Raw genomic sequence first — 144,179 nt, 5'->3', positions numbered from 1 at the left:
TAGCTGGGCATGGTGGTGTGCACCTGTAAACCCAGCTACTCAGGAGGCTGAGGCAGGAGAATCCCTTGAACCTGGGAGGTGAAGGTTGCAGTGGGCCAAAGTCGTACCACTGCACTCCAGCCTGGGCAACAGAGTGAGACTCCATCCAAAAAAGAAAGAAAGGAAGGGGAAGAGGAGGGGAGGGAAGGAGAGGGGAGGGCAGGGAAGGGAAGGGAAGGAAGGAGGAAAGAAAGCAAGCAGGTTGTTTATTCAGAAGAATTTTCCACAGTCTGGATTTTACTGATTCTATATCTCTGATGCTAACATGTTCCTTAGTCCCTTGTGTTTTCCAAAATTGATTTTTTTTTTTTTTTTTGAGATGGAGTCTCACTCTTGTTGCCCAGGCTGGAGTGCAATGGCTTGATCTCGGCTCACCGCAACCTCCACCTCCCAGGTTCAAGCGATTCTCCTGCTTCAGCTTCCAGAGTAGCTGGGATTACAGGCATGCACCAACATGCCCGGCTAATTTTTGTATTTTTAATGGAGACAGGGTTTCTCCATGTTGATCAGGCTGCTCTCAAACTCACGACCTCAGGTGATCCGCTTGCCTTGGCCTCCCAAAGTGCTGGGATTACAGGTATGAGCCACCACACCCGGCCCAAAATTGATTGCTAGATCTAGAAACTTGATTAGAGTCAGGGTTGATTTTTTTTTTTTGGCAAGGATGCATTAAGTGATGTTGAGTACTTCCATCAGAAGGCTCAAAATGCCTTGTCTTTCTTTTTTGTGATTCTAGCAAGCACTGATGATCACTGCCTATACCCATTATTTCAGTAGAACTTACAGTTGTTTTTTGTTTATTTGTTTGTTTTTGAGACTCTGTTGCCAAGGCTGGAGTGCAATGGTGTGATCTTGGCTCATGCAGCCTCCACCTCCTGGGCTCAACCAATCCTCCTCCCTCAGCCTCACTAGTAGCTAGAATTACAGGCACACGCCGCCACGCCCAGACAATGTTTTGTTTTATTTCATTTGTAGAAATGAGGTTTCACCATGTTGCTCAGGCTGGTCTCAAACTCCTGAGCTCAAGTGATCAGCCCACCTCAGCCTCCCAAAGTGCTGGGATTACAGGCGCGAGCCACCACACCTGGCCAGAATTTATAGATTGTTGATCCTCTAATTCTGTCATTCCTTCTTCACTAGCTGGAATACTTGCATAAAAAGAAACTTCCCCTTATCAACAATTTAATCGCTGAGATAGAGTTATAGAAAAAGTGAAGATAAAAGTAAGATAATCTTACACGAGATAGACCCCTTGCTACTTCAGTGTTCTTTCCTAGTGTAGGTTTTCCAGCCCAGCATTATAATCTCTCCTTCCCCAATACCACTGGTGCTCTGGGCCTCTCTCCTTTTGTCCTGCTTGTCTGGAAAAACCTGACCCTGAGAGGCCTGTATCTCTCACCTTCCCTGGGCCTGCTGCTGAGCTGGTGAGCATTGCTAGAAGAAAATTGCAAAGCATGGCTGGCTGGTTTCATGGGCCTCCAGCATGCACCCAACACAGCTCCTGGGCCAACTGTGTGCTCTGTGAGACCATCGCTACCTGAGATGCAACTAGTGAGACCAAGCAACTACATTTCCATTCTTATTTAATTTTAATTAACTTAAATATAAGCAGCCCCATGTGACTAATGCAGGTTATGGAACATTTGCATGATTCCAGAAAGTTCTGTTACACTAGGTTAGGAAACTTGACTTCCCACTCCCCCAGACAACCAGTTCATAGCCTTTCCCCCTTGCCTTAAATCTCCCCAACCATTTTCTCCACTCTCCCTTCATTCTTCCTTGAGAATAAAGAATATAAAAGCTTCCAGGTGAGCTCTCCATTCTTTACTGAGAATATAGAAGCTCCTAATGGAAGCTGGCCCAGTCTGCAACCTCAACTCCTCTAAACCAATGCACACTTGCCACTGTGGAGGAATGTCCATCTTCCTATGGAAGCCAAAGCCTTTATGATGGTGCAAGCCCACGTCCCTTTTGAATTATCAAAGACTCTGTCCCTTCACTTATCCCCTACTCTTCTGCATCATTCATCTCCCCTACTCTACTGGAACACTTCCATCAGCAAGCAGATGTTCTGTCTTTCATCTTAAAAAATCCTCCTCTCTCCCCACTTCTTCTAGTTCTCTGGTCCCCATTCATAAATAAACATGTTGAAAGTGTCACTGTGTCAGTGGTTCTCAATGTGTGGTCCTGAAGCTCTCAGCATCAGCATCACTTGGGAATTAGTTAGAAACTCAAATTCCTGGGTACCACCCCAGACTCACTGAGTCAGAAACTCTGGACCCAGAAATCTGGGCTTTACAATCTCAACAGGTGATTCTGATAATTGTTTGAGAACCTCAATATATTCTACAATATGTGCCACACTTGTCACTTTTTCCTTTACTCTTCCTTCCATGGAACTCCTTCCCCCTTTGGTTTTCATCCTCAACTCTTCCTCAGAGCTTGGCCCTGGCCCTTTCATCTTCTCTATCTTTATTCTGTCCCAAGGAACTCTCACCCATTTCTTAGTGTTGAATCCCATGAATTCAAAGTCATAAATGCAACCCACAATTTTCTTAGAGTTCCAGATTCTTATGGATCCTGTTGTTGGTATCTTCATCTAAATGTCTTACAAATATCCCAGTAAGTCTGAAAAGGCTTGGATGTTTCCCCTCAATCTCTCCTTCCGCATGCCCCAGGCTTCCCCATTTCAATAAATGGTGTTCATTCAGCAGCCACAGCAAGAAACCTCCAAGTCATGCTTGATCCTTCCTTTCTCTCACCACCGGTCCACACACTGTCAACTCTAACCACGCCAGCCCACCCTATCTTACTCCGATGCCACCATCCTAGTCCCCACCCTCCGGCATTGCTTGTCTCCCAGCTGGTCTCCTAACTCCTGCCTTGTGCCTTCCAATTCATTCTCTCCATAGCAAGAAAGGGGAATTTCTGGAAAGCTAGAATACATCATGCTATTTAAAAATTCTTCAACAACTTTCCACCACGAGTAGAAAAGAATCCAAACTCCTGCCCCAGCCCACAAGGTCCTGCTGATCAGGCCTCTGCCTCCCTCTCTGAGCCTGTCTCCTTCCCACCTCTCCCTGGCTTCCCTCCATCCATCCACACCGACCTCCTTCCCTTCCTCCAACAACCCGTGTTTCTTCTCACCTTGGCGCCATGGTCTCCCCACTGCTCCTTTGTCATCCTTCAGGTATTAGTTCAAATGTCACATACAGAGTTCTTTCCACCCTCTTGAAGAATGTCAGGCCTCAGCCTGTTGTGGAAGAAAATGAAGGTGGAAGAAGCAGCAACTCTGGCCACCTGTCTCTGACATCACTGATCTCCATAGAAGGGCACGAGGAAAGATGAAGAGTACGTGGTCAGGAGATGGAGTCTCTCCCTGTCCCTCAGAGAAGAAAAGAGCCACAGTCTTCTTCTGGAGAAGTCATGTGGGGATTTAGCCCCTGTGCATGGAAGAAGGCCTGAGACAGCCTTAGGACAATATTTTCCCTTTAAGTCCTGAACCCACTGAATGGGTGTGTTTCTTTTTGCATACTCAATAGCTATTGGGAGAAACACGTCTCCTCCAAGCCCAGGCTATGTGTTTTCCAACCTTCAATTGCAGAAGTGGGTCAGTGACCTAGGCCAGGCCAAAACATTTCAGATATGAGAATGGCTCAGGGATTCACATGTGACCCGAAGTAGCCACATGAGAATCAAGCCTATGACTTTTGCTAGATTCACATTCACAATAAACATGAGTTCTCTTTTTTCCTTTTCTTTTTCTTTTCTTTCTTTTTCTTTTTTTTTTTTGAGATGGCGTGTCACTCTGTTGCCCAGGCTGGAGTGCAGTGGCGTGATCTTGGCTCACTGCAACCTCCATCTCCTGGGTTCAAGTGATTTTCCTGCCTCAGCTTCCTGAGTAGTTGGGATTACAGGTGTGTGCCACCATGCCTGGCTATTTTTTTGTATTTTTAGTAGAGATAGGGTTTCATCATGTTGGTCAGGCTCATCTTGAACTCCTAGCCTCAAGTGATCTGCCCACCTTGGCCTCCCAAAGTACTGAAATTACAGGCATGAACCACGGCGCCTGGCCTGAGTTCTCTTTGAGCTGCAGTTAATAAACTAGCAGAATGTGAGCTAGAATCTGCAGCAGATTATTTTTGTCTCTGCATGGAAAAAAAAATGGTAAAAATGAAGCCAACTCAGAGGCGAGCAAAGCAGCTTTTCTTTATGGAATGACTTGGGGACCCAGACTGCTTCCCTTGTGTGACTCTGCCATCTTTAGGACCTCGGTTCTCTTTGGCTCTAGCAAGCAGAAGAAGAACAAAAATGGGGATTCTCCATCCACTTTAAAAAAATCCAGCCTAGAAGTGATACATGTCACTTCTATTCTCATTCTATTGCAAAGCATTAGCCATCTGGCCACACATAGATACAAGGAGGGTGGGAAATGAAGTCTCTGCATGGGAATCCATCTTTAAGAGACAACTCCATGCTAGGGAATGAGCAGCACAAATTTTTGGAGGAGCCCCAGTCATCTCTGACACCCGCAGGGATAATAAAGGGACAGGAAATATGGCTGGGAAGATAGGGTAGGCAAGGTTTTGAAGGTCCTGAAACATGCAAAATTATTCGGACTTCATTCTATGGGCAATAAAAAGCCATGAAAAGCTTTGAGCAGGAGGGTAGATGGTCACATCTACAATAGAAAGATAATTCTGAAACAGGGTAAAAGATGAAACAAGGGCTGGGCGCAGTGGCTCACGCCTGTAATCCCAGCACTTTTGGAGGCTGACGCAGGTGGATCACCTGAGGTCAGGAGGTCAAGCCCAGCCTGGTCAACATGGTAAAACACCGTCTCTGCTAAAAATACAAAAATTAGCTGGGCGTGATGGCGTATGCCTGTAGTCCCAACTACTCAGGAGGCTGAAGCAGGAGAATCGCTCGATCCTGGGAGGTGGAAGTTGTAGTGAGCCAAGATCACGCTACTTCACTCCAGCCTGGGTGACACAGCGAGACTCTGTCTCAAAAAATAAAAAATAAAAATAAAAATAAAAATAAAAAAGAAAAGAAAGAAAAAGAAAAGAAACAAGGTTGCTACGGTTTAAATATGGTGTCCTGGTGTCCCCCCCCCCTTTTTTTTTTTTTGAGGCGGAGTCTCGCTCTGTCGCCCGGACTGGAGTGCAGTGGCCAGATCTCAGCTCACTGCAAGCTCCGCCTCCCGGGTTTACGCCATTCTCCTGCCTCAGCCTCCCGAGTAGCTGGGACTACAGGCGCCCGCCACCTCGCCCGGCTAGTTTTTTTTTTTTTTGTATTTTTAGTAGAGACGGGGTTTCACCATGTTAGCCAGGATGGTCTCGATCTCCTGACCTCGTGATCCGCCCGTCTCGGCCTCCCAAAGTGCTGGGATTACAGGCTTGAGCCACCGCACCCGGCCGTCCCCTCCAAATTTCATGTTGAGACATAATGCCCACTGTGGTGGGATTAAGAGGTGCACATTTTGGGAAGTGATTAAGTCATTAAGTCAGGAGAGCTCCACTGTTGTAAATGGATTAATCCCTTTATAAACAAGGGTTCGGAGAGAGTTTACCCCTCTAGTCCGTCCTCCTTCTACCAGGTGAGGATGCAGCAACAAGGCACCATCTTGGAAGCAAAGAGCAGCCCCCACTGGACACCAGTGCTGACTGAGACCTTGGGCTCCCAAGCCTCCAGAACCAAAAGAAATAAATTTCTGTTCTTTTAAAATTACCTAGTGTGTGGCATTTTGTTACAGCAGCACGAATGACGAAGACAAAGGTGTATTGGCTATATCTAATAGAGCGTCTTCAGATTCTCTTGATATGTGGACCCCAAGCTGCTGATTTTAACCCAGCAGCTGCCATGCCTCTTGTCTACATTATGTCCTTTCTTCAACTTTCTTTAGGTTTTTTCTGGTATTCTTTTTACAGTTTCCTTCCTTCCTTCCTTCCTTCCTTCCTTCCTTCCTTCCTCCTTCCTTCCTTCCTTCCTCCTTCCTTCCTTCCTTCTTCCTTCCTTCCTTCCTTCCTTCCTCTTTCTTTCTTTCTCTTTCTTTCTTTCTCTTTCTTTCCTTTTTAGAGGCAGGGTCTTGCTCTGTTGCTCAGGCTAGAGTGCAGTGACTCCATCATAGGTCACTGTAGCCTCTAACTCCTGGGCTTGAGCACCTCAGCCTCCTGAATAGCTAGGACTATAGGCATGCACCACTTTGCCTGAGTTTTTTTTTTTTTTTGAAACAGTTCTGTCACACAGGCTGGAGTGCAGTGATGCAATCTCAGCTCGCTGCAACCTCCACCTCTTGGGTTCAAGAGACTCTCTTGCCTTAGCCTCCCAAGTAGCTGGGATTACAGGCCCCCACTGCCACACCCAGCTAATTTTTGTGTTCTTAGTAGAGGTGAGGTTTCACCATGTTGGCTAGGCATGTCTCGAACTTCTGACCTCAGGTGATCTGCCTGCCTCAGCCTCCCAAAGTGTTGGGATTACAAGTGTGAGCCACCACGCCCGGCCTGCCTGGTTAATGTTTTTGAAAAAAATTTTGTAGTGGTGGGGTCTCACTACGTTGCCAAGGCTGGTCTCAAATTCTTGTCCTCAAATGATCCTCCTGCCTCAGCCTCCTCAAGTGCTGGGATTACGGGCATGAGCCACGGTGCCTAGCCTACAGCTTCTTGAGATAGAAGCACTTCTTCTTTTCTAATATATTTATTAAGCTATAAATTTCCCTGTAAGCACTGCGTTAGGTATATTCCACACATGTCACATCTCCATTGTCATTCAGTTTTCATTTCTGTTGTGAATCTTTCCTTGGCTCATGAGTTATTTGGGTCTGTTTTTCTATTTTTGTATTCTGTCTCTATCAACAAACAAATAAAACAAAGGAAAATAAAACCCTTAGGAAAAAATCTATTGAGTGATTTCCAACAATAACATATGAAAGGATTTAGGGATATAGCAATTTCTATTATTGCCCATGAGAGCTAACTAAAAGGCGCTAATTACATAATGGAGACAACTTCAAAGAACCAAAACTGCCCAGCTATAATTGAGTATCTTTCCCACTAGCCCATAACTATGAACCATGATAGCTTAATATCATCTCATACTTACCTCTGGTCTAATAACACACCTCTTTACTCACACTAATTTTCTTTCTCAATGTAGAGAAATCATTTGGGAGTACATGTACAGTTTTGACTCTGGAGTTTCATGACTTCAAGGCACCTTATTATCAGAAGCCCTTGCAAGGAACTTGTAGTAAACTTTTGTTGTGTTAACTGCACTCTGTGGTTCCCCCCAGCATCTTCTGGAGAAGTCACAGCCTGTGCCCTGCAAGGCTATGCTTCACCTGAGTCCATTAACAATGGGACGAGGCCAAAGAAGTAGGGCTTCCCCAATCTGAATGGAAAACTAGGCTGATGGTGAAGGTGGGGGGTCACAATTGACCCAGTTTCTAGGAGGCAGCTGCTGACCCGGCAGTCCATTACATGGTGGAAGCCCAGGGAAGGCCAGAATACTTCTAGAATCACTGGCTGTGGCTCGGAGGGGACCTGGGAATACATAGCTGAGTCAAGTGGGGAAGGCATGTGAGTTGAATGCAATACAGCATATTTTATAGTACACAATTAAAATTTGCAAAGATAATTTTATTGCTAGCATTAGATGATAGAGGAAAGGAAGAAAAGCATAATAGTTTTACCATTGTTCATAGCAGGAAGTGAACATCTCACTAATTATTCTAAAGGAATAAAGAATTGAGTCTAAGTATATTGCATATATTTACATATATTCACTAGACTAAAAATACAACTTTTCTAAAGATTAGAGGACATGGGTGAGAAAAGACAACTAACTTTCCTATGCAGAAGAAATCCAAAATATTGTGTAGCTACTCTGCTTCTATTAGATTTGTATTGCTGCTGTAACAAATTACCACAAATGTCGTGGGTGAACACAATACAAACTTCTTATCTTACAGATCTGGAGGTCAGAGGTCTGACACGCCCCTCACTGGGATAAAAGCAAAGGGTTAGCAGGCTGTATGCCTCTCTGCAGGCCCTAAGGGAGGATCCATACCCTTTTCTTTTCCAGATTTTAGAGGCTGCCCATTTTCCTCAGCCCACGGTCCCTTTCATCTTCGAAGCCGGCAATGGCAAGTTGAATTCGCATGTCCATCACTCCAACCTCCTTTTCTGCTTCCCTCTCCCAATTTTTTTTCCTTTTTCTTTTCTTTTCATTTTTTTTTGAGATGGAATCTCGCTCTGTCACCCAGGTTGGAGTGCAGTGGCACAATCTTGGTTCACTGCAACCTCTGCTTCCCAGGTTCAAGCAATTCTCCCTGCCTCAATCTCCCGAATAGCTGGGATTACAGGTGCCCACCACACCTGGCTAATTTTTGTATTTTTAGTAGAGAGCAGGTTTCACCATGTTGTCCAGGCTGGTCTTGAACTCCTGACCTCAGATGATCTGCCTGCCTAGGTCTCCGAAAGTGCTGGGATTACAGGTGTGAGCCACTGTGCCCTGCCTTATTATTATTTTTTTTTTCTTTCTTTCTTTCTTTTTTTCTTTCTTTCTTTCTCTCTCTCTCTCTCTTTTTTCTTTCTTTCTTTCTCTCTCTCTCTCTTTCTTTCTTTCTTTCTTTCTTTCTTCCTGCTTTCCTGCCTTCCTTCCTCCCTCCCTCCCTCCCTCCCTCCCTCCTTCCTTCCTTTCTTTCTTCCTTTCTTTCTCTCTCTCTTTCTCTCTTTCTTTCTTCTTTCCTTCTTTTCTTTTTTCTTTTTTTTTGGATAGTGTCTTGCTCTGTTGCCCAGGAGTTCAGTGGTGCAATCTTGGCTCACTGCAACCTCTGTCTCCTGGTTCAGGTGATTCTCCTGCCCCAGTTATCCAAGTAGCTGGGACTACGGATGGGTTGCCACCACAACTGGCTGATTTTTGTATTGTTTTGTAGAGACAGGGTCTCACCATGTTGCCCAGGCTGTCTTCCACTTTTAAGGATCCTTGTGAAAACATTCGGTCTGTCTGGATATTCCAGGATAATCTCCCTATTTTAAAAATCAGTTGATTAGCTGGGTGATGTGGCTCACACCTGTAATCTCAGCCCTTTGGGAGGCTGAGGTGGGCGGATCACTTGAGGACAGGAGTTTGAGACCAGCCTGGCCAATATGGTGAAACCCTGTCTCTACTAAAAATACAAAAATGAGCCGGGCATGGTGGCACATGCTTGTCATCCCAGCTACTTGGGAGGTTGAGGCAGGAGAATCGATTGAATGGGAGGTGGAGGTTGCAGTGAGCTGAGATCACACCGTTGCACTACAGCTTGGGCAACAAGAGTGAAACTTCATCTAAAAACAAATGAGCCAGGTGTGGTGGCTCACGCCTGTGATCCCAGCACTTTGGGAGGACAAGACGGGCAGATCACCTGAGGTCAGAAGTTTGAGACTAGCCTGGCCAACATGGTAAAACCCCATTTCTACTAAAAATACAAAAATTGGCCAGGCGTGGTAGCTTACACCTGTAGTGCTAGCTACTCTGGAGGCTGAGGCCCAAGAATTGCTCAAACCCGGGAGGTGGAGGTTACAGTGAGCTGAGATCACACCACTGCACTCCAACAGAGTGGCAACAGAGTGAGACTCAGTCTCAAACAAACAAAAAACTCAATGATAAACTCCTTACACAAAGACACATCTAAAATAAAGTGAAAACAAGGTTTGAAAAATTACCTTTTAAGAATAACTTAGTAGAGGGAAGTAGAGGTGAAGAGAAGTTGGATAATATGCACAAAAATACAATTTGATAGAAGGAATAAGTTCTAGTCCAATAGTATAGTAGGGAAATCATAGTTAACAACAATTTAGTGTATATCTCAAAATAGCTAGAGGAGAATTGTAACATTCCCAACACAAAGAAAAAACAAATGTTTCAGGTAATGGATATCCTCATTCCTCTAACTTAATCATTACACATTGCACACATGTATCAAAACATCACATGTACTCTCAAAATATGTGTAACTATAATATATCAATTTTTAAAAGACAGAAGAACAGGATTTAGGCCCAGTTTACCAGTGAAATCCTTCAAGTGTCTAAGTTATTAAGGATCAGTTGCCGGGCACGGTGGCTCAAGCCTGTAATCCCAGCACTTTGGGAGGCCGAGACGGGAGGATCACGAGGTCAGGAGATCGAGACCATCCTGGCTAACACGGTGAAACCCCGTCTCTACTAAAAATACAAAAATGAGCCGGGCATGGTGGCACATGCTTGTCATCCCAGCTACTTGGGAGGTTGAGGCAGGAGAATCGATTGAATGGGAGGTGGAGGTTGCAGTGAGCTGAGATCACACCGTTGCACTACAGCTTGGGCAACAAGAGTGAAACTTCATCTAAAAACAAATGAGCCAGGTGTGGTGGCTCACGCCTGTGATCCCAGCACTTTGGGAGGACAAGACGGGCAGATCACCTGAGGTCAGAAGTTTGAGACTAGCCTGGCCAACATGGTAAAACCCCATTTCTACTAAAAATACAAAAATTGGCCAGGCGTGGTAGCTTACACCTGTAGTGCTAGCTACTCTGGAGGCTGAGGCCCAAGAATTGCTCAAACCCGGGAGGTGGAGGTTACAGTGAGCTGAGATCACACCACTGCACTCCAACAGAGTGGCAACAGAGTGAGACTCAGTCTCAAACAAACAAAAAACTCAATGATAAACTCCTTACACAAAGACACATCTAAAATAAAGTGAAAACAAGGTTTGAAAAATTACCTTTTAAGAATAACTTAGTAGAGGGAAGTAGAGGTGAAGAGAAGTTGGATAATATGCACAAAAATACAATTTGATAGAAGGAATAAGTTCTAGTCCAATAGTATAGTAGGGAAATCATAGTTAACAACAATTTAGTGTATATCTCAAAATAGCTAGAGGAGAATTGTAACATTCCCAACACAAAGAAAAAACAAATGTTTCAGGTAATGGATATCCTCATTCCTCTAACTTAATCATTACACATTGCACACATGTATCAAAACATCACATGTACTCTCAAAATATGTGTAACTATAATATATCAATTTTTAAAAGACAGAAGAACAGGATTTAGGCCCAGTTTACCAGTGAAATCCTTCAAGTGTCTAAGTTATTAAGGATCAGTTGCCGGGCACGGTGGCTCAAGCCTGTAATCCCAGCACTTTGGGAGGCCGAGACGGGAGGATCACGAGGTCAGGAGATCGAGACCATCCTGGCTAACACGGTGAAACCCCGTCTCTACTAAAAAAATACAAAAAACTAGCCGGGAGACGTGGCGGGCGCCTGTAGTCCCAGCTACTCGGGAGGCTGAGGCAGGAGAATGGCCTAAACCCAGGAGGCGGAGCTTGCAGTGAGCTGAGATCCGGCCACTGCACTCCAGCCAGGCAGCAGAGCGAGACTCCGTCTCAAAAAAAAAAAAAAGATTAGTTAATTATTATGTAGTGTATGTCTCTACTGTATAAAATAAGAATTAAAAACTTTCCAAAACATTTTGTGTTTTGTTTGAGACAGGGTCTCATTATTTTTTATTTTTATTTTTTGACTGTCCTAAATTGTTTATTAGGTATGAATTTTACGAACTTTACTTATTTCAGTGGCAACGGTGGAGCTGAGAGTATCAAGTTTTCTCCAACCTGCACGACGAGACCCACAAATCGTGTGGTGGAACTTAAGGCCCTTTCCAAGGCCATGGCTCTTGCGGCCTGCAGCTGTCAGCCCACGTGTCTCCCTGGGCTTGTAGACTGGTTGGTGATCCACTGGGTGTCAGGATTTCCTCTGATAGCTTTATGCAGTGCATCAATGAGGATAACCTCAAAAAATTTGTATGTGGAATCTTCAACCCAGTAAGAATTCAGGACTCTTAGAGCCCCACAGTGGTGTCCAGCTTGCTCCGCTGCAATGGACTGAGGGTTCAGGCAAAGTTTAGCTGGTTAACACCATGATGTGCAGGCTTGCTGTAAGTTGCACCCTTAGGAACTGGGTGTTTTTGGCCACCACTGCTAACACAAATCCTATATATAATGTAACCTAGCTTGGCCTTGTAGTTCAGTCGGCACACTTTATGGGGCCGGGTGGACTGGGGAGCCCTGCAGAGAGCAGAGAGCTGGCAGTACTGCCATCAGCGGACCCTCAGAAGAAAGTGCATGAGATCAGACTGCTTCACCCTCCATAGCTCCTGGATGTACTTGTATGCACTCACTGTGGCTTACCTGATGGCTGCTGCCAGACAGAAAGGCAGGGTCTCACTCTTTTGCCCAAGCTGGAGTGCAGAGGTGCGATCATGGCTCACTGCAGCCTCGATCTCCTGGGCTCCAGCCTAAGTCTCCCGAGTAGCTAGGACTACAGGCATGCACCACCATGCCTGGCTAATTTTTGTATTTTTTATAGAGTCAGGGTCTCACTATGTTGTACAGGCTGGTCTCAAACTATTGGGCTCAAGCAGTCTTCTCTCCTTAGCCTCCCCAAAGTGCTGGTATTACAGGCATGAGCCACCACACCCAGTCAAAATATTTTCTGAAAGAAAACAAAATCAGAGGCCAGGCACAGTGGCTCACACCTGTAATCCCAGCACTTTGGGAGGCCGAGGTGGGCAGATCACTTGAGGTCAGGAGTTCCAGACCAGCCTGGCCAACATGGCGAAACCTTGTCTCTACTAAAAATATAAAAATTAGCTGGGTGTGGTGGCATGCACCTGTGGTTGCAGCTACTCAGGAGGCTGAGGTAAGAGAATCACTTGAACCTGGGAGGCAGAGGTTGCAGTGAGCCAAAATTGCACCACTGCACTCCAGTCTAGGTAACAGAGTGAGATTCTGTCCAAAAGAAAGAAAGAAAGCAAGAAAGCAAGCAAGCAAGCAAGAAAGAAAGAAAGAAAGAGAGAGAGAGAGAGAGAAGGAAGGGAAGGGCAAGGAAGGAAGCAAGGAAGGAAGGGAAGAGAAGAAAGGAAGGGAAGGAAGGAAGGGAAGGAAGGAGATAAGGAAAGAAAGAGAAAAAGAAAACAAAATCAGAAGAGTCAGACACCAAGAACCAAGCAAATAGCCCATAAAATACTTTTTAAAATAAAATATATATTTAAAAATTTGGTTAATGAATCAAGAAAAAGAAATAAAGGTCTTCTTTTTAAAGTTACAAAGGTAACTAATAGAATTAAGTAGGGAATGTAAAGAGGTTAAATTGTCATACTCTTGTTGGGGAACTCACGGATGTTGTATATTTGTAGATCAACAAATAAAAGAGTTGCCACTGCAGCCAACATCTGTGGGGAATTTTGGTGCAGCGTCCAGCCACTCCACTCACAGTGACAGCTCCGAGTTCTGTTTGAATATCTACCCTTTCCCAACCCTGTTCCACATGGTGCGGGTGGAGTTGTCTCAAATTCAGCTTATCTGTTCCTGCCCAATGAGTCAACCACGCGGTTTAGAGAGCTTTTGCCTCTGGCCCAGGACTCTGTACCTGCAAAACCTTTTTTCCTTTTGCAGGAGACGTCCCTGTGAAATAGGGTATGTTTAATACTAAGGGAAGCTCTGGGTACTGTTTTATTTCTGTGTTTATGGGTTTGATGTTCTTCCTCATTTATCAGAAGAAGGAATGGCCTCTTGCCTAGATGGGCCAGAGAAGGCCCTAGTCCTTACTATGGGAAAAGACTCCTGGTGGATGGGATGCGGGAAAGGAACAGGACGTTTGTTGTCAGCACCCTGTGGCAGACACTGCCCATATGCCATGCACAACCCCTTGGCATGCACCCTTACACACTGAGCGCTGGTTACTGCAAACACCTCCAAGTCCTCCTCTGCCGGAAGGTTCTCTTTCTCCCTCTCTCTCTCCCCCTTCCTCCTTCCCGCCCCCACCCCTTCCTGAAGGGCAAGCTAGGCTGGCAAATAGGGCAAGCTGAAAGTTCTCTATCAATGATAGATAAGGAGCTGTCGGGTTCACACTGCAGCTTTCCCGCCGCTCTGTTGGGAGAACTCTGAAGCATCTTCTACACCGTCTCCCAAGCTCTCCAGGAGGAGTGGGCTCCAGGTGCCCGCAGAGATAACTTGCTGATAACGCAGCTTTCTTTTTGCTTTTCTTTTTTGTTTTTTCTTTTTCTTTCTTTTTCTTTTTCTTTTTTTGAGACGGAGTCTTGCTCTGTCGCCCAGGCTGGAGTGCAGTGGTGCTATCTCGGCTCACTGCAAGCTCCGCCTCCCGGGTTCACGCCATTCTTCAGCCTCAGCCTCCCCAGTAGCTGGGACTACAGGCGCCGCTACCACCACTCCCGGCTAATGTTTTGTATTTTTAGTAGAGACGGGGTGTCACCGTGTTACCCAGGAAGGTCTCGAGCTCCTGACCTCGTGATCCGCCCTCCTCGGGCTCCCAAAGTGCTGGGATTACAGGCGTGAGCCACCGCGCCCGGCCGATAACGCAGCTTTCTTTATTGGCTCTCTTCCTTTTCTTATCTTGTTTCCCTACTCCCTGAAATCATCTCTCAAACTACTTGCAATTGAATACTAGAGTCTGGGAGACCTCACATTAAGATTCATCCAGTCCCAGTCTCTCAGTAAGGGCAGCTGGGTTCTGATCTCCTTGACACAACCCTCCTTCACTTTCCCTCCGTGCACTTCCAGTGGCTCCATTCCAGCTCCAGGGCAGGGCACATGGATCACACCTAGCCAATCAGCATTGATCTTTCACCAGCCACAGGAAATGGCTCAGGGGCACTTTGTGACCGGCTTGGAGCCAATGAGGTGTGAGGAGGCTTTGCGGGTAGAGAGGCCCGCCCTGCTGCCTGTGCACCCGGGAGAAAGAAGCCTGGATCCGCCGCCATCACCTGCCAGCCTGTCTGAAAATGGAGCCAACAAGGAGGGCTGCAGGACGGAGTGAGAAACCAGGCCCTGTGGTAGTGTTTGAGCCCCCGAATCAAGCTGTGCTTCAAGCCAGAATTATTCCTAGAGTTTTCAGTGAAACGAGTCAGGAACTTCCCTATTAAACCCATTTTGAGTTGTGACTAAGATACCTAATGGATACAAGACAGAGAAAGGGCCTTCCCCTGGGTCTCCCTTATGAGAAACAGAGAGAGAGGTGGTTGCTGCCTTGGCTCTGTGGCGGAGCAGGTGCAGTTCAGACAGACGTGGTGGGAAGTGATCTCTGCTTGCGTAGAAGGGGAAACCCACGTGGGCTGCTCCCTTCCCTGGAGGGTGCCAGGCACTCCCAGCCCAGGGGGTCAGGCCCAGCGGAAGGAGGGACTAACGGTATGTTCAGCTGGGGCTCCCTGTAGGAACGCTGAAGCCAGGACGGAACAAAACTGCAAACAGCGCCATACGAACCCTGCACTCACTCTAAACCCAGGTGGGATTGAAAATCGGCAGATCTGGCCGGGCGCAAGTGGCTCATGCCTGTAATCCCAGCACTTTGGGAAGCCTAGGCGGGCGGATCACATGAGGTGAGGAGTTTGAGACTAGTCTGGCCAACATGGTGAAACCATGTCTTTACTAAAAAATACAAACACATGCCTGTAATTCCAGCTACTTGAGAGGCTGAGGTACGAGAATCGCTTGAGCCCAGTAGGCGGAGGTTGCAGTGAGCCGAGATCGCACCACTGCACTCCAGCCTGGGCAATAGAGCGAGACTCAGTCTAAAAAAAAAAAAAAAAAAAAAAAAATATATATATATTATAATAATTAATAATAAATAATAAAGTCGGCAGGTCTTTGCTTTTCTTCTGGGAAAATCTGAACTCGAAAAAGACAAATCAGAAATTACACGAAAGCAGTCTCTCTCCTGAAAGCGATTTTGGGGAAACTGGAAGCCCTTCCTACTCCACAGACCCACCAGTTGGCCCAAGACAGTACTGGGACACGATCTTCCCCCTGCCCAGCGAGGATTGCCCCAAATTAAAATGCCAATGCCTCCACCCCAAGTGGCATTATTGGCTGTTAGTAGACTTTAATACTTACACAAGGGTTATTATAGAATTTCACAGAGCAGATTTTGCAGGGTACAAGAAGTAAGGAACCTGGAAGGGAGGGCTCAGCCACAGAGGATAAAGGATTCAGCACTGGTCACTCCAGTATGGTCAGAGTAGAGGTTAAGACTGATAAGAGGCATGAGGGAGACTCAGAGGACATTCTTCTGTTCAAAGATAAGAAAACTATTTTGCCTGGCAGTTACTTGTACTCTAAGCATATACCTAATTCTCTGAGTCTCACCTTAGGCCAAATCCCACTAACCCATTCATTTACAGATTGTCTTCTGGCTACTTTGCACTACAATGGCAGAGCTAAGTAGTTGCCTCAGAAACTGTATGGCCTGCGATCTCTAAAATATTTGCTATCTGTCCCATTACAGAAAAGGTTTGTTGACTCCTGTAAATCAGTGGTCCTCAAACTTGAGTGTGTTAGATTTCCCCAAGGGCTTGTTTACACACAAATTGCTGAGCCCAGTTGCAGGGTCTGTGATTCACTAGGTCTCAGGTGGGAACCAAGAACAGTTGACCCTTGAACAACACGGGTTTGATCTATGCAGATCCACATATACATAGGTTTCCACATATACATAGATTTCTTTGCCTCTATCACCCTTTATACAGCAAGACCAACCCCTTCTCTTTCTCCTCCTCAGCCTACTCAGTGTGAACATGGTGAGGATGAAGACCTTTGTGGTGATCCATTTCCACTTAATGAATAGTAGGTGTATTTTCTCTTCCTTATGATTTTCTTAATAACATTTTGTTTTCTCTAGCTAACTTTGTTGTAAGAATATAGTAATAATTTATACAGCATACAAAATATGTGTTAATCAACTGGGTTATCTCTAAGGCTTCCAGTCAACAGTAGGGTATTAGTAGTTAAGTGTTTGGGGAATCAAAAGTTAATGCAGCCCTGGCACGGTGGCTCACGCCTGTAATTTCAGCACTTTGGGAGGCCAAGGCAGGTGTATCTCTTGAGGTCGGGAGTTCAAGACCAGCCTGGCCAACATGGTGAAACCCTGTCTGTACTAAAAATACAAGGATTAGCCAGGTGTGGTGGTGCACACTTGTAATCCTAGCTACTTGGGAGGCTGAGACGGGAGGATCACTTGAACCCAGGAAGTGGAGGTTGCAGTGAGCTGAGATCGCACCACTGCACTCCAGCCTGGGCAACAGAGCGAGTCTCCCTGTCTTAAAAAAAAAAAAAAGTTAATTCAGATTTTGGACTGTGCAGGTGGTGGCGCCCCAGCCCCTCCCTCCCTCGTTGTTCAAGGGTCAAATGAATATGTCCATTTCTTTTTTTGTTGGGAGTTGGGGAGTTCCAGTGAAGACAGGAAAACCTGATAGACAAATTCTACAAGAGCTGTAACCTGAATTTCCCTTTCTAACAAGCTCCCAGGTGCTGTTGCTGCTGCTATCCTTGCCATCTCCACATTGAGGCACCTGAGAAAGGGCAAAAGCAAAATAGCAAGAAGTGGCTCAGATCATTCACTCCTGCCTCCTTCTCATTAGCCCAATATTAAAGGCTGGGAAATGCAGCCTCTGGTTAGGCAGCCATGTATCCAGGAAGATGGAAAATAGATTTGAGAGGACAACTAGGAGGCCTAGAGTGCTGCATTATTTTCTAGGGACTTCAAAAAAAAAAAAAAAAAAAAACCACACACACAAAGCCTTAGTTCTCTCTCCTGCTTCATATTCACCTTAGGTAAGCTAGAGGCTAGAGGCTTGTTCCAGGTTGCTCTTGTCCTCACTTTACAACCCAGGTTGAAGGAGCAAGTGCTACAGTTTTCAAATGTTGCTTTTAAAAATTTTGTATTGGCCAGGCTGGGTGGCTCACACCTGTTATCCCAGCACTTTGGGAGGCCAAGGCAGATCACATGAGGTCAGGAGTTCAAGACCAGCGTGGCCAACATGATAAAACCCTGTCTCTACTAAAAGTACAAAAATTAGCTGGATGTAGTGGTGCATGTCTATAATCTCAGCTACTTGGGAGGCTGAGGCAGGAGGATCACTTAAACCCAGGAGGCAGAGGTTGCAGTGAGCCGAGATCGCACCACTACACTACATGCCACTGCACTACAGCCTTGGCAACAGAGTAAGAGTCCGTCTAAAGAAAAAAACAAAAACAATAACAAAAAAACCTTTGTATTGAAATACAACATGTATACAGAAAAGTGCAGAAATCAAAAGTGTATAGCTCTGTGACTTTCACAAACACACCCATGTACCCATGTAACCAATGCACAGACAAGAAACAGAATATGGCCACTGCACCAGAAGTCCCCTCACTCCCATCTAGTCACCATCTCACTTTTAAGGGTTGCTACTGTCAGAGGTGTGTAAACCAGAAAAACTCCATCTTAAATAGGAGCTGGGTAAAAGGAGGCTGAAACCTACTGGGCTGCATCCCCAGATGCTTAAGGCCTCCTAAGTCACAGGATGAGACAGGAGGCCAGCACAAAATACAGGTCATAAAGACCTTGCTGACAAAACAGATTGCAGTAAAGAAGGCAGCCATAACCCACCAAAACCAAAATGGCGACACGAGTGACCTCTGGTTGTCCTCACTAGTTCACTCCCACCAGCACCATGACAGTTTACAAATGCCATGGCAATGTCAGGAAGTTACCCTATATGGTCTAAAAAGGGGAGGCATGCCTAATCCACCCCTTGTTTAGCATATCATCAAGAAATAACCATACAAATGGGCAACCTGCAGCCCTCAGGGCTGCCCTGCCTATGGAATAGCCATTCTTTTATTCCTTTACTTTCTTAATAAACTCGCTTTCACATTGCATCGTGGACTCTCCCTGGATTCTTTCTTGCACGTGATCTGAGAACCCTCTCCTGGGTCTGGGCCATGACCTCTTTGCTGTAATACTACTATTGGCCAGGTGCAGTGGCTCACACCTGTAATCTCAGCACTTTGGGAGACCAAGGCAGGAGGATCACTTGAGGCCAGGGGTTTGAGTTTACAGAGCTATGCTCTTGCCACTGCACTCCAGTCTGAGTGACACAGTGAGACCCTGTCTCAAAAGATTATAAAATAATTTAAAACTTTAAAAAAAGGGTAACAACCATCATGCCACACATGAGTTTTGCCTGTTTTGAATTTCATATACTAAGTGTCAGTATACAAAGATGTGATGCAGCCAGAATTTTCACCCACCATATATCGTCCAGTATGGACTCTCCTGTAACTGATTCTTTCACTCAACAGTTTGTGAGTTTTTTTTTTTTTTTTTTTTTTGAGACGGAGTCTCGCTCTGTCACCCAGGCTGGAGTGCAGTGGCGCGATCTCGGCTCACTGCAAGCTCCGCCTCCCGGGTTTACGCCATTCTCCTGCCTCAGCCTCCCGAGTAGCTGGGACTACAGGTGTCACCACCTCGCCCGGCTAGTTTTTTGTATTTTTAGTAGAGACGGGGTTTCACCGTGTTAGTCAGGATGGTCTCGATCTCCTGACCTCGTGATCCGCCCGTCTCGGCCTCCCAAAGTGCTGGGATTACAGGCTTGAGCCACCGCGCCCGGCCGTTTGTGAGTTTTATCTGTGTTGTTGCATGCAGCAAATACGCAACAAATATCTCTTGTGTTTTTTTTTTGCATTGTTATGTAATATTCCGTAAATGAATGCTTTGTTTATCCATTGTACAGATAATGGACAGTATTTATTTCTAGTGTTTGACTAGTACTAATAGTGCTTCTATGAACCTTCTAATAGATGTCTTTTGGTTGTAGCAGGACGAGCCGCAGACAAAACTCCTCAGATACTGAATTAAAGAAGGAAAGGGTTTATTCAGCTGGGAGCATTAGCAAGACTCCTGTCTCAAGAGCCGAGCTCTCTGAGTGAGCAATTCCTGTCCTTTTTAAGGGCTCACAACTCTAAGGGGGTGCACATGAGAGGGTCATGATCGATTGAGCAAGCAGGGGGTACGTGACTGGGGGCTGCATGCACCAGTAATTAGATCAGAACAAAAGGGGGTAGGGATTTTTACGGTGCTTTTCTATACAATGTCTGTAATCTATAGATAACATAACCAATTAAGTCAGGGTCGGTCTTTAACTACCAGGCCCAGGGTGTGGCACTAGGCTGTCTGCTTGTGGATTTCATTTCTGCCTTTTAGTTTTTACTTTTTCTTTCTCTGGAGGCAGAAATTGGGCATAAGACAATATGAGGGGTGGTCTCCTCCCTTCTTCCCCCGCTTTGAGACTCTCATTCAATAGTGAGAGTTCTCACTTTCATTTTTACTACCTTTGTCTTCTTGCAAGACAGATCGATAGTAATTCATATAGTACACTTGTGCTCAAGCATTTTGGTGAACTAAGGTAGCGATGGAGCTTTTTATCATTTGAAGAAGTACAGGTAGCAAACAAAGGAGCAGTAAGCATGTCCTATTACTATTATAACTCTTATTATAAGAGTTTTCAATCCTCCTAGCACTGGGAACCATTTTCTAAACATGGTCCCAGGATCAAATCCATGCCACATGTGCACGGGCACATGTACCAGTTTTGTCATATCTCTAACTATGTCTTCAACGACTTGCCCTTGATTATCTATGTGTAGGCAGCAATTAGTAAGGTTAAATTTCCTACAGACCTCTCCTTCAGCTGCTAGCAAGTAGTCGAGAGCTAATCTATTTTGATAGATAGCATTCATTTCTCATCTGAGTTTCTTGCCGGGCCAGAATAGTCAAGGCTCTGCGGTTTTATTAGTGATTTTTTTCTTTTCTTTTTTTTTTTTTTTTGAGACGGAGTCTCGCTCTGTCGCCCGGGCTGGAGTGCAGTGGCCGGATCTTGGCTCACTGCAAGCTCCGCCTCCTGGGTTAACGCCATTCTCCTGCCTCAGCCTCCCCAGTAGCTGGGACTACAGGCGCCCGCCACCTCGCCTGGCTAGTTTTTTTGTATTTTTTAGCAGAGACGGGGTTTCACCGGGTTAGCCAGGATGGTCTCAATCTCCTGACCTTGTGATCCGCCCGTCTCAGCCTCCCAAAGTGCTGGGATTACAGGCTTGAGCCACCGCGCCCGGCCTTATTAGTGATTATTTCTAAGACAGCTTGTAACCGTATGATTTGCTTGATCATGTAAATTGGGGTCCAGTATCCCCACGAGCCGTCTTGTGCCTAAGTAGCAAGCTCATAATATTGTATGATTCTCTCAGGGGGCCATTTATCATTTTTTCAATTTCCTATAGCTATGCTTCTCTTTTCGTGGGAAACAGACAGGGAAGCCTAGGAGTTCACCTGTTTTTATGGGCAGTAGGAAGAAAGATGGTTTAATAGTGCCAATAACACAACTACCTGCCTACTGGTCAGGTAATTTGGTGTGAGCTCTATGTCCACATATCCACTATAATCCAGTGGGGGCTGTCCAGTCCCGGTGGGACTCCAGGTGGGTCTACACAGTTTGCAACTTTGGGAATTTACTAAATGGATTTCTCTCTGTGTGATTTGAACTCCACCAAGTGACTGTTTTTATGGTACCATTATATAGTTTCTGTCTCAGACAACTAAGTCATCCTATGGGGTGAGTGAATTCTTTTCCTTCTCTAGTTATGCAATATTGTCCAATAATTGAGGCTTTTAGGACTTAGAAATTATCAGGGTGGTTTTTTTTGAGCTGGGAATTCATTGGGATCTGGGTCTGTAGGTACTAATTCTCGGGCTTCCTATGGCCATTGATCTCCTATTACATCCTCCACATACATAACATGAAGTGACACTGAGAGACTGGGCTACATGCTTGGTTGATTGCAAAAACAAATTTCTTGTTTTTCCTGAAATTTCTGGTACTGGCACATTTAGTTCATCATAGAGAGTTTGAAACTCATGAGAAAGTTTGGCTCATGAGAGCATTTGTAAACTCCTCGAACCAAGATATTTACTGGAGGATCCAGTCCAGCCCCATCAATTCCTAAGGTCACACGCTTCTCTTTTTTCCAGTGAGGAATGAGGGGATTGGTTATTTCTAGCTCTAAGGGGTTAATTGTTGCTTAGTACAGGAAGGGCCATTTTTGCCTTTCTGAAGGTGGACTGGATCTTTTTTTTTTTTTTAATCCAAGTGGCCTAAATGACACAAGACCAGTATTTACATTTATTTCTACACAGTCCTAATTTATGACAAATATACTTATTTTCTGCCATATAGCCTCTTTTCTAATTAAGAGAACCACACCTTATTCCTAACTTATTACTATTAATGACAGCACAGGCATCAAATTTTAAGGTGGCTTGTTTGGGCACCCCTTTTTCTTCTGTTTTGGCTAACACTTTACTCATATCATTTATGAGCCCCCACCAGTCCTCAGTCCTTAATCTTATTTTAAAAACTGTGGTCATGGGAGGCTCAGATGGATCATAACACACCTCAGAGGGTTGGTCATTTCTTGGGCTACATACCTTGTGTAGAATAACATTATACGAACAAGTTCTTTTTAGAGTTCCAGTACACATATAGTAACTATAAAATACTAGAACTGTAGCAACCTTTTGTCCTACCTCAGTGACTTGATGTATACACTGGGAACAGTCCTCAGTCTGAGGAAGGTCACTTGAAGTCCTTACTGTACAAGTCCAAATTTTAAGAAAAATGAGTCCCGCGATGAGTTTCCTTATGCTTCAGCCGTGCGTGGACCAGACAGCTTCCAGGTGTGACTGGAGCAGGGCTTGTCGTCTTCTTCAGAGTCACTTTGCAGGGGTTGGTGAAGCTGCTCCCGTCCACATACGGCTCACAGTCTACTGATGCTTGAGGATGGTCTTGGAGGTTGGGCTTGCTAGAATAAACTGAGTCCAACACCTCTATGCACTTGTGTTCAGCTGGGCTCTCTGATACCGGGAGCAAGGTGGTGGGGTTTAGGGTGTTGCAAACTTCAATGGTTGTGTGGGGATTTTCACATAGCAAGCTTTGGTACTTGGTTCATCTAGCATTTGTTAACCAATGATGTCCTTTGGTATTTATTAAAGTTACCACAGCATGGGGAGCCTTTATATTCAGGTTTTGCCTAAGGGTTAGTTTATCTGCTTCTTGTGCTAACAGGCCATTGCTGCTAGGGCTCTTAGACTTGGGAGCCAGCCTTTGGAAACCCTGTCTAGTTGTTTTGAGAGATAGGCCACTGGCCTTGGCCAGGGCCCTACAGTCTGGGTTGAAACTTCAACTGCCATTTTTTCTCTTTCTGACACATAGAGTGGAAGGAGTTTTGTCAGGTCAGGTAGCCTCAGGGCTGGAGCTGACATGAGTTTTTCTTTTAACTCATGAAAAGCTCATTGCTGTTGGTTGTAATAGATGTAGTTTATCTAATCTACGTTTTTATTAACGGTCACCTACCAAAATACTGACTCAAATCCTGCAGCTATTTGATTTCAAGCTTTAAATTGATCTGGTATTCCTCGTGGGACTCCAGTTGCATCTAAATAGACTTAATGAGAGTTGAAAGACCCATAAGGGGCTTCTCTCATTTTACGATGCCTTATTTTTTTTCTTATGGTTGATGAAATGCCAGGGTGAAAGGGATAGCCAGATGGACTAAAGTACAAGTGCCACTGCAGTTATTCGGCAGAGTGCCCAGTAAAGGTCTACCACAATACCACCACACATCCGCTTGGGGATGAACAAGGGCTGACTGATAAGCTCTTGAAAATTCTTTTTTTTTGCGCAAAATATTTATTAGATAAGTAAATTCCAAGCAAATGTATTAAAATGGTAAATGACCAATTTACATTGATTAAAGTATAATACAATAATGATGACTTTACAGTAATGATAAGATTATGTGTTCAATATTACAGCTTAAAACTATATAAAGTAAAAAAAATTAAAACAAAGAAAAATGGACACAATTGTACGGGCAACACAAAGCATTAGCAGTTTATGACTAATCAGGTGGTCAAAAACAAAGACAATTTTAAAACCAATAATAAATGTAAATTTTCTCTCTCTCTCTCAATCTCTCTCTCTCTCTCTCTCTCTCTCTCTCTTCCTTTTTCAGCTTCACAGGATTACAAGAAAAGCTCATACAGTAGCAAGAAAAGCACATACCAGTATCTGAAATTGCATTATATACTTATTTACTTGTTACTATATATTTCCATTCACATACACACAATTAAACTCAGTGATGTTGAGGCTTTGCCTACAGTATTCATGGCTATATTCTAAAACCTACTACTCATAATACTTAGACCAATCTGAAATAGATATAACGTTTTTCTTTCTTTTTTTTTAGCTCTTGAAAATTCTTAAGCTCACTGCATCCTTTCAGGTCTCCAAGGAACGCTAAGTTTCCTCCCTGTTGTGAGAGACATGAAGTGGACTTAGTGTTGGGAGACAGAGACTGGATGGCCCTCAGGGGCTGACCTGCAGGGTGCTGGACTTCGGGATATAGCAGAGAGAGCTTGGCATAACTTGTTACTCCAGGCTGTAGAATCCTGGAAAAGAGCTACCATGCAGCCCACACCTGGTCGACTGGAGGACCATCTTAGTGGAAAGGGGACAATCTGGGCCTCTGGCCTGCCATGCACACAAGCATACAGTTGCTTTTGTTTAACATGCAGATAGAATATTTGATCCATTTTAACCAGGCATTTGCATGTTGGTATCCTGTCTTAATTGCTAAAGTTTGTTTTAAGTCTTTAACTTCTATGATCCTCTAGTAAAATGTATGTATGGTTTTAGGAAATTACAAAAACCAGTTGGAGTAGTCCATCCTTGCTCTTTAGTGGTCCACAGAACATTGGACCAACTATAGCATGAAAGCGCTACATCAGGGGGCAAGACTCCTGGTTGGCCCTGAGATCTTTATCGAAAACTCCCTGGATTAAATGGTCCTAGTTTACTAACACCCAGTCTAAGGAGAGTCAGGAGGGACAGAAGTACTTTTCTGAAGTAGAAAGCTATCTTTGACTTGGCAAGTCCTCATAGGGTATAACAAGGCAAACATTAAATGCAATAGTTTGAGGTGAAATTGACTTGGTTATGTTAATAACTAGATGGTCAGCAATAGAATGAGGAAGGAAGAAAGAGTAATAGAATAGAGGAAAAGAGTTAAATTTTTCTTAGCTTTAGTTTGGTAGGGTTTTCCCCTGGGACTATGGCCCATGACTCTGGAGGGGGTGGCGCTTTCTTGACTCAGGTGTGATGAGTCCATCCTTTTTTTTTTGCTGTACGAACAGCAGTCTCAGTGATTAGCAGCACAAGGTAGGGTCCTTCCCAGGATGGCTCGAGTTTTTCTTCTTTCCACCCTTTGATGAGAATGTGATCTCAGGCTGGTGCTGGTTTACCGGAAATTCTAGGGGTGGTACATGTGCTAAAAGACTTTTAGTTTTTGTTTTTTTTTTTGCGAGAAAGGGAAGTGGAAGATAAACCAAGTATGTAATTTTTAAGAAATTGACATTTCGTTTTAAATGTGGGGACCTTGGCAGTGGACTTTATAGTCCTTAGTGCCTTTTTACTGAGAAATTTCCTTTAGCACCTATTTTTATTAGTTTTTAAACCAAAGAAAGCCAAATACCATTTTACATTTATTAATGCTTCTCGTATGATTTTTATACTGGATAATCTAAATTTTATCTTTATATTAGTGTGTTATTAATGTTAAACCCAATTTTAATAAAACCTTGTAGATATATTTATTTAATTTTTAATGTTTGACCATAAGGTAAGATTTTATAGACTCTTTTTTATCTTCTGTAATTTTTGCTAAAGAGCAGGTGGTGCTTTAAGAGAAACCTGTTATGCTTTTACTTTAATGTCCAGTTCACAGAAAAACTGGATGATACTTCTGTAACTTTAGCTAATATGTTTACACACAGAATTTTCTTTATAATTGGCATTTTAAAACTTGCTTAAACCTTCAAAACAATACTTTTTTAAAAGCTTTTTAATGTAAGTAAAAATGTACCTTCTTATTCCTCCTTGTAATCCGTTTACCAAAGGTGTATTTTACTTTTCTTATACACCTTGCATATAAATTTTTTTTTTTTCCAATAGTTTCACATTCAGGAGGCCTAGTTACTTTTAAATTACACAATATTTTTTGCATACATTCTTTTTTTATAACATTTTTCTTTTTCATGTCTTTCGCAGACAATTCTTTGACATGCCTCAACTTTCTGACTTACTACAAATATTTCTTTCTTTAAACAACCAGTTAATTTATTTCAGGACAAGAATTTACCATATAATACTCTTTTTATATAAATTCTGCCCTCCCCCCCTTTTTTTTTCCTTTTTTTTTTTTCCCTTAGGATACTTCTGAACTGGTGAGGTATGCTCACAACGAGGTTTCCTTTAAAAGTTACTTTTTTTCCGTTTTGTTTTTTTTTTTGTTAGCAAAGCAGTTGCTGCTACAGACTGAATGAACTTGGGCCATCCACAGGTTACTGGGTTAAGGATTTTTGATAGGAAGGCCTCAGTGCTTTTGGGATACGCCCTTGTTTACACTGACAACAAAGTGGTATTGGAGTGTTATAGGGTTACGGAGAATACCTTCAATTATCAATTATAGGTTTTAAATTTACCTTGGCTTTTAAAGGAATAGGGTACACTTTTTTTTTCTTAACTACTTGTATATGTCTCTCTTTGACTTTCTTTTTGCCTCTGTCTCTTCTTCTCTCTCTCTGCCTCTCTCTTTCTTTCTCTCCTTGACTTCCTCTTTGTCTGTCTCTTCCTCTCTCTCCTTGCCTCTTTTCCTCTCTGTCTCTTTCCTTTGTCTCTCTCTGCTGGTCTTTCCCTGCCTCTGCCAACTGCTTATGCTGCTGTTCTCTCAACCACTGTGTGTTGGGGGCAGGAGGTCTAAAACCAGCTGTAACCAAGTGTCTACGTACAAGAACTGTTCTGGGTTCCCTGGCTTACAGGTTATCTTGTGCTATACCTTTGAAACAAGGGACCTGTCCAGGCTTCCTTCTAATGGCCATCCTACCTCTAATGCTGACCAGTCTATCTTATAGAAAGTTTTAAGTTTTCCTAGTGTCATAGTACTCCATAGTCTCCTTTAAATTCTTTTTTTGAAAATTTTCAACATAGCTCCTAGTAGGGTGGGCTTATTTGTGCCTGACCTATACTTCTTCGAGACAAAACACCATGCTCACACCACACACACACCACAAAACAAAGAACGGGTAAAAAGCGCACACACGCACTTTTGCAGTTTGCACCAACCCAAAATCAAAACCAAAATCAGAGTATGCAGAAATCCAAGCCAGGTCAAAACCAAAACCAAAGTATCAAGCAATCCAAGTCAAGTCAAAAACAAAAACCAAAGTGCCAGTACAGGCACACAGTGCGTGATCAGGCCATGCTTCCATGCAAATGGAGTAGGCAAGTTCCCAAGACCAGTCCTGTCAAGCAATTCAAATCAAGTCAAAACCAAAACCAAAGTGCCGATAAAGGCGCACCGTGGGTGATCAGGCCACGCTTCCACTCAAATGGAGTGGGCAAGTTTCAAAGACTAGTCTTACCAAGTTTTAGATGTCGAGATCCAAGTGCCCATTCCTTCCCGGTGTTCGGCCGCTGCGTTGATCCCCCACGGAGGCCTGCCACACACTGCTCTGATGAGGCATCCCACCAGTGTAAACGCATACCCGGGAGCGCTCTCAGGATCCGCATCGCTGGGGCTGGTCGGAGTCCCCCGCAGAGACGTTCCACAGGGCAGGCTTAAACCGCCTAAGGAGCTGCCTTGACCATCTGCCAGTCACCTTGCTTCCCAGTCAGGGAACCAAGAAATGTAGCAGGACGAGCCGCAGACAGAACTCCTCAGACACCGAATTAAAGAAGGAAGGGGTTTATTTGGCCAGGGCATCAGCAAGACTCCTGTCTCAAGAGCCGAGCTCCCTGAGTGAGCAATTCCTGTCCCTTTTAAGGGCTCACAACTCTAAGGGGGTGCATGTGAGAGGGTTGTGATTGATTGAGCGAGCAAGGGGTACGTGACTGGGGGCTGCATGCACCAGTAATTAGATTGGAACAAAACGGGATACGGATTTTCACAGTGCTTTTCTATGCAATATCTGTAATCTATAGATAACAGCCAATTAGGTCAGGGGTTGATCTTTAACTACCAGGCCCAGGGTGTGGCGCTAGGCTGTCTGCTTGTGGATTTCATTCTGCCTTTTAGTTTTTACTTTTTCTTTGGAGGCAGAAATTGGGCATAAGACAATATGAGGGGTGGTCTCCTCCCTTATGGTGAACATGTATTTGCATTTCTCTTGCGGTGGCACTACTGGGTCATAGTGCTAGGGCAGGTATGTGTTCAGCCTTAGCAGTTATTGCCAAACTGTTCTCTAAAATGGCTGTACCAATTCACAGGCTCATTAGCAATGTGTGAGAGTTCCAGTGGCTGCACGTCCCTACCAGCACTTAGAACTTCACACACCGAGTCTGATCCAGTTGGACTCTGCTGGAAAGCACATAGACAACTTTCATTTTGCAAAGCCACAGGCTGCCTGGAGAGACACACATGCAAAGTGACGAGTATGACACCTCACCTGGTGCTCTCAGTCATTGGACCAGGGAGCTCAAATGAGCCACCCAACAGTCCAAATATAAAATTTGGAGATTTTATATAAAAATCTGGCTATTTTGCTTCTGAAAAAAAAAAAAAAAATGAAGGATCCAGCAATAGAGGGCCCAAGTTCCCTCATGACCATAAATGGCCAGAATTGAGTGTTGGTGTCTGCCAGTCCATCCACTGTCACCATTTCCTGATCCACTTCACTCATTGACCTTCGCTCCCAGACCACAGGAGATAATTGAGTTTCCTGTGGTGGACCCCAGCCTTCCTTCAGCCCAGATCAAGATGCCCAACATAACCAAGCAAATATTTCCAACACATTTCTCATATCCTACCAAGGGTTAGTAGTGGAGATATTCTCATATCCAACCCCTGGGAGGATATGAGAAATGTGTTGGAAATACTTTCTCTGCCCCCAAATACATCTACTTGTACAACCTTTTCTTTGTATTAAGAATTGCTCTTGGCCAGGCGCAGTGGCTCACACCTGTAATCTCAGCACTTTGGGAGGTCGAGGCAGTTAGATCATGAGGTCAGGAGATTGAGAACATCCTGACCAACATGGTGAAACCCCATCTCTACTAAAAATACAAAAATTAGCCGGGCCTGGTGGCGCATGCCTGTAGTCCCAGTTACTCTGAAGGCTGAGGCAGGAGAATCGCTTGAACCTGGGAGGGGGAGGTTGCGGTGAGCTGAGATCATGCCATTGCACTCCAGCCTGGGCGACAAGAGCAAAACTCTGTCTCAAAAAAAAAAAAAGAAAGAAAGAAAAGAAAGAAAAAAGTTGCTCTCTTCCTGCAGGCATATCTCAGATAGAATAAAGACCACTAGAAATGATGAGACAGTACATTGTTCTTTTGATGGTGAATATCTCCAATTTCAGATTTTCTTTTTTCCTGTGTGACACACCATCCCAAAACTTAGTGACTTAAAACAACATTTTATTAGAACATGACTTTGTGGGTGAGTAACTTGACCACAGCACAGTGGCAATAGCTCATCTCTGTTCCATGATGTCTGGGGTCTCAGCTAAAATGGTTCAGATAGCCGAGGTCTTGCTGGAACAATTCAACTAGGGTATATCTAGGCCTCACCTTTGCTGTTGTCTGGGTTCCTCAGTTATCTCCACGTGGCCTCTTCATGAGATTATTATCTGAGGCTTCCTCATAGCGTGGTAGTCTCAGGGTAGTTCCCTGAGGCTGCCAGACCTTTTTCAGGCATAGGTCTGGAGCTGGCACTTCATCATGTGCACCGTATTTCATTATAGAAGCAAGTCACAAGGTAAGCCCAGATTCAAGGTGAGCAAAAATAGCTTCCACTTCTCAGTGGAGAAAACTACACGGAATTGGTGGCCTTTTTTTTTTTGATTCGGAGTTTCAGTCCTGTTTCCCAGGCTGGAGTGCAATGGCGTGATCTTGGCTCACTGCAACCTCCGCCTCCTGGGTTCAAGTGATTCTCCTACCTCAGCCTCCCGAGTAGCTGGGATTACAGGCCTGCGCCACCATGTGCAGCTAATTTTGTCTTTTTGGTAGTGATGGGGTTTCCCCAGGTTGGCCAGGCTGGTCTTGAACTCCAGACCTCAGGTAATCTCCCTGCTTCAGCCTCCCAAAGTGCTGGGATTATAGGCATGAGCCAGCATGCCCAGACTTGGTGGTTAATCTAGTGCCACTCCTCCACCTCCTGCCTCTCTTTCCTTTCTATCCTCCCTGCCGTGCTGGTGTTTTTTTTTTTTTTTTTTTTGACATAATTTCACTCTTGTTGCCCAGGCTGGAGCACAATGGCCTAATTCCTGCTGACTGCAACCTCCGCCCACTCTGGGATCAAATGATTCTCCTGCCTCAGCCTCCCAACTAGCTGGGATTACAGGCATGTGCTACCACGTCCGGCTAATTTCGTATTTTTAGTAGAGATGGGGTTTCACCATGTTGGTCAGCCTGGTCTTGAACTCCTGACTTCAGGCGATCCATCCACCTTGGCCTCCCAAAGTGCTGGGATTACAGGCATGAGCCACCTCGCTTGGCTATGCCGTTTTCCAGAAACATGTATGGTGTATTCCAAGTACTATGCTAGTTAGTAGCACAGAGATAAAACATAGTTCTTGACCTCAAGAAGCTTACAATCTACTGGACAAAATAAAATAACAGCTACAACAAAGAGTGGAAAATGCATGTATACCTGTGCACACAGGGCCTTTTAAAAGAGGCCAATATATTATCCATATTTATAAACCCCACACCTGATTCAGAGACTAGATCCTGCCCTCTATAAACACAAATTGAACCAAAGAATTAGTAAATGTAGCCGGGCGCAGTGGCTCACGCCTGTAATCCCAGCACTTTGGGAGACTGAGGCGGGTGGATCATGAGATCAGGAGATTGAGATCATCCTGGCTAACACAGTGAAACCCCATCACTACTAAAAATACAAAAAAATTAGCTGGGCATGGTGGCGGGCGCCTGTAGTCCCAGCTACTCAGGACGCTGAGGCAGGAGAATGGCGTGAACCAGGGAGGCGGAGCTTGCAGTGAGTGGAGATCGTGCCACTGCACTCCAGCCTGGGCGACAGAGCGAGACTCCGTCTCAAAAAAAAAAAAAAAAAAAAAAAAAACAACAAAACACAACAAAAAAGAATGAGTAAATGTCATTAATACCTGAGAATGAATGAGTTTATCTGAGCATTTCTTTTCCTTCTTTCTTTCTTTTTTTCTTCTTTTTTTTTTTTTTACAGGGAGCCTCAGTCTGTTGCTCAGGCTGGAGTGCAATGGCTCGATCTTGGCTCACTGCAACCTCTGCACCCCGGGGTTCAAGTGATTCTCCTGCCTCAGCCTCCTCAGTAGCTGGGATTACAGGCGTGCACCACCACACCCAGCTAATTTTTGTATTTTTAGTAGAGACAGAGTTTCACTATGTTGCCCAGGCTGGTCTCAAACTCCTGATCTCAGGTGATCCGTCCACCTCAGCATCCCAAAGTGCTGGGATTACAGTTATGAGCCATTGCACTGGCCTGAGTGTTTCTGATGAGGAGACAAAACTAGAAAGATGTCTTGAAAAATTTAATGAAAATAGGCCAGGCGCTGTGGCTCACACCTGTAATCCCAGCACTTTGGGAGGCCGGGGCAGGCCATCACCTGAGGTTGGGAGTGTGAGACCAGTCTGACCAACATGAAGAAACCTCGTCTTTACTAAAAATACAAAATTAGTTGGACGTGGTGATGCCCAGTGTTGTAAGGGAGGCGCCCAGTGTTGTAAGGGTGGCGCCCAGTGTTTTAAGTGTTGTAAGTGTTGTAAGGGAGTGAGCGAAGCAGGCTGGGCCCAGAGGAAAAGCCAGACAGGCATGTGGTTTCAGGTGAAGTCCTGTCTCAGCCTGATCCCACAGGAGCTCTGAAGTATAAGTTGCAACATTGTGAATCTGTCTGCCGTGTGTGTGTGTGTGTGTGTGTGTGTGTGTGTGTGTATGTGTGTGTTTGGGAGATGGTGGGGGATGAAAATTGTGTGGCAGCCCCAACTGCCTAGCAGCACTGGATAAAGCTGAAGGTGTGAGCCTTAGCATCTGCAGCAGCTGGGGGAAGTAAAAGGGATCCCAGAGAGTCCGCGCAAGGCACCAACAGCATCTGCTGCAGAGGATGGCTAATTCTTTGTATGATTTATGGCAAATCTTAAAAGGTAATTTATATGCACACACACACAAAAATAGCTAAAATGTTACCTACATGCTGACCAGAATGCTTCCTAAATGGCAAAGAAGGCAGAGAGCAATGGGAACTCCTTTACATTGCAGGCTCAACCACTTTGGAAGACGATTTGGCTGTACCTGCTAAAGTGAAACATATGAAGACCCTATGATCAAGCAATTCCACTCCCTTGACTATACCAGTAGAAGTCTGTCCATCAAAGACTTGTAGTAATGTCAGCAATAAAAAGGAATGTACAGCCATGTGCTGTGTAGTGACAGGGATAGGTTCTGATAAATAAGTATTTGTGTATGTCTAAACATACCTAAACCAGGAGAAAGTACAGGAAAAATAAGGTTTTATAATTTTATGGGACCACCGTCATATATGTGATCTGCTGTTGACAGAGACGACCTTGTGGTGGTGCATGCCTGTTGTGTTGATGAATACCACAGGAATTATCTTGGTGAAGGAATCCAGTCTCCAACGGTTACATGCTATATGATTCCATCTATATGACATTCTCAAGAAGACAAAAGCCATAGTAATGGAAGACAGATCAGTAGCTGTAAGGGACTGGGGAAAGAGGAGGGACTTGTGATTCTAAGGGAACAGGAGACAGTTTTTGGGGTGACAGAACCAACTTTATCTTGAAATTGTGGTCGTTATATACATCTATACACATGTTGAAATCCATAGAATTGCACACTAAAAAGTCAATCAAATGAACAAAAATAATTTTAAAAATATATGTATAAGAATGTTCATAGAAGGTGCATTTATAACAGCCTAAACAGGTAGCCTCCCAAAAGTCCATTATGCGCAGAGCAGACATGCAAATTGTGGTATGTTGGTTCACACTGGGAAACACTACCCAGCACTGGAAAAAAACAAACTACTGGAACATGCAATAGCACGGACGAGTCTCAGATGTAATATTAAGTGAAAGAGGACAGATACAAAAGAGAGCACACTGTATGATTCCATCTGCATAATGTTCAAAATGGGCCAAATTGAGATGATACAGTCAGGACAGGACTGGAAGGGGACATAAAGGAGCCTTCTGGGGGTGCTAGAAATATATTGCGACCTGCATGGCAGCTTCACAAAAAGATTCATTTGTTAAAGTTCATCATGCTCTACACTTATTTTATTATTATTATTATTATTAATTATTTAAGACAGAGTCTTGTTCTGTCACCCAGGCTGGAGTGCAGTGGCGAGATCTTGGCTCACTGCAACCTCCACCTCTTAGGCTCAAGCAATTCTCATGCTTCAGCCTCCCGAGTAGCTGGAATTACAGGCGTGCACCACCATGCTCAGCTAATTTTTGAATTTTTAGTAGAGATAGGGTTTTGCCTGTTGGCCAGGCTGGTCTTGAACTCCTGGCCTCAAGTGATCCACTTGTCTTGGCCTCCTGAAGTGCTGGGATTACAGGCGTGAGCCATTGCATCTGGCCATATACACTTAAGATTTGTACTTTAAAAAAAAAGAAAAATTTGTACTTTTGCTTTTAAAAATAATACCCCAGTGTTTTAAAATGTAAATTATTTTCAACTGATTTATACCTGTCTAGGTGTTATGCAAGGGGCTAAAATTTATTGTTGATTGTTAGTTCTTTGACGGCTGACTCCTTATCTCAACTCAGCAAACACAGGGCACTGTGCTGGCTCCAGGGTCACAGGCGAACAAAGAAGCAGTCCCTACCCTTGATAAATGTTTGCTTTTGATAACAAAGGGGATGATGATATTTGGAATCCAAGAAATTCAGGATTATGTTTCCTTCTGCTGGGTGAAAATGAAGCCATATGAGGACAAACAACCATTTTCCTCAAAAGGAGAACACTTTTTAAAAGTGCCGAAACTAGGCTGGGCGCTGTGGCTCATGCCTGCAATCCCAGCACTTTTGGGAGGCCGAGGAGGGTGGATCACGTGAGGTCAGGAGTTCAAGACCAGCCTGGCCAATGTGGTGTACCCTGCCTCTACTAAAGGTACAAAAATTAGCCAGGCATGGTGGCGGGCACCTGTAATACCAGTTACTTGGGAGGCTGAGGCAGGAGAATCATTTGAACCTTGGAGGTGGAGGTTGCAGTGAGCGGAGATTGTGCCTCTGCACTCCAGCCAGGGTGACAGAGAGACTCATCAAAAAAAAAAAAAAAAAAAAAAAAAAAGGTGCCTAAACTAGGCTGGGTGCAGTGGCTCATGCCTGTAATTCCAGCACTTTGGGAGGCTGAGGCAGGAGGATTGCTTGAGCCTAGAAATTTGAAACCAGCCTGGGTAACATGACAAAGCCCTGTCTCTACCAAAACTATGCAAATTAGCCAGTAGTGCTATGCACCTGTGTTCCCAGCTGCTCGGGAGGCTGAGGTAGGAGGATAGATTGAGCCTGGGTGGCAGAGGTTGCAGGGAGCTGAGATGGCACCACTGCACTCCATCCTGGGTGACGGAATCAGACCCTGTCTCGAAAAAAGTAAGTAAATAAGTGCCTAAACTACCAATTTGGGATTGGAAGAGGATTTAGATTTTACTACAGAACCTTTGTAAAGGAAATACTTGCTTTTGAACTGTAAGAAAGCATGAATCAGAATCCATACCAGAATGATCCGAGGAGCAGGGATTTTTCTATGTGCCATTTCACTTCTAATAGAGCTTTCTGGGAACATACTGTACTTCTTTTGTCTCCATTTTAGTCTGATTTATGCGTCTTTTGTCCTATGCTGAACTCATGGCAGAGTTTCCAAATTAAAAATGTAAGTCCATTCCTTCTAAGACAAATACTGAACCTTGACTCATTTATTTGAGGAGGTTATTTACCTATGTTAGGTTTGAATAAAGTTCTGATAGGATTTTTACACTTACCTTTTTCCAAGCTTCCTAGATACTATCTGCTTTCCCTTAAAATGCACAACGAATTCCAAACATAATCCGAGACAACTATACTTTTAAAAAATATGATTTTAGAAGCACAGTAGTTATAAAATCAATTACTGTTGAAAAAGAATGGGTGGCGCATATACTTTCCCAATATTAACTCATTTATTCCACAAAGATCTGCTCACTATCTTTTACAATTTAGCTCACTTTTACTGACAATGTGGGAAGCACTGTAATAGATGAAGCTCTGTAAAAGATAAGACACAGCTTTTGTCAAATAACAATACAAGAATATATAAACCACATATGACCGTATAAGAATTTGTAAAAATGGTCAGGCAGGGTGGCTCACGTGTGTAATCCCAGCACTTTGGGAGGCTGAGGCAGGTGAATCACCTGAGGTCAGGAGTTCCAGACCAGACTGGTCAACATGGTGAAACCCCATGTCTACTGAAAATACAAAAATTAGCTGAGCGTGGTGGCGGGCATCTGTAATCCCAGCTACTTGGCAGGCTGAGGCAGGAGAATCGCTTGAACCCGAGAGGCAGAGGTTGCAGTGAGCTGAGATGATGCCATTGCACTCTAGCCTGGGCAACAAGAGAGAGACTCGGTCTCAAAACAAAAACAGAAACAAAACAAAACAAAAAAGAATTTAAAAAAATTACTACAAGGACACCAAGAATAAGAGAAGTGATCCTGGTGGCCGTGAGATGATTAAAAGCTTTTGCAGTGGGTATATTTTACTGCCTTTTTGGTAAAAAGGTTTGTATTTGCCTGAATACACTTAAAGAAACTCTGGAGGCTGGGCGCAGTGGCTCAAGCCTGTAATCCCAGCACTTTGGGAGGCCGAGACGGGCGGATCACGAGGTCAGGAGATCGAGACCATCCTGACTAACACGGTGAAACCCCGTCTCTACTAAAAATACAAAAAACTAGCCGGGCGAGGTGGCGACACCTGTAGTCCCAGCTACTCGGGAGGCTGAGGCAGGAGAATGGCGTGAACCCGGGAGGCGGAGCTTGCAGTGAGCTGAGATCTGGCCACTGCACTCCAGCCTGGGTGACAGAGCGAGACTCCGTCTCAAAAAAAAAAAAAAAAAAAAAAAAGAAACTCTGGAAAGATCCAGGAAACACCAAGACAGAGGGTATCCAGGGGGCATGGAAGAAGAACTGTGCACATGGACAGGAGAGTTTTTGCTAAGTTCCATTGGGTCCTTGGAAACCCTGTGAAATGTCTAATATCTGTCTTAAACTATACCCAGCATTTGTTGTATTCAGGTATGGGAAGACCTGCAGACATGGAAATGACTATCGTGAAGGAAGAAGTTTGTTATGTTCACAGATACCAGAAACTGGAGGCACAGCACACCATGCAGGGCCACGCAGGGAAGCACCAGAGTTGGTCAGGAGGCAGAGGGAGTGAGTGTGGGCAAACGTCTTTATTGTGGATTCCATGGGAGGGAATGGGTGAGGCAGGGTAAGCGGGCTTGTGATTGGCTACTTGGAGTAATTTCAGTCGGGTCTAGTGTAGAGGAGCTGTCCCTGCTTTCCTGGTACCTGTCCTTGGAGCGAATAGGGCAGGGGAATATGAGAGTCTGGGCCAGGTATGAGAGTCTGATAAAGGAGACGGTTGGGTTATGGGCTTCAGATTGGTTGGTTTGTATTGGGAAGGTGCACTTGCAGACGAGTCCTTTACTACCTTTAGGAATTGGCTAGCCTGAGGAGGGGCAGTATCTCCAAGTCAGCAAGGCCCTCAGGATGTTAAAGCATCAAGAAATACAGAAAATAATAACCACGATTGATATAATATTGCATGTGAAATGACTAAATATTGACAGGAGCATTTATGTGCCCCTTCATGGGATGGGTGCCTGATTTACAGCTCCAGCTTCTCAGACACCCAACATGCCTCCCTTCAATATGATATCATGGCCTCTGGCCTTGGTCCAGGACAGGTGCAAGGCAAAACTGGGCCTACCCAATGAAATGCTCACTCCTAAAAATCTGATACTTGGAACAGAAGACACACAGGCCAAAAATTTCTGGAGCTTAGTTCCTTCAAGGGCAATAATAATTATTTTCCCTATCTCAATGTCCAATATGGCAGCCATTAACCACATGTGGCTACTGAGTACTTGAATTGTGGCTAGTCTGAATTGAAATGTGCTATAAGTATAAATTACACACCAGATTCTAAAGACAGTAAGCAAAAGTTGTAAAATATCTCATTAATACATTTTTATATTGATTACATGCTGAAAGGATAATATTTTGGATATATTGGGTCACATAAATAGATGGAAATTAATTTCACTTTTTTAAATTTTAATTTTAATTTTTTTTTATTTTGAGATGGAGTCTCCCTCTGTCGTTCAGGCTGGAGTGCAGTGGTGTGATCTCAGCTCACTGCAACCTCCGCCTCCTGGGTTCAAGCAATTCTCCTGCCTTAGCCTCCCGAGTAGCTGGGACTACAGGTGTGTGCCACCACAGTTGGCTAATTTTTGTATTTTTAGTAGAGACAGGGTTTTACCATGTTGGCCAGGCTGTTCTCAAACTCCTGACCTCGGCCTCCCAGAGTGCTGGGATTACAGGTGTGAGCTACTACACCCAGACTGTTTATCTCTTTCTTAATGCGGCTTCTAGAAAATGTAAAAAGAAAAAAAGAAAAAACAGAAAAGAAAAGACTTTCACATATAAACATGCAGGGTTCCCCAAAGAAACAGTCAATTCTTGCCCAATCCACTAAAGGGAATACCAGTCAGCTACCACCACACACGAAACAGCACACACACAGCTCCAACACCACTTTTTGTTTGTTTGTTACTTAAAATTCAAAAAAGTCTCTGTTTTTCTTTAGAGCAGTGCTAGGTTCACAGCAAAAGTTGAGAGGAAGATACAGAGTTATCCTATATACCTCCTGTCCATATATACACATGGCCTTTCCCTTTACCAGCAGCTCCTACCAAAGTGGTACATTTGTTGCAGTTGATGGATCTACACTGACACCTCATCATCACCCAAAGTCCATAGCTTATTCACTCTTTTTTTGTTTTGTTTTGTTTTTTTTGAGACGAAGTCTCACTCTGTTGCCCAGGCTGGAGTACAGTGGCGCGATCTCGGCTCACTGCAACCTCCACCTCCTGGGTTCAAGCAGTTCTCCTGCCTTCAGCCTCTCGAGTATCTGGGATTACAGACGCATGCCACCAAGCCCAGCTAATTTTTGTACTTTTAGTAGAGATGGGGTTTCATCATACTAGTCAGGCTGGTCTCGAACTCCTGACCTCAGGTGATCCACCCTCCTTGGCCTCCGAAAGTACTGGGATTACAGGCGTCAGCCACTGCACCCAGCCTCTATTCACTGTTGGTGTTGAACATTCTGTGGATGTGGACAAATGCACAATGACATATATCCACCACTATAGAATTATGCAGAGTATTTTCACTGCCCTAAAAATCCTCTATGCTCTGCATATGTATACTTCCCTCCCCTTAAGCCCAGGCAACAACTGATCTTTTTATGGTTGCCGTAGTTTTACCATTTCCAGAATGTCATATAGTTGGAATCACACAGTAAGCAGCCTTTTCTGATTGGCGTATTACTTAGCAATATGCATTTATATTTCCTTCATATCTTGTATGGCTTGATAGCTCATTTCTTTTTAGCTCACAGTTTATTCATCCATTCACCTGCTGAAGGATATCTTGGTTGCTCCCAAGTTTTGACAATTATGAATAAACCCGCTAAACAGATTTTTGTATGGATGTAAATATTCAACTCTTTTGGGTAAATACCAAGGAATATGATTGCTGTATTGAATGGTAAGAGTATATTTAGTTGTGTAAGAAACTGTAAAACTGTCTTCCAAAGTTGCTGTACCATTTTGTATTCTCACTAGCAATGAATGAGAGTTCCTGTTTCTCCACATCCTTGTTAGCATTTGGTGTTGTCAGTGTTCTGGATTTTGGCCATTCTAATATATGTGTAGTGGTAAATTGTTTCAATTTGCATTTCCCTTATGACATATGTGGAGCATCTTTTCATATGCTTATTTGCCATCTGTATATCTTCCTTGCTGAGGTGTCTGTTAAGGTCTTTTGCTCATTTTTAAATTGGATTGTTTGTTTTCTTACTGCTGAGTTTTAAGAGTTCTTTGTCTATTTTGGATAACAGTCTTCTACCAGGCATGTTCTCGCACATATTTTCTCCCAGTCTGTGACTTGGCTTTTTATTCTCTTGTAGTGTCTTTTGCCAGAGCAGAAGTTTTTAATTTTAATGAACTCCAGCTTATCAATTCTTTTTTTATGAATTGTACCTTCGGTGTTGTATCTAAAAAGTCATCGCCAAACCCAAGGTCATCTAGATTTTTTTCTTTATTATTGTCTAGCAATTTTATAGTTTTGCATTTTACATTTAGGTCTGCGATTTTTCTTTTCTTAAGAGATAGGGTCTTGTTATGTTATCCAGGCTGACCTTGCACTCCTGGGTTCCAGGGATACTCCCACTTCAGCCTCCTGAGCATCTGGGACAACAGGTGGGTGCCACCCTACCTGGCAGGTCTGTGATGCATTTTGTGTTAGTTTTTATAAAGGGACAAATGTCTGTCCAGATTCTTCTGTTTTTCATGTGGATGTCCAATTGTTCCAGCACGATTTGCTGTAGAGACTATTTTTGCTCCTTTGTCGAAGCTCAGTTGACTGTGTTTATGTGGGTCTATTTCTGGGTTTACTATTCTGTCCCATTGATCTATTTGTTTATTCTTTCACCAATATCACACTGTCTTGATTACTATGTAGCCTTTTAGTAAGTCTTGAAGTCAGATATGTCAGTCTCCCAACTTCGTTTTCTCCTTCAATATTAAGCCGGCTATCCTGGGTCTTTTGCCTCTCCGTGTAAACTTTAGAATCAGTTTGTCAATATCTTTTCATAAAAAAAAATTTTTTTTCAAGACAGAGTCTTGCTCTGTTTCCCAGGCTGGAGTGCAGTGGTGCGATCTTGGCTTACTGCAGCCTTGCCTTCCCAAGCTCAAGTGATCCTCCCACTTCAGTCTCTCAAGTAGCTGAGACTACAGGTGCATGCCACCACACCCAGCTAATTTTTTTTTTTCCTGAGACAGGGTCTGGCTGTGTTGCTTAGGCTGGAGTGCAATGGCACAATCTTGGGTCACTGCAATCTCTGCCTCTGGGGCTGAAACCATTGTCTCACCTCAGCCTCCTGAGTAGCTGGGACTACAGGTGCATGCCACTAGGCCTGGCCAATTTTTTTTTTTTTTTGTAGAGATGGGGTTTTGCCATGTTTCCCAGGCTGGTCTCAAACTTCTGACCTCAAGCAATCCCCCCACCTTGGCCTCCCAAATTGCTAGGATTACAGGTGTGAGCCACCACTGTGCCCAGCCATCAATATCTATAACATATAACTTGCTGGGACTTTGACTGGGATTGCATTGAATCTATAGGCCAAACAGGGAAGAAGTGGCATCCTGGTGATGTTGTCTTTCTAGTCATGAACTGGAATTTCTCCTTATTTATTTAGTTCTTTGATTTCTTTCATTAGAGTTATGTCATATTCCTTACATAGATCTTATACATAATTTGTTAGATTTGTACCTAATTCATTTTGGGGGCTGCTAATATAAAGAGTATTGAGTTTTTCATTTCAAATTTCACTTGTTCATTGCTGGTATACAGGAATGACATTGACTTTTGTATATTAACTGTATATCCTGCAACCTTGTTAAAATTGCTTCTTAGTTCCAGGAGGGGTTTTTTTGTTGTTGTTCTATTCTTTCAGATTTTCTGTATAAACAATCATGCCATCTGTGAACAAAGACAGATTTATTTTTTCCTTCACAATCTGTATACTTTTTATTTTCTTCTCTTGCCTTGTAGTGCTATCTAGGACTTGCAGTATAAGGTTGAAAAGGAGTGGTAAAATGGGCCACCTTTGCCTTGCTCCTGCTCCTAATGAGAAAGCTTCTAGTTTCCCACCATTAAGTATAATATTAGCTTGATATACTTTATCAAGTTGAAGAAATTCTCTCTATTCTTAGTTTACTGAGAGTATTTATTATGAATAGGTATATTGAATTTTGTCAAATGTTTTTTCTGCATCTGTTGATATGTGATTTTTCTTCCTTAGCTTGTTGATGTAGTTGATTACGCAAACTGGTTTTCAAATGTTGGACTAGCTTGGAATACCTAGAATAAATCCCACTTGATTGTGATGTGTAATTTTTTTATACATTATTGAATTTGATTGATTTGTTAACATTTTGTTGAGTATTTTGTGTCTACAATCATAATAGATATTGGCCTATAATTTCCTTTCCTATTTTTATTGTTGTTTGCTTTTTTGAGACAGAGTCTCGTTCTGTCACCCAGGCTCGAATGCAGTGGCGCAATCTCGGCTCCTGCAACCTCCTCCTCCTGGGTTCAAGTGATTCTCATGCCTTGGCCTCTTAAGTAGCTGGGATTACAAGCATGTGTCACCACACTCAGCTAATTTTTATATTTTTGTATTTTATATTTTATATTTATTTTGGTAGAGATGGGGTTTCCCCATGTTGGCCAGGCTGGACTCGAACTCCTCACCTCAAGTGATCTGCCCACTTTGGCCTCTCAAAGTGCTAGGATTACAGGTGTGATCCTCCGCACCGACTGTTTTCTTTTCCTTATAATGTCTTTGTCTGGTTTTGTTATTACAGTAATGTTGGCCTCATAGGGTGAGTCAGAATGTATTCCCTCAGTTTCTAGCTTCTGAAAGAGATTATAAAGGATTGATGTAATTTCTTAAGGGTGCACAGTGGCTCATGCCTGTAATCCCAGGACTTTGGGAAGCCAAGGTGGGCAGGGCAGATCACCTGAGGTCAGGAGTTCAAGACCAGACTGACCAACATGGTGAAACCCCATCTCTACTAAAAATACAAAAATTAGCCAGGTGTGGTGGCACATGCCTGTAATCCCAGCTACTCAGGAGGCTGAGACAGGAGAATCACTTGAACTCAGGAGGTGGAGGTTGCAGTTAGCTGAGATCGAGCCACTGCACTCCAGCCTGGGCAACAGAGTGAGACTCCATCTCAAAAAATAAAAATTTATTCCTTAAATGTTTGGTAGAGCCCATCACTGAACTCATCTGGGTCTGGTGTTTTTGATTTTGGATAGTTGTTTATTACTGATCCAGTTTAATATTATATTTAATGAATATATATATATATGAATGTATATATTTACATATATGAATATATATGAATGAATATGAAATCTGAATTATATATATATATTCAGGTTGTCTATTGCTTTTTGTGGGAGTTTTGGCAGAAGTATTTTGTTGAATTGGTCCATTTCATCTAGTTATCAAATTTGTGGGCATAGAGTTTTTCATAATATTCCTTTATTATCCTTTTGCTCTCTGTGGGATCTGTAGTGATGATTCTTTTCTCATGATATTAGTAATTTGTGTCCTCTTTCTCTTTTTTTTCCCTGTGGTCAGCCTGGTTAGAGTCTCATCCATTTTATTTATCTTTTCAAAAACCAGCTTTTGGTTTCATTGATTTTTTTTCGATTGACTTCTTATTTTCTTCTTATTATTATTTTTTAATTTTTTGAGATGGAGTCTCACTCTCTTGCCTAGGTTTGAGTGCAGCAGTGACACAATCTTGGCAGACTGTGGCCTCCCCCTCCTGGGTTCAAGTGATTCTCCTGCCTCAGCCTCCCGAGTAGCTTAAGGGATTACAGGCACCCACCACCACACCTGGCTAATTTTTGTATTTTTTAGTAGATGCAGGGTTTCACCATGTTGGCCAGGCTGGTCTTGAACTCCTGACCTAAGGCGAGACACTTGCCTTGGCCTCCCAAAGTGTTGGGATTACAGGCGTGAGCCACTGCACCTGACTGACTTCCTATTTTCAATTTCTTTGACTTTAGCTGTAATTTTTTTTTTTTTTTTTTGAGACGGAGTTTTGCTCTTGTTGCCCAGGCTGAAGCGCAATGGCATAGTCTCAGCTCACTGCAACCTCTACCTCCCAGGTTCAAGCAATTCTCCTGCCTCAGCCTCCCAAGTAGCTGAGATGACAGGCATGCACCACCACGGCTGGCTAATTTTGTATTTTTTTGTAGAGATGGGATTTCACTATATTGGTCAGGCTGGTCTCAACTCCTGACCTCAGGTGATCCACCCACCTCAGCCTCCCAAAGTGGTGAGATTACAGGCATGAGCTGCCGTGCCTAGCCTCAGCTATAATTTTTATTGTTTATTTCTGTTTACTTTGATTTAATTTGCTCTTCTTTTTCTAATTTCCTAAGGTGGAAGCTTAGATGATTGATTTTTCTATTCTTTTTTTTTTTTCTTTAAGACTAGTCAAGTGCAGTGATGAGAAGAGGAGAAAGAGTAGAACAAGGAGTTTGATCTGTAACTGACTGTGAACCATCAATTGAGATAACTCACTACCTTCAGACCAGCCTAGATGATTGATTTTTTATCTTTCTTCTTTTCAAATATATGCATTCAATGCTATAAATTTTCTTGTAAGTACTACTTTCACCGCATCTCATAAATATTAATGCTGTGTTTTCATTTTTATTTAGTTTAAAATATTTTTAAATTTCTTTTGAGATTTCTTCTTTGAGCCATGTGTTATACAGAAGCAGTTTATCGCCACATATTTGAAGATTTTCTGGTTATCTTTTTGTTATTGATTTCTAGTTAAATTCCATTGTGGTCTGAGAACAGACATTGTATAATTTCTACTTGTATTAATTTGTTTTTTTAATTTTTAATTTTTGTGAGTATATGGCAGGTGTATATATTTATGGGGTAATGAGATGTTTTGATACAGGGTTGTGATGCATAACAGGCACATCATGGAAGATGAAGCATCCATCCCCTCAAACATTTATCCTTTGTGTTACAATCCAATTATACTTCTTTAGTTATCTTTAAAAGTACAGTTAAATTATTATTGACTATAGTCATCCGTTGTGCTACCACATACTAGCCCCTAGTCATTCATTCTTTTTTTGCGTGCCCATTAATCATCTCTACCTTTTCCTCACACCCCCCACTACCCTTCCATCCTTCTATGGTCTACCTCCATGGGTTCAATTGTTTTGATTTTTAGACCCCACAAATAAGTGAGAACATGCAATGTTTATCTTTCTGTGCCTGGCTTAATTCATTTAACATAATGACCTCCAGTTTCATCCATGTTGTTATAAATGACTGAATCTTATTTTTTTTTTATGGCTGAATAGTGCTCCATTGGGTATAAGTAGCACATTTTCTTTATCCAGTCATCTGTTGTTGAACACTTAGGTTGCTTCCAAATCTTGGCTGTTGTGAACAGAACTGCAACAAACATGGGAGTGCAGATATCTCTTCAATATATTGATTTTCTTTCTATTGGAAATATACCCAGCAGTGGGATTCCTGGATCATATGGTAGCTCCATTTTTCGTTTGTTAAGGAACCTCCAAACTCTTCTCCATAATGGTTGTACTAATTTACATTCCCACCAACAGTGTACAAGGACTCCCTTTTCTCCACATCCTTGCCAACATTTGTTATTGTCTGTCTTTTGAATAACAGCCACTTCAACTGGGGAGCGATGATACCTTGTTGTAGTTTTAATTTGCATTTCTTTGCTAATCAATGATGTAGAGCCCCTTTTCATACACCTGTTTGCCACTTGTATGTCTTCTTTTGAGAAATGTCTATTCAAATATTTTGGCCATTTTTTGATGAGATTATTCGATTTTTTTTCCCTATAGAGTTGTTTGAGCTCCTTATATATTCTCGTTGATCCCTTGTCAGATGGATAGTTTGCAAATATTTTCTCCCATTCTCTGGGTTGTCTCTCCATTTTGTTGATTGTTTCCTTCACTGTGCAGAAGCTTTTAACTTGATATGATACCATTTGTCCATTTTTCCTTTGGTTGCCTGTGTTTATGGGGCATTACTCCACAAATTTTTGCCCAGATTGATGTCCTGGAGAGTTTCCTCAATGTTTTCTTATAGTTCATAGTTCATTCTTTTAAATTTGTTAAAGTGTGTTTTATGGCCACAAATGTTGTCCCTATCTTAACGAATTTCTATGTGGTTGACAGAATGTGTATCCTGCCGTCGTTGGATGAAGTAGTTCTATAGATGTCAATTATGTCCAATTGATTGATGGTGTTGTGTATCACCAACTATGTCTTTACTGACTTTCTGCCTGCTAGGTCTGTCCATTTCTGATAGAGGGGTGTTGAAGTCTCCAACTATTGTAGAGGATTTATCTACTTCTTCTTGTAGTTCTATCTGATTTTGCCTCATGTAGTTTGATGCTCTGTTGTTACGTGTATACACATTAAGGATTGTTATGTCTTCTTGGATAACTGATCCCTTTATCATTATATAATGCCCCCTTTATCCTTAATAACTTTCCTCGCTTTGTAGTCTTCTCTGTCTGATATTAACATAGCTACTCCTCCTTTATTTTGATTCATGTAAACATGGTATGTCTTTCTCCATTTATTTACTTTTTAATCGGTATGTGTCTTTATATTTGAAGTGGGTTTCTTGTAGACAACATGTAGTTGGGTGCTGTTTTTTGATCCACATGATCATTTCTATTTTTTTTTTTTTTTTTGAGATGCAGTTTCGCTGTTGTTGCCCAGGCTAGAGTGCAGTGGTGCAGTCTCAGCTCACTGCAAACTCCACCTTCTGGGTTCAAGTGATTCTCCTGCCTCAGCCTCCCAAGTAGCTGGAATTAAAGGCGCCCACCACCACACTGATTTTTGTATTTTTAGTAGAGATGGGGTTTCACCATATTGGCCAGGCTGGTCTCAAACTCCTGACCTCAGATAATCCGCCCACCTCAGCGTCCCAAAGTGCTGGGATTAAAGGTGTGAGCCACCGTGCCCGGCCAACATCCACGGCTCTATCTTTTAATTGCTGTATTTGAACCATTGACATTCAATGTAATTATTGATATAATTGGATTACTGTCTGCAACATTTGCTTCTGCTTTCTATATGTTGCCCTTGCTCTTTTTCCCTATTTTTGTCTTCCATTCTTTTTTTTTTAATTTCCCCTTTTCTGGTCTTAATTGAGCATTTATATGATTTCATTTTTTTCTCCCTTCTTAGCATATTAGTTATACTTCTTTTTTCACTTTTATTAGTGGTTGCCTTAGAGTTTGCAACATACATTTGCAGCTAATTAAAACCTACTTTTAAATAATACTATACCACTTCACCAGTGGTGTGAGTACCTTGTAATAAAATAATCCTAATTCTGGCTCATGCCTGTAATCCCAGCACTTTGAGAGGCTGAAGTGGGTGGATCACCTGAGGTCAGGAGTTCGAGACAAGCCTGGCCAACATGGCAAAACCCCATCTCTATTAAAAATACAAAAATTAGCCAGGTGTGGTGGCATGCACCTGTCATTCCAGCTACTGGGGAGGCTGAGGGAAAAGAATCACTTGAACCTGAGAGGCGTAGGTTGCAGTGAGCTGAGCCCACGCCACAGCACTCCAGTCTGGGCGGCAAAGTGAGACTCCATTAAAAAAAAAAAAGTATCCTAATTCTTCCTTCCTGTCCCTTATATCAGTGCTGTCATTCATTATGCTTCTATATAAATATATATAAACACACACACACGAGGCATACATAGAAATCTGCATGATCAAATACAATTGTTGCTATTATTTTGAATGAACTATTATCTGATAGAACAATCAAGAATAAGAAGTTTTCAGCCGGGTGCGGTGGCTCACGCTTGTAGTCCCAGCACTTTGGAAAGCCGAGGCAGGCAGATCACCTGAGGTCAGGAGTTAGAGACCAACCTGGCCAACATGGTGAAACCCCGTCTCTACTAAATATACAAAAAAAATTAGCCAGGCATGGTGGCGGGTGCCTATAGTCCCAGCTATTCAGGAGGTTAAGGCAGGCGAATTCCTTGAACCCGGGAGATGGAGGTTGCAGTGAGCCGAGATCGCACCACTGCACTCCAGTCTGGGCAACAGAACGAGACTCCATCTCAAAAAAAAAGGAAAAATAGAAGTTTTCATTTTACTTTTATTTATTCCTTGTTCAGTGTATTTCCTTTCTTTATGTAGAGCTGGTTTTCTGACCTATATTTTTTTCTTTGTCTCTAAAGACCTTTTTTAGTATGGTGGCTAACACCTGTAATCCCAGTATGTTAGGAGGCTGAAGCAGGCCAGATTTCTTGAGGCCAGGAGTTCGAGACCAGCCTGGCCAACATGGTGAAACCCCTTCTGTAATAAAAATACAAAAAGTAGCCAAGTGCGGTGGTGCACGCCTGTAATCCCAGATACTTGGGAAGCTGAGACACAAGAATCAGTTGCAACCGGGAAGCAGAAGTTGCAGTGAGCTGAGATCGCACCAGTGCACTCCAGCCTGGGTAGCAGAGCGAAAGACTCTGTCTCAAAAGAAAGAAAGAAGGAGAGAAAGAGAGACAGAGAGAGAGAGAGAGAGAGGCAGGGAGGGAGGGAGGGAAAAACTATTTCTTTTACAGACCTACTGACAACAAATTACCCAAATTTTTCTTTGTCTGAGAAAGTCTTTTTCTTTCACGTTTAAAGGACAATTTTGCAGAATTCTAGGTGTTGGTATTTTCCTCTCAGCATTTTAAATATTTCACTCTACTTTCTTCCTGCTTATGTGGTTTCAGAGGAGAAGTTGGATGTAATTCTTATCTTTGATCCCATATAGATAGTTGTTTTTTCCCTCTGGCTTCTTTCAGAATTTTTTTGTTATCTTTTTTTTTTTTGTAGTTTGAAAAATGATATGCCTTGTATAGGTTTTTTGGTGTTTTTTTTTTTTTGTCTTTTTGTTTGGGATTTATCCTCTTTGGTGTTCTCTAAGTTTCCTAGATCTGTGGTTTGGTGTCTGACATTGATTTGGGGAAATTCTCAGTCATTATTGTTTCAAATATTTCTTCTGTTTCTTTTTTCTTTCTAGTGTTCGCAGTATGCGTATGTGACATCTTTTATAATTGTTCCATGGCCCTTGTATATGCTGTTCTGATTTTTTCCAGCCTTTGTTCTGGTTAACTAGCTTCTCCTGAGAGCAAATCTTGTTAAGAAGAGCAGAATCCTCTGAGGAATTTCAAAATTGTTCCTTCTCCCCACCCCTGCAGGAAGCATGAGGGGGTTTTCTTTACTAATATTCTCTGATGTATATTTACTGTGAGAACTGGTTCTGCTCCTAGAGGTAACACTCACAAAAGTGTAGGGATCCCCCTCCCCTCCCCATGACTCTGGAGTTTTTAACTCTCAGACTTTTCCACAATCAGCCTCGGGCAAATAATCAATTACAGTTCAGGATTTCCTTCCTCTGGCACTGGTTCCAGTGCAGGTTTTTGCCCCAGTATATTGTGATTCTCTGTATTCACCTACCTATTTGTCTCTCCAGTTGTGGGGTGCACATTTTACCTTCCTTGTGAGCTCCATTTTTTTTTTTTTTTTTTACAGATCTAAGAAGAGTTTTTGATGTTTCAGTTTGCTCAACTTTTACCTACCCTCAGATATTTAAAAGAACATTCCCAATCTACAAAATGAATAAATCAAACTTCTTATAATAAAATAATCAGGCTGGTTGTGGTGGTTCACGTCTGTAATCCCAGCACTTTGGGAGGCTGCAGCAGGCAGATCACTTGAGGTCAGAAGTTTGAGACTATCCTGACCAACATGGTGAAACCTCGTCTCTACTAAAAATACAAAAATTAGTTGAGCATGGGGGCACACACCTGTAATCCCAGCTACTTAGGAGGCTGAGGCAGGAGGATTGCTTGAACCCGGGAGGCGAAGGTTGCAGTGAGCCGAGATTGCACAACAGCACTCCAGCCTGGGCAACAGAGCGAGACCCTATCTCAAAGGAAAAAAAAATTGATATAGCAAACTTCACTATTGTTTTATTCAAGAAATTGCCACCGCCACTCTAACATTCAGAACTACCACCCTAATCAGTAAGCAGCCATCAACATTGTGGCAGGACTCTCTACCGGCAAAAAATTACAACTTGCTGAAGGCTCAGATATATCTATCATTAGCATTTTTTAGCAATAATATATTTTAAATTAAGATATGTACATTTTTAAAGACATAATGCTTTTGTACACTTAAAATACGACAGTATAGTATAAGCATAACTTTTTTTTTTTTTTTGAGGCGGAGTTTCACCCTTGTTGCCCAGGCTAGAGTGCAATGGTGTGATCTTGGCTCACTGCAACCTCCGCCTCCCGGGTTCCAGTGATTCTCCTGTCTCAGCCTTCTGAGTAGCAGGGATTACAAATGCCTACCACCACACCCAGCTAATTTTTGTATTTGTAGTAGAGACAGGGTTTTTCCATGTTGGCCAAGCTGGTTTCGACCTACTGACCTCAGGTGATCCACCTGCCTCGGCTTCCCAAAGTGCTGGGATTATAGATGTGAGCCACTGCACTTGGCCCAAAGCATAACTTTTATATGCACCGGGAAACTAAAAAAAAATGTGACTTTTAAAATTGTGATATTCATTTTATTGCAGTGGTCTAGAACCATATCCACAATATCTCTGTGGCATGCCTGTAATGGAACAAGATACTCCATGCAAATGTAACCAAAAGAGAGATGAGATGGCTATACTAATATCAAACCAAATAGAATTAAGTAAAAGACTGCTACAGGAGATCAAAGGGGACATTATATAAAGATATAGGGTGAATTCACCAAGGCATAAAACAATGATAAATATGTGCACCAAATATTAGAGCTACAAAATATTTGAAGGAAACATTGATAGAAATGAAGGGAGAAATAGTTCTAAAATAATGCTTGGAGGTTTCAACACCACTTTCAATAATGAATAGAACAACCAGAGAGAATATTAATAAGAAAATAGAGGACTTGAACAAAGTAATAAACCAAGTAGAACAAATAGTCATATTCAAAACACTCCACCCAACAACAGCAGAATACAGTTTTTTGTCAAGTGTACATGGAACTTTCTCCAGAATACACAATGTGTAGACCACAAAGCAATTCTTAATAAATTTTAAAAGATTGAAGTCGCACAAAATGTATTTTCAGATCACAATAGAATAAAGCTAGAAATCAATAAGAGAAGGAAAACTGGAAATAAAGAAATATATGAAAATTAAACAATACAATTTTAAACAACCAGTAGGTCGAGGAAGAAATCACAAGGGAAATTATAAAATACCAAGAAGCAAATAAAAATAAAAGTACAACGTACCAAAACTTATGGAATGCAGTGAAAGCAGTGCTAAGAGAGAAATTTATAGCTAAAACCTACATACATTGAAAATCGGCCGGGCGCGGTGGCTCAAGCCTGTAATCCCAGCACTTTGGGAGGCCGAGACGGGCGGATCACGAGGTCAGGAGATCGAGACCATCCTGGCGAACATGTTGAAACCCCGTCTCTACTAAAAAATACAAAAACTAGCCGGGCGAGGTGGCGGGCGCCTGTAGTCCCAGCTACTCGGGAGGCTGAGGCGGGAGAATGGCGTAAACCCGGGAGGCGGAGCTTGCAGTGAGCTGAGATCCGGCCACTGCACTCCAGCCTGGGCGACAGAGCGAGACTCCGTCTCAAAAAAAAAAAACAAAAAAACACACACAAAAAACAAAAAACTAGCTGGGCGAGGTGGCGGGCGCCTGTAGTCCCAGCTACTCGGGAGGCTGAGGCAGGAGAATGGCGTAAACCCGGGAGGCGGAGCTTGCAGTGAGCTGAGATCCGGCCACTGCACTCCAGCCTGGGCTACAGAGGCAGACTCCGTCTCAAAAACAAAAAAAGAAAATGAAGAAAGATCTCAAATCGACAACTTAACATTACACTTTAAGGAAAAGCAAATAAAACACAAATCTAGCAGAAGAAAGGAAATAATAAAGACCAGAATAAAGAAAAATAAAATCAAAACTAGAAAAATAAGAGAGGAAATTAGCAAAACTGAAAGTTAGCTCTTCAAAAAGATCAACATAATTGACAAATGATTAGCTAAACTGATGAGGTAAAAAAAGAGAGAAGACTAAAATTACTAAAATCAGAAATAAAAGTATATACATTACTACCAATTTAAAGAAATAAAAGAGAATACTATGAACATTTGTATGTCAATAAATTAAATAACTAGACAAAATTCTCATATTTCTGGAAACACATAACACACAAAAACTGAATCATGAAGAAATAGAAAATCTGAGTAAACCTGTAGCGAATAAGGAGATTGATTTAGGAATCCAAAATCTCCCAACAAATAAATACCTGGACAACATTTCTTTACTGACTGATTCTACCAAATATTTTAAAGAGAATTAACACCAATCTTTCTCAAACAGTTCTAAAAATTTGAAGAGAATGGAATACTTCCTGACTTACTCTGTGAGGCCAGTATCAACCTAATACCAAAACTAGAAAACACACTACAAAAAAAGAACAGACAAGTATTCCTTATGAATATTTATGTTAAATCCTCAATAAAATAACAGCAGACTGGAATCAGTGGCATTTTAAAAAAGATTATATACCTTTAACAAGTAAAATGTATTCCTAAAATACAAGAATGATTCAATATATGAAGATGAAATGAATACACATTAATAGACAAAGAAAAAAAAACATGGTCATCTCAGTTGTTGCAGAAAAGCATTTGGCAAAATCCAATCCTCTTTCATGATAAAAACATTTAACAAAGGAAGAATAGAAGGAAACTACCTCAATATGATAAAAACCATTGCTATGATTTTAACGACGATGTCCCTTCCAAAATTCATGTTGAAACTTAATCCCCAGTGCAATTATAAGAGGGGTAGCTTTTTGAAGGTGACTAAATCACTAGGGCTCTGTCCACATACGTGAGATTGGCATCCTTATAAAAGGATTGAAGTATGAAGGGAGCATTCTCTTGCCTTTCCACCTTCTAGGATGTGAGGATACAGCAACAGGATGCTATCTTGGAAAGAGAGCAGCTCTCACCAGACACCAGTGGTGGTGCCTTGATCCTAGCTCCAGAACTGTAAAAAATAAATTTCTATTATTTATAAAGTACCCAGTCTAAGGTATTTTGTTATAGCAGCACAAATGGACTAAGACAGCCATATATGAAAAATCTACAACTAACATTGGAGAATGATTGAAAACTTTCCCCCTAAGATCAGCAATAAAACAAGGACACCCACTTTGGGCACTGCTTTTTTTTTCTTTTTTCTTTCTTTCTTTCTTTTTTTTTTTTTTTTTTTTTTGACTTAAAAGAGTCAAACTCTGCTGTTGCCCAGGCTGGAGTGCAGTGGTGCAATCTTGGAACTGCAACCTCTGCCTCCCGTGTTCAAGTGATTCTTCCGACTCAGCCTCCTCAGTTGCCGGGATCATAGGCTGCATTGCCACACCCAGCTAATTTTTGTATTTTCAGTAGAGATGGGGTTTCACCATGTTGGCCAGGCTGGTCTCGAAATCCTGACCTCAAATGATCCACCTGCCTTGGACTCCCAAAGTACTGGGATTAGAGACGTAAGCCACCGTCCCCGGCCACACTTTGCCACTTCTATTTAACATAGTATTGGAAGTTCTAGCCAGAGCAATTAGGCAAGGAAAATAAATGAGGCATCCGGCAGGGTTCGGTGGCTCACGCCTGTTATCCCAGCACTTGGGGAGGCTGAGGCAGGTGGATCACAAGGTCAGGAGTTGAGACCAGCCTGGTCAATGTGGCGAAACCCTGTCTCTACTAAAAATACAAAAATTAGCTGGGCATGGTGACGGGCACCTGTAATCCTAGCTACTCTGGAAGCTGGAAGCTGAGGCAGGATAATCATTTGAGCTCGGGAGGTGGAGGTTGCAGTGAGCTGAGATCACACTATTGCACTCCATCCTGGGCAACAGGGCAAGACTTCACCTAAAAAAAAAAAAAAAAAAAAAGGAGGCATCCAATTGGAAAGGAAGAAATGAAATCATTTCCGTTTGCAGATTGCTTGATCTTATATGTAGAAAACTCTAAAGGTTGGTTTCATTAAAAGAAACTTTTAGAGCTGAACAACCCATTTGGGACCAGGCACAATGGCTCACGCCTGTAATCCCAACACTCTGGGAGGCCGAGGCGGGAGCATCACTTGCGGTCAGGAGTTTGAGACCAGCCTGGGCAACATGGTGAAACCCTGTCTCTACTAAAAACACAAAACTTAGCCAGGCATGGTGGTGCACACCTGTAATCCCAGCTACTCAGGAGGCTGAGGCAGGAGAATCCCTTGAACCCAAGAGGCAGAGATTTCAGTGAGCCAAGATCACGCCACTGCAGTCCAGCCTGGGTGACAGAGTGATATGCCATCTCAAAAAAAAAAAAAAAAAAAAAAAAAGCTAGGCACAGTGGCTCACACTTGTAGTCCTAGCACTTTGAGAGGCCAAGGTGGGTAGATCACCTGAGGTCAGGAGTTCAAGACCAGCCTGGCCAACATGGCAAAACCCCGTTTCTACTAAAAATACAAAAAAATTAGCCTGGCATGGTGGCAGGTGCCTGTAATCCCAGCTACTTGGGAGGCTGAGACAGGAGAATCATTTGAACCCAGGAGGCAGAGGTTGCAGTTAGCCAAGATTATGCCACTGCACTCTAGCCTGGGTGACAGAGAGGCTCTATCTCAAAAAAAAAAAAAAAAAAATTCTACTTACGACAGCATCAAAAATAATAGAATATTTACAAAGTAACACAGGAAGCAAAATACTTTACATAGAAAACTATACAACGTTTCTGAAAGAAATTTAAAAAGACAATATTAAATGTAAAGTCACCTCTAATTCATAGAATGGAAGACTTAATATTGACAACATGACAACATCACCCAAAGCTATCTACATTCTGCATAATCGCCATCAAAATCCAACATGATTGTTTTTCATAAAAATAAAACCCATTATAACATTCATAGGGAATATCAAGTGACCCTTAATTGCCAAAACAATCTTTTTAAATTTTTATTATTTATTATTATTTTTTGAGATGGAGTCTCTTTCTGTTGCCTACGCTGGAGTACAATGGCCCGATCTTGGCTTACTACAACCTCTGTGTCCTGGGTTCAAGCGATTCTCATGCCTCAGCCCCCTGGGTAGCTGGGACTACAGGCATGCACCACCATGCCTGGCTAATTTTTGTAGTTTTAGTAGAGACAGACCATGTTGGTAAGGCTAGTCTCGAATTACTGACCTCAAGTGGTCCATCCACCTCAGCCTCCCAAAGTGCTGGGATTACAGGAGTCAGCCATCATGCCCGGCTTACAAAACAATCTCAAAAAGAACAAAGTTGGAGGACTCATGCTTTTTTGTTGCAAAACTTACTACAAAGCTGTAGTAATCAAAACAGTGTGGTTCTGACTGGCGTAAGGACAGACATATAGGCCACCACAGAACAATAAAGTGTAGAAATAAGCCTATATATTGATTTTCAACAAGGGTGCTAAGATCATTCAATTGGGAAAGGACGTGGTCTTTTCAAATTTTGGGGGGGAAAACTGTATGTCTAAATGCAAAAGATTGAAGTTGGTCCTTACCTTATACAATATACACAAACTAACTCAAAGTGGATCAAAGACCTAAACAAAGAGTTAAAGTTATAAAACTGTTAGAAGAAAACTGTTAGAAGAAAAAGCCTCATGACATTCAATTTGACAATAATTTCTTCAGTATGATGCCAAAAGCACAGGCAATAAACAGAAAAAACAAATAAATTGGACTTTATCAAAATTAAAACCTTTTGTATACATAAGGACTTTATCAGTAGAGTGAAAATGCAACCTACATGATGGGAAAAAATATTTGCAAGTCATATATCTGGTAAGAGATTAATATCCAGAATATATAAAGAATGCCTACAACTCAACAACAAAAAAATGAAACAATTCAATTCAAAAAGCAAAAGGCCGGGTGTGGTGGCTGACACCTGTAATCCCAGGACTTTGGGAGGCCAAGGTGGGCAGATCACCTGAGGTCGGGAGTTTGAGACCAGCCTGACCAACATGGAGAAACCCTGTCTCTACTAAACATACAAAATTAGCTAGGTGTGGTGGTGCATGCCTGTAATCCAAGCTACTCGGGAGACTGAGGCAGGAGAATCGTTTGAACCTGGGAGGCGGAGGTTGCAGTGAGCCAAGATCGTGCCATTGCACTCCAGCCTGGGCAACAAGACAAAACTCTACCTCAAAAAAAAAGAGCAAAAGACTCAAACATTCTCTAAATAAGATATATGAATGGCCAATAAGCACATGAAAAGATGTTCAACGTCCACTAATCATTAGGGAAATGGAAATAAAAACCTCAATGTGATACCATTTCACACTTGTTGACATGACTACTGTTATACAAAAAGGAAGATGAAAGAAAAAGAAAAGAGTGTTGTCAAGTGTATTGGTCCGTTCTTGCACTGCTATAAATAAATACCTGAGACTGGGTAATTTATGAAGAAAAGAGGTTTAATTGGCTCATGGTTCTGCAGGCTGTACAGGAAGCATAGCAGCATCTGCTTCTGGGGAGGCCTCAGGAAACTCACAATCATGACAGAAGGTGAAGGGGAAGCAAGCAAGTCTTTCATGGCTGGAGCAGGAAGAAGAGAGGAAGTGAGGTGGTGCTACACACTTTTAAACAACCAGATCTCATGAGAACTTACTCACTATACAGTACCAAGTGGGGATGGTGCTAAGCTATTCATGAGAACTCCACCCCAGTAATCCAATGACCTCCCACCAAGCCCCACCTCCAACACTGGGGATTACAATTAGACATGAGATTTGGGCAGAGACACAGACCCAAACCATGTCAGCAAGGATGTCTAGAAATTAGAACCCTTGTGCCTTGCTGGTGGGAATGTAAAATGATACATCCTCTGTGGAAAACAGGATGGCAGTTGCTTAAAAAGTTAGATATGGAATTTCCTTATGATCTAGCAATTCCACTCCCGGGTTTACATCCCAGTGAAGCCATAGGGGAAAAAAAGTTGACAATATCATAAATTGAAAATGAGTTTTTGGCTCACTCTGTCACCCAGGCTGGAGTGCAGTGGTGTGATCTCGGCTCACTGCAACCTCCACCTCCCGGGTTCAAGCGATTCTCCTGCCTCAGGCTCCCACACAGCTGGAATTACAAGTGTGTGCCACCATGACCGGCTAATTTTTGTATTTTTACCAGAGACGGGGTTTCACCATGTTGACCAGGCTGGTCTCAAACCCCTGATCTCAAGTGATCTGCCCGCCTATGGCTCCCAAAGTGCTGGGATTACAGGCGTGAGCCACTGCACCTGGACTTTGTTTTGTTTTCCTGAGACAGTCTCACTCTGTCACCCAGGCTGCAGTGCAGTGGCACAGTCTCGGCTCACTGCACCCTCCATCTCCCAGGTTCCAGGGATTCTCCTGCCTCAGCCTCCTGGGTAGCTAGGATTACAGGCACGCTCCACCATGCCTGGCTAATTTTTGTATTTTTAATGGAGACGGGGTTTCACCATGTTGGTGGGGCTGGTCGTGAACTCCTGACCTCAGGTGATTTGCCTGCCTCCGCCTCCAAAGTGTTAGGATTACAGGCATGAGCCACCGTGCCTGGCCAGAGTTTTTGACTTTTGATATTTTCAACTTATGATGGATTTATCTGGACACAACCCCATCATAAGTTGAGAAGCATACTGAATGTCTATCACTTCCGCACCACCGTAAAGTGGAAAAATCATAAGTCAAGCCATCATAACTCTGGAACTGTCTGTATATCTGAAAAAATTGAAAGCAGGGATCAGAATCTGGCACACCAACATTCACAGCAGCATTATTCACAATTGCCAAAAGGTATAAACATCTCAAATATCCATCAGCAGATGAATGGATGAATAAAATGTCGTATATACATACAATGGAATATTATTAAGCCTTAAAGAGGAAGGAAGTTCTGACATGTGCTACAACATGAATGAACCTCAAAGGCGTTATTGCTAAGTGAAATAAGTCACACAAGAAAAGGACAAATATTGCATAATTCCACTTATATGAGGCACCTAACATAGAGAAATTCATATAGGCAGAAAGTAGAATAGTGCTTACCAGGGGCTAGAGGGAGGAAGAATAGGGAGTTACGTCTTAATGGACACAGTTTCTGTTTGGATAGATTAAAAAGTTATAGAGATGAATAGTGGTGCTGGTTGCACAACAGTGTGAGTGTACTTAATGCCCCTGAGTTGTACACTGAAACATGGTTAACCTAGTACATTTTATGCTATGTGTATTTTACACAATTTTAAAAAGATGAACTATGAGTTAAAAGCATTGGGTAAATAAGTAGAATTTCAAAAAAGCATTAAAAAAATTATTTCCAAGTGTACTTTTCTAGAGTAGAATAGACACCATTGAAGTAAGATAGACCTATCGGTTAGAATAGAAAAAGGAAGGCAAATGAAATGGAAATGACCAGAGTTTAAAAAGGATTAGACAGAAAGTGAGAAACATGACAGGCAGGCACGGGAGATCCAATATGCACATACTTCATGTTCCTGAAGGAGAAATTTGAATAGAACAGAAAATGTATTTACAGATGTAATTTAAAAAATTTTCCAGAGTTAAAAGTATGAGTCTAAAAATTGAATGGGTACCTCATGTCCAAGGAAAATTGACTCAAAAATATATTCTTGTAATGTTATTGGACTTCAAAGATAAAGAAAGTATGCTTTAAGCGACTATGCAAAGTAATTAACTAAAAGGAGAAAATTAGACTGGCCTCCAAGTTGCCACAGCTATATTTGATATTCGAGGACAGATGGGTAAAGTCTATATAGTCTTCATGCAAAGAAAGTGTGACCCAGGAAATTTTTACTCAGCTGAACTGTACTTCGGGGACAAGGCAACACAAACATGTTTTTTAATGTGCAAGAATTCAGGAAATATAGTTTCTACAACACTTTTTAAAAGATTCTAATAGAGGGTAAATGGAGAAAAGACACAAAGGGACTGGCGATGACCATCAAATCCATTTAAAGATGCAACTAAGATGAAAACAAACATAGCAATTATGGTTAAAGAACAAAATGTAGGCCGGGCGCGATGGCTCACGCCTGTAATCCCAGCACTTTGGGAGGCTGAGGCGGGTGGATCACATGAGGTCAGGAGTTCGAGACCAGCCTGGCCAACGTGGAGAAAGCCCACCTCTACTAAAAATACAAAAATTAGCTGGGCATGGTGGTGCACCTGTAATCCCAGCTACTTGGGAGACTGAGGCAGAAGAATCACTTGAACCTGGGAGATGGAGGTTGCAGTAAGTCGAGATTGAGCCACTGCACTCCAGCCTGGGTGACAGAGCGAGACTGTGTCTCAAAAAAAAAAAAAAGAGCAAAATGTGTACGTTATAAACTCTGACAGTGAAGGAGTGATATAACCAACAAAAGCTGAATGAGAAAAAGCAGAAGATAGGAGATAGGTCAAATATGCTGGTGATATAGTTTGGCTCTGTGTCCCCACCCAAATATCATGTTGAATTGTAGTCCCCAGTGATGGAGGCGGAGCCTCGTGAGAGGTAATTTGATCATGGGGGTGGTTTCTCATCATTTAGCACCACCCCCCAAGTGTTGCTTCATAGTAGAGTTCTCACAAAATCTGGTTGTTTGAAAGTGTGTAACACTTTCCCTTTCTCTCTCTCTCTCTCTCTGCGGCCAGCCATGTGAAGATGTACTTGCTTCTCCTTCACCTTCTGCCATGATTGTAAGTTTCCTGAGGCCTCCCCAACCATACTTCCTGTACAGCCTGTGGAACTGTAAGTCAATTAAACCTCTTTTCTTTATAAACTACCCAGGCTCAGTTAGTTCTTTACAGCAACGTCAGAACAAACTAATACAGCTGGTTTCCTGAATGTTTAGAGCTGGTGGCCAGACTATATTATTTAAAGCTGGTAAATCAAGCATAGAGGTCTAAATATATTTAAAGGCATAAAAGTAAAGCTTAAAAACAATATAATCCCTAAGTTGGGTGGTATGAAGAGAGAATATATGCTGATTCCATCATGTTTATGGAAAGGAGTGAAAAAGGCTGGGCACGGTGGTTCGCACCTGTAATCCATGCAATTTGGGAAGCTGAGGCAGGTGGATCACTTGAGGTAGGAGTTCAAGACCAGCTGAGACAACATAGTGAAACCCTGTGTCTGCTAAAAACACAAAAATTAGCCAGGCGTGGTGGCATGCACCTACACTCCCAGTTACTCAGGAGGTGGAGGTGGGAGAATCACTTGAACCCAGGAGGCAGAAGTTGCAGTGAGCCAAGATTGTGCCACTGCACTCCAGCCTGGATGAGAGTGAGATCCTGTCGAAAGGGAGAAAGGAAGAAAGGAAAGAAAGAGAGAAAGAGAGAGAAAGAGAGAGGAAGGAAGGAAGGAAGGAAGAAAGGAAAGAAGGAAGGAAGGAAGGAAGGAAAGAAGAAAGAAAAAAAGAAAGAAAGGAGTTAAAAAATACTCTCAGGAAGATCCTAGGAAAAAGTGCAAACCATGACAAAAGCATCTAACTGTATTGCAAACATATGAAATGATATCACTGAAGGGATGGAAGGCAAAGGTGCTGATTTGGTAACTTTGGAACAAATGAGGTCTATAAAGCCAAAAGCAATAGAAACTGCAAAAAACATGGTACTCTAGTAGGTAAAGTTGTTTCCCACAGGCTATAAGTAAACAATCCTGAGACTGCTATACATGTATACTGGAATCAAACAATTGCACAAGTGGATGGTGGAAGATGAAGCCCGATTCCTCACTGATGGAGTAGGAATTTACCAATAAACAAAGGAAGTTAGAATAATCCATGTGGTAATGGACTAGAGTTGGAGACATCAGCAATGTCTCACATTTTAGTCAATATAGATTCAGGTGATTACATACAGACATATTTGTAGATATGTAACATGCACAGATAAGTATACATGCATATATTTATGTGCTTTGTCAGCTGAGAGGGCCCAAAAAAAAAAACAAAGTCCCAGTAGCAGCAAGCATGCCAGGACCTATATCTTGGATTCCAATATTATTCTACAATAAAAAGAACCTTGGATTCTTGGAGAAATGGCAGATTCTGAGACTTGGGCAGGAAATATACAAGATTAGCCCAGAATATTATGCAGTGCCAGAAAATAGACAAGTGTTAAACAAGGAAAATTTACATTGATGAGGGTCTGTCAGAGAAGCAGAGGAGCTGAAAGATCTCCCAGCAGCCAAAGCTGGAGACATCTGAGCAACAAAATAAAGTAATATTGGATTATAACCCAAAGTACAAAATAAATACCCACCAGTCCACACTGATATAAACAAATGATTGAATCAGTTACTGAATGGGAGAGAAGAGACAAACCTGTGCAGAATTTCAGACTAGTTAGATAGATACTACATTGAATTCATGGTGATTAATCCCAGTGCTGGAAGAAAAACTGGCTCTTTTGGAGTTCCTGTGAAAATATCTATTTTCTTCAACACGTCAACTTCCTAAGACGTTTTCAAGGGTAGTTTTAACTGTTTTTGATTTTTTCCTTATATGCTGACTTCAGAGCCTCAGCCTGAAGAAGGTGGGATTTCATTGCCTTGGCTGCCTGTACAGCCCACTACAGGGCCATACACAAGGCAAGCCTTCTTGCTGGCATTTCAAATAGTCATAATGGTGCTTTATGGGGCGCCATGTGGTGTGATGTTTCTGTAATCATTTAGTGCTGAGACTGATAAATTTAACTGGTGCCAGTTCAGCTGATACCTTCCACCTTCTTCCCAAACAAATCTCCTTTCTCCCTGCCTCCTCCTTCTCTCTCAGCCCCAATGATTACAAGCTTCTGATCATTGCCTGAGGCCTCTGCCTTGACCTGTTACATTCATGCCCACCATCAAGTCCAGTTTAAACCTGTGCCTTCATGCCCACCATCAAGTCCAGTTTAAACTCGTGCCTTCATGCCCACCATCAAGTCCAGTTTAAACCCGTGCCTTCATGCCCACCATCAAGTCCAGTTTAAACCCGTGCCTTCTATTAATACCTCCTGCTAGGGTACTAGTGATTTACTATTCTTTAAGACAGAAGTGACTCGAAACCCAGCTCTCCCATGAGAGCTGCCAGGACCTGGCCATGATTCAAGCCCAAATAACATAAGCCAAATTACACACTCAGTAGGGAAGGCATTTTTTTAAGTCCCCACCCTTGTGTGAGTGAAGGTGGAACAAAGATTATGTGACCACGTTGTTCAAATACAGGGAGATGACTGTATTCCCTCCCCTTAGTTTTCATTTGTGGATTCTTCTCCAAGCCCTGACTTCCAACTGTACTTCAAGTACAACTGACGTTGTCTCTTGCTTATAGGATTCTGAAGGGAAGGACAGGGTAGTATGCTGTCCTAAAGAGTATGGGACTTTATCCTGTAGGCATGCGGAGCCACTGAGAGGTTTTTAAGGTGGTCAACTTCATATTCTTGCCTTTGGAGGTAAGTTCACTCTGAAGGCAGGCCAATGGCAGGGCAAGGCACCCACTGTCCTCTCCAGGAAAGCAGTGGCCATTCTGGGCACATCTAAATCAATCCAAAGCTGAGAGGGGCAGGAGCTGATGTGATCTTAGGATACCAAGACACTAGAATATAGCCAGATACACAAAGTTCCATGTTCTGAGCTTACAAGCAAATTGTGTTAAATCAGCCATGGTTCCTAAGCTTTGTCCCACCGTGGTAAACATAAAAATAAGGATATTTGTATAACTCACTGGGATCAACTTGAGTGAGCTTGGATAATCCTAAAAGGAGCTTCATGGATAATAATTATTTACATTTCCTTTACATGGTATTCTTATAAAAAAGAAAAATGAAAACAAAAAAATGACATATAATTATGAGAAAAAAAAAGCAAAACTTGGGGGTAGATTTAAATGTCAACTTTGGGCCGGGCGCGGTGGCTCAAGCCTGTAATCCTGGCTAACACGGTGAAACCCCGTCTCTACTAAAAAATACAAAAAACTAGCCGGGCGACGTGGCGGGCGCCTGTAGTCCCAGCTACTTGGGAGGCTGAGGCAGGAGAATGGCGTAAACCCAGGAGGCGGGGCTTGCAGTGAGCTGAGATCCGGCCACTGCACTCCAGCGTGGGCGGCAGAGTGAGACTCCGTCTCAAAAAAAAAAAATAAAATAAAAAAAATAAATGTCAACTTTGGGTAACATTTCCTGATAACATTTTTCTCGGAGTCTAACTCTTTTAAATATCAGGTTTTATGTTAAAAATAGTTCCTGATCATTGTTCCTGCACATAGTTCCTGATCAAGATTTTTTCTTTTTTGAGATGGAGTCTCACTCTGTTGCCCAGGCTAGAGTGCAGTGCCATGATCTTGGCTCACTGCAACCTCCACCTCTCGGGTTCAAGCGGTTCTCCTGCCTCAGCCTCCCGAGTAGCTGGGATTACAGGCACGCGTTGCCACATTTGGCGAATTTTTGTATTTTCAGTAGAGATGGGGTTTCGCCATGTTGGCCAGGCTGGTCTTGAACTCCTGACCTCAAGTGATCTGCCTGCCTTGGCCTCCCAAAGTGCCTAGATTACAGGCATGAATCACAGTTCCCAGCAAAAAAGCTATTTGATACAAGAAATGATGATAAAATGTAAAGCTATCGGCTGTGAACCAATGGAAAGAAAAAGAAAAAACACACAATAAAAAATCAAAAGGAAATAAAGACAATAAAAGAAACAAAAAAAGTCTTTTTTTTCTGTTCATATAGTTATGTAAGATTTTGTATAGAAGTGTATCATGCATGTATGTGTAACCACATAGCCTTGGTGTGCCACTGGACCAATTTTCACAAACACCCAGTACTAGCACCCAGATCAAGAAACAGAATGGTACCAGCATCCCAAAAACCCCATTCATGCCTCTCCCAGCAAATACTCCTTCTCTTCCAATAAGGTAACCACCATGCTGACTTCTGTAAGTGGAATTTATATGAATAATACTCTTTCGTGCCTAGCTTCTTTCTTTCAATGTTATGTTTGTGAGATTCATCCACACATCACTTAGTGTGGCAACAGTTCGTTCATTCTCAAGACTGTATAGGATTTCATTGTATGAAAATATCAGAATTTACCATCCATGCTCCTGCTGATGGACATTTGGGTAGTTTCCAGTTTTTCCTGTTGTGGTTGTGTGGCTGTGAACACTGTTCCGCATGTTTCTTTGTGCACATATGCATACGGTTCTGCTGGATATACATATGGGGGTGAAGTTGCTAGATCATGGGGTATAGATGACTCCAGGTGACACTCCTACCAGGAGTGCAGAGCTGTTCCACATCTTTGCCAACACATACTATTGTCAGTTAAAGCCATTAAAAAAACAAAAAAACAGCGATTCATACATTTGTAGCAGCTGAAATAGTATTCAAAAGATCTGATGGCTCTTTTCTTCTATTCGTAATGGCAATACAGTATTGACATTTTTTTCCTCCTGATAAGTGAATCCCGAATCTAAAAGAACTTAGTCACACCAAGTATTGTGAAACAATGAAGCTCTAATTCACAGCTTGAGCAAGCACTGTTAGAAGTGCTGCTGTCAGCTGGGATGTCACCAGAAGGCCCACTCAGCTGAAAACAGACATTTTGCAAATATTTAAAGACCAGGATTCTGCGCCTCCCCCTGTCTTCTTCCCTCCCCACCCCTCAGGGTCACCGAGAGTGTCCAGGTCTTAGGACTCACAGGGGACCACTGGAGGTCACTGGCTGGAATGCTCCAGCAGGCATGATCGCCACACAGCTGACTTTGGCAAAGCCATACTATTAACTAATCCTCTCACCACCAATGAGGTAGAAGACATGTTATTATCTCAATAGTACAGAGGAGGAAACTGAGGCCCAGTAAAGTAAGAGACTGTCCCCAAGTCAAGCAGCAAATGAGCTGCTGCATGAAGGCAGAGCCTTACTTCCCACCACTTTCTGCTGCAGAACTTTGCTCACAGAGGTCCGCTTCCAATAACATCTTGCTGGAGGGTGACAGCGGCTCCTCAGCTCAAAGTGAGGAATGGAAGACTTGAAAAAGGATTTCAGAGAGACAAACTCTTTGAAATTCTGTTTTCAAGTTCACGTGTTCACAAGGGTGAACACTACTACCTCATAACGTACCTGGCAGCCACCTCTGTGTGTATCGGTTTTATTTATCCCTTTACCCTCTCTGTCTGTCTAGTCACGTCTCTCCCTTCTTGTCCTATTGTCTCCCATTTTTCTAAGTAGCTAAAATATGGAATTGGAACATTTAGAGATATACACGTTCCCCTTGTATTTATTAACTAAAGTCATGTTATGTGTCTTAAACTTTTATTAAACCAAGCAAATTTAATCTTTTGAAAACAAAACCAAAAGCCAGTTAGGTTGCCTAGCTCTGTAACTTTCTAGCTGTGGACACATTACAAAATGTGCTTCCATTTCCACACCCACCTGTAAAATGGAGACAATAACAGCATCTGCGTCATAGGGTTATCTCAAAGATGAAGTAATTTGATATAATAAACAGCTTTAAAATGTGTCCTGCACCTCAGTGTGCTGTTTGCTAACATGAAGTGATGCTTTTACCCTCGCTGTGTGGGAGAGGGCCTCAATTTTGTCTTCTACCTTGGACTAGAAGTCCTACCTGTACTTACCTCTGGGATTTTTTCAGGTGTCCCTGTCACCAGGAGTGATCAATGGCAAAGCAAGGCTTTTTCATTTACTGGGCATTAGTGATGATTCAGCAAAGAGAGGAAGTGAGAGAGGAGTTCAAGACAACCAGGACTCAGTTTCTGAAGGAGAGTTGCTGGAAGTTTCTGACAGAGAACTGAGTCTGGAATCTTCTCCTCAGCTGGGGTAGACCTACACCCACACTTAACTTTGGGAAACAGTTAATTGCTGTTTTAGTCAGTTTGGGCTGCTGTAACAAAAATACCATAGAGTATATGGTTTAAACAACAATTTATTTCTCACAGTTTTGGAGGCTGGAAAGTTCAAGATCATGGTACTGGCATGATTGAGTTCTGGTAAGGGCCCTCTTCCTGGTTTGCAGACAACAGTCTTCCAGCTGTGTCCCTACATGGTGCAGAGTGAGCACTAGTCTCTTTCTCTTCTTATAAGGGCACTAATCCCATCATAGGGCCTCCACCTTCATCACCTCATCTAACCCTAATTACTTCCCAAACACCCCACCTCCAAATAGATTCCCTTGGGGATTAGGGTTTCAACATAGGAATTTGGGGGGACACAAATGTAACGTTTACTTCTTGTCAACTATCTCCCCTTTTTTGCTATGATAATTTTGTATACCAGTCTCTTTTCCTTCCGGGCACTGACATGCTTGAGGAATGCAGGGAGGGGTACCTTGAATACATTGTTCTGACACATTCAAGATTTGTTGAAAGAATGAATGTAATAACACCAGAAAAGAGGTGATCAGCAAGTCTGAACTTTTCTTTTTTTTTTTTGAGACGGAGTCTCGCTCTGTCGCCCAGGCTGGAGTGCAGTGGCTGGATCTCAGCTCACTGCAAGCCCCGCCTCCTGGGTTTACACCATTCTCCTGCCTCAGCCTCCCGAGTAGCTGGGACTACAGGCGCCCACCATCTCGCCCGGCTAGATTTTTGTATTTTTTAGTAGAGACGGGGTTTCACCGTGTTAGCCAGGATGGTCTCGATCTCCTGACCTCATGATCCGCCCGTCTCGGCCTCCCAAAGTGCTGGGATTACAGGTTTGAGCCACCGCGCCCGGCCTCAAGTCTGAACTTTTCTTTTTGAAAATGTATTCGTGGCCAGCAAGGTGGCTCACACCTGTAATGCCAGCTCTTTGGGAGGCTGAGGCAGGTGGATCATTGAGGCCAGGAGTTCTAGATCAGCCTGACCAATATGGTGAAACCCCATCTCTACTAAAAATACAAAAATTAGCTGGGCGTGGTGGCTCAGGCCTGTAACCCCAACTATTCCAGAGGCTGAGACACAATAATCACTCGAATCTGGGAGGCAAAGATTGCAGCGAGATCACGCCAGAACACTCCAGCCTGGACAACAGAGCGATGCCCTGTCTCAATTAAAAAGAAAAAAAGTAAAGAAAAGAAAAAGAAAAAAATAATTGCTTCTCAGTTTGATGATATGTAGTCACTCTCACAAATCAGTAGTTTATGTGACAATAATCATGGAAAATATACTGCTTAGGTTTATAAATATTTAAACAGATAAACCTACTTTTTTTTTTTTTTTTTTTGCAAGACCAAGTCCCCCAACCCACTTTTTTATTTGACACAGTTAATAACGATTTCTTAAAAGTAGAATACTTTGTTTGTTTGTTTCTGGTATCCTGAAAATAAAGAAAAAAAAGAGTACATTTCAAGAAAACAAGTTGAAAAATTAGTCACAATAAAATGAAAGGTGATTGATCTAACTCCCTGATGTACATTCTAAGGACATACAGCTCTGTTGAAGGCTCACTGATTTACAGGGAAAAATATCTAGGATATACCACGAATAAAAAGAAGTCTAATATAATTTTTTAAGAGAAATATGCACATACACCCTGAATTGAATTTCTTCTCACTCCAAAGTCCATTACAGCAAGAACTCCATTTTCCATTTCAGTGGTACATCCTCTCTAGGCTGCAAAAAATGCAGAGGACAAAATGACATTTGAAAAAGGTGTCTTTAAAGATACCTTTAAGAGCAATAGTCCCCTTATGCCATTTACGCTCACATAAGAAACTGGAATAGTAAAGCACTATGAACAATGATGAATGTTGTAAAAATCCCTGGTGAGGCTGAATCAATACTGTCTATAGCCGTGTCCACTGGAGGAAGCTAGTTCTCTGTGAATTCTAGTGGGAAAGAATTATTGAATGATAAACACGTCTTCATTGTCTGCTCTATCAGATACTTAAAAGTTTCTTTGGGAGGCCTTGCCTTTTCTACCCAAGGAAGAAGTGAAAATGCGTCTTGCACAATTGCTTAACTATTCTCAACGCAAGCTTTCATTCTATCATTTATTTCCCTAGTAATGTGGGCATAAGGAATCCTGTATTACTGGTGCGGAAACTTGGGTGTAAAAGTGATCACAAAGATTACATGGGGCCAGGCGCGGTGGCTCACGCCTATAATCCCCTCGGGAGGCTGAGGCAGGAGAATCGCTTGAATCCGGTAAGGTTGCAGTGAGCCGAGATCGCGCCACTGCACTCCAGCCTGGACGACAGAGAGAGAGACAAAATAATAATAATAATAATAATCCGAGCCCGACCAGTCGCCCCACAAAGTCAAGGTGAAATCAGGTGACCGCGACTACAGCGTTTAATGGGTCCTCAAGCAAAAACTCCATGGATGGGAATCCCGCGCCTCTGAAGCTGCCCAACGAGGCGGTCTCCTGGTGGCACCTGCCCCGCCAAAGGAGCAATGAGGGGCTGCGTTTAGATGAAGCCGGTATTGAGCAAAGCTTCTGGATCAGTCAGGCGCTCAGAAGGGACGTCTGTGGGAGAGGGGTCAGACGGTACTCAGACGCCGCCCGGGGTGAGGTTGGCACTGAACTGGCTGAGGCGTGGAACCCCTCCCTCCACCCTCGTAAGGTGCCGGGGCCAGTTTGGGCCGGGACTCCTAGAATTTGAATTGGGGGTGGCCTAACGCTGTCGCCTGCGGGGTGTGCAGGAGGCCCCTAGTGAAGCCAAGTGTCCGCAGAGTCGGGGCGCCGCTCTTTGCTCGGCTCTCGATTGCTCGCGCCTGGCAGCGGCGGGCGGCGCACGCGACGGCTGGGGCTCTGCGCTCGAGGGGTCGAGCCTGGGCCGAACCGGCGGCGGCGCGCACTCTGCGGAGGCCTCTGCGCCTCCGGCGAGCCGGTGAGAGAGGCCGCGGCGGCCAGCGCGGGGATGTCGAGGAGCTCGAAGGTGGTGTTGGGCCTCTCGATGCTGCTGACGGCGGCCACTGTGGCCGGCGTACATGTGAAGCAGCAGTGGGACCAGCAGGTCGGTGTCACGTGACCGTCTCATCCGGGCCCGCGCGCGGCGGCGACCTGGGGCCTCTCGTGGTCTCTGCGGGTTCGGTTCCTCAGTTCCTCCTCGTGTCTTTTCCCCGCGGTGGCGCCCCTGCACCCCACGCGTTTGTGGCTGCAGCTGGTGGCCGCCCTGCTGGGCTCCGGGCGCTGCAGCTCCCGGCGTGCGTGTGCAACCTGGAGGTTCCGGAAGACCCGGCCGCCGGGCTTAGTGCCTTGGGAGCCCCGCGCTGAAGTGGCCTTGCTCCGCACTCGCACGGCACGCACGCTTTTGGGGTGCCCAGAGGCTCTGTTTTCAAGTCACAGTTGGCCCGCAGGGTGCGGACCTTTCCATATGTCACTTGGGCCGCTAGAAAATAGAAGGCAGGGAAGGAGTTTCTTGGGGTGCATTCTGCAAGTTACCAGCCTCTCTCCTGGCCCAAGGTTGGGGCTAAAGCGTAATGTGTTTTAAGTGCTTTTGATTTTATCCTATGTTAAGGGAGCCCCCCTCCCCATACTCGTTCTCCATGCCTTTGACCAAGATAATTTGGTGAGGTATTTGAACTTCTCTTTTAAATGAACAGTTTGCTGTGGAAACTGGAATCTGGGAACGACAGAGATAACAGCCTCCAGATTTTCTTTTTGGTACTTTTATTTCAGGGAATATCCGTGACCTGCTGATCAGCAGTGACTGACCATCTATTCTTTTCTCTCAGTTCATATTTTCTTTCTTATTCAAGTTGGCAGACCTTTAATGGCTGATTACTGTGTGGAAGCTACCTCACTAAGCACCTTGGGAATACGAAGATGAGGAAACTCCACTCTTCCAGAGTCTATGAGTGATTCACAACCGTGCTGAGAACGGGGAATTGGGTCGTTGGTGAATTTTCAGAGAACAACTTGGCAGTGATTGGGGTTGAACCTAGTTCACCAAGGGTGAAAATAATGGACAGGATGAATCAAGAGTAAACAGTCTTTTCTTGATTTGCCTACCTAGAGCTTTGGACTGTGCTGTGTGCTTTATATACAGAGATGAAGCGGATGACGTCTTTGTTCCTGGTGTTCACAGACTGTGGAAATTAGAAGAGAGGAAGCGTGTGATGATACAAGAATTTTGACGAGGAGGATGGGGATGAGATGACTTAATGAAAGGGCACAGGAGAGATCAGAGATTTGGGATTAAAATGTGCTCCTGAGGGGCTAGCTTTTGGAATAGAGGCAGAAGACTTCCGCCTCTTAGAAGGAAAACTAAAAGATGTTGATCCTGGGAAAACTTGAGATGGAGTAAAATTTAGTATGACAGATGTTGTTCTGACGTCAGTGAAGTGATTTTTGAAGGGTTTGGGTAGAGATGGATTAGAGCTTGGCTTTGGACCCTAGCTAAACATCAGATGTTCCCGGAAAGTTTTTACAGTGTGAGTAAGGTTTGGTCCCCACCCCAGACCGTTTAAACCAGAATCTCTTGGGGATGGGGAGCTGGTTCAGCAATGTTTTAAAAGCAACCCAGAGAATTTTAACACAGGTCTAAGAACCATTGTGTTACAGAGTGGAAACGTGGTTATTTGGAAGTTAGCGATGAAGAAAATGTTGACCAGGTTGAAAAGGTTGACCAGAATAACGTGTGTGTGTGTGTGTTTCTTTTTTTTCCTTTTACGTCTGGTTCTTCATTAGGGGCTTACATTGTATTAATAGCAGTGGGAAAGAGTAGGACAAATGATTTCGCACGTTGTATGTGTCAGAAGATTCAAGGAAGCAAGAAATTAAATAATGAATGTTGTTTCCTGACCGTCTACCACATACCAGGCAGTGTATTAAGCACTTTACGTATATCATCTTTAATCCTCACAGGAACCTAGCAAAAATTAAGCAGTGCTACATGAGGAGCCAGAGTTCTAGGTGTTAGGGTTGGAAGAATAAAGAGGTCTTTAGTGGTTAGAAAGGTAGTTCAGTGAGGGTCACAGGAAGGATGTATGAGGCAATCAGCATAGACCTTGAAGCCTAGAAGATAGCAAATGATGGGATGGAGAGCCAGATCATAAGCACATATGACACCTCTGAGAAGGAAGGGTAGGATCTGGGAGGCAGGTGTGGAAAGAATGATTCTGGTAAATGGTGTGGGCTTGGGAGGGTGGGTATCGGCGTGTCATGGTGTAAGAAGCACAGGACAGGAAGACCTGCGGTCCGGGGAGTGGAATAAGCACCTCCATTTTTGTCTCAGTGGGGATCTTGCCCAGGGTGCATGGTTCAAGACAGTTGGGTTTCAGTTGACTTATATCAATCCTGAGACTCCTTCAAATCCCTCATAATGAAGCTGTAGACCTGGAGGAGGTCCAGCAAGTAGGTTTTATATTAGGTGAGTTTTAAAACTAGGTAAAATAATTTGGAAAAAACCCCACAAACATACGCAGGCCCTGGGCCCCACTCCCATTAATTCTACTCTATACAGCCACTATTAAAAACTATTTATTGGCCAGGCATGGTAGCAGCACTTTGGGAGGCTGAGGCAGGCAGATCATTTGAGGTCAGGAGTTCGAGACCAGCCTGGCCAACGTGGTGAAACCCCGTCTCTACTAAAAATACAAAAAAGTTAGCCAGGCCTGGTGGCGCACGCCTGTAATCTCAGCTACTGGGGAGGCTGAGGCACAAGAATCACTTGAACTCAGAAGGTGGAGATTACAGTGAGCCGAGATCATGCCATTGTACTCCAGCCTGGGCGACAGCAAGACTCCTCAAAAAACAAACAAACAAAAAACCTATTTATTTATTTATTTGTTTGTTTAGAAATGGGGGCTTGTTCTGTCACCCAAGTGGGAGTGGAGTGGTGCAATCTCAGCTCTCTGCAGTCTGTGCCTCCAGGCTCAGGTGATCCTATCACATCAGCCTCAGGAGTAGCTGGGACCGCAGGCCCACACCACCACTCCCTGCAATTTTGTTTTTTTTGTTGTATTTTTGCTAGAGACGGGATTTTGCCATGTTGCCCAGGATGGTCTAGAATTTCTGAGCTCAAGCAGTCTGCCTGCCTTGGCCTAAGATTACAGGAGTGCTGGGATTACAGGAGTGAGCCACCACGCCTGGCCTAAAACCTGTAGAGTATTTTGTGAGCAATAAACTATAAAATGTTAGTTATTAGTAATGACTAAATTGATGTTTTTAAAAGTCTCATCTTGGGTGCCAGGTCCATGTTCTGAAATGCTGTGGTTTTTTAGTGCTTACTAAGGTAACTACCATTGATGAGCATTTATTTTTTCCTCTGGTAGTAGCATTCTTCTTCTTCTTCTTTCTGTGTTATATAATTAATTAATAATTCTGCATGATTTTTACATTTTTAACTTTACATGCTAGAAGCCAAGTTCAGATTTTAGTAATCTGCATTTTTTTCTCTTGATGTTTGTTGTTCAGCTAGGATATAGTAACTCGCCAAGTTTTTAAAGCATTACATATCAATTAAAGTTTAAAAATTTAACATTGGCCGGGCGCGGTGGCTCGTGCCTGTAATCCAGCACTTCGGGAGGCTGAGGCAGGTGGATTACTTGAGATCAGGAGTGCAAGACCAGCTTGGCTGACGTGGCGAAACCCTGTCTCTACTAAAAATGCAAAAATTAGCTGGTCATGGTGGTGCGCGCCTGTAGTCTCAGCTATTTGGTAGGCTGAGGCCGGAGAATCACTTGAACCCAGGAGGTGGACGTTGGTGGTGAGCTGAGTTCACACCACTGCACTCCAGCCTGGTTGACAGAGCGAGGCTCTTGTCTCAAAAAATAAATTAAAAAAAAAATTTAACATGGTGCCAGTTTTTTTTTTTGTTGTTGTTGTTATTTCCCATTACATTTTCTGTACTAAATGCTCAGGAATTTCTAAAAGTATGATAAGAAATCATTTCAGTAATAACATTTAGCACACTACCAAATTTATTTGATCGTTTATTACATTTTACATTTGTACAGAAAATTAAAATAGTAACTGGGTATTTGGAATCTGAAAGTTTTAAGTGTATTTTGGTAACGCTGTTATTTGGATTTGAATGGCACAAGGATGGGGACCACCTGTTCGGGATGTTACTGAAATCTGTTTCTTACGTTTTTAGAGGCTTCGTGACGGAGTTATCAGAGACATTGAGAGGCAAATTCGGAAAAAAGAAAACATTCGTCTTTTGGGAGAACAGATTATTTTGACTGAGCAACTTGAAGCAGAAAGAGAGAAGATGTTACTGGCAAAAGGATCTCAAAAATCATGACTTGAATGTGAAGTATCTATTGGACAGACAACACGAGTTTGTGTTTGTGTTGATGGAGAGTACTTTAGTAGTATCTTCATATTTTTTCTGGTCACTGTCCTTTAACACTTGATCAAATAAGGGACAGTGGATCATATATTGTAAATTACTGCTTTCAGGGTCCCTTATATCTGAATAAAGGAGTGTGGGCAGACACTCTTTGGAAGAGTCTCTGTCTGTGTGATCCTGGTAGAAGCCCTGTTAAGGTCACTGTCCAGAGCTTAGGGTTGTTACTGTGAACCACTGCTGAGCTTGTGAGAAGGAAGGGATGGATAGTAGCATCCACCTGAGTAGTCTAATCAGTCGGCATGATGACGAAGCCACGAGAACATCGACCTCAGAAGGACTGGAGGAAGGTGAAGTGGAGGGAGAGACGCTCCTGATTGTCGAATCCGAGGACCAGGCATCAGTGGACTTATCACACGACCAGAGTGGGGATTCCCTCAACAGCGATGAAGGAGACGTGTCGTGGATGGAGGAGCAGCTGTCCTACTTCTGTGACAAGTGCCAAAAATGGATACCAGCCAGTAAGGAGCTTCTCAATCCCTTTGATTTGTCAATTCCTGTGTGAAGGTTTGTTTTTCCAACCTGTGAAAGAAGCGTGAATGTGTAAAAAAGACCTAAATAAAAAGATAATTATATTTATTCCTAATCGATCAGGTATAAATTTATATAAAACATAGGCACGTTTGTACTAATGAAACTTACTGTCAACCTCTATCACATTGTTAAATTAACACTTTTGATGGTAACTCAATAAAATTGAGAAAATTGGAAATCCTGTGTTACTTAAAGAATTAGCCATGTTTTTCTGACAAGATCATAGATTTAGGCCAGTTCCAGTCCCAGTGTTGAATTCATGTTCAAGTTTATAAAAATTACTTTGTTAATATTTAACTTATGTGGAGAACTCCTCTTATTGTATACTGAAAAGAGGTTAGAATTAGCAGATTGAAGGAGTTTTTTGCCCTTTTTCTAGGACCAGTCTTTTTTCCCATTTTCCTTTTTTTTCTGCTGGCAAGAGATATATCATACACACTCCCTGATTGACTCAATCTTGAGATTTTTTTTTTCTTTTTTTTTTTTTTGAGGTGGAGTTTTGCTTTTGTTGCCCAGGATGGAGTGCGGTGGAGTGATCTCAGCTCCTGGGTTCAAGTGATTCTCCTGCCTCAGCCTCCCAAGTAGCTGGGATTATAGGCGTTGTTTTTTTTTTGAGACAGTGTTTCGCTCTTGTTACCCACACTAGAGTGCAATGACATGATCTTGGCTCACTGCAACCTCCGCCTCCTAGGTTCAAGTAATTCTTCTGCCTCAGCCTCCCGAGTAGCTGGGATTACAGGCATGTGCCACCACGCCCGGCTAATTTTGTATTTTTAGTAGAGATAGGGTTTCTCCATGTTGAGGCTGGTCTTGAACTCCTGAGACCTCAGGTGATCCACCCACCTCGGCCTCCCAAAATGTTGGGGTTATAGACATGAGCCACTGTGCTCGGCCCTAATCTTGAGATTTTCAATGGCCAGCTTCCTGGTACTTGAGGAGCGTGGCTTGCCAGCCATCACATGGTTCGTACCGAAACAGGATTTTCCCGTTAGGCAAGAGACTAGTAAAGATATACTACTTGAGGAATGCCTTTGTGTAATATAATTTGTAACCAAGTCAGAGAAATACATATATAATTGTGAAGAGGGTCATTTTCTGGCATGTGGAAATGTTTTTCTTAAAATGGGTTCAACTTCAAATTTAGTCACTGTTAACAAATTAATAGTAACATTTTCATGGGAAACGTAGAATTTACTAGTTAGATGGTTTTTGCTTCTGAGTGGTCTCTGCTTATTAATTTCAGGTTCTGCCTGAATTCTCAGTGGCTTTCCCTTTATCCTGTGAGGACAAATTTTAAACTGCCCTTTGTGGTCAGGACCTTGCTAACTGTAGCTTCGATCTCCACACAACTTTGCAGTTAGGGTGAACTTCTCATTCTTCACAAACAATTCTTATCCTTAGGGCTTTGCACAGTTTTTTTCCTCTGGAATGTGCATCTCCACAACCTCCATTCTCCCTACACACAAAGACACCCCTTTTCACCTGGCCAATTTCTAATCCTAAGCCTCCCACTAATATAGGTTGGGCCCCCCTTTTATTTACCCTCACACTGCCCTATGGTGCACATCACTTTCCACTCCTTTGGTTTTCATGTGTCACAGAGCATCAGCATCACCTGAGGGACTTTAAGAAGTGTAACTCCTAGGCTCTGCTTTAGAAATTGAATAATTTTATCTGGGCTAGAACCAAGCATATTTAGAAAACCAAGAACAACCTGGGTGATTCCAATGCACTGTGAGCATGGAGAACCACTGTGCTGTTGTGATCACCTATTTTCTATGCAGCCCTCGGGGAAGTGCAAACCTGTGAGAGCAAGCACCATTTTCTGTCTTGGACTTTGTATTCCCAGTTCCTAGCCCAGTGCCTGGTATGCAGAGGGAGCTCAAATTTTTTGAAAGAATGTGTGAAGAGACCTGCCTTTGGGAGTCAGGAATGTGACAGTTGGGAAATCCAGCAATAATACCTGCTTTTCCAGTACCTTTCTCCTAAAAGTTACTGGATCCTACAGATCTTAGTGGGCGTATACTTGGTGTTAGAAATCTTTCTTACTCCCTTCTTTTTCCATATCTTGCAATTGTGGGTTGTCTGAAGAAAATACAACTCGACATAGGAAAGGAAAATCTGGGTGATAAATGGATTAAACCTTTGGGTTACCGCTGCTCTAGATAAACCTGTGATGTGACTTTTTGTTTTTCTCCTAGGTCAGCTGAGGGAACAGCTCAGTTACCTTAAGGGTGATAATTTTTTTAGGTTTACTTGTTCGGATTGCTCAGCAGATGGCAAGGAGCAGTATGAAAGGCTGAAGCTGACATGGCAGCAAGTGAGTAAAAAGCCCTTCCCCGAGTCCATGAGGGTGGTTCCCCCAGGAGTTTGTTGGAATGAATATCTAGAAACTTAGGGATGAGCTTTTGAGTTGTTTGGAGGGGCACTTTTTATTTCGCAATGAAATTAGATACCGAATATATGGGGAAGGGAGTGAAAAATACTCGCTGTAATCCCAGCACTTTGGGTGACCGAAACGGGCAGATCACCTGAGGTCAGGACTTTGAGACCAGCCTAGTCAACATGGTGAAACCCCACCTTTATTGAAAATACAAAAATTAACTGGCTAGTGGTGGGCCCCTGTAATCCCAGCTACCTGGGAGGCTGAGGCAGGAGAATCGCTTGAACCTGTGAGGTGGAGGCTGCAGTGAGTCCAGACTGCGCCACTGTACTCCAGCTTGAGCGACAAAGTGTGACTCCTTTTCCAAAAAAAAAAAAAAGAAAAATATTCACTGCTGACTTGGCGAATTAGGCTTGAGAGGCTTGAGAATCTCATGATTTCATTTATATGTGATACCAAGCTCTGATTATAATTGAAAATGAAATTCTCATTTTCCTGGCAGCCATTTTAAGAACAATAAAACTTTTTTTAAAGTGGAAAGATGGCTACGTTGAAAATAGATTTGGAAGAAGGAAGGTGACTAATTGCAAAAACCAACATAACCCAGCTTTTCTGCATTTGAACTCGGAGATGTTTGAATTTTTGTTTGCTGAAATACTTGTTCATTTTTAACCGTCTGTAATACCAACATGCTAATCTAAGCCAGCTGTATCCTAAACAATAGCTTTTTACTGATCTCCAGGTTGTATTAAATTGTTTTGGTTTTGTTTCTATATCAATAGGTTAATGTATAATATGAATAATAATAAGGTATCAATGTATACTTTTTAGTTCAAAAACCAAATGAAGCCAGACATGGTGGCTCACATCTGTAATCCCAGCACTTTGGGAGGTGGAGGCGGCCAGATCACTTGAGCTCAGGAGACAAGCCTGGGTAACATGGTGAAACCTCGTCTCTATAAAAAACAGGCCAGGCGAGGTGGCTCGTGCCTGTAATCCCAGCACTTTGGGAGGCCGGGTGGGGCGGATCACCTGAGTTCGGGAGTTTGAGACTAGCCTGGCCAACATGGTGAAACTCCGTCTCTACTAAAAATACAAAATTAGTTGGGCGTGGTGGTGCATGCCTGTAATCCCAGCTACTTGGGAAGCTGAGGCAGGAGAATCGCTTGAACCCGGGAGGCTGAGGTTGCCATGAGCCGAGATTGCGCCACTGCACTCCAGCCTGGGCAACAAGAGTGAAAGTCCGTTTCAAAAAAAAACCAAAAAAACAAAACACAACAATACAAAAATTAGCTGAGTGTGGTGGTGGTGCACGCCTGTGGTCCCAGCTTCTCAGGAGACTGAGGTGGGAGGGTTGCTTGAGCCTGGGAGGTTGAGGCTGCAATGAGCTGTGATCGAGCCACTGCACTCCAGCCTAGGTGGTGACAGTGAGATCCTGTCTCAAAAAATAAAAAAGAATTATATATTACTCAGTTTTTATGTTCATTCATTCATTCAGCAAATCTATTTATGTATTTACGTATTTATCTATTCAGCAAATCTATTATGAACCAGGTACTGTTCTAGGCCTGAGACTACTGTGGTGAACGAGACAGCTAAGGCTCTGCCCCAAGACAGCTGACATTCTATGCTTAATTTTGATAATAAACAGATCAACAAGATAATTACCCACAGCACTTTTTACTTTGAAGGAAATAAATAGATTGGTGAGAAAGATTTTAAATTACACCATTTTAGCCACTTATGATGTTCCTTGTAAATTGTAGTTGCCTTAGCAGCCTTAGTCTATTATCTTAATTATCAGTGCTTTATTAGGACATCTGATGAAATCTGTCAGTGTTGAATTAGGAAGCCTTTTCTTTGACTTGCCTGAAAAAAATGTAAGTAGAAAATGAAGAGAAGTTTGTATTGAGGATAGAGCCTTGTGAATATTATAACTGGGACATTTTTCTCAAGTGTACATGGGATACTGTGTGTAGGCAAGATCTTATTAATAGATTATTGTGATACGTGCACACAGGTAGGTTTGTATTTGTCCTGCAAGTGGTTTCTCATAAAAGCTGTATAATGGAAGAAGAACAAATATATGTAATTTGTTATTTTCAAAAATGTGAGTTTTCTGTAGTGGGTCTTTTTTAAAAGAAGAGCTGGCTTTTGCTTATTTTGCTCAGAATATGTAATATTGGCTCACTTTGCATATTTTTTTTTTTTATTTTTAAATCTTTTTGAGACACGGTCTTGCTCTGTTGCTCAGGCTGGAGTGCAGTGGCATGATCTCAGCTCACTGCAACCTCCGTCTCCCAGGTTCAAGCAGTCCTCCTGCCTCAGCCTGTCTAGTAGCTGGGATTACAGGCACGCGCCACTATGCTTGGCTAATTTTTTGCATTTTTAGTAGAGATGGGGTTTTGCCATGTTAGCCAGGCTGGTCTTGAACTCCTGACCTCAGGTGATCCACCCACCTCGGCCTCCCAAAGTGCTGGGATTACAGGTGTGAGCCACCGTGCCCGGCCACTTTGCATATTTGATTAGACTAACATAACTTGCAAATTATTTTTTCACTTCCAAAAGACATATTGATGGTGGATACTAACCTGGTAGGGTGAAGTGATAACTTAGGTTGCATATATCTGGTTCTTAGCAAACAACTGACCAGTATTTCTAGTTGTATCTGAAAAAGCCCATCTCTTGTTGAAGACCTGAAAGAGAATCAGTTGGTCTTGAATAGACTCCATTGATGTAGCCACATTCTTAGTATATTGAAATGTGGGTTTTCTGTCTTTAAATCTTAAACTTTGAAAGATTTACCAAAGAAATATGTAGAAATGTGTGTAACACAAACAGCATTTTGTTTGTATTATAAAATACTCACAGTAAAGAGGTCTGATCTCCTGATTAAAAGGCCCCTTCCTGCCACGCTCCCTTTCTGTGTCCTTTCCTCTTCCTTGGTGACTCCTGTGAATAGCAGTTCCATACAGAGGAGAAACTTTATCAGACACTTGGGAAGAATAGGGAAGGTTTTACATTATTTTCCTGGAGACTCATTCTTACGGCACAAGTAAGGATACCATGATCGATCTTTATTTTTCTACTGTTCTTCAGCATATACTGAGTACCTGCCAGCTCTGAGCTAGGCCCTGTGGATACATTGGTCCACAAGATCAGCTTCATTACTGATGAGCTTGGTCTGGTAGCATGAGAACAGAAAACTAAACTGGTGTTCTTTTTTTTTTTTTTTTTTTTTTTTTTTGAGATGAAGTTTCACTCTTGTTGCCCAGGCTGGAGTGCAGTGGCTTACTGCAACCTCTGCCTCCTGCATTCAAATGATTCTCCTGCCTCAGCCTCACGAGTAGCTGGAACTACAGGCATGCACCACCATGCCCAGCTAATTTTTGTATTTTTAGTACAGACGGGGTTTCACCATGTTGACCAGCCTGGTCTTGAACTCCTGACCTCATGTGATTCACCCACCTCAGCCTCCCAAAGTGCTGGGATTACAGGCGTGAGCCACCATGCCTGGCCTGGGATTCATTCTTTTAGATCATAAATTCCAGGAGATGAGGAAAAACAGGTCCTTTATATATTAGTTTATAGTTTTCCCAGTAAAGATTAAGTGATAATAGAAAAAGTTATTTTCAAGTAAATATGCAAACTTTAACTTTTTAAAGTCATAAAATGTCTCAATTATACAGAAAAGTCATAGAAATAAAATAACAGATACTTTATCACTGAGATTATCAGCAAATACATGTTTCTGAGATACTCTTCTGAGAGTGGGTAAAGCTTGTTCTATGATTTTCTTAAATTATTTATTGAGCAATAATTATTTTTTAAACTTGTGAAATATGCATAACATATAGTTTACCATTTTTTAATGTACAGTTCAGTGGAATTAAGTACATTCACATTGCTGTGTAATCACCACCACCATCCGCCTTCAGAATTTTTTTATCTTTACAAAATGAAAGTCCATGCCCATTAAACACTAACTTCTCATGAATATTGATTGCTTAAAGGAAGATGTTTGTTGGCTGGTATAGACCAGATGCAGATATAACTGGAAGACATTTTAAAAAATCTGTTCATGGGGTTAATTGTTTTTTTGTTTTTTTGTTTTTTTTTTTGAGACAGAGTCTCGCTCTGTCACCCAGGCTGGAGTGCAGTGGCCAGATCTCAGCTCACTGCAAGCTCCGCCTCCCGGGTTCACGCCATTCTCCTGCCTCAGCCTCCCGAGTAGCTGGGACTACAGGCGCCGCCACCTCGCCCGGCTAGTTTTTTGTATTTTTAGTAGAGACGGGGTTTTACCGTGTTAGCCAGGATGGTCTCGATCTCCTGACCTCGTGATCCACCCGTCTCGGCCTCCCAAAGTGCTGGGATTACAGACTTGAGCCACCGCGCCCGGCCGGGTTAATTGTTTTTAAACTGTCTGCAAGTATTGCAACTTTAAGAATGGGGGAATTTGAAACTTGGTTAGTGAAGGGTCAGAATTACAGGGCCCCTTTGAGTGGTGTAGATATAGGTCTTTCCGTAAGACTATTGGGGATTTAATGCTGTGAATACAGATGTTGGGGGAATTAACTGCAATTTACTACACTCCTTACAGATACAGGATGCTCTTTATAGAAATAAGGATTAGGCTGGATGCAGTGGCTCACATCTGTAATTCCAGCACTTTGAGAGACTGAGGTGGGCGGATCACTTGAGGTCAGGAGTTCAAAACCCTGTCTCTACTGAAAATACAAAAATTAGCTAGGAGTGGTGGTGCAAATCTGAGATTCCAGCGCTCGGGAGGCTGAGGCAGGAAAATTGCTTGAACCCAGGAATCGGAGGTTGCAGTGAGCCGAGATCGCACCATCACATCCAGCCTAGGCATCACAGTGGAACTCCGTCTCAAAAAGACCAAACAAACAAACACAAAAAAAATCTATATGAGTATATGGGTATAGATTCAAAGAAAAATGTCTGAAAGGATGGGATTATTTCTTGATAGTGGATTTCAAGTGATTTTTACTTCCTCCTTTTGCTCTTTTCTGTATTACTGAAGTATTTTACAATGAATATATGTTATTTATATTTCTGGAAAATACCTCCCCATTTGGGGCCATGAATTCCTCATCTATAAAATAAGAGTAGATTAGATTAGATTAAGAGTTTGCATCCTGAGCTCTGGGGGTGTCTTGGAGCCCTCCGAGAATGGGCTGAGTGGCTGGGCCTTTCAGTTTTCTGTTTCTCCTCTAATGCTGATTTCATTTGAAGGAAGGATTTGACAGGTAAAAATGGCCGAGTCACCGAGTAGATGGCATGTAGCATTATTTTTAGTTCTCAGATTCTGAGAATCTTGTTTTTGCCCTCTAAGAGCTTAGAAAAGTGTATACAAGGGTGATTTTCAAGATACTTGATAAAGGGTAGTGCCATTGATCAGAAAATGCTGGCTGGAGTAGGCACCTGAAGGCCTCCTGTTGTCAGAAGGTAGTCTTTGATTTAGGACTGCACTGTGTAGGGTGCAGATCCTTGGGACAATGCCTGTTTATCAGCTGATTCAGGGGCAGCTCTGTTGTAGCCATCAGTTCAGCCACACAGCCCTGCGTGTGTGGCACCTAAGGATTAAATGCTTAGTTCTACACATAATTAAGTGTATTAGTGATATCTAATGAAAGTGAAAAAGGAAGTAAATTCTACCCTGGGAATATTGTAAGATACTGTCCTTCCTTTGTTCCCTCTGTTCCCCGCCATTCCTACTCAGAATATAAAACAGAAGAAACTTTTCCCCCCTCAAGATTAACATCCCTAACCGTGCTGTTCTCCCACCTCTTGTTTCAATTGTGTTTCAGGTCGTCATGTTGGCAATGTACAACTTGTCTCTAGAAGGAAGTGGACGCCAAGGTTATTTCAGGTGGAAAGAAGATATCTGCGCTTTTATTGAGAAACATTGGACTTTTTTACTAGGGAATAGGTAATGTGTTTTTAAAAAATCTTATACTTGAAGGAATATGTAAAGAATGAAGTATATAAGATTTGAGACTGCCTAGTGTAGCGTTGTTAGAGATTTATTTTAATATTTTTGAGACAGAGTCTCCCTCTGTCACCCAGGCTGGAGTGCAGTGGCGCGATCATAGCTCACTGCATCCTCAACTTCCTGGGCTCAAGTAATCCTCCTGCGTCAGCCTCCTGAGAAGCTGGGATTACAGGTGTGCACCAACATGCCTGGCTTATTTATTTACTTATTTATTTATTTATTTTTTGAGGAGAGTCTTGCTCTATCCCCCAGGCGGGAGTGCAGTGGCGCGATCTCAGCTCCCTGCAACCTCCACCTCCCGGGTTCAAGCGATTCTCCTGCCTTAGCCTCCTGAGTAGCTGGGATTACAGACACCTGCCACCATGCCTGGTTAATTTTTGTATTTTTAGTAGAGATGGGGTTTCACCATGCTGGCCAGGCTGGTCTTGAATTCCTGACTACAAGTGATCCGTCTGCCTCTGCCTCCCAAAGTGCTGGGATTACAGGCATGAGCCACTGCTCCCGGCCTTATTTTTTAATTTTTTTGTAGAGACGGGGGTCTCATGTTGTCTCAGGCTGGTCTCGAACTCCTGGGCTCAAACAGCTCTTCTGCCTCAGCCTTCCAGAGTGCTAGGATTATGGATGTGAGCCACCGTTTCTGACCTTGTTAGAGATTTAGAGTGTTTACTTGTGGCAATTACAAAGAATTTTTGAATTCCAGAGAGTGTTTTTACTTTTTTAAGATTGAAAAAACAAAAAAGAAAACTTGGCCAGGCATGGTGGCTCACGCCTGTAATCCCAGCACTTTGGGAGGCCGAGGCAGATGGATCACCTCTAGTCAGGAGTTCAAGACCAGCCTGGCCAACATGGTGAAACCTCACCTCTACTAAAATACAAAAATTAGCTGGGCATGGTGGTGCATGCCTGTAGTTGCAGCTACTCGTGAGGCTGAGGCAGGAGAATCGCTTGAACCTGGGAGGCGGAGGTTGCAGTGAGCTGAGATGGTGCCACTTTACTCCAGCCTAGGTGACTGCGCAAGACTCCGTCTCAAACAAGCAAACAAAAAAACCCCAAACACAGCAGTGCCTTCTAGGAAGACAAGAGAGGAAAAATAAGGCAGTTACTGACTGTATGTATTTAGGTTGCCCTTAGTTAATTTTTTTTTTTGAGACGGAATCTCCTTCTGTCGCCCTGGCTGGAGTGCAGTGGCGCGATCTCGGCTCACTGCAAGCTCTGCCTCCCGGATTCACGCCATTCTACTGCCTCAGCCTCCCGAGTAGCTGGGACTACAGGCGCCCACCACCATGCCCGGCTAATTTTTTGTATTTTTTGTAGAGACAGGATTTCACTGTGTTAGCCAGGATGCTCTTGATCTCCTGACCTTGTGATCCGCTGCCTCAGCCTCCCAAAGTGTTGGGACTACAGGCGTGAGCCACCGCGCCTGGTCGTTAATAGAGTTTTGTGTTACTAGTATTTGTTTTGTTAACTCAGTAGACACTTTTTTATATGTTTAACTGTTTTTCATAGTGCCTAGCAAAGTCTGGGCACATCTGCATATGGCTTGTTCATTAGTCACTGTATGTACCATTGCACTTTGAGTTTGCTGCTGTGTGCTCGCCTCAGTGGCTGCTTTGGTTCATTAGACTCGGGGATGCTGATGCACAGACCTTGCGACCGTGTGTTTTCACTAAAGGTCCACGTGGACCTGACAAGACTTTTATTGCTCTTGGGTACTTGTGAGTTTGCTACCACATTGGTGAATTTTTGTTTGAGATTCTAATTGTTAGTTGTTGTCTGAAGTCCTGTGTGAGATTCATGAATCTTACATAATGAGATTAGTTTAGACATGACAAAGTCTCTGACCACTTCAGGTCAGGGCAGGGAGTTCATGCTTTTCCTCACTCGGGACTCACTGCAGCCTCTGTTTCTTCCAGCGCTGAGGAATCACAGCTTTGTTGTGTTACTGAGATGCGGGAGGGCAGTCAGAAGGAGGGTGACCTTCTGCAGGCTGCTGTGAGAAAATGGAATAGACTCCCTACATTTTTACAAAAGGGGTTATTTTGGTTCTTGAGCTATTTAGTGGTGCTAAGAAAAGAATCGACACTATAACTGGTTCTTTCTCATAAGGAAAGGAAATCTGTTGTTTCAGTTTAATGATATAGCACTATTTATGGAACTTAATGCACCCCATTTATAAGGGATAAGAAAGGGAAAAAACTGATAAAATTGGATCTTGGAAGGTTTTCATGATCTTCGAGTGCTGTTCTATTTAGTGAGTTGTCTCCTGGAAGAAACTGGATTTAGATTGCCTGTTTTTAAGGATATTGCTGGAGTTTAACAGAAGTTGTTTAGTTGCTTCATTTGTTCATTTCTAGAGCATGTTTTGAGAGGAATCAGCTGAGCCTTATTTCTTTTTAACATGCCAATGAAAGGCATTAATTACTCTCCAATTTCTGTGTAGCGTAACTGTTATCTAGTGTGTTGGCCATATTGGTATATCACCGGATTTATTAATTTGATCTTCCTATTTAAATCAAGTCACTTAAAAAAATACATTAATTTTAAAAGAAACTTAACATCATCATGGTAAGTGGGAAACCTATATAAATTGTCGTAAATAGAATGTAACAATAAAAAATAAAACTGCTGTTAAATTGTAGCTGGATCCCATGGCATATAATGGCAAGCCATGGCTTTCTTTTCCAGTCAAAAAGGGAGGCTACAAGTGTTAATGAGAATTTAAAGCAGTAAACTTCTCTTGATCTAACCAGAAGAAGCAAAAGAGAATTAGAAATCACTCTGATTCTTGCCACCCGGTTTCATGCTGTAGTGCTACTCTTCACTTTGGGAACTCCACTTGAAACATCAGTGATTGGAAAATCCCCTGAAGCCACTACCCCTGGGTAGTTACCACTTGCTCAGATATCTCTGTGTATGTTAACAAGATAACCATACCCCAGAGAAACTGTTTATAAAGAGCATTTATGTTTAAGGTACACTTTTTTTCATAGCTACTAAAGATTTTCATTCTGTTATCCATAGGACATACTTTATTTATTTATGTATTTACTTACTTATTTTTTTGAGACGGAGTCCTGCTCTGTCGTCCAGGCTGGAGTGCAGTGGCGCAATCTCAGCTCACTGCAACCTCCACCTCCCAGGTTCAAGCAATTCTCCCGTCTCAGCCTGCGGAGTAGCTGGGACAAGAGGCACACCCGACCATGGCCGACTAATTTTTGTATTTTTAGTAGGGACAGGGTTTCACCATATTGGTCAGGCTGGTCTTGAACTCCTGACCTCAGGTAATCCACCCGCCTGCCACCGAAAGTGCTGAGATTACAGGCATGAACTACTACACCTGGCCAAGACATACCTTAAATTCTTAAAACTTGTAACCATTTCTTATTTGTCACAAGATCGAGAAGAATAGTATACAGTGTAATGAAGTTCTAAATTTTCTTTCGGATGTTTACAGGTTTCTCTTTTATATCTTTAATATGTTATTAAAGTTTAAATGTAGAAAGGTGTTTTTTTTTTTTTTTTAGTACTAACCTAAATAATTTTCTGTACCATTGTAGAAACAAGTTAGTATATGAAAACTTAATTATTACTAAATAATTGCCTAATATTTGTTCATTTAATCTGCTTTTAGTCCTAGCCTTGAATTCTTCCAGAAGGTATAGTTTTGATTAGTGAAGAATAGCTTGAATATTTTCTTCTATTACCATATTTTACTGATTTTAAGATACATAATTTTGCAAATTTTGACATCTCTGACAGCTAGATACATCTTAAGGTTACTGATATGTCATAATTTAATTGGTAGTTAGCTCCTATTTGTACATAAAATGGTGTATCTTAAAGTTAATGGATCTTAGAATTGATGAAATATGATAGAACGCATTCGTAATATCTATACTTCAATCAACTTTATGAGGAGGATTCTGGGAAGGTGGCAGATATGAAGCATCTACCTTCCTGCCTAGACAGCAGTTGCGCTGGCAGAATCAGACTGATGGAACTATTTTGGAACTCTGGAGTCTAATAAAGGCTGGCAGTTTCCAAGGGAAGGCATAGACAGTAGATTGTGGTTAATACCGGTCAATTTTAGTTCTTAATGCAGTAGCAGCTACTCATCCGCCTTCTCCAACCACTAGGGAGAAAGCTGTGTGTGTGTTCCTGGAGTGGCACACAGCTTGTAGCATCCAGGGTGGGCAAAAATAAGCCTGTTTTCCAAATATTGGGTATTTGTGCTCTGATCAGTGATTGCTGCTTCTAATCATAGAGGGGCAAAGAGATGGCAGCCATTGTTGTTATAACTCCCCCCATTGCAAAAATGGGTAAAGGAATTTAATAGACATTCCTTGAAAGATATAAAAATGGCCAATGAGCACATCAAAAGCTGCTCAACATCACTAATCATTAGGGAAATACAAATCAAATCTACTAACATGATACCACCTCATGCCTCTTAGGATGACAATTATAAAAAAAAAAAAAACAGAAAATAACAACTGTGGGCAAGAATGTGGAGAAATATGAACTCTTTTGCAGTGTTGGTGGGAATGTAAAATTGTACAATCATTGTGGAAAATGGTCTGGTGTTTCCTCAAATAGTTAAAAATATAATGATCATATGATCAGGCAATTTCACTTCTGGGTATATACTCAAAAGGATTGAAAGCAGGGTCTCAGAGATACTTGTGTCTCCATGTTTTTAGCAGCATTATTCACAATAACTGAGATGTGGAACCAACCCAAGTGTCCATCAGTAGATGAATAGATAAGTAAAATGTGGCATATAGACACAGTAGATATCATTCAGTCTTAAAAAGGAAGGACATTCTGGCACATGCTGCAATGTAGATGAACCCTGAGGACATTATACTATGTGAAACAAACCAATCACAAGAAAACATACTGTGTAATTCCACTTATCTGAGATACTTAGGGTAGTGAAAATCGCAGATACAGAAAGTAGAATGGTGGTTGTCAGCACTTGGTGGGGAGGGTGGAATTGGGAGTTGTTTAACGGATATAGAGTTTCAGTTTTGCCCTATGAAAAGCGTTCTGAAGGTGGATGGTGGTGGTGATTGTGCCATATAAATGTACTTAATACCACTGAACTCTACTCTTAAAAATTAAGATAGTAAATGTTATGTATATTTTACCACAATAATAATTTTGGGGGAAAACTATTTAGGCCATTCATAAATACTGTGTTTATATATGTCCTGGCAATAAATTTATTCCGTTTCATACAAATATTTTGTTATGTGTCTGTGCTGTGATTTAGCTGGCTCTATTAATTTGCTAATGATGCTGTAACACAAACTGGATGACTTAAACAACAGAAATGTATTCCAGTTCTAGAGGCTGGAAATCTGAAATCCAGGTGTTGATAGGGTTGGTTGCTTTTGGAGGCTGAGGGAGAGAATGTTCTATGCCTCTCCCTAGCTTCTGTGCTACAGGCCTTCCTTGGCTTGTAGATGACATTCTCCCTGTGTCTTCATGCATCTTCCCTCTCTACACATCTGTCTCTCTGTCCAAGTTTCCCCTTTGTGTAAGGTCACCAGTCATATTGGATTAGTGTCCAACTTAATGACCCTCCTGATCACTGTTTGCACGTAAGGTCACATTCACAAGTACTGGGACTTCAACATCTTTTGGGAGGACACAATTAAATCTGTAACACTGGACAATAACTTTATAAACATTTATGTTATTTCCAGTTTTTGTGTGTTTAAGTTAGCCTTGTGGGGAATTTTCTTGTATATATATCCTTTGTGTTTTTGTGATTAGAAGTAGATTTGTGAGGTCAGAGGATACACACAATTTTGCTGTACATTATGAAAGTAACCTCCAGAAAGTATATGCCTGTTTATAGTCCCACTGTCAACTACGCACCATTTTCCACACGCTAAATAACACATTGGTTTTTAAAATCTTTTGAGTCTTTGTCAATCTTTTTATTGTTTTTGTTTGAGTAGGGTTTCATCCTGTCACCCAGGCTGGAGTGCAGTGGCACAGTCATGGCTCACTGCAGCCTTGATCCCCCAGGCACAAGTGATCCTCCCACCTCAGCCTCCCAACTAGCTGGGACCACAGGCCTGTGCCATCACACCCAGCTAATTTTTGATTTTTTTTTGTAGAAATGAGGTCTCACTATGTTGCCCAGACTTTTGTTTGTTTATTGCAGTGAAAACAGTGAAAATTTACCGTCTTAACCAGTTCTAAGTGTACAGTTCAGTAGTGTTAAGTATATTCACATATTTGAATATAAATTCACAGATGGCCAGAACTCTTCTCAGCTTGCAGATCTGAAACTCTATCCCTATTAAAATAACTCTCCATTCTCCCCTCCCTACAGCTCTAGGCAGTCACCTTTCTACTTTCTGTTTCTATGAATTTGACTACTCTAAATACTTCATATATGTAGAACCATACAGTATTTGTCTTTTTGGGACTGGCTTATTTCACTTAGCATAATGTCCTCAAGGGTTATCCACATTGCAGCATATGACAGGATTTCCTTTATTTTTAAGACTGAATAATATTCTGTTGTATGTGTTTATGTTACATTTTGTATTAGGGTTTGGAAAGATTAGAAAAAGATAAGAATGTAGGATAGGTACTTTGGGACCAAAAGGTTGGGGGTTTCATTCTCTCCATCTCAGACAGTGCTTTTTTTGAGACCAAGTTTCGTTCTTGTCGCCCAGGCTGGAGTGCAGTGGCAGTCTTGGCTCACTGCAACCTCCGTCTCTCAGGTTCAAAGATTCTCCTGCCTCACCCTCCCGAGTAGCTGGGATTACAGGTGTGTGCCATCACACCTGGCTAATTTTGTATTTTTAGTAGAGACGGGGTTTCACCATGTCAGCCAAGCTGGTCTTGAACTCCTGACCTCAGGTGATCCACCCGCCTTGGCCTCCCAAAATGCTGGGATTACAGGCATGAGCTACCATGCCCGGCCTCAGATAGTGCTTATGCCTACTGTATCTTAGCTTATTTATTTTCTGTGTTTTCTATTAATAATACATCTCTGTTCCTCAGAATGCTTTTCCTTTGCCTTCTCAGCATTATCTTCAAACTGTTAGACTGGTCTTCTTGTGAAAGACTGTCTTTTAGGATTTCTGGCATTCGATTTATGTTTTCAAGGTGGAAATAGAACAGTTGCCTTAAAAGAATTTTCAGCAGGGAACCCCAATAGTTGACATTTTGTACGTTTTGGTTATTTCGTCATGCAGTAGGTGCTTGTGGAACATGCCACATAGTTTTGTTACCACTCTAGTGCTTCAAGGCAGATAGGATCAGATTGAGAGATGTGTGCGACTTCTCGGGTAAAATCAGCTGTTTACCAGAGCCAGTGATTAACTTCTATCACAAAATGCCCAGGCTTGGAGTTACACTTTTTGTGTGGTTTATTCTTGGGAGCTGTGCTTAATTCACATAAAAAAGCAACTTAATTAAAATTAGCCTGTAGAATTCCATAATTGTGATGATTGTGATGAGAAGTATTTTACGTGCTTTGTTTGAATTCTTTCGTTTAATCCTCCTGGCAACCCTGTGAGATAAGTTCTATTGTCCTGATTTTACAGATGAACAAACCGAGGCTGCTAGAAGTTGGTAGTGCCAGGGTTTGAAGCAGGCGGACTCCAGAGCCTCTCTCCTGCCTCTCGTGCTCTGCTCCTTCAGTAGCTGGAGGTGCCATTGCATGTTGCAGGCCAGGAGTCACAGTATACACAGACTGTCTTTTCTGTATAATGAGCAAATTGAAGTGCCAATCATTTTCAAATTCTTGGACTCTTTAGGAAAAAGACTTCCACCTGGTGGAGCACCGTGGCAGGTTGCCTCAGCGTGGGAAGTCCCATGTACTTCCGTTCAGGTGCTCAGGAATTTGGAGAGCCGGGATGGTGGAAACTTGTTCATAACAAGCCCCCAACGATGAAACCTGAAGGAGAGAAGTTGTCTGCCTCTACTTTGAAAATAAAAGGTACTGTTGTGAGAACAGTACAAAAGATGCTAGTCAGACCAGAGCCAAGCGGATGTGAGCCCAGGAGACACTCCTGCTTCTACTGGGCATGGCTTGCATGCCTCTCTGGAACTACTCTGCTTAATACTTCTGTGATGACACTTGTGTGTGTGCTAGAAATAAATGCCACAGAAAAACATTTTATTACTTCCTAATCAAGCTATCAGTTTTATAAATTTCCCAGGGTATCTGAAAGGTTCAATGTTTTCCATCTGGTTTTTGTTTTTAAACTTCTCACAAAGGTGAAAAGATGTTTTAAAATTCCCTTAATAAATAACATGATGAATTCCCATGTACCTTCCACCTCACTTTGACATTAACTCCTGACAGTCTCATTTTATCTAAATCCTCAATGCTTTCCCCCAACCTTCCCCATTCTTACTGTTGGATTATATAGAAACAAATCCCAGGAATCAACATTTCATTCCTAAATATCTTAGACTATCTCTAAGAGATCAGGATTCTTTCCTTTTTGCAGCCTAACCATAATGCCATTTTCACATTTAAAAAGATGTTAACAGTAACTTCTTACTATCATATATTGATCTGGTTTTATGATCTAAAAAGTTTTTAATGAGCTTTTAAATTTTTATATTTATTTGTTTGCTTGTTTGTTTGTTTGTTTATTTATTTGAGATAAGAGTCTCACTCTGTCACCCAGGCTGGAGTGCAGTGGTGCAATCTTGGCACACTGTAACCTCTCCCTCTTAGGTTCAAATGATTTTCGTGCCTTAGCCTCCCAAATAACATGCCACCATGCCCAGCTAATTTTTTAAAAATTTTTATTAGAGATGTCTTTTGCCATTTTGGCCAGGTTGGTCTCGAACTCCTGACCTCAGTCTTTCCACCTGCCTTGGCCTCACAAAGTGCTGGGATTACAGGGTGAGCCACCAGACCAGACTGATGAGCTTTAATATAATTGGGAAGAAAATCAAATAGTACTAAAGGGTGTAAAGTATGAAAGTTCCCCCTCCTGCCTATTGCCTGCAATTTCATTTCCCAGAGTAAGCACTGTTGTCTTTTGTGAATACTTTCAGAAATGATCTCTGCAGATTTAAGCATTTTCTTACTTTTTAAAAAAAGTAAAATGGACTCATACTATATGAGTTTTCCATTTTTGCCACACTTACCAGTATGTCTTGGACATCTTTCCGTGATAGTACATGTAGATTTACCCTATTTTATTTCATTACATTCATTATATAATTATGTGATAATTTGTTAAACCATTCTCCTGTTGATGAACATCTTGGTTGTTTCTACCTTTTTGTTTTATTTATTTATTTATTTATTTATTTTTTGAGGCGGAGTCTCGCTCTGTCGCCCAGGCTGGAGTGCAGTGACCGGATCTCAGCTCACTGCAAGCTCCGCCTCCCGGGTTCACGCCATTCTCCTGCCTCAGCCTCCCGAGTAGCTGGGACTACAGGCGCCCGCCACCTCGCCCGGCTAGTTTTTTGTATTTTTTAGTAGAGACGGGGTTTCACCGTATTAGCCAGGATGGTCTCGATCTCCTGACCTCGTGATCCACCCGTCTCGGCCTCCCAAAGTGCTGGGATTACAGGCTTGAGCCACCGCGCCCAGCCTATTTATTTATTTTTTAATTAAAACATTTTTAAAAAAATAGAGATAGGGCCTCACTATGTTTCCTGGGCTGGTCTTGAACTGTTGGGTTCAAGTGATCCTCCAGCCTCTGCCTCCAAAAGTGTTGGGATTACAGGCATGAGCCATCATGCCTGACCTTTTGTTACTTTAAACAGTGCTACAGTTCTACAAATTTGTGTACATGTGAAAATGTGATAAATTCCTGGAAACAGAGTTTCTACATCAAAGGGCATATTCATTCAAAATTTTAATCAGGATTGCCAAATTATCCTCTAAGAAACTGTAATAAGGCCGGGTGTGGTGGCTCATGCCTGTAATCCCAGTACTTTGGGAGGCCAAGGTGGGTGGATCATCTGAGGTCAGGAGTTCGAGACCAGCCTGGCCAACATGAGGAAAGCCCATCTGTACAGAAATACAAAAATGAGCTGGGCGTGGTGGTGCATGCCTGTAATCCCAGTACTTTGGGAGGCCAAGGTGGGTGGATCATCTGAGGTCAGGAGTTCGAGACCAGCCTGGCCAACATGAGGAAAGCCCATCTGTACAGAAATACAAAAATGAGCTGGGCGTGGTGGTGCATGCCTGTAATCCCAGCTTCTCAGGAGGCTGAGGCAGAAGAATTGCTTGAACCCGGGAGGCAGAGGTTGCAGTGAGCCGAGATCACACCACTACATTCCAGCCTGGGCAACAGAGCAAGACCCTGTCCAAAAAAAAAAAAGTGCCCATTGAAATGCCCATGAAAATGCCCATTTCTCCATACATTTACTGAGCTTTATCAAACCTTTTTTTTTGGCTCACTGCAGCCACCACCTCCTGGGCTCAAGATCTGCCCACCTCAGCCTCCCAAAGTGCTGGGATTAACAGGTGTGCACCACCACGCCTGGCTAAACTTTTAATGTTTACCAGTTCCAGTAGGTGAAAGACAGTATTTATTTGTTTAAATTTGCAGTATAACTTCTTTTTTCTCAAGAGAGATCTAAGTCTTTTTTAGTTTAGGGCATTTATTGAACATGATACTATGCATAATGGTAAATTAGCAAAGGAAACTAAAGTTGAGTAGTTATTTTAGAATTTAGATATGGGTTGAGCAATCCAAATCTGAAAATCCAAAATCAAAAACACTCCAAAATCTGAAACTTTTTGAGCACCGACATAACGTTAAAAGGAAATGCTCATTTGGAGCATTTCAGATTTTGGATTTCTGGGTTTGGGATACTCAGCCCGTAAGTATAATGCAAATATTCAAAAATCCGAAAACATCTGAAATCCAAAACATGCTTGTGCCCAAGCATTTCAGATGAGGGATACTCAGCCTGTATTTATTCTTTCCTATCAGCCTCAAAACCAACTTTAGATCCCATCATTACTGTTGAGGGACTTAGAAAACGAGCAAGTCGCAATCCTGTGGAATCTGCCATGGAATTAAAAGAGAAAAGGTCTCGAACTCAGGAAGCAAAAGACATTAGAAGAGCCCAGAAGGAGGCTGCTGGCTTTCTTGACAGGAGCACGTCTTCTACCCCTGTAAAATTCATAAGCCGAGGCCGCAGGCCAGATGTGATTCTGGAAAAAGGTGAAGTGATTGACTTTTCCTCCTTGAGCTCCTCTGACCGCACCCCGCTGACAAGCCCATCTCCTTCTCCTTCTCTGGATTTCTCTGCTCCCGGGACACCTGCCTCTCATTCTGCCACGCCTAGCTTGCTTTCAGAAGCAGATCTGATTCCAGATGTGATGCCCCCACAAGCCTTGTTTCATGGTAAGACTTTGGTTGCTTTGGTCTTTTATTTGGGGTATGGGCCGTGGTATAAATGTACAAGTTTTCACCCTGTGGGTTGTGTGCTCTGCATTTCTTCCTTCCCGTGCCTTGATGACACTGTTTTGTACTCTGCACAGATGATGATGAGATGGAAGGCGATGGAGTCATAGACCCAGGGATGGAGTACGTCCCACCCCCTGCTGGGTCAGTAGCTTCTGGGCCAGTGGTTGGGGGCAGAAAGAAGGTCAGAGGCCCTGAACAGATAAAGCAGGAGGTAGAGAGTGAGGAGGAAAAACCCGACAGGATGGATATTGACAGTGAAGACACAGATTCAAACATGTCTTTGCAAACAAGGGCTAGAGAAAAGAGGAAGCCTCAGCTGGAGAAGGACACAAAGCCGAAAGAGCCCAAGTATACTCCCGTGAGCATCTACGAGGAAAAGCTCCTGCTCAAGAGGCTGGAAGCTTGTCCTGGTGCTGTTGCCATGACTCCGGAAGCTCGGAGACTGAAGCGCAAACTGATCGTCAGACAAGCGAAAAGAGATAGGGGATTACCACTTTTTGACTTGGATCAAGTTGTTAATGCTGCTCTTCTGTTGGTTGATGGGATTTATGGAGCCAAAGAAGGAGGAGTTTCCAGACTTCCAGCTGGACAAGCCACGTACAGAACTACCTGTCAGGACTTCAGAATCCTTGACCGATACCAGGTGAATGCAAGCACTTGCTGTAAAGCTGGTGGGGGCAGGAGTGGAGGTGGGGCAGGGAGCACCAGGCATTGGACACGGTTATGCTGTGACCTTTTAAATCCTGAGTAATTTGGGAAGAGAAAAGTAAAGTGCAAGGGAAAAAAATACAAAAATCGCTGGGCTTTATTTTTCAGAATTGTTCATTATAAGTACACTTGAATATATTTGAGTTTTTCTTTTCCTTTGGGCATTCAAACATAACCTGTAAGTTTGCTTCATCTGTCTCTCTCTCTCTCTGAGGATAGCTATACATGACTTATGTCATAGCTTTGACAAATTTGTTGAGACCATGACAGTGTCTCAGACACTGTGCTGCACAGGATCTGAAGGTGTGTAGACATCTGCGTAGGACAACATGAAGAAACAGCAGCCGAGGGATCAGTGTGGTATCAGTGTTGCTCAAAGGATGGTCAGTGGAACCCAAGTTTTGTGGATGCTTCTGGGAACAGTTAATTCCACTTAGAACTACCTGCATATACTCTCGCACTGGGAGGAACAAGAGGCCTTATTTCCTATATCTTCGCTAGCACTCAACACTAACCAGCCTTACATTTTGCTAATTGGCTGGCTGTAAAGTGAAATCTTGTTTTTTATTTACATTTCTTTGGTTACAGGTGAGGCTAAATTTCCTGGTTGTTTCTTTGTGAATTGCCTGTTTGGAGTTTGCATGCTTTTCTCTCTTCTCTGGAAGCTAATGGGATCTGCTCTTCATTGCTGGTGTTCTGGTATTATTCAGTGATGTGCCATATGTAGGGCTTATGTCTTTCCTTGTGCTGGACATGTGGTGTGTGAGCCCTTTCAATTCGAAACTTTCTTTCCTGAGTATGGAAAAGTCTTGATTTCCTATTTTCTATTTTTTCTGTTCTCTCATTTTAGAACTCCCCATTATTTGGATATTGGACCCTGTAGATAAAAAGTTGGCAAACTTTGTCTGTAAAGAAATAAGTATTTCTGCCAGATAGTAATTACTTTAGGCTTTGCCGGCCACAGAATCTCATTCGCAACTCCTCAACTCTGCTGTTGTGATTGGAGAGCCATAGTGAATGAGTGTGGCTATGTTCCAGTAAAACTTTACTAAAATGGGCAGTGGGCTGGATTTAGCCTGTGGGCTGTAGTCTACTAAGATTCCTACTCCAGATAGATCCTCTTTTCTTTTTTCTCCTAATTCTCATCTTTCCTGGGAAGCACAGTATTAACTGGCCAAGTGGGGAGGGCCCAGGAGCCCATCAAACTGACTCTCCCTGTATTCGGTACAGTACTCCCACCCTTGGCTTCCTGTGTCCAGGATCTCCCTCCTGAGCCTCTCCAGTCTTCTGCCTGTAGAGGGAAAGATCATTTCCTAGTTGTGGGTAGTATAATTACTATAGGGGTATAATTGGAGGCTTTAACCTCCTAAAGAGCCTCTTAATCATAGTCCTACCCCCGGCTCTAAGCCTGGTGCCTTGGATGACTGCACTTCCTTGAGGCTGTGTTTTCTAAATCACCCTGCTTAGCTTCACCACTGGCTTAGGTATTGACTTTCTTTGGTTGTTAAGTCATTTGCTGCTTGTTCATATGCTTTTGTTAGTCATCTATTCACTTGTTCTTTTTTTTTTTTTTGAGACATGGTCTCCCTCTGTCACCCAGATTGTAATGTAGTGGCACAACCACAGCTCATTGCAGCCCTGAACTCCAGGCTCAAGCAATTCTTCCACCTCAGCTTCCCAAGTAGCTGGTATAGGCACACACTACCACACTCAGCTAATTTTATTTTTATTTTTATTTTTAGTAGAGACAGGGTCTTACCATCTTGCCCAGACTGGTCTCGAACTCCTGGGCTCAGGTGATCGCCTCAGCCTCCCAAAGTGCTGGGATTACAGGCATGAGCCACTGTGCCTGGCCAATATTCACCTGGTCTTTGTTCTTGTGGGCCTGTTTAGTGCCTATACTTAATTTTTTAAATTGTTTAAGATGTGTCATACAGATAGAAGGTGGCATAGAAATATGGGATAGTTTAGATATTAATAAAATAAATGCCCATGTAGTCATCTTCTGGATCAAGAGTGTTGTAAACACCTTAGAAGTCTCCTGGGTACTTTCTCTTCCCCTGAGAGGAAGCTACTTTGACTTACAGTGTTAATTATTCATTTGCTTTTTAAATGTGTATGTCTCTAAAAGATATACTTTTAGTTTAAAAAAATACCGAGTAGCAAGCACAAATCTAGCTGTGTAAGGAAATTGCCACTATTAGATGAAGTTTCCTGGAGAAGATAAGCTAGTCATTCTGAGTCATTGTTGTGGACTGAATTGTGTCCTCCTAAAGGATATGTTGAAGTCCCAGCCCTGGTACCTATGAATGCAACCTTATCTGGAAATAGGCCCTTTGCAGATATAATTAGCCAAGACCACCGAAGATTGCTGGCAGCACCAGGAGCTAAGAGAAAGGCATGGAACAAATTCTTCCCTAGTGCATACCCAAGAGAGCATAGCCCTGCCCACACTGTGACTTCTGACATTTGGCCTCTGGAACTGTGAGACAATAAATTCCTGTTGTTTTAAGCCACCCAGTTTGTGGTGCTTTGTTCCTATAGCCCCAGGAAACTAATACTTACAGAGATGTTCTGGCTTCAGCTTCCATGAACCCCTTCTGGGGAAGTCACTGGCCAAGGTCACTAGGGAGTCCTGGGAAACATGAGGCTCACCATAGTGTATGCATCAGCCAGGGCTGTGATGTATACCAGAGATACGGCAGAAATCTGGGCAGAGGAAGTGGGATCCTCTGTATTTCCTGCCTGAGCTGACAGCTTTCTTCCAGTTTGCAGATGGTCAAAGCAGTTATTTGTGGAGTGAGCATCATCAGCTGATCCTTGGGGTGGGCATGGGTGGTGTACAGGAGGCTCACCCGTACATGGTGAAGACAAGCTGAGCATAGATAAGATTCTGGGCCATGACGCCATAGGGTTAAAAGATGGTCAGTGGCAGCAAGGACTTAAGTATGATAGCCTCAGTATATATTAGAAATACCAAAATTGTTAGAAATAGATAATCGGTGCTGCGCAGAAAAGTCAGCACAGGGACAAAAGATCTCTCAGCAAAGCCATCTTTACTTTCTGTAGAAAGGGTGCTCAATCGCAGATAGAACAAAAGCAAGAGCACACTTGAACAAAGGAAAAGCAGACATGTTTATCCCTTAACGCATTTGGGTCGTCCTTACTGCTGTGTCTTGCATCCATTGGCTGGAGCAGGACCTCACAATCTTAAACTGATACCCGATTTGCTAATAGCCTAAAACTTTCCTAAATAGGTAAGTGCAGGGAAGAACAAAGAAGTTGCTTACAAAAGGTTTAAGGAAGCAATAACATTTCCAAATAAGGAAGGGACATGGACTGTGGGCTGGAACGTGCCGGTGAGCATGTCCAGCGGTTACATAGGATAGGTCTTAACGAAGAGTTATTAGCACAAGGCAAGGAGGCTTGAAGAAAGCTAGTCTTTAAAAGAAACTATTATTTCTAACACTTAGGATTTATTCTTTAACAAGAAGGAAAACTTTGAAGAGGAAACTTTCTACATTCTACAGTATGTCTGCCCATGGGTCACACTTGTTCACTCTTTGTTGTGAAACTCAGCAGGGGTGCTGGGATCTCCTCTCACTAGAGATTCTTTTGCCATCCTCTGTATTTGATCTCCTGTTTCCTGTGGCCCATCTTTACCTTGTTATAGGTTTATTCCCTTGTTCTTAATGGCTTCCAGAGAAAAGCTGCATGGGGAGTAAAATTTGGGACCTACATGCTGAAAATACCCTGATTAAATGAGGTTGAACCTGGAATTCCATACACAGCCACATTGTCTAGGTGAGACCTCTATTGAGGACCACTGTACTTCCTTTAGGTCTTTCCTTTGAATCTAGTCAGAGTCCCAGGGAAGAATCTTCTGGGCTCAGGATGCTGGTTGCCAAGTGGGGGAAGAGGGACCTTAGCATTCAGCTTGTCAGGTACTCACCCCTCCGCCCTCCATCTGGAGCCCCTGTTAGGCCTTCTCTAGAGATCAGACCTCCTGGCTTCTGGGGGAGGGTGGCCACCCGGTAAGAGGGAGTAGAGGGATCTGGGGATTATACTGCTTTCCACATGGCGTTTGCCTGCTCCTTATTTATTCTGTTGTCGCATTTGGTCCCAGTTCCAGAGGAATCTACTGCCGCCGCCTAGATTTTAGCAGGTTCTGCAGTATAGATTGGGTTAGTTCTCATTTAACTTACCCAAAGCCACTTCGGGATTTTGGTTTAAATCAGTTACTATTTGTCCATCTGCTTACCAGTTACTGTTCTAATTAAGTCAGCTTCTGTAGTTTCAGTGGGATTTCGGGAAGTAGTAAAGGTTTATATGCTTGTGTTTTAACCTAGTCTTGGAATTTTAGTATAAATTTTAATGTATTTACACAGGGGGTGGCTATAAATGCATCTATTCAATCCATACTCTTGTTTTATATTTTTTTTTGAATATATTCATAGCTATAAATTTCTCAATAAGTACTGCTTTAGCTGTGATTCTTGACGTTTGAAATGATGTGATTTTATTTCCAATCACTACTTGGCATTTTGTAATTTTTCTCATTATTTCCTCTTTAACCCAAAGGTTATTTAGTTCTGTTTTTTAGTTTTCAGATACATGAGAATTTTAAGCTATGTTTTGGTAATTGATTTGATTTCTAATGTTGTATTATGATCAGAGAAAATAGTCTATGTGATGTTGATTCTGTACCATAAAGAACGTTATACATTCTATTTTTATTCTTTTTACAGGTCCTAACTTAAGATACATTTATTTTTCCTTATTCTTTTTTTTAAATATCATGTGGTTGTCCCCCCAAACAAAAAAGTACATTTTCATGCATTCGTCTCTTTTTTCTTTTGTGTTGCTTATTTAAATGACATAAATCTTTACTAAATTATTCGCTCATCCCATTGTTTCTTTCTAGATTAATTTCTTGCTGGACTGCTTTCTGTAACAGTTCTTTAAAAATATGGGCTTTTTGAGGTTAATTTTGAAAACTTATACGACTAAGAATATCTTCATTTCACTTTTTCATTTAAATGATAGCAGTCATATAAAATTGTTACTTTGTTTTTTCCATTGATATTTTGAAATTATGACTTCATTATCATCTTACATACAGTGTCACTCCTGAGAACCCTGGTACTGATAAGAAATAGACATTTTTGACTGGGCGCAGTGGCTCATGCCTGTAATTCCAGCACTTTGGGAGGCCGAGGCAGGCAGATCACTTGAGGCCAGGAATTTGAAACCAGCCTGGAGAACATGGTGAAACCCCGTCTCTACTAAAAATAAAAAAATTAGCCAGGCCTGGTGGTGCATGCGTATAATCCCAGCTGCTTGGGAGGCTGAGGCTTGAGAATCATTTGAACCAGGGAGGCGAAGGTTGCAGTGAGCCGAGATCATGCCACTGCACTCCAGCCTGGGTGATAGGGCGAGACTCTCTCTCAAAAAAAAATTTTTTTGTTGTTTCTTATCAATTAAGTGGCCTCCTTGTTTTATTCTCCCATCACCTAAAATTTTCAAAATTTTCTCTTTGTTTTTGATCTTTAATTAGTGCATGTTAAGGGTCTTTTATTTTCTCTTTTTAAAGCTTTATTTTCTTTTTTCTATTTTTTTATTTTCCAGCACATCCAAAACGCAGAAATTGTGTTTGTTCTCATTTGTCTTACTTGACAACTCTGTTCTTTTGGTCAGAGGTATTTTACATGCTTCTTGGCATTTATCCTGCTTGGTGTTCGCTGAGCTTCCTGAATGTGTGGTTTGGTGTCTGACATTAAATTGGGGGTATTCTCAGTCATTATTGCTTCAAATATTTCTTCTATTCCTTTCTGTCTTCTAGTGTTCCCATTGTGTGTTTATTACACCTTTCGTAGTTTTCCACAGTTCTTGGATAGTCTGTTTTGTTCTTTTTTTAATCTTGTTTGTCTTTGCTTTTCAGTTTTGGAAGTTTTCACTGACAAATCCTCAAGTTTAGAGATTCTTTACTCACCTATGTCAGTCTACAAATGAGCCCATCATCAAAGGCAACCTTCATTTTGGGTAGTGTTTTTTATCTCTAGCATTTCTTTTTGATTCATTTTCAGAGTTTTCATCTCTTTGTTTTAATTGCCCATCAGTTCTTGCATGTTGTATACTTTGTCCATTAAGCCCTTAACATATTAAATATATTATAGGCATACCTTGTTTTATTCACATTGCTGTATTGTACTTCCCAGATACTGCATTTTGTACAAATGGGAGGTTTGTGACAATCTTATGTCGAGCAAGGCTGTTGGCACCATTTTTCTAGTAGTGTGTGCTTACTTTGTGTCTCTGTGTCTCACGTTTTGGTAGTTTTTGCATTATTTCCAACTTTTTTCATTATTATTGTATCTTTTATGGTGATCTGTGATCAGTGATCTTTGATGTTACTTATTGTAATTGTTTTGGGGCACCATGAACCACACCCATATGAGATAATGAACTTAATTGGTAAATGTGTGTTTTCTGACTATTCCACTAACCAGCTGTTCCCCATGTTTCCCCCTCTCCTTGGGGCTCCCTATTCCCTGAATCAAAAATATTGGAATTAGGTCAGTTAACCCTACAATGGCCTCTAAGTGTTCAAGTAAAAGGAAGAGTTATACTTCTCTCACTTTAAATAAAAAACTAGAAATGATTAAGTTTAGTGAGGAAAGCATTTCAAAAGCAGAGACAGGCCGAAAACTAGGCCTCTTGTGCCAAACAATTAGCCAAGGTGTGAATGCAAAGGAAAAGTTCTTGAAGGTCATTAAAGGTGCTACTCCAGTGAGTACACGACTGATAAAAAATCGAAGTAGCCTTATTGCTGATATGGAGAGAGTTTGAGTGGTCTGGATAGAAGATCAAACCAGCCACAATATTCCCTTAAGCTAAAGCCTAATCCAGAGTAAGGTTTAATTCCGTAAACTCTTTAATTCCGTAAAGGCTTAGAGAAGGGAGGAATCTACAGAAGAAAAGTTGAAGCTAGCAGAGGTTGGTTCATGAGGTTTAGGAAAGAAGTCGACTCTATAACACAAAAGAGTGCAAGATAAAGCAGCAATTGCTAATGTAGAAGCAGCAACACGTTATCTAGAAGACCTAGCTAAGATCATTGATGGAAGTGGCTGCACTAAGCAAGATGTTCACTGTAGATGAAACAGCCTTCTATTTGAAGAAGATGCCACCTAGGACTTTCATAGTTAGAGAGAAGTCAGTGCCTAGCTTCAGAGCTTCAAAGGACAAACCAACTGTCTTGTTAGGGGCTAATGCAACTGGTGACTTTCAGTTGGAGCCAATGATCATTTACTCTTCCAAAAATCTTAGGGCCCTTATAAATTATCCTGAATCTACCCTGGCTGTGCTCTATAAATATAGCAACAAAGCTTGGATGACAGCATATCTGTTTACAGCATGGTTTACTGAATATTCTAAGCCCACTATTGAAAGCTACTACTCAGAGAAAAAGATTATTTTCAAACAATTGCTGCTCATTGTCAATCTACCTGGTTACCCAAGAGTTCTGATGGAGAGGTTTAAGATTAGTATTATTTTCATGCTTGCTAAAACAACATCCATTCTGTAACCCGTGGATCAAGGAGTAATTTTGACTTTAAAGTCTTATCATTTAAGAAGTTTTGTAAGGCTATAGCTATTATAGATAGTGATTTCTCTGATGGATCTGGGCAAAGACACTGAAACCTTCTGGAAAGGATTCACCATTCTAGATGCCATTAAAACATTTGTGATTCATGGGAGGAGTCAAAATTTCAGCATTCACAGGAGTTTGGAAGAAGTTGATTCCAAGCCTCATGGATGACTTTTGAGGGGTTCAAGACTTCAGTGGAAGAAGTCACTGTGGATGTAGTGGAAAGAGCAAGAGAACTAGAATTAGAAGTGGAGCCTGAAGATGTGACGGATAAATGTCGTGATAAAACTTGAATGGATAAGGTTGCTTCTTATGAATGAGTAAATAAAGTGGTTTTTTGAGATGCTATCTACTCCTGGGAAAGATGCTATGAACATTGTTGAAATTTCACAACAAAAGATTTAGAATATTGCATAAACTTACTTGATAAGTTAGTGGCACAGTTTGACTCAAATTTTGAAAGAAGTTATGTTGTGGGTGAAATGCTATCAAGCAGCATCACATGGCTGGGTGCAGTGGCTCATGCCTGTAATCCCAGCACTTGGGGAGGCCGAGGCGGGCGTATCACCTGAGGTCAGGAGTTTGAGACCAGCCTGGCCAACATGGTGAAACCCTGTCTCTACTAAAAATACAAAAATTAGCCAGGCGTGGTGGTGTATACCTGTAGTGTGTAAGGTGGTGTTCACATCTTTTGTAAAAGGAAGAGCAGGTTAATGTGGCATACTTCATTGTCTTCTTTTAAGAAATTACCCCAGCCATCCCAACCTTCAGCAGCCACCACCACACTGATCAGTTGGGAACCATCAATATTGAGGCAAGAGCCTCTACCAGTAAAATGATTGACTCACTGAAGGCTCAGATGATCATTGGCATTTTTTAGCAATAAAGTATTTAAAATTAAGTCATACTTTTTTTTTTAGACATAATGCTGTTGTTGCGCACAACAATATAGTGTCCACTTTTTTTTTTTTTTTTTTGAGATAGAGTCTCACTCTGTCACCCAGGCTGGAGTGTAGTGGCATGATCTTGGCTGACTGCAGCCTCCGCCTCCTGGGTTCAAGTGATTCTTCTGCCTCAGCCTCCCAAGTAACTGGGACTACAGGTGTGTGCCACCAAGCCCAGCTAATTTTTGTATTTTTAGTAGAGACAGTATATCACCATATTGGCCAGGCTGGTCTCGAACTCCTGACCTTGTAATCCACCTGCCTCGGCCTACCAAAGTGCTGGGTTACAGGCATGAGCTACCACGCCTGGCCAACTTTTTTTTTTTTTTTTTGAGACAGGGTCTCACTGTCACCCAGGCTGGAGTGTAGTGGCACAATCATGGCTCACTGTAGCTGTCAGTTGACTTCCTGGACTCATGCAGTCCTCCCACTTCAGCCTCCCAGTGTGCTGGGATTACAGGCATGAGCCGCCACACCTGGTCTTAAACATAATTTTTATATGCACTGGGACACCAAAAATTTGTACAGCTTGCTTTATTATGACATTCACTTTATTGCAGTGATCTGACATGGATCCTGCAATGTCTCTGAGGTATGCCTATATTTTAAATTCCCAGTCCAGTAGTTGTAACATCTTTGCCATATCTCAGTCTGGTTCTGATGTTTGTTCTGTTTCTTCAAGCTGTGCTTTTTTGCCTTTAGTATACCTTGTAATTTTTTGTTGAAAGCGGAAGATGATGTTCTGGGTAAGGGGAGCTGTGATAAGTAGGCTGTTGGAAATGTGGGAGGTGTGGGCAGGGAAAGCCCTCTATAGCTCTGTGAGTAGTTCTCAGTCTTTTTTGAGCCTGTGCTCTGGGCTGGGAACCAAAAGTGCTTCTCAGTTTCCTCCCCAGTCAGCTGGGACAGGATGGCTAGAGGGGGTGAAGTTAGGTATTTCTCTTCCTCCAGGTGAGTTAGGCTCTGATTAAATCCCAATAGGTTAGGCTCTGATAAAAATAACTTCTCCTGAGGGCAGGTGTTTACTAAGGACACAGTGCTGTGTTTTATTTTAAGATGTTTCCTTTTCCCCTCCTCCAGCTGGAATCAGGAGGGGAGTTTTCTTTGAAATTCACTGTGAGAACCTGGTCCAACTTCTGGAGGTAAACCTTGTGGAGTGGAGTTTTATCCTTAGACTTGAGCCTTCAGCAGTTCTTCAGTTCTTCAGGGCTTTTCCCCCTGGATGCTGGTTCCCACAGAGGCTCTGCTCCCGTGTGCTGTGATTCTCTTACTCTCCAAATTTGAGGGCAGTGGTTTGCCTTGTTATCTCATGTCTTTTACGGATCTACAAGAGTTTTTGATTTTTCAGTTTGTTCAGTGGTTTACTTGTTAGACTGGAGGAATGACTTCTAAGCTTCTTACCTGCCAGACTGGAAACCAGAAGTCCTTGGATATGCTGCTGTGATCTGGGAAATTCCCCATTATTGCTTCTTTAAGTATGTTCCTCCTTTATCTTTTCCTCTTCTGGACTCTGAATATGGATGTTAACACCATTACTTCTTTTTTTTTTTTTTTGTCTTTTCTTTGCTTCTTTAACGAAATCCTTAACCAGTCCCTGACATCATTTGTCGAGTGCTTTATTTCAGTGATCATATGTTTAGTATCTGGTAATGAATAAGAGATACTTCATAACTAGTCATTCCAGCTTCCAGGCTCCTCCATTACCTTGGAGGCTATTTCTTATGCTTTTTCTTCCATAACAGCTTTATTAAGATACAGTTCATATACCTTACAATTCACCTATTTAAAGTGTACAATTCACAGGTTCCTAATATATTCACAGAGTTGAACCATAATCAATTTTAGAACATTTTGTTAACCCAGAAAGAAGCCCTGAACCCTTTAGCTGTTACTACCCAAAACTCCCTATTCCTGCTGCCCATGAGTTGACTTCTGCCTCTGTAGAATTACGTACTCTGGACATTTCACTTAAATGGAGTCATATAATATGTGGCCTTTGGTGAACACTTTCTTTCACTTAGCATAATGTTTTCAAGATTCATCCATATTGTAACATGTATTAGTATTCCTAAATATGGCTTAATATTCCATTGTATGGCTAGACCACATTTGGTTTATCCATTCATCAGTTGATGGACTTTTGGGTTGTTTCTACCTTTTGACTATGAACATAGATACTGCTTTAAACATATGTATACAAGTTTTTGTGTGGACACACGTTTTTATTTCTCTGGGTGTAGATCTAGGAGTGGAATTGCTGGGTCAAATGTGACTCTATGTTTAACTTTTTGAAGAATTGCTAGACTGTCTTCCAAAGTGGCTGTGCCGTTTTACATTCCCACCAAGCAGGGTATGAAGATTCGGATTTCTCCACACATCCTTGCCATATTGTTGTTGTCTTTTTTATTATAGCCATCCTAGTGAGTATGAAGTGTAGTATCTCATTGCAGTTGTGATTTGCATTTCTTTGATGACTGTTATACTTTAAAATTCTTGTCTGTTTGGTAAATTAAGTGTGCCTTTTCCTGTAATAGCTTGTTTAGTTTGTTATCCTTTTGTTTTCTTGCACCTTTTTTTTTTTTTTTTTTTTGAGGTGGATTTTCACTGTTGTTGCCCAGGCTGGAGTACAGTGATGTGATCTCGACTTACTGCAACCTCTGCCTCCTGGGTTCAAGCAGTTCTGCCTCAGTCACCCAAGTAGCTGGAATTACAGGCGCCCGCCACCACACCCAGCGAATTTTTGTATTTTTATTAGAGACAGGGTTTCATCATGTTGGTCAGGCTGGTCTTGAACTCCTGACCTCAGGTGATCCACCCACCTCAGCCTCCCAGAGTGCTGGGATTACAGGCATGAGCCACAGCACCTGGTGATTTTCTTGCACTTTTAATTTACAGGTCTTGATTTTTTTTTTCCTCTGTGAGCTCATACCCCCTTAGTGTTTTCAGCACCTTTGCTGGCAGTTTACACCTGGGGGAGAGAGCAAAAGCCTGGTTCCTAGCTTTTCACCCTGTCAGCAAGTTTAGTAAAATGGGAGGTTCTGGGCAAAACCACTTCTCATCCTCTCTTTCTCCCACAATCAGCCACCGTCTTCTCTCAGGGAACCTCCCAGGACCTCTCGCCCAGGTGCTGCTTTTGATCTCCCCCTGGTGTTGCTTCCTAGGACTGTGGGATGCTCAGGGGCTGCCCAGAGTGGTGTCCACCCTCCACCCAGGAAGGCTCTAGTGCCGCTCTGGTGTTACCTTCCAGCTGATACGTAGCTGGCAAAGTTGATTGGCAGTGATCTACCTCTCCCAGAGAAGTGCTTGGGGGAGGACATGGCTTAACCAAGCAGCCCCTGACCCATCTGTGGGGCACAGCCTTTTTCTGCCCTCTCTACTCTGCTGCCTCACTTGTACCCAGCCACCCGTCACCTCCCCAGGCTTTCTCCCAGCCTTGTGTTTTGCCTTCCCTCTCATGTCTGGAGCGTCTCTCAGATGGGCTTGGAAGGGGACCAAGCAGCCCACCTAGCTCTCCATTTTGTTGAGAACTAGAAGTTTAAAGAAATTCATTTAACATTTTTTCACACTTATTTGACATTGGGATGCTTTTTTTTCCCACACTTTGCCATTCAGCAAATGTAAGTCAAGTACGTAACATACGCCAAGAGCCGTAACATGGGTCAAACCTGTAATCCCAGCAATTTGGGAGGCCAAGGCAGGCAGGTCACTTGAGCTCAGGAGTTTGAGACCAGCCTGGGCAACATGAGGAAACCTTGTCTCTACCAAAAAAACACAAAAATTAGCCAGGTGTGGTGACGTGTGCTACTCAGGAGGCTGAGGTGGGAGGATCGTTTGAGCCTAGGAGGTCAAGGCTGTAGTGAGCCATGATCATGCCACTGCACTCCAGCCTGAGCAACTGAGTGAGACTGTCTCAAAAAAAAAAAAAAAAGCGGGTGTAGTGGCTCATGCCTGTAATCCCCGCACTTTGGGAGACTGAGGTGGGCAGATCATGATGTCAGGAGTTCAAGACCAGCCTGGCCAACATAATGAAACCCCGTCTCTACTAAAAATACAAAAATTAGCTAGGCTTAGTGGTATGTGCCTGTAGTCCCAGCGGTTCAGGAGACTGAGGCAGGAGAATCGCTTGAATCCGGGAGGTGGAGGTTGCAGTGAGCTGAGATGATGCCACTACATTCTAGCTTGGGCAACAGAGTGAGATTTCATCTCAAAAAAAAACAAAACACAAAAAGTGCCAAGTGCTATTCTAGCAGGGGGTCTGCTGTGAACTAAGACAGAGTAGGTCCCTGTCCTTAGGCAGGGGACGTCCTTGAGCAGGGAGCTGACATTAACTAGCTCGCCAGGCAAATAAGATTACATCATGCAGAGTGAACGCGGGGACAGTGGAGGAGTAGCGGGCAGGAGCACTGCTCTATGGGGGTTCAGGACAGCCTCTCTGAGGAGGCAGCACTTGAACTAAGTCCACAAGGAGGAGCCAGGGTGATGAAGGGTCAGGGTGGAAGGTCCAGGCGGAGGCCCTGAAGCAGGAGTTAGATTGGTGTATGTGGCTGGAACCTAGTGATGGCAGAGGGAACAGGTTGGTAACTAATGAGGCCACTGGGGTGACAGGGGCCAGATCCTGCAGGATCCTGCAGGTCGTAAGTGAGGAGTTTGAACTGCATTCTGAACATGTGGTAGGAAGCCATGTCGGAGTTTTGCTCAAGGGAAGTGAATTTGTGTTTTTAGAAGGCTCTGGCCTCTGTGTCAAGAGTGGATAGTATGGGTGTAAGAGTGGGAGCAGAGAGACCAATGGGAGGCGGTGGATCCAAGCAGCATTGGGAGTGGTTTACACTAGAGTGGGAAGAAGTTAGGGGGCTGTATAACTTGGATGGAGCTCCCCAGAACTTACCATGAGACATTAACCAGATAATGAGAGTATTCTGTGCAGTAAGTAGTTCAGTGGCTGGTGTTTCAGTTATCTGTTGCTGCATTATAAACCACTCCAAAACTTAGCGGCTTTTGATACCTGTATCTTTTTTCTGATCCTGTGGATTGACTGGGTACTACTGGGTGGTTCTTTACTTAGTAGGCTGAAGGCTGGGGTCACTCGTGCTGCATTAACCTGGGAGCTAGTTTGGGATTGGAATGACCAGGAGAACCTCTCTTCCTCCAGAGTCCATCTCCCTGTGGCCTCTAGTCATTAACTGATCTAGCTGGACTCCAGGAGGAAGAAAGTGGAACCAAGCCACCAGTTGTCTTAAGACCTAGACTCAAAAGTCCCAGAAAGTTATTTCTGCTACTTTCTGATTGGTCAGAGCCATTCACAAGGTCCACCCAGCTTCAGGGGGAGGGGAAATTGATCCTGCCTTTTGGTATGAGGAGCCATTTACACCTGTAGGGATGGAGGAATTGTTAGTGGCTGTATTTAGAAATTACATACCACACTTTTCAGTTTTACCTTGAAACTGACTTTACGCCTTGGAAGAATTCAAAGTTGGCCTTTGAAAATTTTGGTGTCCAGTTTGGGAAGGTATGAAAGCAAATTATAATGGAAGGAATCTTGCTCTTTTCTTTTAACAAAGTTATTTTCTAGGTTAACAGCAAACTGATTCTACAAAAACAACTCAGGTTTTTAAACTGAATCCAACGCTTCGCAAACAACTTTATAAATGTGCCTTTTAATCTTCCATCTGATTTCTTTGCTATAAAGCCCTAATTGCACATGTTCTGTTAGTACATGACTGAGAGCCCTGGAGCGGCAGTCACTGAAGAACAACATATTTCCAGTCCAGCTCTTGGGGTTTGAAAGGAAATACATAAAATCCACCAAGTCTGTTAGAATACCTTCCTAGGGAACAGAGACCTCTTCCTCACTGAACCCCTGATAGGACCTCTGTGCTACTGAAATTTATTTTAGGGATGATATTCTACATCACTCCCATTTTTGTCGAATATATTCACTAGAAAAGAGATTATATTAGTCTGTTTTCACACTGCTGATAAAGACATAACCTGAGATTGGGAAGAAAAAGAAGTTTAATTGGACTTAGAGTCCCACCTGGCTAGGGAGGCCTCAGAATCATGGTGGGAGGCAAAAGGCACTTCTTACATCGTGGTGGCAAAAGAAAAATGAGAAAGATGCAAAAGCGGAAACCCCTGATAAAACCATCGGATCTCGTGAGACTTATTCACTACCATGAGGACAGTATGGTGGAAACTGCCCCCATGATTCAAATTATCTCCCACTGGGTCTTTCCCACACCGTGTGGGAATTATGGGAATACAATTCAAGATGAGATTTGAGTGGAGACACAGAGCCAAACCATATTATTCCACCCCTGGCCTCTCCAAATCTCGTGTCCTCACATTTCAAAACCAATCATGCCTGCCCAACAGTCCCCCAAAGTCTTAACTCATTTCAGCATTAACCCAAAAGTCCACAGTCCCAAGTCTCATCTGAGACAAGGCAAATCCCTTCTGCCTATGAGCCTGTAAAATCAAAAGCAAGCTAGTTACTTCCTAGATACAGTAGGGGCACAGGTATTGGGTAAATATAGCAGTTCTACGTGGGAGAAATAGGCCAAAACAAAGGGGTTACAGGGCCCATGCAAGCTTGAATTACAGCAGGGCAAATTCTAAATGATCTAAAATGATCTCCTTCAACTCCTTATCTTACATCCAGGTCACACTGATGCAAGAGGTAGGTTCCCAAAGTCTTAGGCAGCTCCACCCCTGTGACTTTGCAGGATATAGCCCTCCTCCTGGCTGCTTTCATGAGCTGGCATTGGAAAAGTGTCTGCAACTTTTCCAATTGCACAGTGCAAGCTGTCGGTAGATCTGCCATTCTTGGGTCCGGAGGACAGTGGCCCTCTTCTCACAGCTCCACTGGCAGTGCCCCAGTAGGGACTCTGTGGGGGGCTCTGCACTGCCCTAGCAGAGATTTTCTATAAGGGCCCCGCCCCAGCCGCAAACTTTTGCCTGGGCATCCAGGTGTTTCCATCCATCTTCTGAAATCTAGGTGGAGGTTCCCAAACCTCAATTCTTGACTTCTGTGCACCCTCAGGCTCAACACGAAGTGGCAGCTGCCAAGGTTTGAGGCTTGCACCCTCTGAAACCATGGGCCGAGCTGTTCCTTGGTGCCTTTTAGCAATGACTGGAGCAGCTGGGGTGCAGGGCAGCAAGTCCCCAGGCTGCCTTCTAGGCTTCCAGGTCTATGATGGGAGGGGCTGCCATGAATACCTATGGCATGCCCTGGAGATTGTCTTGGGGATTAACATTCAGCTCCTTGTTACTTATGCAAATTTCTGCAGCCAGCTTGAATTTCTCCTCAAAAAATGGGTTTTTCTTTTCTACTGTATTGTCAGGCTGCACATTTTCTGAACTTTCATGTCCTGTTTCCCTTTTAAAATGGATGCTTTTAACAGCACCCAAATCACCTTTTTTTTTTTTTTTGAGACAGAGTCTTGCTCTGTTGTCCAGGCTGGAGTGCAGTGGTGCGATCTTGGCTCACTGCAACCTCTGCCTCCCAGATTCCAGTGATTTTCCTGCCTCAGCCTCCCAAGTAGCTGAGATTACAGGTGTGTGCCACTATGCCTGGCTAATTTTTGTATTTTTAGTAGAGACAGGGTTTCACTATGTTGGCCAAGCTGGTCTTGAACTCCTGACCTCAGATGATCCGCCCATCTCAGTCTCCCATAGTGCTGGGATTACAGGCATGAGCCACTATGCCTGTCCTTCAAGTCACCTCTTGAATGCTCTGCTGCTTAGAAATTTCTTCCACCAGATACCCTAAATTGTCTCTCTCAAATTCAGAGTTCCACAGATCTCTAGGGAAGGGACAAAATGCCGCCAGTCTATTTGCTAAAACATAGTAAGAGTCACCTTTGCTCCAATTCCCAACAAGTTATTTATCTCTATCTGAGATCACCTCAGCCTGGACCTTATTGTTCATATCACTATCAGCATTTTTGTCAAAGCCATTCAACAAGTCTCTAGGAAGTTCCAAACTTTCCCACATTTTCCTGTCTTCTTATGAGTCCTCCAGACTATTTCAGCCTCTGCCTTATACCCAGTTCCAAAGTCATTTCCACATTTTCAGATATTTTTTCAGCAACACCCCACTCCTGGTACCAATTTATTATATTAGTCCGTTTTCGTGCTGCTGATAAAGACATATCCAAGACTGAGAAGAAAAAGAAGTTTAATTGGACTTACAGTTCCACGTGGCTGGGTAGGCCTCAGCATCATGGCAGGAGGCGAAAGACACTTCTTAGAGTGCGGTGGCAAGAAACAAATGAGGAAGATGCAAAAGCAGAAACCCCTGATAAACCATCAGATCTCGTGAGGCTTATTCACTACCATGAGAACAGTATGGTGGAAACTGCCCCCATGATTCAAATGATCTCCCATCAGGTCCCTCCCACAACACAAAGGAATTAAGGGAGCGCAATTCAAGATGAGATTTGTCTGGGAACACAGAGCCAAACCATATCAGAGATGTATTTCAAAAATTCTATATACAGTAGTAGTTGGCCCTAGTGGCTCTTTGGATAACAGAGTGATCATATAATATGACCCAGGTGTGTGTTACCTACTTGATACTAGTGCTGCTTAATATTTAGTGAATGGGTTGAAGGCATAATATAGACGAAGTGAAGCCTAGAGAAGCTGCAAACCCAGTGTTCAATCCTGCATCTCTCTCACTCTAATGAGTTAAAAATTTTTTTTAATGATTTCATAATTTTAAAATTACTATTTTGATCTTAAACAGCTGGGGTTAGTTTTTTATGTCTATGCAAAGATGTCGACAAACTTTGTATTGAAGTTTGAGCTTTCCAAATAAGTAATACAAAAAGACCTACTTTTTGACACGTAAAAATATGATACTAATTATATGGAAATTAACCAATCCTCAGAGTAATTTTATTTCTTTTTTTTTTCTTTTTCTTTTTCCTTTTTTTTTTTTTTTTTTTTTTGAGACAAAGTCTCTCTCTGTCGCCCACGCTGGAGTGCAGTGGCACAATCTCGGCTCACTGCAAGCTCCACCTCCTGGGTTCACGCCATTCTCTTGCCTCAGCCTCCCAAGTAGCTGGGACTACAGGCACACCTGCCACCACGGCCGGCTAATTTTTGTATTTTTAGTAGAGACGGGGTTTTACCGTGTTAGCTGGGATGGTCTTGATCTTCTGACCTTGTGATCTGCCCTCCTTGGCCTCCCAAAGTGTTGGGATTGCAGGCGTGAGCCACTGCACCCAGCCTGAGTAATTTTATTTCTATGTAACCAGTGTTTCTTTCTCGTAGACTTCCTTGCCATCCAGGAAGGGATTTCGACACCAGACCACCAAGTTTTTGTATCGCTTGGTGGGATCAGAAGATATGGCTGTGGACCAGAGTATTGTCAGCCCTTATACCTCTCGGATCTTGAAACCTTATATCAGGTATATGGAGAACTAGAGATGTGATGTCAGGTGTGTCATGAGAGCTAATGATTGTGGTTTCTGTGCCCTGTTCTCCTGTTAGAGAGAATAAAGATAGCAAACTGTGAGCAGCATTGGCAAGGACTGAGTTCTGTGCTTCACCTCCAGTTTTGTCCTTTGCTTGTTTCAACTCTGCTTTTTTGCAGAGAACATGGTCCTTTGAAAGAAACTTAAAAAGCAAGAATAAATTAACTGAAAGATTGCTTTGTGATTATCATAATCATTATTTTATTATTATTATTATTTTTTGAGACAGACTCTCGCCCTGTCACCCAGGCTGGGGTGCAGTGGTGCAATCTTGGCTCACTGTAACCTCTGCCTCCGGGGTTCAGGGAATTCTCTAGCCTCAGCCTTCTGAGTAGCTGGGATTATAGGCATGCACCACCAAGCCCAGCTAATTTTTATATTTTTAGCAGAGACAGGGTTTCACCATGTTGGCCAAGCTGGTCTTGAACTCCTGACCTCAAGTGATCCGCCCGGCTTGGCCTCCCAAAGTGCTGGGATTACAGGCATGAGCCACTGGGCCCGGCCCTCATTATGTTATTTTAAATACTAAAGTTGTATATTTTTAGTCTGAAGTGAAAAAATGTGAAAGACGTCTCAGTTGAACCTCCATCTGGACTGGATGTATATGAAACAGTTTCCAATAATGAATCTCATTGTCCAGGCAATGAAGTGGAAGCTGAGCTTGCTAGAGAGGTCCCAGCAGTGTCTGGCACTGTAAATGAGAGCACATTATTGCACTCATTACACTACAGCTGCCCTGCAGCTCCATGATCACCCTCACCCTCCATGCCAGCACCACATTCCTGGGCAGGCACAGTGAGAAGCTGTTTGTGAGCCTGCTCCAAGCTCACTTTGTCTCTGGTGTTCCCCAAATGCCCCACAAAGTTGAATGTTCCCTCTTCTGGCCTCCAAGGCACTGGTGATGCATCCTCATGCCTGACTCCTCGGAGTGAATCTGATGCTGTTTCTGTTTCCTCACTTTGTTCATGAAGGCACCTGGTACAGTCCCTGGTGGTTACAGAGGGCTTTAGCCTGATGAATGTTCAGAGTGAATTTTAGATTTCATACATAAAAGTATAGCTGTAATCAAGCCAGCTTCATGTAAAACAGTGCAAGTTACTTTAAAGTTTGAAGCAGATCAAAGAGTTTATAGGAGTCAAAAAGCTAGGAATAATACCAGGTATTTTTCTTGACTTAAATTTGTTTATCTTCTGTGGTACCGGAGGCGTGATTATGAAACAAAGCCACCCAAACTGCAGCTCCTGTCACAGATTCGTTCCCACCTGCACAGGAGCGACCCTCACTGGACGCCAGAGCCCGACGCGCCTCTCGATTACTGTTATGTGCGGCCAAATCACATCCCAACGATCAACTCCATGTGTCAGGAGTTTTTCTGGCCTGGTATGTTCCCCCTCCCAAACCAGGCAGGTCATTTTTCTGTACAGTCCATTCTAGCAATTTTTAAAATTAGTTTATGTGATATCCTTAAGATTTTTATTTATGATTTCATTTAGTTTGTCTCTGCTAATATAGAAATACTAAAATACAAATACTTCTTGTTTTCCTAAAATCTAGAAGAAGCCAGCAATAAACAGTGTTTTTGTTTGTTTCTCTTCCCTGTTTGTCTCTGCTTCCAGAGTAAAAGATTCATCCTGTTTTGCTTCTGCATATATTTAGATACCAGGTAATGTCTATCAAAGATACACAGACTGGTAGCTTGGGCGTGTTTGAACACTTTTGTTTTTGGCTTAATAATTCTTTATGTTTATTTAGCTGTTCCTTAGGGAGTGTTAGTACAGCCAGAAGGTGTTTTTTAAAAGCCAAATACCCTGATCACAGACTTTGAGAATAAGGGTAGACCTAGTATAATTTGTCATTTTATCAGCCTTAACAAAATTGCCTCTGAAGACTAAAGTCATTAATTAAAGGAACACATTTTTGTTGCTAAATATAAACTGTTCTTTGTGGATCTGCTTTCCCATGCTGCCTTAAAACCTAAAGGAAATAATACATACCTTTCAGATGTTAGATACGATTTCATCAAGATTAGAGCTGTGTCGCCTTTATTGTCACATAATCACATAGCCGTGCATGTGGTGGCAGAGCTGCACTCACTCTTTGGGAGTCATATTGAGCCAAAAGTAACATTCTGGGAGCATCTCCTGCTTCCTGCCCTTATGTTACGTGCCTTCCATACATTATGCATAGAACCATATTTTACTTATTTTTTGTGAAAGGTATCATTTGTACAAAAGAGCTTATAAATCATATGTGTGTGGGGTAAAGGATATGATAGAACACGCTTGGGGGATCTTTATTCAACCCTGTCAGGTCTAGGTGTGCTCTTCATGTTACGCATTGCAGGAACGGAGTCTCTGAGACATTTTGAAATGTGCCAAGCCACACATGGTAGAGGAGGCTGAGTTCAAAGCCAGCTGTGTCCAATTCTGAACTTGTGCACTGCTACCTACCCTATTCTGCCACTCTTCTTTTAACATATGTACTTAGAAAATACTATGTTAATTTCAGTGTTTTCTAAAATTCACTCTTATTTTTATGATCTGGATGTGTGGTATCTATGTTACCTCCAGTTTTGGTGGTTTTTGTTTTTTTTAGCATGCAGGTGTAGCCATGTGTACCTGCTGAACAGCTTGGTGTTCCTTAATTCTCAAAGGCATGTGGTTTGAGTCTCTGATGGTTTGTTTTCTTAGGCATTGACCTGTCTGAGTGTCTGCAGTACCCAGACTTCAGTGTTGTTGTTCTTTATAAGAAAGTCATCATTGCCTTTGGCTTCATGGTTCCCGACGTGAAATACAATGAAGCTTACATTTCATTTCTCTTTGTCCACCCTGAATGGAGAAGAGCAGGAATTGCAACTTTCATGATCTATCATCTGATTCAGGTAAGTTGTCTATGTTTATGATTTATCACCTGTGTCTGGGCTCCCCTGAACAACCTGGAGGAGGAATGAAGCTAAGCCAGCCTTTCCCAGCATGGCCCAATGGAATGGTTTCCTTGGAAACCAAGTGAAGAAAGCCAGTCATCAGCATTCATGAGGTTGTCAAAGCACACAGACAAAAATCTCTGACCCTGTAAAATAAGATTATTATTTAGACCCAGCTTTCATAGAAACCAGTTTGTGAACATGTGTAGTAAATAAAATGAGAAAACACCAAAAGCAAGAGCTTTAGGGTAGACTATTCATATTAGTAATAGCTGCTGCTCTTAGGATCATCACCTTCGCAACTCAGAGAAGTGAGGGTAGGACTATTATTTTTATTTTTTAAAATATTTGTAAACATTTTAGCACAACTGTATCAATAAGAATATATATATATATATATTTTGAGACAAGGTCTCATTCTGTCACCCAGGCTGGAGTGGGCACAATTATAGCTCACTGCAGCCTCAACCTCCTGGGCTCAAGTGATTTTCCCGCCTCAGCCTTCTGGGTAGCCAGGACCACAGGCGCACACTACCATGCCTGGCTGATTTTTTTAGGGACAGGGTCTCACTGTGTTGCCTGGTCTGTACTTGAACTCCTGGATTCAAGCAGTCCTCCCACCTCAGCCTCCCAAGTGCAAGGATTATGGGCATGAGCCACCGTGCCTAGCTACATATTTTATTATTGCTGATAGTTTTTAATTTTACTATCACTGTATAAGGCTGATATGAACCTTCTAAGATTTGATTCTAGTATTGAATTATAATTCATCCTTTGATATATTTGTATCACCTTTGAAGAAAACACACCATACACCAACATCAAAAACATGCAAGGATTTTTTTCCCCTAGAGTTTTTTTAGTCAGCTTTTACTTAGAAACCATTTGGTATGGAGGATTATATGTTATGCAGGCAAGATTCCTTTTAAAGAGGAGATGAAGATGATAAAAGTTGTTTCTCCAATTTTTAATGAAACTTGCTTAATAATTCCCAAATGTTGGCAGGAACCTGAGAACCATTTTCCTAGAAATTGCTTTTCTTCTCTCCTTAGGCGGTGACTGTGTAAATCACTCACTGAGTAATTAATATGTGCTACTTTGGGTGGTGGTTTTCTCTTCAGAGTTTCTCAGTTATTTCTATAGCACTCCCTTTCTCTGCCCCATCCCACCCAAGAGTTGATCTCTCAGTATGCGTCTTTTTAACCTAGGAGAGCACTTAGAGGATTTGCTGCCTTATCTGTCACTGGTAAGGGCCTGAAGACAGGGCAGCAATAGTACTTTGTCCTTGTGTGTGTGTGTCCTTGGTGCCCAGCATGAGGGCTGTACAGAGTCAGTCCCTGCTGAGTGTTTGCAAGGCCGGTGGAGGAGTGGTTCATCTTTGCAGGTGGGCACCTTCCCCTCCAGCCAGACCATACACCTGAGGGCCCAAACATAGGTGGCGCACAGTCGCTGGTACTCAATGATGGCCACGGTGAGATCACGTATATTTGCAATCTTGCAAACACTAACATGACCCCTCAAAATTTGCTTTAAAAACTTACAAGATGCTCTTGTTCCTGGCATACTAGTAAGTGCTCTCTTGACCTAAAAATTCCTATGGATACACATGGAAGTTAAGCAGAGAAAGCAGGTAGCTATCAGATGACGGTCAACAAAGGAGTTCTTAGAGGCCTGAGAGGACCATGGGTTATAAATCTCAAGGACTCTATCAACTTCAGTATTTCAGTGCCTTCTTTATTAAAAAGTAAGTTATTAAATGATAGGACTTTTGGGACACCTTACTCTGTGTAGCTGATTAAATAATCTAAGGACTTGCCTTGTGTTGATAGAATGATTGTTACTCTTTTCCCCTAAGATTAGGTCAAAGCTGAATATAGAAATCTCAGTTCTAAGAAGCTAATTCTGTCAGTTTTAGAGAGACAGAAGGTGGACTTTGGGATTCAGAAGGTCTGTACAAGGGCCTCAGGTTTTATAATTACATTCTTAATATTTCATGTTTGTACACATAATTTAGCAGGCTTAGTAAGGAATTTTTACAGGTTTTGGGGAGGTACAAGATAACATCTAGTTTTAAAAACAAAATTTATTTTGTTCTATATTTATTCAAGGTTATCATAGTGTTGGGTATTGAAATGTTTGACATACTTAAAGGTAATTGAGTTATAAATAATAAAGCTGACAATAGTAATATCCCCATTGATCCTTTGCTTCAAAGAAAAATAAAAAACGCCCAAAATACTATCGATTTCCTTGGTCTGGTGAATGTTTTGATCAGCAGCAAAATGTCATTCTGTTTCCAGCTGTTGCTAGGTGTTACAATGTCTCAGCCTCAGTCTCTGATTTCTCCAGTTTCCATAACTAACTGCCTACACTTAAAAGCGTTTCTTCACCTACTCATTTTCCCTCAGGCCTTTCCATTTTTATCTTGTATTTTTCCACTCTTTTGGCAGACCTGCATGGGCAAGGACGTAACCCTTCACGTCTCAGCAAGCAACCCCGCTATGCTACTGTACCAGAAGTTTGGATTCAAGACTGAAGAATATATATTAGATTTCTATGATAAATATTACCCGTTGGAGAGTACAGAGTGTAAACACGCATTCTTTCTGAGGCTCCGGCGCTGATGTGAATACAGCTCAAACAGAAATGCATGCACTATTGGAGAACAGATGGTGGAACAATCACTAAAGGCAGTGATTGATTTCACAGGGAGTCCTAATCTTCTCTGTGATTACTTGGTCCTTCAAACTCCCAACCAAAGTGAGAAAAGCGGCATGCAGTGAAATGAGCAGTGAGCAGCCCTTTAGCAAAATCACCCTCCAGTCCTGCCTGGAGATGCCTTCAGCCAGCATCCCAGACTCCACAGTTAAATGAACCATGTCATGGTCCTCCCTCCACCTGACGGTTTGTAAGAGTGAAAGAGCATCTAACCTGATGCTCTTGGAGAGAGAGAACCTGTCTGTTGTAACTTAAAGGATGAGAAAATGTGGTGTAGCTATTAAAGATTCATGCAGTCCCAAGAGGCACTGTCCTGTCCTGGGATGATGAGAGATTATGAGATGATTTCATAAACGGAATCCAACCCTGTGCCCAGCCATTGATATGTTGTCATTGAATCAAGGAGGATTTCTAGGGCACTGAAGTTTCGTTATTTCTTTTGCTGACTTTGGTTACAGTCAGAAAAAATAAACTAGATGTTTGTGTCTACATGTTCTACCTGTTCTGCCTATTAGCATCTTCCTGCAGGGACTTGGACCCATGGCCTGGGAGGTTGGTTTGGGATTGGGGTTGTTGGGCGGCCTGCCATTCACCTGGCTTATCCTGGCACTTCTCATGCCCAAGACAGTTGTTTCACAGGAGTGGAGGTGTGGGTGATGCAAGTAGAACCCTCTGTAGATGTACCCTGTATGGTCTGCAGGACTAGACTGTTTGCCTTATTTGTGGCTGTTGGAGATAGACTGTCAATCAGGTTGTTTGTGATCCAACAAGAACATTTCCAAAAGTATCAGGTGTTCTCAAATAAAAAGCTTTCTTTTTTTTTTTTTTTTTTTTTTTTTTTTTTTTTTTGAGATGGGAGTCTCGCTCCGCCGCCCAGGCTGGAGTGCTGTGGCCGGATCTCAGCTCACTGCAAGCTCCGCCTCCCGGGTTCACGCCATTCTCCTGCCTCAGCCTCCCAAGTAGCTGGGACTACAGGCGCCCACCACCTCGCCGGCTAATTTTTTTGTATTTTTTAGTAGAGACGGGGTTTCACCGTGTTAGCCAGGATGGTCTCGATCTCCTGACCTCGTGATCCGCCCGTCTCGGCCTCCCAAAGTGCTGGGATTACAGGCTTGAGCCACCGCGCCCGGCCTAAAAAGCTTTCTTTGCACAACCCATGGCCAGAGCTTCAATCTAGTCAGTTTGCTTTCAAACCCTCTTTAATTAAGATCAGTGGTTCTTAACTTTTTGGGACATGGATCACTTTGAGAATCCAAAGAAAGCTGAATGCTCTCTAGAAAACTGTCACGCACATTTAAAATTTTGTATCAGGGATCTGTCGACCACAAGTTAAGAACATCTGTTCTAGAAGCAGTACTTGCAGCCAGCTCGAATTCCTTTGTGTAAGAGAGAATGTGTTGAGCTGCCACATTAAGCCAATCTGGAAGCTGTTCAGTCATCTGGGGAAACAGTCGAGGCTCCATTTCATTTGTGAGAGGAACTGTAGCAGCACTGTCTTATCTATTTCTTTCCTTTTTTTTACCTCCCACCCTGCCTCCCAAGAGTTTTCTGAGTTTTCTGCCTCTTTGAAAGGTTTTTGCTGACAGAATGGATTGTAACACCACGAAGTAAAATTGAGGAGACAACATTTCCACATATGTAAACCAGCTTGTGATTGTTGTATGTGAATGTCAGGCATTTGTTGTTGCAAAGGGGGGCTCAAATAATTGTCTCTATAACTTCAAGGAGCTGAGGAAGGCTGTGATTGCTTTTACTGACTCTGTTCACATTTTTTTTTAATTTTGAGAAATTTTTAGAAACCCTTTTCATCTCTTTTTTCTTTTTTTAATTTTGAGAGGGTCTCACTTTGTCGCCCAGGCTGCAGTGAAGTGGCACTGGCGCGATCTTGGCTCACTGCAACCTCCACCTCCCAGGTTCAAGCGATTCTTCTGCCTCAGCCTCTTGAATAGCTGGGACCACAGGAACACGCCACCACGCCTGGCTAATTTTTTGTGTGTTTGGTAGAGATGGGGTTTCACCATGTTTTCCAGGCTGGTCTCAATCTCCTGAGCTCAAGTGATCTGCACATCTTGGCCTCCCAAATTGCTGAGATTACAGGCATGAGCCACCACACCTGGCCTATGAGATATTTTAATCATACACAAAGAGAATGATGCCACAAACCCCATCACCCATATTCAATAATTGTTGAAATTCTGTCTCATTTGCTTCATTTATCCTTTTTTTTTTTTGCTAAAATATCTTAAGGTAAATTCTAGATACCATATAATTTTACCACTACTTACTCAGGTAGGTATTTCTAAAAAATAAGGATATTTTCTTATATAATTTCATGTTCATTATCAGTCCTTTAACAAGATGAACACGTTTGGAATTATCTAGTAGTCAACCTGTAGTCACACCTTTCGAATTGTCTTAGAAATTCCTTTTACAGTTGGTTTGTTGGATCAGCGGCCAAGCAGGGTCCACATAAGTGACTTAACTGTCCTGTCTCCACTGACTGTCCATCTAGAGTGCCTCTGCCCTATTACTGCGCTGCCACCGACAACATCAGTTGTCCCGTGTTGTGTCCCACATAGGGGTTGTCTGTTGCATCCTTGTTGTGTCTTTCGTGGGGCAGGACTGACTGGACAAAGTGAGGAGTGGACCTGTGCTTGTCTCTTTAGCAGAGAGTGGGGACAGCTGACTCCCTGCCCCACTCCAGTCCCTGCTTGGGTGTTGGGGCAGGGCCATTTCCCAGGGATGGGCTTGGTGGCCCCTGTGTGTGGGGCAGCTGTTGGTTTTGATCTGCCTTTCTCTCTGGCCCTTCTGAGCTAGCCCTGTAGTAAACCCTTAGCTAGTCCTCTAGAAGTGAGTCTCCACAGTGCCAGACTTGGGGCTGGGTTGCGGAAGAGCCGTGTTTTGGTGGATTTACAGTCAAAATTTACTGTGAAGTTTCAGAATATCAAGTAAGGAGGAAGCCTTGCTTTTTTATGCCACAGAAGCGAGAATGAGTTCTGAATGAGTTCTGACAAGCTGAAGAACTCTGCCTTCAATTGTGTGTTCATGAGAGAGTCTGTATTGTCCCCTTGGGAGGTGGCCTGGAGTAGCCAGGTGGGCCTTTGAGATCCGTAGCGGGGTGTAGGAATTCTGATTAATTATTGTCCATATTTACCCAGTCTTTTTCTAGGGAGGTTGAGCTCTGTTTACAGCAGGATGTTTAAGAACCAGAAACATAATTTTAAATTTTCTAAAGGCAGTTAACATATTTTACATAAAGTTTTCATCACCTGAAAGCCACATTGCCTTGAGACCTTTCCTGGAACTAACTGTCCCCTGCAAGTGGCTTGGTGTCTTCACTGCAGCCCTGGCGAGAAGCATCCAGGTTGACCCCACAATGTGGGCTCTAACAGCAGGAAGTTGCAGTAAAAACATGATGTACCTCAGAACTGGGAATGGCCATGGGGTCGTGAGACTTCCTTAATACATACCTAACTCACATACTTGTGAGTTCGTTAGTACATACTTGACTCTGAGAAACGTATTATAGTTATTTATTAGAAACAAGTTCACAGTCTTAGTGAATGTCGTGCTTCAGCTTCCTCATCTGTAAAACAGGGTTGGTGAGACCCGCCTCACACGTTTGTAGTGATAGGAACAACAAGGTCAAGAAAATCACAAACGGAGGACCCTGAATTCAAAGCCAGGCAGTCTGGCACCACAGCCTGCAGCCTTCACCGCGCTGCCTAAGCCTTGGGGAGGGGGCTGGGAGGTGTGGGGGGTAGTTTAGGGGGTCTGTGTGTGTGTGGCTCAGTACTGCCCCCAGTGCCCGGAGTGGTGCCCAGCACAGAGCCAGTACTCCACACATTGGATGAAGGAGGGAGAAAATGAACTGTGTGTACCAGGAGTTCAATGTGATGAGAGACCTCAGTAATGCCTCTTGTTTTTTTCACTTTTTAAATATTATAGGCATGGAAACTTTCTGTTTATCACAAATCATAGGTGTTTCTCATTGCACTCAGCCCCTTCTCTTTGCCTGGATAGGTAAAGGCAGCTCTTAGCCTCTTAGAACCTTACAACATTATATACAGGTTACCCCATGCCAGAAAAATCTCTACAAAAGTAACCAAAGACTGCAGTAAAATTTCAGTTGTATGAGCTGAAGGAAAAGACTGATGGCTGCTCAGGTTAAGAGGCTGGAAGATGGATAGTTTGTGCTGTCACAGATGAAATGGCTCCAGGTAAGCCCACATGTGTGAAGGGCAGCTCAGTCTTCCCCTGTAGCTTTGCTGCTTGTATAAGGGAATTTTATTGCAGGTGACATCAGAGCGTAGGTCTGGAAGGCCACTGGCCCAAACTTGGTGACGAAGTCCACCTAGAAACACAGAAGACCCAAGAAACATTCTCTCCAGCAGAGCAGGTTCCTGGTGCGTCACGTGTGAATCCCCTCAGCCCTTGGGATAGCCAGAGCTCCTCGGGGTTTGTCTGCTCTGGGTGCAGTCAGTAATGTGCTGACAAATGACCACAGACGGGGGGTGAGGCAGGGAGAAGGGGAGCAGTAAACCAAGCCCCTGACTTGTAGTGTTTGCTGGTTTCCATGGTGAAATACTGTTACTATGGCCAATCTTTTTCTTTTTTTTTTTTTTTTTGAGACGGAGTTTCGCTCTTGTCACCCAGGGTGGAGTGCAATGGCACGATCTTGGCTCACGGCAACCTCCGCCTCCCGGGTTCAAGTGATTCTCCTGCCTCAGCCTCCCAAGTAGCTGGGATTACAGGCGTGTGCCACCACGACCACCATACCCAGCTAATTTTTGTATTTTTTTTTTTGAGACAGAGTTTCACAGTGTCGCCCAGGCTGGAGTGCAGTAGCACGATCTCAGTTCACTGCAAGCTCTGCTTTCCAGGTTCATGCCATTCCCCTGCCTCAGCCTCCCGAGTAGCTGGGACTACAGGCGCCCGCCACCACGCCCAGCTAATTTTTTGTATTTTTAGTAGAGACGGGGTTTCACCGTGTTAGCCAGGATGGCCTCGATCTCCTGACCTCATGATCCACCCGCCTCGGCCTCAGAAAGTGCTGGGATTACAGGTGTGAGCCACCGCCTAATTTTTGTATTTTTAGGAGAGATGGGGTTTCACCATGTTGGCCAGACTGGTCTCGGACTCCCGACCTCAGGTAATCCGCCCACCTTGGCCTTCCCAAGTGCTAGGATTACAGGCATGAGCCACCGCACCCAATACCACGGCCAATTTTCAAGCTACCAATGTGATGTCACTAAACCCAGAGGTAGAAAGATGTGTATAGTAGCCAGCATTATACTGTATTTCTGTCACACAGAAACAATAGATGTAAGTTACCTCAGAAGCACAGGTAATAGTAACAAGCAGTCACATAATTGTCATGTAGTAAGTTGTTCTGTTTGTTTGTATTTTACAGAGATAGGGTCTTGCTATGTTGGCCAACGTAGTCTTAAACTCCTGGCCTCAAGCAATCCTCCCACCTCAGCCTCACAAAGTGCTGGGATTATAGGCATTAGCCACTGCACCTGGCTGACATTTAGTATGTTTTGAGTATTGATTTTAAATATGATTGATATAATTGTAAATTTATATAATTTAACTTTTAATAATGACTTTGGAAATCTAACCACCAGCTCCTGATGCAGCCACCTCAGGGCTGGGCAGAATGGGGTCTGATGGCTTACCTGGAGGTCCCGTAAGCAGCAGATGTGAGCAGCTCCTGGAGCTCACCACATGCGGCCCACATTGTCAGCCTGGGCAAGGATGGAGCTGCTTCCCGAGGAGTTCCTGTGCTGCCAGGGGTAGCTGGTGGGGGCGGACTAGGAAGGTCAGGGAGGCTTTCTGGAGGCCCTGGGAGGCCCAGGTTGCAGCCTCACACACACTGGATTGTCTGTGGCTTTTGTAGCTTCCAAGCTGGCTGCAGGGAGACCACTTTACTGAACACATTCTATGGCTTAAAGCAGTGGTCCCCAACCTTTTTGGCACCAGATAGCAGTTTTGTGGAAGACAGTTTTTCCATGGACTGGGGTTGAGGGGGGAATGGTTTCAGGATGATTCAAGCACATTACATTTATTGTGCACTTTATTATTATTACATTGAAATGTATAATGGAATAATTATAAAGGTCACCATAAGGTAGAATCAGTGGGAGCCTTAACCTTGCTTTTTTGCAGCTAGATGGTCCCATCTGGGGGTGATGGGAGACAGTGACAGATCATAGGGCATTAGATTCTCATAAGGAGAATCTAATCTCATAAGGAGAAGCTAGATCCCTTAAATATGCAGTCCACAATAGGGTTCACACTCCTGTGAGAATCTAATGCCACTGCTGATCTGACAGGAGGCAGAGCTCAGGTGATCATGCGAGCGATGGGGAGCAGCTGTAAATACAGATGAAGCTTTGCTCACTTGTCCACTGCTCACCTCCTGCTGTGCAGCCCCGTTCCTAACAAGCCACAGACCAGTACTGGTTCACGGTCTGGGGATTTGAAACCCCTAGTTTGGAGCTTTCCTGCCACTTAAAAACACATGACTTGAAAAAAAGTCTTTTGGATTCATATTCCACTCACATATTCACAATTATCAACGTTACATTTGTCCATTAGAAAAAAAGATGGACTGCTAAGACTCTTCTAGTTTCAAGTCTTAGAAATTTTCAGATTCTAAAGAAAGGAAGGTTAAATTTTTAAAAATTTATTTATGTTTGAGACAGCGTCTTTGTCGCCCAGTCTGGGGTTCAGTGGTGCCATCTCACTGCAGCCTCCTCCTTCAGGTGCACACGATTTTCGTGCCTCAGCCTCCTGAGTAGCGGGGATTACAGGTGCATGCCACCATCCCTTGCTAATCTTTTTGTAATTTTAGTAGAGACAGAGTTCACCATATTGGCCAGGCTGGTCTCAAGCTCCCGACCTCAGGTAATCCACACACCTCGGCCTCCCAAAATGCGGGATTACAGGTGCGAGCCTCCGTGCCCAGCCAGGAAGGTTAAATATTTTATCACCTACTTTTGTCAATGTTTCTCATTGGTGACAATCAATAACTAGAAGAGAGAACTGTTAACATCTGTGATTGCCGGGCGTGGTGGCTCACGCCTGTAATCCCAGCACTTTGGGAGGCCGAGGCAGGCGGATCATAAGGTTAGGAGATTGAGACCATCCTGGCTAACACGGTGAAACCCCGTCGCCACTAAAAATACAAAAAGTTAGCCGGGCGTGGTGGCAGGCGCCTATATAGTACCAGCTACTGGTGAGGCTGAGGCAGAAGAATCACTTGAACCCAGGAGCGGAGCTTGCAGTGAGCCCAGATCACGCCACCGCACTCCAGCCTGGGTGAAAGAGTGAGACTCTGTCTTTAAAAAAAAAAAACAAAAACAAAAACTCGTGATTAGGAATTGTATGCAACCGTTTCAAGGTAAATGTCCATGAAAACCAGATCAAGTTTCTCATGAAAATATTTGAAGAGATTTTATTTGAAAATGATATATAAATTCAATATTTAGTACATTATTTTGCTTTGTCCTAAGAATGTAAAAATGGTTTTCTTCACTAAGCTCTAAGTGGGTGCGTTCATCCTCTGGCGTGTCCAGTATGTGGCACAGATACTCTTTTATTTGTGCCCCATGACTCGGGGAGAATGCTTTCATGGGCCACCTCTGCTATCCAGTAACAGCCGAAGGACATTCACAGAGCCATTGTCTCAGCAACTCCATGAGGTGGTCCTGTAATTGCCTTCATTTTATAGAAGAGAAACGTGAGGCTCGAGAGGTAAAGAAACTCCCCAAGGATGCACAGATAGTAAAGTAGGGCTAATGGTTAGAGAGTAATGCCAAGGCTAGGCCACAGATGGAAGAGATTGTAAGGGAATATTCTGTGTTCTTTTTTTTTTTTTTTTTTGAGACAGTGTCTTGATCTGTTGCCCAGGCTGGAGTGCAATGGCACCATCTCGGCCCACTGCAACCCCTGCCTCTGAGGTTCAAGCAATTCTGCCCCAGCCTCTCAAGTAGCTAGGATTACAGGCTCCCACCACCACACCCAGCTAATTTTTTTTGTATTATTTTTGTAATTTTTTTTTGAGACGGAGTCTCACACTGTTGCCCAGGCTGGAGTGCAGTGGCACGATCTCGGCTCACTGCAGCCTCGGCCTCCCGGGTTCAAGCAATTCTCCTGCCTCAGCCTCCCAAGTAGCTGGGATTACAGGCACCAGCCACCACGCTCGGCTAATTTTTTTGTATTTTTAGTAGAGATGGGGTTTCACTATGCTGGTCAGGCTGGTCTTGAACTCCTGACCTTGTGATCCACCCACCTCAGCTTCCCAAAGTGCTGGGATTACAGGCGAGAGCTACTGCACCTGACCTAATTTTTTGTATTTTTAGTAAAGATGGGGTTTTGCCATGTTGGCCGTGGCTGGTCTCAAACTTCCGACCTCAGGTGATCAGCCCACCTCAGCCTCCCAAAGTGCTGGCATTACAGACATGAGCCACTGTGCCTGGCCTATTCTATGTTCTTTAAGGTTTGTGGCATTTGTAAGTTGTTTGTTTTTTATTTTTTTATTTGTTTTTATTTTTAATTATTTCTTTTTTGAGACAGAGTCTTGCTCTGTCGCCCAGGCTGGAGTGCAGTGGCGTGATCTCGGCTCACTGCAAGCCCCGCCTCCCAGGTTCACTCCATTCTCCGGCCTCAGTCTCCCGAGTAGCTGGGACTACAGGCGCCTACCACCACGCCTGGCTAATTTTTTTCTGTTTTTAGTAGAGACGGGGTTTCACCTTGTTAGCCAGGATGGTCTCGATCTCCTGACCTCGTGATGCGCCCGCCTCTGCCTCCCAAAGTGCTGGAATTACAGGCGTTAGCCTCCACACCTGGCAGCTATTTGTTTTTAAAGACAAGTCTAGCTTTAAGAAGCAACTTGATCAAAATTCTGTTACAAAATTTTTGAAAACATTGAAGTTTAATGTTAGATAAACTAAATTTAGAGAACTATATGAGAGGCCATGTGCTGATGCCTCCCCACATTACATTTTACTCAGCAAATAATAATGCCTTTATTTGCTAAAATGCTAGCTTGTATCAGTGTCTGCAATGGCTCTTCTGTGCAGGGGTAGGTGCTGTTGTCGCTATTAACCAGGTTTTGGGCTCCCTGGGAACTGAGGCTGCTCTTGTCCTCCCGAGCACTTGACTGAGGCCTGGGCACATAGAGATGCTCAATTGCCAAGATCCCCAAAGCAGTGATGGCTTGCCTCCGGAGAACAAGTCCTCTGGAAAGCTTACCGCTTTCCTCCCCTTCCCAGAGAGCTAAACCAGTGCTTCCCAGCCTTGCCCTACAAAAACCCCAACACAGAAGGAGGCACCAGCTATGATCTGGCAAAAACTCATGTCCTTTGAGGTTTCATTGTTAAAAATTACAGCTATGGGCTGGGCGCCCTGGCTCACACCTGTAATCCCAGCACTTTGCGATGCTGAGGAGGGTGGATCACCTGACGTCAGGAGTCAGACCAGTCTGATCAACACGGTGAAACCCTGTCCCTACTAAAAATGCAAAAATTAGCTAGGCGTGGTGGTGCACACCTGTAATTCCAGCTACTCAGGAGGCTGAGGCAAGAGAGTTGCTCGAACCCGGCAGGTGGAGGTTGCACTGAGCCGAGATTGTGCCACTGCACGCCCAGCCTGGGCAGCAGAGTGAGACTCCGTCTCAAAAAAGCAAACAAAAAGAATTACAGGTATGTTATATTCTGCTCTCTAAGTGTATCTGATTTGTTTTATTATTAAAATGGATTTTAACTCTACTCCAAAGCTTTGGGTAGAACTGAAACCCTAAGAAGATGGGCAGTTTTACCTTATGGTTTGGGACACTCTGTGAGCCTCCAGAGAGAGAGAGAGTGTGTGCACATGCACACACACAAATGTGCACCACCAATCTGAAATTTCATTCTTTTCCTCCTAATGAATATTCAAGGAGTTCAAGACAGACCTGTTTTCACTTTGAGTGACACTTTATAATTCATTTCATTCTGAGAAAGAGAATTTTGAATTGAAGATAAATGACATTTGAAAAGCAGACATGCTACTAATAAGTTCACATTTGCCCAAAATGTCTAGTATTCCAGTTAAACTGAATATTGCTAAAGGTTCAATTAAATGAAAAGATATGTCCAGTGAAGGACATTAGGCTCCAAGTGGGATGAAAAGCAAAAGCCTGATCTTAGAGGGTCTTGAGGAAGCAAAGATTGTTGGCAACATGGGCCCTTGTGATTAAGCCTTAGGCTGTGGCCTCATGCCTCTGAGTACAGTAGTTGCTTACCACTGAGGAGTAGACACTATTCAGCTCTTGCAGAGCCAATGCTAGGCTGGGCTTGGTAAAAACAGCAAAGGCCACAAAGCATTAAGCAGACAATATTAGGTGCTAAAAATGCAAAAATAATGGAAGCTCTCATTTCTGAACTCTTCTTTCTCCAGCAGTTCTATGAGGTGGTCCTGTAATTGCCTCTATTTTATGAAGAGAAAACTGAGGCTTCAGAGGTTAAGTAACTCCCCAAGGATGCACAGATAGTAAGCAGAAGATAGCATCGAAGTCCAGGCTAGAATGGGCCTCTCAGCCAGCCCCCTCCCTGTCTGCAGAAGTGTGTAAGATGTAGGAGGAAATCATCCGAGGCCAAAGAGGCCCTTGAACGTTGAATAGGGACTCGTGATTCAGAGCCCAGTCATATACTTCCCATTCACTTTGCTGGTGGGACCTCTAAACCTCTTGTTTAGATATTTGTTTGCTGGTCTCCCAAGTCAGGGTTCTTAATCTGAGGTGGTTGTATGCAAAGGCAAGTATATATGAGTATGAGAGTATGAATGTATTTCTGGGGAGAGGGCCTGAAGCTTTATGAGATCTTCAAAGGGGTATGTAAGACAAATAGCAGTAATTAGCCCTGTTCAGATGCAGACTCAAGGCCGGGCGTGGTGGCTCACGCCACTCAGCACTTCAGGAGGCCAAGATGGGCAGATCACCAGAGGTCAGGAGTTTGAGACCAGCTTGGCCAACATGGCAAAACCCCGTGTCTACTAAAAATACAAAAATTTGCCAGGCATGGTGGTGGGTGCCTGTAATCCAAGCTCCTCCTTGGGAGCCTGAGGCAGGAGAATGGTTTGAACCAGGGAGTCGGAGGTCGCAGTGAGCCAAGATTGTGCCAGTGTACTCCAGCCTGCGCAACAGAATGAGACTCTGTCTACAAAAAACAAAACAAGACAAAAAACAGATGCAGACTCAAGGAAGAAACCTTCTAGAGCCAGCTGGGTAGTTGGGATAAAGGTACAAAGGGAAAGACTCACCGAACAATAACTTTAAAATGTTTATTTTAAATTTTGACATCAGACTTAAGGAAAAGTTGCAAAAGAGTACAAAGAATTTCCAGATACTCTTTACCCCAGTTCTGTAAATGTTAATATTGTATACATTTGCCTCTCCCTCCTCTCTTTCCCACACATGCACACTCACTCATACACACAGACACTTTTTTTTTTCTGGACAAGTTAAAAGTTAGATATCATGCCCATTTTACCCTTAATGTTTTGTTGTGTATTTCTAAAAGCAAGGTATGTTCTTACCTAACCACAGTACAATGATCAAAATCAGGGAAATCAGTGTTAATATGCTGTTATCTAATCTATAGATCAAATTCAGATTTCACTAATTGTCCTCCTACTGCCCCAATGGCAAAAGAATATCCAAGATCCAGTGTTGCATTCAGTTGCCATGCTGCTTTAATCTATAACCAGGAACTGTTCCTGAGTCTTTTGACACTGACATTTTGAAGAGTACTTGGCTAATGTGTAGAATGTCCCTGAATTTGGGTATGTTTGCTGTTTCCTCATGCTTGTTGAAATTTGTTTTTGTGACCTAACATATGATTTATCCTGGAGAAAGGTTCATATGCTGAAGTGAAGAATGTGTATTCTACAGCAGTTAGATGAAATGTTTTATAAATATCTGTTAAGTCCATTTGGTCTAGAGTGCAGTGTAAGTCTGAAGTTTCTTTGTTGATTTTCTTTCTAGATGACCTCTCCAATACTGAATGTAGGGTGGTGAATTCCCCAACTATTACTGTGTTGGAGTCTATCTCTCCTTTTTGTTTTCTCAAAAAGGCCTTTTCAGACCAATGGAACTTATCTCTTAAGCTCTAATAATATTTATTTTATATATCTAGGTTCTCTGATGTTGGATGCATATATATTTATAATTGTTATATCTGCTTGCTGAATTTATCCCTTTATCAATTTATATAATGGCCTTGTCTCCTTTTATGGTTTTTGACTTAAAGTTTATTTTGTCTGACATACGAATAGCTACTCTTGCATGGTTTTGGTTTCCATTTGTGTGCAATGTCTTTCCATTTCTTCACATTCAGTTTTTGTGTGTCTTTTCAGGTGAAGCGAGTTTCTTGTAGGCAGCATACAGTCAAATCTCAACTTTTTTTTTTTTTTAACCCATTCAGCCAGTCTATATATTTTATTTATTTAGTTAGTTAGTTTTATTATTATTACTATTTTTGAGACACAGTTTCACTCTTGTTGCCCAGGCTGGAGTGCAATGGCACGATCTCAGCTCACTGTAAACTCTTCCTGCCAGGTTCAAGCGATTCTCCTGCCTCAGCCTCCTGAATAGCTGGGGTTACAGGCATGTGCCAACTTACCCAGCTAATTTTGTATTTTTAGTAGAGATGGAGTTTCACAATGTTGGCCAGGCTGGTCTCAAACGCCTGACCTCAAGTGATCCACCTGCCTCGGCCTGCCAAAGTGCTGGGATTACAGGCATGAGCCACCATGCCTGGGCAGTCTATATTTTTAAACTGGGGAATTTAAGCCATTTGCCTTCAAGGTTATTATTGATAGTAAGTGAGAACTTACTTTTGTCATTTTGTTAATTGTTTTTTGATTGGTTTGTATATCCTTTGTTCCTTTCTCTTGTTGCTTATCTTTGTGATTTGGTGGTTTTCTGTAGTAATCATGTTTGATTCTTTTTTAATTTCCTTTCACTTGTGTATCTGCTGTACCAGCAAATTTTGGACTTCCATGTGTTTTTATGATGATAGGTATTGTCTTTTCACTTCCAGATATAGGATTCCCTTAAGCATTCCTTGTAGAATTGGTCTAGCGGTGATGAATACCCTCCATTTTTCTTGTATGGGAAAGACTGCTACTCCTTTATTTCTGAAGGATAGCTTTGCTGGGTATAGTACCCTTGGTTGGCAGGTTTTTTTCTTTCAGCACATGGACTATATCATCCCATTCTCTCCTGGACTGTAATGTTTCTGCTAAGAAGTCTGCTGTTAGTCTGAAGGGGCTAATATGTGACTTGATGCTTTTTTGTTGTTTTTTTTTTAGCATTTTCTCTGTCTTTGACATTTGATAATTTCACTATAATGTGCCTAAGAGAGGATATTTTTGGGTTGAACCTATTTGAGGATCTTTGAGCTTCCTGTGTCTGGATGTCTGTATCTCTTCCAAGACTTGTGAAGTTTTTGACTATTTCATTAAATTGGTTCTCTTTGCCTTTCCTCATTTATTCTCCTTCTGGAACTCCCAAAATTCAAATATTTGTTTGCTTGATGTTTTCCCATATGTCATGTAAGCTTTCTTCATTAAAATTTCTTTTTTTTTCTTTATTTTTGACTGACTGGATTATTTCAAAAGACTTGTCTTCAAGGTTAGAAATTCTTTCTTCAGCTTGATCTGGTCCAGTTTTGAAGATCTTGTATTTTTAAATTTCATTTATTGAATTATTCATTTCCAGGATTTATGTTTGCTTCTTTTTATATGTATATATCTGTCTATCTGTTTAATTTCCCATTCAGATTGTGAATTGCTTTTCTGATATCTTTGTTTTGTTACCTGTGTTCTCTTGTATCTCCATGTATTTCTTGAGATCTTTATTTTGAAATCCTTTTCAGGCATTTAATAAATTTTATTTTCTTTGTGTTCTGTTACTAGAGAATTATTGTGTGTGTGTGTGTGTGTGTGTGTGTGTGTTTGGAGGTGTTGTGTTTCCTTGCTTTTTTATGTTTCTTGTGTTTTTATGTTGATATCTGCACATCTGATGTAACAGATGCTTCTTCCGCTTTTATGGAATAGCTTTCATGGGGAATTACTTTTTCCAGTAGATGTGTCTGTAGTGTCAGTGGGTAGGGTACTATGCCTTTAGTTATGGGTGGGCACCATAGTGTAGTCTTCATATGATTTCTTTGACTGTATCAATGCCTCAGTGGCTTTGGCTACAATTTGCGGAGGTTGTGGTGAGACTTTGCTGGGGACTGGGATGACCAGTGGCTAGGCTGGCTAGTCCTCAGGCCCTTGGGCAGGGCACGTGGGCAGTAGAGCCCCTGGTGGGTCAGTCATCAGGCTCCCAGGTGGTGGGGAACATGGATGACAGTGGCAGCAGGCCTGGTAGGCTTGTCCTTGGACCCCCAGGGGGCAGCCACTAGTTGGGGCAGCAGTGGGTCCTCTGTCAAGCTAGTACCTAGATGGAACATGTGAGCACTGGCAGTGGCAGCATGGGCCCCTGGTGAGCCAGTCCTCAGGCACATGAGCAGGGAAGTAGCAGCAGTGGGCCAGGTGGGCTATGGGGACCAGCCATGACAGTGGCATGGGTACCAGCAATGGCAGCAGCAGACTCTCGGGAGGTCAGTCATTGACTTTCAGGTGGTGCATGCACAAGGGTGTACAGCAACTCCATTGCTAAACAAGCTGGGTCTCTGCCAGTGGCAATGGCCCTGGGCAGGCAGCTCTCAGTGTCTGGGAAGTGCATGCCTCTGCTCTCTATGTCCTGGAAGCAGCCTCCTTGGTGTGCTGGACTGCTTGTTCCCAGGATATAGTGCACTGTGTGGGCTCAGGAAAATGGCCACATGACTGAATCCAGTTGGTGTCACAACACTTCTGCATGCTGAGGGGATGTCAGCAGGGTCCTAGACATCAGAACCTTTCCTTTTTAGCACACAAAATTTTAAAAAATTTATAATTCAACCCAATGTATTATATTTACAATTTCCTACTTTTTAAAGTATTGAATAAATGACTTATGAGGTACAAAATGGAGAACTTTTACTTCTCACGTTCTCTTTTTTTTTTTTTTTGAGATAGAGTCTTACTCTGTCTTCCAGGCTGGACTGCAGTGGCATGGTCTCAGCTCACTGCAACCCCCGCCTCCTGGGTTCAAGCTATTCTCCTGCCTCAACCTCCTGAGTAGCTGGGATTACAGGCACCTGCCACCACGTCTGGCTGATTTTTTGTATTTTTAGTAGAGACTGTTTCACCATGTTGGTCAGGCTGGTCTCAAACTCCTAATCTCAGGTTATCCACCCTCCTTGGCCTCCCAAAGTGCTGGGATTACACACATGCACCACCACACCCAGCCACACTTCTCACTTCCAAACTTACTACAAAGCTACAGTGATCAAAGCCGTGTGGTGATGGCATAAAGACAGATCATACAGAACAATGGAATAGAATTAAGAGCCTAAAAATAAACCCTTATAATCAGCTGATCAATGAGAAAGGAATAGTCTTTTTAGAAAATGGTTCTGGGACAACTGGATATCCACATGCCAAATGAATAAATGTGGACCACCCCGCCCCGTCCTACTTCACATCATACAAAAATTACCACAAAATGTATCATAAACCTAAGTGTAAGAACTAATACTATAAAACTCTCAGAAGAAAGCATAGGAGTAAATTTTCATGATCTTGGTTAATCAGTGGTTTCTTAAATATGATGCTCAAAGCACAAATGATAAAACATTGATAAATTATATTAAATAAAAATTAAAAGCATTCAACTTCAAAAGACATCATCAGCAAAGTGAAAAGACAGCCCACAGACTGGAAGAAAACCTTTCAAAGTCATATATCTGATAAGGTATTTATATCCTGAGTACATAGAGAACTCTTACAACTCCATGATATAAACACCCACCCAGATGGGCTTATAGGTTAATTCTAGCAAACATTTAGGAAAGAAATTATAGCAATTATTTTCCAATCTATCTTTCAGAAAATAGAAGGAGAGGTTCTACTTCCTAACTCATTCCTGAGGTCAGCATTACCCTAATACCAAAACCAAATACACTGCAAGAAAACTACAGATTAGTATCGCTCATGAACATAGGTGCAGGAATTCTCAACAAAATATTAGCAAGTTGAATCCAACAATGTATAAACAGAATTATAAAAGACAACCAAGTGTGATATATCCAGGAATGTAAGGCTGGTTCAGCATTCAAAAATCAGTTAATGCAATTCTCATCAACAGACCAAAGAAGGAAAATCACATGCATAAAAATCCTGCATAAAAAGCATTTGACAGACTTCAATACCTATGCATGATTAAAAACTCTCAGCAAAGTAGGAATAGATGAGAATTTCCTTAACTTGATACAGAACACCTGCAAAAACTCTACAACTAAAATCCTAACTAAGGGTGAAAAGCTAGAAGTGTATACACTAAGATCAGGATGTCCTCTTCCTTTCACCACTCTTTTCAATATTGTACTAGAAGTCCTAGCTCATGCAATAAGAACATAAAACTTTGTTTACAGATAACATGATTACCTATGTAGAAAATTCAAAAGAATAAAGAAAAAACTCCTGGAATTAACAAGTGATTATAGCAAGATTGCAGGATATAAAGTTAGTATACAAAAGTCATTCACTTTCCTATATATTAGTAATGAACAAGTGGAATTTGAAATTTAAAAAACACAATGTTATATTAGCAACCTCTAAAATGAAATACTTAGGTACAAATGTAACAAAATTAAAGGTATACAGACTGTGAAGGAAGATTTAATGCTATCTTTGCAGATGATATGATTGTTTGTGTTGAAAATATGAATAATAAAAAGAAAAAAATTCCAGAAACTAATAAGGGATTATAACAAGGTTGTAGGATACAAGGTTAATACAAAAAAAAGCCAGTCACTTTCTTATATACCAGCAATGAACAAGTGGAATTTGAAATTAAAAACACAGTACCATTAACACTAGTACCAAAAAAGAAATACTTAGGTACAAATCTAACAAAACATGTACAAGATCTATGTGAGGAAAACTGTAAACGTCTAATGAAAGAAATCAAGTTACTAAATAAATGGGGAGCTATTCCATGTTCACGACAAAGTAGTGGTATTGATGAAAGAGTAAAGAAATAGATTAACGAAATAGAATAGTGAGCCCAGAAATAGACCCACATGAATATAGTCAGCTGATCTTTGACAAAGCAGCAAAGGCAATACAAAGGAGCAGAGATGGTCTTTCCAACAAAGGATGCTAGAAGAACTTGAGGTCCTACACCTTTCATAAAAATTAACTCAAAATGGATCAGAGATCTAAATGTAAAATGCAAAGCTATGAAAGTCCTAGAAGATTACATAGGAGAAAATCTACATGACCTTGAGTATGATGATGACTTTTTAGATACAATACCAAAAGTATGATTAATGAAAGAAATAACTGGACTTGCCTAAGGTTAAAAATTTTGCCTTCTCATTATAAATGAGAAGGCAAGCCACAGACTAAAAGACATAATTGTAATAGACTTATTTAAGATATACAAATAACCTTAAAACTTAACAGAGAAGATATATATGGCAAATAAGCATATGAAAAGATGCTCAACATCACATTAAAGAATTGCAAATTGAAACAATGAGATACAACTACATACCTTTCAGAACATTTTAGGGGAATCTAGATGTTTCTCATTTATTTAAATAAGTTCTTGCTACAGTTTCGGTGGTAATCCTCATGAGTCTGAGGGGACTGATTGCATCTGGAGAATTTATGGGGAAGCCTCATAAGCTTATTTCATGAATTATTAGCGTGAGGGGGGAGGTTGAGGGAGGGAGGGCAAGAGAAGAAAGAGACCAAGACAAAGGCAAAACAACCCAAAGGCAGGTATTGTTGCATCTTCTAGTCCCGCAGCTGGGCCTCAACCAACCCCCAGTGCTCATCTCTGAACACTAGGAGGAGGGACTGTAAGGAAAACTGGTCATCTGTTCTCTTTCTCTGGAGGCCCTTTGTTCCAGTTGCACAACCTGATTCGCTCTTCTATCTGCTCCCATTAGTCAACCAAGGCCTGGTGTCACCATCCCAGGAACCCGGATTCCTTCTCTGGCTCCCTCCAGTCAGCAACCCCAGATTGCTCTGTCTTTCCACTTAGCCCTGCTCCCTTTTGAATCTCATAGAAATTTCTGTTTTCTCTTCTGATTCTCAGGTTATTTGCATTACAGCCGCCGTAAAAAACTTGGCCTTTGGATTGTTTGGGCTTGAATCCTGTACCTACTATTTGCTCCCTGTGTTTCAGCTTCCCTACTTGTTAAAAATATATATTTTGTTGTGAGGGGTATGTGAAGTCCTATATGGTGCCTCATAACTGGTGGGTACACAACAATGGTGGTTATCCTCAGGAGTAGAGAGTACCCCAAACAGTGCGGGGCTATAACTGTGTAATTCCTAGCCTTCACTGCACAAAGCACCAGGTTCCTGGGTTCCTTCCTCAGAGAATCTCATGTAGTTGGTCTGGAGTGTAGCCCTGGCATAGGGGTTTGTAAAAGCTTCCCAGTCCAGATGATCCTGACAGACGGCCGAGACTGAGAACCACAGGTGTGAGGGACTCAGCAAGGATGGAAGTCTATTTGTGCACTTTATCTAACCCACCTCACCCCCTAGATCCTATGCCTTTGCTTAACCCTAGTCTTGAAGAGCCGCCAGGCGCACTGTGCCACCAATGCTGGACAGGCCCTCATTTCACTTTCTGAAGTGCATTTCTTTCTCCAAGCCGGAAGGCCTGTCTGAACGTTTGGTAATTGACCTACTCAGAATGAAGCAGGACTCACTTTATCTCTTGTAGGTAGAAGCTGACCCCGTGTTGGTTACATTTTTTCTCACAATCACTTTTTCTTTGGTATTATATTGGTGCTTATTCTTTTCCTCCCTGAATTTCTATAGACAGAAGACCAGACTCACTGGATTTTGTGCACTAAAAATCTAAACCATTGGAGTTTACATGGAGGAGCCCAGGTGTAAATTAATGTTTGGGCAAAGCAAGGCTTCTCCCCAGGGTAATCAACATCCCCGGGGCTAGAGATAAGGAAGGGAGGAGTGAGGTAGGAAGAAGGCTGTACCACTGAATTAGGTGGGATGCTTTAGTTTGCAGGTAATGGAAATGACAAACTGGCTTAAACCACTATCAATTATTGTCTCACCTAGCCTATGTCCAGAGGCAGTATGTCCCATAGTCACATAGCTTGTTAGCTTATTAGCTATGTGGCTTTGTGCAAGTGACTGAGCCTCAATTTCCTCATCTGTGAGAAGGATTGTTGCTTATCAAATTAGTTAATATAAGCAAAATTTTTACAGCACTCTGTAGCATAAAGCAAGTGTTTTATGTGTGAGCAACTGTATTGGTCAGTCATTGTTCCATAACAAGCAAATGCAAACATCTCAGTCTACAGCAATTGCTATTTCTTTCTTATGTGTCTGCAGGTTGGCAGGGCTTGGTTGGGCCACTCTAATTCAATCTATGTGTGGCTGGGCATGGTGGCTCATGCCTGTAATCCCAGCATTTTGGGAGGCTGAGGTGGGTGGATTGCTTGAGCCCAGGACTTCGAGACCAGCCTGGGTAACATGGTGAAACCCCCTCTCTACAAAAAAAAAAAAAAAAGCCTGGCATGGTGGTGTGTGCCTGTAGTCCCAGCTACTTGAGAGGCTAAGGTGGGAGGATCACATGAGCCCAGGAGGTCGAGGCTACAGTGAGCCATGATCACGCCACTGCACTCCAGCCTGGGTGGCAGAGTGAGAACCTGTCTTAAAAAAAGAAAAAAGAAAACAAAAAAAGACTCATAATCTGTGTGCTGCTGGGTTTAGATCTTGTGCTGATGGGCTCAGGTTTGCCTCACACGTGTTCCTTCTGGTCTCATGGCAGCACTACAACAGGCACCAGGAGAATGCTTTCCCACAGCAATAGTAGAGGCACAAGACAGTGGAAAAACACAAGGCCTTGGTCAGGAACTGGGACATTGTCCCACACGCACGTGTGTGTTTGTGTGTGTGTATGCGCACACACGGACAGAATTTATGAGTGAAAGAGACAGGGATGGGGGAAGGGATGGGGGAAGGAGGAAGGGAGTAGGTAGGGAAGGAATGCAGGTCAATCTGAGTAAAAGGTATATAGATATTCTTTGTACTATTTTATTTTTGCAACATTTCTGTGTTTGCAGTTATTTCCAAATAAAAAATAAACAGAAAGGAAAAGCTAATCTTCTCCCCCTATGCCAGTCCTCCAGGTGTGTATCCTTCCATACTTTCCCCACACCCACACAAACCTAGACGAATTCCTTCCACACCATTTCCACACCCACACAAACCTAAATGAATTCCTTCCACACCGTCTCCACACCCACACAAACCTGTACGAATTCCTTCCACACCGTCTCCACACCCATACAAACCTAAATGAATTCCTTCCACACCTTCACACCCACACAAACCCAGACGAATTCCTTCCGCACCTTCTCCACACCCACACAAACGTAGATGAATTCCTTCCACACCTTCTCCGCACCCACACAAACCTAGACGAATTCCTTCCTCACCTTCTCCACACCCACACAAACCTAGACGAATTCCTTCCACACCTTCTCCACACCCACACATATCTAGACGAATTCCTTCCACATCTCCACACGCACACAAACTTGTATGAATTCCTTCCGCACCTTCTCCACACCCACACAAACCCAGACGAATTCTTTCCACACTTTCTCCACACCCACACAAACCTAGATGAATTCCTTCCGCACCTTCTCGGCACCCACACAAACCTAGACGAATTCCTTCCACACCTTCTCCACACTCACACAAACGTAAATGAATTCCTTCCACACCGTCTCCACACCCACACAAACCTAGACAAATTCCTTCCACACCTCCACACCCACACAAACCTAGATAAATTCCTTCCACACCCACACAAACCTAGACAAATTCCTTCCACACCTTCTCCACACCCACACAAACCTAGACAAATTCCTTCCACACCTCCACACCCACACAAACCTAAATTCCTTCCACACCTCCACACCCACACAAACCTAGATAAATTCCTTCCACACCTCCACACTCACACAAACCTAGACAAATTCCTTCCACACCTCCACACCCACACAAACCTAGATAAATTCCTTCCACACCCACACAAACCTAGATGAATTCCTTCCACACCCACACAAACCTAGATGAATTCCTTCCACACCCACACAAACCTAGACAAATTCCTTCCACACCTTCTCCACACCCACACAAACTTAGACAAATTCCTTCCACACCTCCACACCCACACAAACCTAAATTCCTTCCACACCTCCACACCCACACAAACCTAGATAAATTCCTTCCACACCTCCACACTCACACAAACCTAGACAAATTCCTTCCACACCTCCACACCCACACAAACCTAGATAAATTCCTTCCACACCTCCACAATCACACAAACCTAGACAAATTCCTTCCACACCTCCACACCCACACAAACCTAAATTCCTTCCACACCCACACAAACCTAGACAAATTCCTTCCACACCTTCTCCACACCCACACAAACCTAGATGAATTCCTTCCACACCTTCTCCACACCCACACAAACCTAGACAAATTCCTTCCTCACCTTCTCCACACCCACACAAACCTAGACGAATTCCTTCCTCACCGTCTCCACACTCACACAAACCTAGATGAATTCCTTCCACACCATCTCCACACTCACACAAACCTAAACAAATTCCTTCCACACCTCCACACCCCACAAAACCTAGACAAATTCCTTCCACACCTTCTCCACACCCACACAAACCTAGATGAATTCCTTCCACACCTTCTCCACACCCACACAAACCTAGACAAATTCCTTCCTCACCTTCTCCACACCCCACAAACCTAGACGAATTCCTTCCTCACCGTCTCCACACTCACACAAACCTAGATGAATTCCTTCCACACCATCTCCACACTCACACAAACCTAAACAAATTCCTTCCACACCTCCACACCCACACAAACCCGTATGAATTCCTTCCACACCTTCTCCACCCTCACACAAACCTAGACAAATTCCTTCCACACCTGCACACTCACACAAATCTAGATGAATTCCTTCCACGCCTTCTCCACACTCACACAAATCTAGACAAATTCTTATACACTTAAAATGGGATTTTGTTGTTTAATTAAAATGGAATCGCCGGGCGCGGTGGCTCAAGCCTGTAATCCCAGCACTTTGGGAGGCCGAGGCGGGTGGATCACGAGGTCAGGAGATCGAGACCCTCCTGGCTAACACGGTGAAACCCCGTCTCTACTAAAATACAAAAAAAAAAAAAAAAAACTAGCTGGGCGCGGTGGCGGGCGCCTGTAGTCCCAGCTACTCGGGAGGCTGAGGCAGGAGAATGACGGGAACCCGGGAGGCGGAGCTTGCAGTGAGCCGAGATCGCGCCACTGCACTCCAGCCTGGGCGACCCAGCGAGACTCCGTCTCAAAAAAAAAAAAAAAAAAAAAAAAAAAGGAATCATTCTCTATGCATTAGTTATTGTGCAGCTTAATTTTTCTCCCTTTCTTTTTTTTTTTTTTAATCTTGCTCTGTCATCCAGGCTGGAGTGCAGTGGCATGATCTCAGCTCACTGCAACCTCCACCTCCTAGGTTCAAGCGATTCTCCTGCCTCAGCCTCCTGAGTAGCTGGGATCACAGGGGTGCACCATCATGACCGTCTAATTTTTGTATTTTTAGTAGAGACAGGGTTTCACCATTTTGGCCAGGCTGTCTTGAACTCCTGACCTCAAGCAATCTGCCCACCTTGGCCTCCCAAAGTGCTGGGATTACAGGCGTGAGCCACCACACCTGGACGATTTTTCTCTTCACAATACATCATAGACATTCCTTCAGGCCAAAAGACATAGATTTAATTTACTTTTAAATAGAGCTGCATAGTATTCCATAGGTGTGTAGGTATCACAGTTTCTTCAACCATCCTTTATTGGTTGATATTCTGGCAGTTTCCAATTTTTTGCCTACAAACAAAGCAGCAAACAGTATGCTTGCACATATAACTTGTTGTATTGGTGCCAAATCCGTGAACCACTTCTGAAATTAGAATTTTAATCAGAGTCAAGTAGCACCACAGATCCTCCAAAATCCATTCTGCTCAACACTCTTCCACAGTGGCTGTTAAGGCTGGTCTCCAGAGGCCAGCTGTTCACACCTTATGTCCAGTACATGCAAGCCTGGCATTTTTCTGGAGGAAGGCCAGCAGATCTCAGAAGCTGGGCACACTGAGTTTCTGCTTGAATGTGAAGAGACTGTTGAAACCTGTCTGCTGTCTTTGGTAGGCCCCTCATATTTGGCAGGTGAGTCCAGTATTACTATATGTTCACCAGACTTCACAGAGCCCTTCTCATCTCACTCATGAGTGTGTGGTAATTATACTTTAAAAAAGTTTTGTTAGGACCAGGCATGGTGGCTCACACCTGTAATGCCAGTGAGCCGAGGGATTTGGGAGACCGAGGCGGGCAGATTACCTGAGGTCAGGAGTTTGAGATCAGCCTGGCCAACATGGTGAAACCCTGTCTCTACTAAAAATACAAAAATTAGCTGGGTGTGGTGGTGGGCTCCTGTAGTCCCAGCTACTTGGGAGGCTGAGGCAGGAGAATTACTTGAACCCGGGAGGCAGAGGTTACAGTGAGCTCAGATCATGCCACTGCACTCCAGCCTGGGCAACAGAGCGAGACTCTGTCAAAAAAAAAAGAAAAAAAAAGTTTTGTTAGAAATTTTAGGCAGGGCCCAGGCTTCTGTAGGTGGGGGCCACATATGGTCCACAAGTGGCTGATTGGATGCTCAAGTGGAGTCCATTTCTTGCATAATTAATTTGGCTGAGATCATGGTTTTGATTTTCACATGGGACACATTGCCTCAGGCCAAGAATAATAATGAACATTTATGGAAAGCTGCCTCATTCAGGAACCCAATTAAGCACTTTAAAAAGACCATCCCAGTTAATTTCCTCCACAACTCTGTGAAGTATAAGAGTTGTATTACCCCATTGCATCACTTTTCTATTACCACAATAATTCTGTATAAAAACACCCCAAAACCTAGTGGTTCAAAATTACCACCTATTATTTGCTCATGATTCCGTGAGGAACTGAGGCTGGGCCAACTGGGGAGTCCTGGTTTCTGCTGGGCTTCTTCCTCTTGTGTCTGTGGCCAGCTACAGGTCAGCGAGGCACCTTGGCTTTTGGGAGTTGGCTGGCTGTTGGCTGGAGAGATGGGAATTTTTGATCTATGTGGTCTCTCAGCCTCCAACAGGCTAGCCTGGGCTTATTTACATGTAGTGGGGTGGAGGTCGTATTGAGAGTAGGAGACAGGTGGAGCAGGGAGAAAGGCAACAGAAAGGCCAAAGCTTTGTGGAGGTCTGCCTCAAAATTGCACAACATTACTTTGCCACATTCTTTTGGCCAGAACAAATCAGAAGGTCAGCCCAGATTTAAGGAGTAGGAAAAAAGACCCCACATCTTGAGAGGAGCTGAAAAGTCACACTGCAAACGGCATGAATACAAAGAAAAGTGGCCAGGTGCTCTGTCTCATGCTTGTAATGCCAGCACTTTGGGAGGCTGAGGAGGGCAGATCGCCTGAGGTCTCAAGTTCGGGACCAGCCTGGCCAAGATGGTAAAACCCCATCTCTACTAAAAATACAAAATTTAGCCAGGCATGGTGGTGGGTGCCTGTAATCCCAACTACTTGGGAGACTGAGGTACAAGAACCTCTGGAACCTGGGAGGTGGAGGTTGCAGTGAGCCAAGATGGTGCCAGTGTACTCCAGCCTGGGTGACAGGGCAAGACTCTTGTCTCCAAAAAAAAAAAAAAAAGAGAAAAAGTTTGTGGTCATTTTTGTAATTTACTTTGCTGCCTCCTACTTTTGTAAATAAAGTTTTATTGGGACACAGTCATACCCACTGGTGTATGTATCATCTGATTCCTTTCATGCTGTAGTGGCAGAGTTGAGTAGTAGCAATAGTGACCACATGGCCCACAAAGCCTAAAATATTCCTGTCTGGCCCTTTCTAGAATACATGTGCTGCCCCCTGCCCTGCCCTGAGTTCCCTAAAGCCTCTGTCCACATGGCTGTGCTGTACCTTTCATGCAAACGGCCCTACCTGGGGAAAAATGGTTTCTGTGGATGTCATGTGTTTAAATGCCTGGACTAGCGTCCTCTCTGTGTGAAAACCCCTTTGACTCCCACAGATTTCCTTGGCCTTCATGGTGATCCCTGTAGGCCCAGTCTTTGTAGTCCTTTGCTTAGAGGGGGCAGCATGGGTTTGAGCTTCTGATCTCTAAGAGTAGGGACAGGTGAGATGAGAGCAGACAGGCCCTCTGGGAATTCAAGGCCCACACAGAGAGAAGCTGCCTGATCCCTCCCTGCCATGCAGCCAGGCACAGTCACAAAACAGTCCTGTTTGAAGTGGGTTATTAAGTTTTGGCCTCAGGGCCAAGCCCTGGTAAGCCTGCCATTTCATCCAACACTTTTCACCAAGCTTGCTGTTGAAGATTACTCAGGAAAGAGCCAGAGACGCGATGATGCGATCCAATTATTATTTAAATCTAGAGCTGGTCTTAGCAGGCAGAGGGTTACTGGGAAATAGACGGTAAAAATAGAAGTATTGATGAGTTTGGCCAGGCGCGGTGGCTCAAGCCTGTAATCCTAGCACCTTTGGGAGGCCGAGGCGGGTGGATCATGAGGTGAGGAGATCGAGACCATCCTGGCTAACACAGTGAAACCCCGTCTCTACTAAAAATACAAAAACTAGCTGGGCATGGTGGTGGGCGACTGTAGTCCCAGCTACTTAGGAGACTGAGGCAGGAGAATGGTGTGAACCCTGGAGGCCGAGCTTGTAGTGAGCCAAGATTGTGCTACTGCACTCCAGCCTGGGTGACAGAGCGAGACTCGTCTCAAAAAAAAGAAGTACTGATGAGTTCAATGTAAAGGGAAAAAACTTCAGTATTTATGTACTTAATTGGAACCACCTATACTATGTATTAAGCCAAAAAAACAAGATTCAGAACAGTGTGTGGTTTGCTACCATTTATGTTAAAAGAGGGCAGATGTATTATATTATATTACATTATATTATATATGCATAATAATGCCCCCTAAAGATGTTCACGTACTGATCCCCAGCACCTGTGGCTGTTATGTTATATGGATGGCAAGTAGGTATTAAGGTTGTTAGCCGGCTTGAGATGCAAAGGTCAGCTGGGGTTATCAGAAGGCACATTGGAGAGTGAAAGAGGGAGGCAGCCCCAGAAAGATTTCACCCGCCACTGCTGGATTTGAAGATAGAGGATGACAGCCGGAAGCTGAGGAATGCGGGCAGTCTCCAGAGGCTGGAAAGGGAAGGTCCTTCCTGCAGTCTCCAGAAGGAGCGCAGCCTTCCTGACCACACCTTGATTTGAGCTCACTGAGCCCCATTTCAGACTTCAGGCCTCCAGAACTGTAAGATAATGAATTTGTGTTGTGTCAAGCCTTTAGGTTTGTGGTAATTTATCACAGTAGCAGTAGGAAGCATATATATATATATATATATATAACAGAGTTTCACCCTTGCCCAGGCTGGAGTTCAGAGGCACAGTCTTGGCTCACTGCAACCTCTGCCTCCTGGATTCAAGCGATTCTCCTGCCTCAGTCTCCTGAGTATCTGGGACTGCAGGCACATGCCACTACACCCAGGTAATTTTTGTATTTTTAGTAAAGACAGGGTTTCACCATATTGGCCAGGCTGCTCTCAAACTTCTGACCTTGTGATCCACCTGCCTCAGCCTCCCAAAGTGCTGGGATTACAGGCATAAGCCCTTACTGTTATTTTAATAACTGACTTGCCAAGTGCTGGGAAAAATCCTCCTTGTCCAATAGCGTTAGGAAGCTGTTCCTTACCAAGGACCATGTTGGGTTTTCTTTTAAAGCTCAACATGTATTAAGGCCAATCTCCAGATACTCACTATTCAAAGTGTGGTGATCGCCTGAGGGCTTTTTAGATATGCAG

The 144,179-nt window shown here is 42.9% G+C and overlaps 2 protein-coding genes, 1 non-coding gene and 1 pseudogene across 4 annotated transcripts; 2 read left to right on the top strand and 2 right to left on the bottom strand.

Moving 5' to 3' along the window:
• Positions 1–11,630: 11,630 nt before the first annotated feature.
• On the bottom strand, positions 11,631–13,297 carry LOC117069087 (annotated as a pseudogene).
• Positions 13,298–17,297: 4,000 nt separating this feature from the next.
• Positions 17,298–17,358, bottom strand: LOC117069147. Its single transcript, XR_004431397.1, has one exon. It is a non-coding gene; the product is annotated as a U7 small nuclear RNA (small nuclear RNA).
• Positions 17,359–67,745: 50,387 nt separating this feature from the next.
• Positions 67,746–81,161, top strand: LOC117068417 (protein PET117 homolog, mitochondrial). 2 transcript variants are annotated; one of them, XR_004431114.1, is made up of 4 exons: positions 67,746–67,952; positions 72,039–72,754; positions 75,029–75,147; positions 81,039–81,161. XR_004431114.1 is itself a non-coding variant. In XM_033185527.1 (2 exons), exons 1-2 carry the CDS (start codon positions 67,857–67,859, stop codon positions 72,186–72,188), a joined length of 246 nt encoding a protein of 81 aa, XP_033041418.1. In that variant the 5' UTR covers positions 67,746–67,856; the 3' UTR covers positions 72,189–73,005. The 2 variants fall into 2 exon arrangements, 1 of the variants encoding a protein (XP_033041418.1); XM_033185527.1 differs by lacking the exons at positions 75,029–75,147; positions 81,039–81,161 and having other exon boundaries at positions 72,039–73,005.
• KAT14 (lysine acetyltransferase 14) lies at positions 72,410–117,880 on the top strand. The gene is made up of 10 exons (XM_033185526.1): positions 72,410–72,754; positions 75,029–75,147; positions 81,039–81,160; positions 89,011–89,192; positions 92,167–92,583; positions 92,721–93,289; positions 111,220–111,356; positions 112,627–112,802; positions 114,113–114,303; positions 116,796–117,880. Exons 1-10 carry the CDS (start codon positions 72,496–72,498, stop codon positions 116,967–116,969), a joined length of 2,346 nt encoding a protein of 781 aa, XP_033041417.1. The 5' UTR covers positions 72,410–72,495; the 3' UTR covers positions 116,970–117,880.
• The last annotated feature ends 26,299 nt before the right edge of the window (positions 117,881–144,179 follow it).

Source organism: Trachypithecus francoisi, unplaced genomic scaffold, assembly GCF_009764315.1.
Source record: "Trachypithecus francoisi isolate TF-2019V2 unplaced genomic scaffold, Tfra_2.0 Lachesis_group21, whole genome shotgun sequence".
Classification (NCBI taxonomy): domain Eukaryota; kingdom Metazoa; phylum Chordata; class Mammalia; order Primates; family Cercopithecidae; genus Trachypithecus; species Trachypithecus francoisi.
Note: the sequence above shows the minus strand (reverse complement) of the source record. Positions and strands in the feature narration are given on the sequence as shown.

Excerpts from the sequence above, each read along its gene's own strand:
- KAT14 (XM_033185526.1), top strand. The coding sequence starts at position 72,496 with ATGGATAGTAGCATCCACCTGAGTAGTCTAATCAGTCGGCATGATGAC. Across the intron at positions 75,148-81,038 it reads TGAAGCTGACATGGCAGCAA|GTCGTCATGTTGGCAATGTA; the intron begins GTGAGTAAAAAG and ends ATTGTGTTTCAG. Across the intron at positions 111,357-112,626 it reads ATCTTGAAACCTTATATCAG|GCGTGATTATGAAACAAAGC; the intron begins GTATATGGAGAA and ends GTGGTACCGGAG.
- LOC117068417 (XM_033185527.1), top strand. The coding sequence starts at position 67,857 with ATGTCGAGGAGCTCGAAGGTGGTGTTGGGCCTCTCGATGCTGCTGACG. Across the intron at positions 67,953-72,038 it reads AGCAGCAGTGGGACCAGCAG|AGGCTTCGTGACGGAGTTAT; the intron begins GTCGGTGTCACG and ends TTACGTTTTTAG.